Raw genomic sequence first — 144,179 nt, 5'->3', positions numbered from 1 at the left:
ATTCAAGTAAAGCTGAGTGAACTCACCCAAGAGAAGTTGAGTGGAGCTACTCAAGTAAAGCTAAATGAAGTTACTCAACAATTACTACATACCAACCAACAAGGCAAACCTCTATACAGTCAGTTACTCACTAGAAATAGCAGCCAAATATCCCTCAAATCACAGTAAAAACAGAACATATTAGACAATGTAGGTCTATGTTTGAAAACAAAGACTGGATGGTCGTGGCTGAAATGCTTTTAAAAACTGGTCTTTTCTGAGTTGACTTGGAGTAAAACAGCAACTTCATAAAGTGGAATTAATTTATGGCGATGTCTTATGTGTTTCTTTTCCTTCTTTTATTTATTTCTTTTTTCTCCCTCCAAGTTGAGGCAAGAAACAGCTTGCAGTGTTATTATAGTGAAAAACTGCAGGCCTGTGCTTTTCCAAAGTCATCATTTCTGAAACGGTTCTATAATTTTATTATTATACAACCTGTGACAAACGGTGGGTAATTTACATAATAAAAAGAGAAAGAAACATAATAACTGTCCAAATATTTATTTCCCAGGGTTCCCTTCGGCTGCAAAGAAAAAACACTGAGCTATCGTGACATGTTTTATGGTAACTATAATATATATGTCGAAATTCCCTTTAATTAGTTGTAATCTTCTATTATTAATTCTATTCAGTGCTGAGACGCTTTATAGAAATATCAAATCAACTTCTGCACTTGTTTAGTACTTTATTTTATCAACCGTGGAAGAATGATGGAAAGCGGGACATAAATTCAGTAATAGGCCGTGACTAAATACTTCAAGCATTTTTATCCAACGCTCTATCGATTTTGTCGGTATTGGTAAACTATTTTGTAAAATTTAATAATAACAAAGGTTGGTCGTGGCGGAAGTTTTATAGTAAACCTTCATATTACGAACTAACCGTCTTCTGAGCAGTTTTCCATTCGAAATCGAATCTGTTGATAACAAGTCTTTTGTTCTATTCAACACGGAGAAATTGCGGGATTTGTACCCAATTTAACCAAAAGAATTAACTTTTTTTTCGATATTTATTGTAAAAACCAAAAGTTAAGCGCTGAACAATACAATATATAAAATTAAAGCTATACGAAAATTTAATATTGTACATAGAACTAGAGTGTAAGATGCGATCTTATCTTCCAGTAACAATGATTTCTTCGTTAAACAGCATTAATTCTACCGAATTTTATTACTATTTTTTTAATCAGACTTTAGAAATGCAATAATAATAAGCATGAAGTTCGTAAAATCCAACTCCGATAAATGAACTGCTAACAACAATGGCTACCATGCAAGCAAGCTATGTTTAGGCTTTTCCGGTGTTGTTTGAAAAATCCCGCCTTTCTTGTCCTAGATTTATTTAAAGCAAAACAAAAGCAAATGTTTTTTTTACACCTGCGTATATACATATGTGTGTGAATGATCACATTTTTTAACAATGGGTAATAATAGCATCATCGAAACTTACCAAGAACGAAATGAAGACCAACAATGGCAGATACTTCGTGTGGTATACATTAGCAGTTTCGCTTGACTGCATATTACAGTCAGAAGTGAATGTGGCCTGTTTTCAGGCAAACATGGCAGTTTTTAATGTTAAGCTTCTGTTGTCAAAACGACAAGCTGGCTAATGTCCAGTACAATAACAATGGATCATGTATAATGAAATTTAAATTAGCTCTGACCATGAAATTAATTGTAAATATTTATGAGGATACTTTGATCAAACGCGTTTATCGGATTTTCGTTTCTGTTTTTGCCTTTTGTTGCCCTCGTTTTGTTTTTTTGTTTTTTGTTTTGTTTTGTTGTTAGTATTTTCGTTTTGATAGCATGTCTGTGAGTCAGAGGTTGGAGTGTGTTTGTCAGTGACTTCATGACAATCAGTTGGGTGGCTGTTTTTGGATACAATTTAAGATGTCAGTATGTATAATAGCGGCACCATCCCAAATGTGAGAGCCTTGTGAGTTTCACCTATGCTTTATAAAGGGTTAGTAGTTGTTGAAGACTGAAGTACTTTGAAATCCCAAAAAGGGAGGCCAGTCTTTGAGCTGCAGTTTTGCTATATTGAGGATGTGTTTGCTACAAGAGATCCTCACCAACAGTGGGACTGAGTGTTCATATGTAGCAGCCTCAAAGGTTATGATTCTGATCTGTTCATGTTTGGGTGATGGGGATATTTTCATGTGTGTCATCATCATTATCATCATTAAACGTCCACTTTTCCGTGTTTGCATGAATCAGTCAAAATTTGTTAAAACAGATTTGTCTATAACTGGACACCTTTCATGTTGCCAATTCTCACCTATTTTCCCATATTTTTTCCATGAAAGACTGAAAACAATGTTGCTCGTATGACAAGAGTGAGATCGATATGACCATAATGTTCTGGTGACCTGATGAGCTAGCTTTCATTATTTGCATTGGTTTGTGGACATACAATTGTATAATGTCACACATGCATATTAATGCAAACACATAAGCATAATTTTTTCCACACTTAAATTAATACTACATGAAGAAGGTTGCAAAATGGCCGTAATCCTAAAGATGTCAAGTGGTTAAATAAATACATTCACATCTCACACCTCTTGACTTTTATGGTTTGCATATAACTCTACATTTACTATCATCACTTTATATTCAGTTTTTCCATGCTTGCCTGCAATGGATGTATCTTCTGCAACAACACAGTGTTTTATCACCTGTTGCAATCACTCATCATCTCCTTCATGAAGCTCAACCTCCTGAGATCAGATTTCAAAACAACACACTGCACATTATATCTGATTCCTCTTAACTCTTTAATATTCAGATTATTTTGTCAAATGCAATGCTTATTTATTTACATTGTTCTGGATTAATCATGTATTATCTCAAAGCCTTGAGACTGACAACGTGATTGTTTATTTTGAGCAGAACATAGTAGAAGTAGATTTGAGAGGTCAGATCTGGCCAGTTTGGATATAAAACAGGTAGAATTTTGGGGCCAAATATGACCAGTTTAAATGCTAAAAGGATTAAACCCATTTGTCATCCCAGCATATTTTCACACAAATAGCTCTTCTTGTTTATTTTCACTGTTTCGTTTTCCTGTCGTGTTTTCTGTTTGCCACTATATTCCTCCGCATTACAAATTTAATTTGTTTCCGCGGGAAGAGCCATTCTAACAATGCGTCCTGCCCTAACTCTTTGAAACGCTTAGTTTTAGAATGGTGGTAGCTGATGAAGGAAATGTTCTCTATGTGGCCTGTGTGTTTTCTGTGCTCTGTTTATGTTCTGTTTCTCATTTTGTCCACATTTTTTTGTGGCGTCCTGTACCCAGATATGCATCTATATATACATGTAGATGTAGGTATGTACATACATGTACGTATATATGCATATACTCACATATTATTTGTATTATATATATATATATATATATATGGGAAAGGGGCTGTGTTTTAGCGTCATGTGGTGGTTTTCAACGAGTGACATTCACTTCCAATCTTCTGTGAAAAACTTGTCTGGAAATAAGAGAGAGTTATGAGAGGAAGGGTATTCAACCATAGAAAATCTGACCCAATAAATTTTGTGTGACTCATGCAAGCAAAGAAAAGTGTTCTTTGATGATAATGTTGCTGATATTCACTGTACCATGCCACGTGTATAATAGGGAATAACTTTAGATTTGTCCATACTATGTCCTCACTGCCACCATCCATATCTTTTTATTCCTCTCTCTACCTTCAAATTGCCTGAATAAAGAGGAATTGTATCAGATCTTTTGGTCCCTGATACACCACTCTTTACCCACCCAAACTGATCGCCACCAGCTCCCTCTCTTTCATACCATCACCCATCCCCACAACACTCCAACACTCTCTCTATCTCTCTCACCAGCTACCATTGTACTCTATATTCCTGTTTACTTTCCCTTCTTCTCTAAGAGATTGCTGACACTAATATGCTTGACATGTTAGTGACATCCATTTTCTTTTACTATCACTGACTATCCATCATTCGTTCTCTTACCAGCAAACTTGTAATGTCTCTCTCCCATTACACCCTGCTACATTACTGTTTATCTTCCATTACTCATTTTTCTTTCCTCTATCATGCTGTTCCCTTCTTCTCCCACCATGCTACTCTTGTTTCTTTCTTCCTCTCAGTCTATTTAATCTTCTGCCATCACTATCTTGGTTATATTGCCCTGAACAAATGGAAACCATATAGCATAGTGATGGTCCTTTGTCATGCAAAATACAGAGCAACCTTGGTGTTGCTGGTGTCATGATACACTGCACCCAGTGCATTCTATAAAGTGATTAGCAACCAAGCAGAAACATCACAGGGCAACTGCAATCCATAGCCAGAGAGTTAAAGGATTAAGGACAGGCATAATCATCAGAGGGTCAAGAAGCCCCTTTAGTTTTCTCACATTCTCTACTGCCAGTGCCAGGATAAAATACAGCCAGTACAATCTAAAACCATGTCAAAAATAGCATGTTCAAGTGAGACATGATCCCGAAGCCATCTAGGAAAAGAGTAACTTTGAATAAAATCTGACTCTGACTGTAACAGCCTATGCAACCTTTTAAGTAACTGACAATACAAGACTACCTCTGAACAGGGTGCTGGACTGACCCTCAGTTGCCATTGGTATTTATATTGAGTTGAGTAGACTAGAGTAAAATAAAGTGCCTAAAGTAGAAAGGATTATTATTATTCTTTCAGAGTTGATGAAACAAATCCCAGTTGAGCACTGGGATCACTGTAATCGTCATTTTCCCCTTCCCCCCAAATCTCAGGCCTTGTGACTATCATAAAAACTATTATTATTAAGGCAGCAAACTGACAGAATTGTTACTCAACCATACAAAATACTTAACAACATTTCTGAGTTCAAATTCTGCCCAGGTCGACTTTGCCTTCCATCCTTTCAGAATGGGGAAATGTATACCAAGCTGAGCGCTGGAGTTGATGTAATCCCCTAACTCTCTCCCCAAATTCCAGTCCTTAGAAGTTTCAAAGTAACTCAAGACCCGAGAGTTTTGTGTATGGCATGCACCTATCAAACATATATACTCATGTTTTGAGTTCTATTATCCTATATATCTACTATTAAACGTGTGTGCGAGTACGTTGTGTCAACTAGTAGTCTTGATGAAGGACAACAAACTATGTTTAAAGTAACCAGGAATCAAAAAATTCATACAAAAGCGAGTAACTTTCAATGGTTGAAAAAAAAAATGTGTTCAGTGAAGTTACCTCCCTTGATCCAGTGTATGCCTATATATTTTCTTATTTTTTTAAATTCTAAGTTTATAATTCTTTTAAATTACTATTCAATTTAGAATAAAATGTGTATACCTAATTATATATTGATTTTAATGGCTAGTACGTGGAGTATTCATATGAGAGCGAGTGAGAACTTCCCGCGATTTCAAAAGCTGTGTCAGCCTAGAATGAGCAAAAAAGAATGATCAAAAGCATTCTAGTGTGACCATTCTCTCTCTTTTATTAAAAGTTAGTTGTGTGTGAATTGAGGGAAATTTGGCTGTTCTTTTTAGCAGGTACAACGACCATGTAGAAACTCTCCGACATTGACTCGGAGTATAGTGATGTTAGTATTGGTAGGGAATTCCTAGAAAAACATGTAGCAATGATGGTCTATCATTACACCAAAGAATCGGAGAAGACACGAGTTCGTGTATCGGTAGCTCCTCAGACTTTTCCTCTCTCATATGAAATCATTTTGTATCAGCAAGTTTCTCTTAGTTTAAAAACAAAACAATGTTGTTTATATTCGTAACCACAGTCACTATATTCTCCCTTTCCAACACACATGCGCGCACGCACACACCTCATGAAAATCCAATAAGATTCGAAAATCTAATAACGTTCTTCATTGTTCTTAGGCTGTGTGGTAAGAAGTTTGCTTCCCAACCACATGGTTCAGATTTCAGTGCCACTGCAGAGCACCTTGGGCAAGTGTACTCAACTATAACCTCGGGCCGACCAAAACCCAGAGTGGATTTGGTGGACGGAAACTGGAAGAAGCCCGTCGTGTTTTTTTTTTTGTTGTTTTTTGCACACTTGAGCCATATTTATTTGTGTATGTGCATGTGTGTATACGGATGTCTGCATCTTTGTAAGAAGTTCGTTTTGCAACTACATGGATCTGATTTTGATATCAGTGCTCTTCATCCTGAGCAAGTGTTCTCTGCTATAAACTGAGGTTGCCCAATGTTTTGTCATTGAAATTAAGTAACTGCACAAGATGTCATATATGTATCGTGTTTGTGTAAACTGCTATTTCGAGAGTTACCTCCCATTACACCAAAATCTGTTTATTTAATCAACAGATTGATAGAATATATCTACGAGAATGGAATGGTTACTGAGATTGCTACAGTCAACTAAAGCCCAGTCCCTACATCTAGGGCAATGCTTCTATGCATACAAACATCCTAGAACACATCCAAAGAAAGGCTGCTCGACTTATTGGCCTAAATTCGTTCATAATCATACTTCAACCTCTGGCCTACAGACATGCTGTCTCCTCTCTACCTTTTCTCCTGCTTCTAGAATGACATTTCATTCTGGGAGCTAACTGGGCTTGTGCCACCTCCACCTAAGTACTCCCAACCCACTCAACTTTTCTTATTTTCATCATTTATAATGTGTTCCCTATATCAATCTCCCTCGTCCGGGGGGGGGGAGTGTGGTGGTAAAGAGATTTTATATTGTGTATGTATATATATATATATATATATATATATATATATAAATATATAGGTTCATGAACTCATCGATGAAAATCCACTATCACATATAGAAAAAATTAATAATTAAAAGCGCAATAAATAATTATAAAATACAAATTAAATATCATAAGATCAAGATAATAAAATGACTTTCTCTAAAACTATATATTTATATATATTTTATACTGTGAAACTTAATTTAATTTTAATTTTTAATAAATTGATTTTAATTGAGTTTTTACCTGTAATTTTGGATTTTATCCCTAATATTATTATTATTATGATATATATATATATATATATATATATATATATATATATATATATATATATATATATATATACGGACAGAGACTTAGAGACAAGTTACTTGAAGCATTTAACGAAATAGAAGGGGATATAGCATCATACAACGTGGAAGACAATTGGAGATTTCTGCGGGACAACCTGTTGAAAGCCACCGACCAGATTTGTGGGTGGTGTAAGGTCCCCTCCCGACCCAGAGTAATGTGGTGGTGGAACAAGGAGGTAGACAGGGCTATTAGACAAAAGAAACAGGCTTGGAAGGACTGGAAGAACGGTGGTAGCAGGGAATTGTACAAATGTGCCAGAAGGGAGGCTAGGCGACAGGTTTATTTAGCCACAGGGGAAGCAGATAAGGAAAGATTTGCCAATGTTCTGCGCCATGAGGACCAAAGACTCAAGGTATTTCGTGTTGCAAGACAGTGTAGGAGAGAGAATAGTGATGTTGTAGGAGAGAAATGTGTTCGCATGGATGATGGTACGCTTGCATTAAATGAGGATGCAAAGAAGGAGGTCTGGAGATGCCACTACGATAGATTGCTTAATAAAGAGAATGAATGGGAGAAAGAGAGCCTGCCGTATGTCGACCCAATAGAGGGACCAGCTATCCGAGTTGATAGTACCAGGGTAGATAAAGCAATTAAGAGTATGAAGACCTGGAAAGCCCCCGGCCCATCAGGAATCACTGCAGAGATGCTCAAAATATTTGGCAGTGTTGGCTATAGCCTAGTCACCCGTATTACGAACCAGGTGATACACGAAGGAGTCATACCCAATGACTGGTGTAGCAGCATCATAGTCAACTGCTACAAAGGTAAAGGTGACGCTTTAGATACAAATAATTACAGAGGCATCAAGCTGTTAGATCAGGTTATGAAAGTTACAGAGAGGGTCATAGCCCAACTAATTAGGGAGCGAATCAATTTAGATGAGATGCAGTTTGGGTTCGTGCCAGGTAAAAGCACTACTGATGCCTTATTTCTAGTGAGACAGTTGCAGGAGAAATACCTAGCTAAGGATAAACCTCTGTACCTGGCTTTCGTTGACATGGAGAAAGCCTTTGACAGGGTCCCCCGATCCCTTATCTGGTGGTCAATGAGGAAACTTGGGATAGAAGAATGGTTAGTGAGAGCTGTGCGAGCCATGTACAGAGATGCTGCCAGTAAGGTGAGGGTTGGAAATGAGTACAGCAACGAATTCCGGGTAGAGGTAGGGGTCCACCAAGGTTCCATCCTCAGCCCCCTCTTATTTATCATAGTCCTCCAGGCAATCACAGAGGAGTTCAAGACAGGTTGCCCCTGGGAGCTCCTCTATGCTGATGACCTTGCCCTAATTGCGGAGTCACTATCAGAACTAGAGGAGAAGTTTCAGGTGTGGAAGCAAGGTCTAGAATTGAAGGGCCTTAGAGTCAACCTAGCTAAAACCAAAATCCTAATAAGTAGGAAGGTAGATAAAACACAAACCCCTTCAGGTAGATGGCCCTGCTCAGTATGTAGAAAAGGAGTAGGTAGTAACTCTATAAGATGTACCCGGTGCAAGCTATGGACACATAAGAGGTGCAGCAACATCAAAGGCAGGTTAACTAGCAAGTTAGTTTTTGTTTGTGGCAGATGTTCAGGTGCAATAAAGACTGTAAACAAACAGGAAACAACTTCTATCTCATTCCAGGGTGAAAAACTAGAGGTAGTCGATAGCTTCCGCTATCTGGGCGACCAAGTTAGTAGTGGGGGTGGGTGTGCTGAAAGTGTAGCTGCTAGAATAAGAATAGCCTGGGCAAAGTTTAGAGAGCTCTTACCTCTGCTGGCGACAAGGGGGACTCTCACTCAGAGTAAAAGGCAGACTGTATGACGCATGCGTACGAACAGCCATGCTACATGGCAGTGAAACATGGGCTGTAACTGCTGAGGACATACGTAAGCTCGCAAGGAATGAAGCCAGTATGCTCCGTTGGATGTGTAATGTCAATGTGAATACCCGTCAGAGTGTAAGTATCTTGAGAGAAAAGCTGAACATTAGAAGCATCAGTTGTGGTGTGCAAGAGAGACGATTGCGCTGGTATGGACATGTGGTGAGAATGGATGAGGATAGCTGAGTGAAAAAGTGCCACACCCTAACAGTTGAGGGAACCCGTGGAAGAGGTAGGCCCAGGAAGACCTGGGCTGAGGTGGTGAGGCAAGACCTTCGTACATTGGGCCTCACCGAGGCGATGACGACTGACCGAGACCTTTGGAAATGTACTGTGCGTGAGAAGACCCGGCAAGCCAAGTGAGATCGTTGCCAGTGCCCCTGGACTGGTTCTTGTGCGGGTGGCACATGAGATGCACCATTTTGAGCGTGGCCGTTGCCAGTACCGCCTGACTGGCTCTCGTAGGATTTTCGAGCGAGATCGTTGCCAGTGCCCCTGGACTGGCTTGTGCGGGTGGCACATAAAAGACACCATTTCGAGCGTGGCCGTTTTCGTGCGGGTGACACGTAAAAGCACCCACTACACTCTCTGAGTGGTTGGCGTTAGGAAGGGCATCCACCTGTAGAAACTCTGCCAAATCAGACTGGAGCCTGGTGTTGCCATCCGGTTTCACCCGTCCTCAGTCAAATCGTCCGACCCATGCTAGCATGGAAAGCGGACGTTAAACGATGATGATGATGATGATGATGATATATATATATATATTTCTTTTATTCTTTTGCTCTTTTACTTGTTTCAGTCATTTGATTGTGGTTGTGTGTGTTTATTTGGCAAGAGAAAAAAAATGACCATCCTGAAATATATCTGTTTCAACAAACGGTTTAGGAACCATGCAAAATAAATCCATGAACATGTGTGTGTAAATATGCATATTCAGCACAGCAGAATTTTATTTCTGCTTTTCTATGTTGGCATAAGTTGGAATGATTTTCCAAGCCAGTACTTTAGGACCAGGTGCACTTCATGCTAGCTTTAGTCCCCTCATAGGAAGTTTTGAAGGATGTAATGTCCCAACAGCTAACAGCTGATGTAGGTAATTTATTCAATGTGTTTGAGTGTGGTGCAATATATACTGTATTTCCTATATTAACTGACAGAATATTACTATGTTGTTGGCATTGCTGTTATGTCAGTTGTTATTTTCAAGTGGTGTTTATGCGACCACGACTCTTTCTGTAAGTTGGCATTAGTATTGCATGTTATAAGGCGGTGAGCTGACAGAATCGTTGGCACACCAGGCAAAATGCTTAGCTGCATTTCATGTCTGCACATTCTGAGTTCAAATTCTGCTGAGATCGACTTTGCCTTTCATCCTTTAAGGGTTGACAAAAGTATCAGTTGAGTACTGGGGTCGATGTAACCAACTTAGCCCCTCCTCCAAAACTGCTGGCCTTGTGCCCTGAAACATTTTTTGGCTCAGTTTGTCTCCCTCTGCCAAATAGTTATAAACACACCATCTTAATCACTTCCAACACCATCATCACTATCATTAGCAACAGCAGCATGGCCACCACTACCTTCATCATCATCATCACCACCATTATCAGAACTACATTGCCACTATCTTCATCCTCACAATTATCAATCATCACTTAATGTTATTTTATTTCAAGGTCACTATCAGTTCACCCAAGGGAACTATATCCTCTAAAATAGAACATAATAAAACAGGATCCACTTTATACAAATTTGTAATATTTCATAGTGAAATTTGATGGATTAGAGAATTATCCCTTCCATTACTATATTTCAAATGAGATGTAAATATGTAAATCTGTTTTAAAAATAATCAAGAATTTGGAAAGATTTAGTAAAAGTAAATAATTTCTTGTATATGAAGCTGGTGTCGTGGGACTACAGCATGGCAGATTGTGAAGAAGAGGTGACAGAAGAGCTCAACTGAGCCAACAGTGCTTCTTACATTGATGCTGAGTGGAGGAATCCTAGACAAACAGTCAGGATCACCATGCTCTTTCAAGAGAGTAACTGCAACGCATCCATAGGGATGGCATCCATGGTTGTGTAATCAGCTAATGAAAGATTCATTATGACTTGAGCTCTCAATTTAAATTTATAATAATGGAATTGGAATGGCAACAGAGAATCATGGGAATCCACAAAAGCAGCAAAACAGAAAAAAAGCTGGTGTTTACAATATAAACTGAACAAAAATGTTCTTAACTTAAAATGATGATGGAAGGTTTTTACATGTAAGTATAAATAACAAAACAGATGGTTTTGTGTTATAAAACCTGGTGAGGTCTTGGGTAGGTGGGTGGTTGGTCTCAAAATGTTCAAAGTGTAATATTTTCTCGCAGCTATAGCATAAAAAAAATCATGCTGTTTTGTGGAGGAATTAACTCAAGTGTTTATCTAAGTTACTGTGTGGTATGTGATGCTATGGGGGGAGGTAAGTAGAAGGTGTGGGGAACTTAGTGTGAAGAGAGATTTCCGTGATTTGAAATGATTAGAGGATGTACTTGTTGAAAAATGATTCCAAAGAGACCAGATGTGTCCAGTATACAGGATGTAAACTGCGAATTTACATAAACATTTGTGTATAGAATAATTCTGAGTTTGAAAGGGGATCAATGTGATTCTAACAATGCCAGTATGTAACTAAAATGGCCACAGTGAACTCTGCTGGGTGGTTGGTATTAGGAAAAGGATCCAGCCATATAAACCCCAAAATTGCTGGCCTTATGCCAAAATTTGAGATCAATATTACATCTAACATTTGGATGTTTCTAAAAAATAAGTGCAAACAAAGTACCAGATTAAATATAGATCTAGTTATGTTAAGATGTAATAAACTGGGGAACAATTTTATACCAGTAAAACATATCTATGTATATCACAATTTATGGAGGAAGATTTTCTACAGCCATCAACCCTCACCTACTTCCAAGTAAGGTAATATTTCCTCATAGCCAGACATGTTCACACAGAATATTGGAAATGAATGACTGCTTGTATGACAGTGCAATTATTTTTTTAATGACACAGCACTTTTCTTGCAAATAATTGTTTCCCAAATTCATTTTTCACCACAAGGAAACACTTATTGGGTTGCATGCAATCTAGGAACCTCTGTAGATTAGGAAAAATGTGTAAAAAATAATGTGCAGATGTGGCTGTGTGGTTAAGAAGCTTGCTTCCCAACCATGTGGTCTTAGGTTCAGTTTTGCTATATGGCACTTGAGCAAGTGTCTTTTACTCTAGCCTGAGGCCGAAACTGAAAGAAGTCTGGCATATATCATATTATCATCATCATCATCATTTAATGTTTGCCTTCCATGCTGGCACAGGTTGGACAGGAGCAGGCCAAGCTACTGAATCTGTTTTGGCATGGTTTTTACAGTTGGATGCCCTTCCTAACACCAACCATCCCACAGAGTGGACCAAGTATATGTGTATGTATGTATATATTGTATGCGTGTACATATGTGTGTTTGTGTATACTCTTATCTCGACATCCTGTGACAGTTATAAATGAGCATCATCGTTATAACAGGTCAAGTTGTTTGTTTCCAATCTTCCATGAAAAACATATCTAGATATTAGAAAATATTTCCTTGCTTTGAAACAGGTGAGGGTTGGCAGCAGGAAGAGCATCTGGCCATAATAGAATCTTCCTCAACAAATTCTATTTGACCCATTCAAGCTCAGAACCTTATTTCTTTATCTTTTTTTTAACAACATATCCTATTTTGCAAGTAACATTGTATCCCAAGATCATCTTGGGTCACAAGGAACCCCAATTAGTTGGCATGCAGCCTGAGGGGCTCTAGTACGTTACAGGGAGTATCAAGTAGATTCTATAACATTTGACAGGGAATCTCTTCCACCACAGACATTTAAGGAAGAGGTGTGGGGGGAGTTTTTTTTGGGGGGGGGGGCTTCTTGTGGAGTGGGGTTATATGTTATTTCCCTGTGCTTGGTTATTTAGTTATTTTCATTGTTGAAGCTAAAGAAAGATGTACCTGATTTATTAAACTTGCTGTGTCATAGACATGGAATGTAATCACTAATAGTCAGAGATAAATTTATGTAGTTTATATCAGATAAAAGCAAAGTTATTCATAGTAAAAACAAATCATATATTCTACAACCATAACTCAGAAATATGAATATTCATGACAAAGATAAATAGAATTTGTTTCCATTTATTTTTGCATTCCAGTACATAGTCCATTGGTTTGATGTGTGTGTGTGTGTAAGTGAAAGAGTGAGTAAACAAAAGTGAGAGTGAGTATATGTTTGTGTGAGTGTGAGAAAGGTGGGGATGAAAGTGACAGAGATTCAGTGATTGTGTGTCTGTGTACATGTGTTTGTGTGAGTAGAAAAGAGTGAGTGTATGTGTGACACGTGTCCAAAGTCAGCGTGGTCTATTTTGCCAATGACAATCTGAAGTCTTATGTATATATTATTATAATTAACTGACTACAATTAAGTGGGACATACAGACAGACTGGCAGATTCACTGACAAAGAATTAGAGGAAGAAATTGACAAGAGTCTTGAGACAGATGATTGTTTGAAATTAGCAAAAATATTTACGTCACTTCCAGAAGTAACTCGTTTTTGTTTTAATGAATTAGTCAAAGGAGTAAAACAATGACTGTTAATAATTGTGGCTTCCTTCCAGCCCCAACCCTACCCCAGATAACTGAAATTAATGTTGCTCAACTTGATCACGTATACAACTAAAACAAATGCCTGCATCAGTGAACCCCACTGGAAGCACCCATGTAAGAGTTCATGGTGTTGAACTGGATTGTTCAACACTATAATCCTATGAGGATGTTTCAATGTAGTAACTTTGATGCTAAATTGCCCTCAATAAATTATCTCTGTTACCAACAAAGAACTTCTGTGTGGTGTGGGTGTGTATGCACCTGCAAAAAGTAGACTGTATGAAGTATATGTAAGAAGTGAGACGAGATTTTTTACAGGATCAACGGACAAATCGAAAAATGATCGTTGGCAGAATAGATGAAGCAATATCTAAGCAGAACGTTCACAGGTTGATTAGAAAGAATCAGCAAAGGATTCTGAATTGTTAATTATTTTTATCACCAAAATGTGTCAAGAATCAAAAATTAGTTTACACGTAATTTTATTTTAATGTGTGTGTAATCTAGACCTCATGTAACACATATATTCGTTGACCTAGTATTAAAAGTAATAAAGAAAACATAAAGTCAAAAAGTCTGTTTATTTCACGTAATTTCGAAATTTCAAGTGCGTTGTGGAGCCTGAAAATATAAATTTTAGAGATTGAGGTTTTAACACTCCTGTTTTTAAAGAATTTTGCAAAAGAAAATTGATTCCTAACAATGAATGTAAAATATAAAATGAGGAACGGCAAATGTGTTCTAAATTGATTTTTCACGTGTTATTCAAGTTTTCAAGTGGGCTACGGAGCCTAAAGATGTAAATTTAAGAATTTCATATTTTAACACAAGTTGTTTTTAAAGGACTTCACAATAAAAGATATATTCTTGAAAATATATTTCAAAAATCTGTGTAAAAAATTGTCCACTTCCGGTCTTCTGGCTAGCCCTGGGAAATATTTCCTTGCTTGGAAACAGATGGCAACAGGAAAAGCATCTGCCTGTGCTAAATCAACCTCAAAAAAATTCCATCTCATCCATACACAAACATGAAAAAATGGATGTTAAATGATGATTAAAGAAGGAATATTCTTTTTTGCTTCCAGCAACTACTCAATTATTGACTCTGATCCCCTTACCAATTCGTTGACTGTGGCTACTATAGACGAGTACTAGTCAAGTCCTTGAAGGATTTTATCAATCCCAGGGACTTTCCAGTCACTTTCAGCTTTTAAAATGTTAAGTGTGTTTGCGACTGGCTATGATGGGCCATGTTTGTGGTGCTATTGTATTATTATTGATTTTTTTCTTCTAATCCATATTCTTTCCAACTGTTCCTTAGCATTGAATAGGTGTACATGGAGACACAACCTGGTCCTGAAGGTTATCTTCAATGCTATGAAGAACCAAATTCATCTCAACAACACTGAGAAAAAACCGTTCAAAGAACCATCTAGAGATTTTATTACTTTCGTGCGATCAGGTCAGCGGATCCGTTTCAAGAAAAAGAACAAGAAACTTCCTGTGAGAAATGAAAAGTGGAACGACTATTGGGAAGTGACTGCAGATTTACCTGGGTGCCAGGCATTCTTTCCCATCCCAGTTACGGAAAAACCGGACATTTTAATGTGGTGTGAAAGAAGGAAAGTTGTAAATCTAGTTGAGTTAACGGTTCCTCATGAAGATGATATGGACGCCGCGCGGGCTTGAAAGATTGACCGTTATGTAAACCTCCTCGAGAAATGTGAAGACGCAGGCTGAAAAGCGGAGCATTTTCCAATCGAAGTTGGATGTAGAGGGTTTGTAGGACACAGTGTGAGACGACTGGTGTTATCGTTAAGCTTAACTCATCGTAAGGTAAATACCACCATGACCGATATCCAAAATACAGTGGAGAAGGCTAGCCACTGGATTTGGTTAAAAAGAGACGATGAGCGATGGCTAGAGAAATATTGAGCTTTGTTTTTAATAACCAGTTGATCTAGCAAGCGGGTCCTCATATCAATGAGGGAGGGGGCGGTGCGCATTGATGCCGTCGAGAGGTAAGCCCCCGAAACGGTGCGCATTCTCTCCTGATGACCTCATAAACTTGCTGGCTTCCGGTATGCGGAGTTCTCGACTGGTAGCACTTGTATGTGCCAGTTGTTTGCAAGACATCTGCTTTTTTGATTGTACTGAATACTTTTGTTCTGTCTACTGTGTGGTAATAGGCACAGACATGGCTGCATGGTTAATAAACCACTTCCTAACCATGTTGTCTTAGGGTCAATCCCACCGTATGGCATGTTGGGCAAATGTCTTTTTTATATAGTTTTGGGCCAACCAAAGCCTCGTGAGTGGAGTTGGTAGATGGAAACTGGAAGAAGCCCATCATATATATATATATATATATATATATATATATATATATATATATATATGCATGTATGTATACACACACATATATATATATATATACATGTGTGTTTGTGTGTGCCCTTCTCTTGACAGTGCAGCATTACATGATGATAGTAAACAAGCATTACTGCCATACAAACTATGTTGTTCATTTCCAGTCTTCTTTAAAAAACATGTCTGGCCATGGAGAAATATTATCTTGCTTGGAAACATGTAGAATGGTAACAGGAAGGACATCTGCCCATACCTCAACAAATGCATGGAAAACTGCACATTAAATGATGATGATGATGCCCCAGTTTGCTTGAACTTCAGTGGATAATGGTATGTCTGCTAGTGTTATTTATTTATTTATTTATTGTTAAATTCGTGCTTTGATATTTGATTTAACCTTTTAGCATTCAGATGACTCTGTCAAATGTTATGCTTATTTCTTCACATTGTTTTGAATTAATTATGCATTATCTATTTTTAGAACGATTTTGTAGAGTCGGCGTGAGAGGCCTTATCTGGCTTGTTTTGAACATAAAACTGGTAGTTTAAATGCGGAAGACCTGAGTTGTTATTACTTTGGCAGAATCATTAAAGCATCATAAAAATATTCCCTGCAGTATTTCTTCTGACTTACCCATTCTGAGTTCAAATCCAACCAATGTCAAATTTACTTTTCATCTCTACCAGTCAACTACTAGTTTCAAATTTTGGTACTAGGCCAGCAATTTCGAGGGAGGGGCTAAGTCAATTACATTGATCCCAGTGGTCTACTGGTACTCATTCTATCAACTCTGAAAGGCAAAGTTAACCGTGGCAGAATTTAAACTTAGAATATAAAGACAGACAAAATCCTGTTAAGCATTTTGCTCCATGTGCTAATGATTCTGCCAGCTCGACACCTATTAACCATTTAATGTTGATTTCAAATTTTATCACAAGGCCAACAATTTCAGGGGAGGAGGTAAAGTTGATTACATCGACCCCAGTGCTTGACTGGTAATTATTTTATCAACCTTGAAAGTATGAAAAGCGAAGTTGTCTTCGGTGGAATTTGAACTCAGAACATAAAGACAGATGAAATGCTGCTAAGCACTTTTCCTATTGTGTTAATGATTCTTGCAGCTTGCTGCCTTGAGTACCAGTCATATATTAAGGTCAATAGTACCAAATTTCCTTCCTAACATTTTCTAATTTTGTGCCAAAAATTACAAACAATTTAATTGCAAAAAAACGGGTGGTGAGGTGGCAGAATCATTAGTGCATCAGACAAAATACCTTGTAGTACTTGTTTTGACTTTTTTAGGTTCTGAGTTCAAATCATACTGAGGTTAACTTTGCTTTTCATCCTTTTGGAGCCAATAAACTGAAGTACCAATCAAGCACCAGAACTTCCAGTAATGACTAGCCCTCCCCAACAAATTTGCTAGCCTTGTGTTTCAATTAGAAATAAGTATTGACTTTCCCTCAGATAACATCAGTGGTGCAGAGAGCGGAGGCTGATATGCATGGGCAACTGCTGGTCTTCCATAAACAATCTTGCCTGGACTTGTGCCTCGGAGAGGAACTTTCTAGGTGCGATCCCAGGGTCATTCATGACCAAAGAGTTTCTTTACCCTTTTAAATATTGGTTTCAAGTTTTGGCTCAAGGCCAGCTAGTTTGGCAAGCTTTCAACTGGCACTTATTTGATCAATCCTGAAAGGATGAAAAGCAAAGTTGACCTCGGTAGTATCTGAATGCAAAACATTTAAAGACGGACAAAATGCCTTGCAACATTCGTCCGGATCTTTATATCCCAAGTTCAAACCCCACCAAAGACAAGTTTCTTTCCTCCTTATGGGGTCAATAAAATGAAATATTAGTCAAGCCTAGATGTGTATGGAATTAAAATGGATCCACCTTGAACGAGCAGGTCTAAATACATTCCAGCCACAAACCTGCTCATCTTTCCAAGCATTGAGAATGTCTCCAGGATCCGAATAACCTAATTTTAAGATGGTAGGATTTGGCCAGAGGGAGATTTAGCTGTTATTTCTAACAGGTTGAGTGGATCACATACAGGTCTCTTGCTGGAATGTGATTGCATGAGCTGCTAGAAATAACAGCTAAATATTGATGTTGGAGGTAGTGGTGGTGATAGTCACAGTGTTGTTGTTAATAGTGATAGTTGTGACGGTAGTGGTGGTGATGGTAGTAATAGTAGCAGCGGTCGTGGTGGTGCTGGTGATGGTGTTATTTCATTGTGAATTCCACAGCAGTTTACTCAGTGTTCCACCCATGTAAGGAATTAATTTAATGAAATGGAGTGGAAGGGGGACCAGAACATTTCTCAGACATCTCCCATCACCCTCCCATACTCTGCAACTCTCATCTTCTTAATTATTCATACTAGTTTCCACCACCGCTGCCATCACAACCATCAACATCAAAATTATAACATCAGTTATATTAGTCTGCATTCCTATCTTCCCTTAGACCTCACCTGTGTGACTTCACTTCTGTCATCATCATCTACCTGCTGTTGCAAATCTCCCTACGTCTATCCCAACTCCACCACAAATACCCTAAAACATCGAACCTCTGTGTTACCAGTTGATTCTAATTCACTCTAAATTCTTCTTTGATTTACTTACTCCTACCTTCACGTACCCTTAGCAAGTTCTTGGGTCCATCAAATTAACTGTACCCTTTTTCATCAAGATCTCATTACTGAGAGAAATTTGGCACTATCATTCTGAGTTCAAATTCTGCCAAAGTTCACTTAGGCTTTCAATCTTTTAAGGGTCACTAAAATAAGTACCAGTTGAGCGCTGGGGTCAATGTAATCAACTTGCCACCTTCCCTCAAAATTGCAGACTTTGTGCCAAAAGCAGGAAGAATTATTATCATAACATATCCATTGGATCAGTAGAATCATTATAGTGTTGGACAAAATGTTTTGTAGGATCTAATTACATTGTTTTAGCATTCTGAGTTCAAATCCCAAAGAGGTTTGCTCTACCTTTTATCTGATACAAGTTATTCACCATAGAAATAACAGATGTACTGTGTTTATTTAATATATTTTTACATGTATTTCATATTTTCTACCCCCACTTGCCAATATTAGGTGTTCCAGCTTTAGGGGATTATCAATCTAAGTATTTTTAAGAAGTATAAAGTTATAAAGTATAGAAGGAAGCATAAGATTATTATCATTTGTCATTTTATATCTGATTTCTGTTCTAGCATAAGTTGGATGGATTGCCATAGTCTGAGTCAGTTCTTATTGGAAGTTACCTCCTTTCTGTATGTGTGTGTAAATATCTAAATAATTAATGGCAACAGAAGCAACCATGAGTCCTTATCAAAGTTTCTCTCAAAGTAAATAATGCAGTAATCTGTATTCTATCACAACCTCCACGTTAAGTTGGAGATCAATATTACACATGCACACGCATATACACACTCACATACACATACACACACACAGCTGTATGGTTAAGAAGTTTGCTTCCTAACCACAAGGCTTCAGATTCAGTCTTACTCCCTAGCACCTTCTACTATAACCCCAGGCTGAGCAAAGCCTTGTGAGTGGATCTGATAGATAGAAACTGAAAGAAACTCATTGTGTGTGTGTGTGTTTTACTGTCTTCTTGTCTTTGCCTGATTGATGTAAGTAAGCATCACTGTCATACAACTGGTGTCCTTAATTTCCAATCTTCCATGAAAACATGTCCAGCCATGGGGAACTACTACCTTTCTTGAAAACAGATGAGGGCTGACAGTAGGAAGGGCATCTGGCCTTAAGAAAAAATTGCCTCAACAAATTCCATTTGACCCATCATCATCATCGTTTAACGTCCGCTTTCCATGCTAGCATGGGTTGGACGATTTGACTGAGGACTGGTGAAACCGGATGGCAACACCAGGCTCCAGTCTGATTTGGCAGAGTTTCTACAGCTGGATGCCCTTCCTAACGCCAACCACTCAGAGAGTGTAGTGGGTGCTTTTACGTGTCACCCGCACGAAAACGGCCACGCTCGAAATGGTGTCTTTCATGTGCCACCCGCACAAGCCAGTCCAGGGGCACTGGCAACGATCTCGCTCGAAAATCCTACGGGATCCAGTCAGGCGGTACTGGCAACGGCCACGCTCAAAATGGTGCATCTCATGTGCCACCCGCACAAGAACCAGTCCAGGGGCACTGGCAACGATCTTACTTGGCTTGCCGGGTCTTCTCACGCACAGCACATTTCCAAAGGTCTCGGTCAGTAGTCATCGCCTCGGTGAGGCCCAATGTACGAAGGTCTTGCCTCACCACCTCAGCCCAGGTCTTCCTGGGCCTACCTCTTCCACGGGTTCCCTCAACTGTTAGGGTGTGGCACTTTTTCACGCAGCTATCCTCATCCATTCTCACCACATGTCCATACCAGCGCAATCGTCTCTCTTGCACGCCACAACTGATGCTTCTAATGTTCAGCTTTTCTCTCAAGATACTTACACTCTGACGGGTATTCACATTGACATTACACATCCAACGGAGCATACTGGCTTCATTCCTTGCGAGCTTACGTATGTCCTCAGCAGTTACAGCCCATGTTTCACTGCCATGTAGCATGGCTGTTCGTACGCATGCGTCATACAGTCTGCCTTTCACTCTGAGTGAGAGTCCCTTTGTTGCCAGCAGGGGTAAGAGCTCTCTAAACTTTGCCCAGGCTATTCTTATTCTAGCAGCTACACTTTCAGCGCACCCACCCCCACTACTAACTTGGTCGCCCAGATAGCGGAAGCTATCGACTACCTCTAGTTTTTCACCCTGGAATGAGATAGAAGTTGTTTCCTGTTTGTTTACAGTCTTTATTGCACCTGAACATCTGCCACAAACAAAAACTAACTTGCTAGTTAACCTGTCTTTGATGTTGCTGCACCTCTTATGTGTCCATAGCTTGCACCGGGTACATCTTATAGAGTTACTACCTACTCCTTTTCTACATACTGAGCAGGGCCATCTACCTGAAGGGGTTTGTGTTTTATCTACCTTCCTACTTATTAGGATTTTGGTTTTAGCTAGGTTGACTCTAAGGCCCTTCAATTCTAGACCTTGCTTCCACACCTGAAACTTCTCCTCTAGTTCTGATAGTGACTCCGCAATTAGGGCAAGGTCATCAGCATAGAGGAGCTCCCAGGGGCAACCTGTCTTGAACTCCTCTGTGATTGCCTGGAGGACTATGATAAATAAGAGGGGGCTGAGGACGGAACCTTGGTGGACCCCTACCTCTACCCGGAATTCATTGCTGTACTCATTTCCAACCCTCACCTTACTGGCAGCATCTCTGTACATGGCTCGCACAGCTCTCACTAACCATTCTTCTATCCGAAGTTTCCTCATTGACCACCAGATAAGGGATTGGGGGACCCTGTCAAAGGCTTTCTCCATGTCAACGAAAGCCAGGTACAGAGGTTTATCCTTAGCTAGGTATTTCTCCTGCAACTGTCTCACTAGAAATAAGGCATCAGTAGTGCTTTTACCTGGCACGAACCCAAACTGCATCTCATCTAAATTGATTCGCTCCCTAATTAGTTGGGCTATGACCCTCTCTGTAACTTTCATAACCTGATCTAACAGCTTGATGCCTCTGTAATTATTTGTATCTAAAGCGTCACCTTTACCTTTGTAGCAGTTGACTATGATGCTGCTACACCAGTCATTGGGTATGATTCCTTCGTGTATCACCTGGTTCGTAATACGGGTGACTAGGCTATAGCCAACACTGCCAGATATTTTGAGCATCTCTGCAGTGATTCCTGATGGGCCGGGGGCTTTCCCGGTCTTCATACTCTTAATTGCTTTATCTACCCTGGTACTATCAACTCGGATAGCTGGTCCCTCTATTGGGTCGACATACGGCAGGCTCTCTTTCTCCCATTCATTCTCTTTATTAAGCAATCTATCGTAGTGGCATCTCCAGACCTCTTTCTTTGCATCCTCATTTAATGCAAGCGTACCATCATCCATGCGAACACATTTCTCTCCTACAACATCACTATTCTCTCTCCTACACTGTCTTGCAACACGAAATACCTCGAGTCTTTGGTCCTCACGGCGCAGAACATTGGCAAATCTTTCCTTATCTGCTTCCCCTCTGGCTAAATAAACCTGTCGCCTAGCCTCCCTTCTGGCACATTGGTACAATTCCCTGCTACCACCGTTCTTCCAGTCCTTCCAAGCCTGTTTCTTTTGTCTAATAGCCCTGTCTACCTCCTTGTTCCACCACCACGTTACTCTGGGTCGGGAGGGGACCTTACACCACCCACAAATCTGGTCGGTGGCTTTCAACAGGTTGTCCCGCAGAAATCTCCAATTGTCTTCCACGTTGTATGATGCTATATCCCCTTCTATTTCGTTAAATGCTTCAAGTAACTTGTCTCTAAGTCTCTGTCCGTTTGCAGGGTCTTTAAGCTTCCACACCCTTCTTCTCCAAGCCTGTCTAATTCTGGGCACCCATTTTGCCTTGATCCCAAAGTCGCTAACTACTAATCTATGTTGTGGGGTACATTCTTCGCCAGGGTAGGTTTTGGCATTTATAAGCCGCCCTCTTTCCCTATTTCTGGCGAGGATGTAGTCGATTTGGCTAGAGTGTCTGCCGGAGCGGTAGGTGACTAGGTGACTGGTAGGTTTCCTGAAGTTGGTATTGCAGACCATAAGATCGGTTGCATCACAGAACTCCAGCAGTCTGGTTCCCTCCTCGTTGCGGGAACCGAAGCCATAGCCTCCATGTATGCCATGGAAGCCTCCAGCACAACGTCCGACATGACCGTTGAAGTCTCCAGCCACAAAGAGAAGGTCCCTGTCACTCGTCGACGAGGTAGTTTGCAAGAGGGTGTCATAGAATTGGTCTTTCAGACCATCTGGTAGCCCCGGTTGAGGTGCATAGGCTGAGATGACAGTAGCTAATCTATGATGAAGCACTAGTCTGATCTTAAGTACTCTGTCACTTACTCTAACGACCTCGATTACCTTATCCACCCATTTCTCCGCTAGAAGTATTCCTACGCCCCGACCCCGTCAGTGTTCCCTGCCCAGAAAATCTTGTACCTGTGAGGAACCTCGCAGAACCTCCTCTCCATCTTACTTCCTGGATGCAGCACATATCTACGCATCTCCATTCAAGCATCTCAACAATTTCACCAGATCTACCTTTCAGCGTGCCGACGTTGAGAGTGCCAATCCTAACAGTATGGGTGTTGGGCGTGTGGGCCTGTAGCCTGGGAAGGGGAAAAGCAGTGTCGTGTACCTGAAAAGAAAACTTGCAATTGGAAGAATTCATAAGCAAAACAGTACCTACAACCTGCAAACATTTCTCAAACCTAATGCGCTACCCAAAGGTAGGGGAGAGGATGGCCAAGGCCACTAGATGGGTTCTGGGAGACAGCCGAGGATGACAGGATGACAGAGGAATGCACTTCCGGTGGAGGGGGTGGGAGGGCGTGTTACCGTCAGCGAGTAGATAGGGCTCTTAATTGTAGATTTTAAATATTTGAGAGACAACAATGCATAAATCGTAATTTTTAAAAGAGCAATGAATTCTAGGTGAATAGAATATAACGTAGCATGAATTTAGGAAGCTTAGAAAATGAATAAGTATGGATTTAAGACAAAAACTGAATTCAATTGAATTTCATGGAGAGAAACAAGATAAATAATAGAGGGCAGACTAAAGCGCGAAGGTATGAGATGTTTGAGGCCGTAAATAAATAAAAATCTCTATCTTATCTGCATCTTGGAGACTTCGTCGTAGTATGTCAGCGAGATAATTTAGAATGGGTTTCTCATTTATATATAGCCAGAACCTGAAGACCTTAAGGAAAAACTACGAGAGAGAGAGAGGATGGAGGGGTATACAGAGGCATGGCAGGAGAAAAGATCATCATCATCATATATATATATATATATATATATATATATATATATATATATAAAGAGAGAGAGAGAGAGGGGGGACCAGTCAAGCAGCACATCACGCCGTAATTCTTGGGCTGAGAAATCAACACTTAAAAGCCATAATTTTAAGGAGCGATAAGAATTTTTGAATAAAGGAAAATTAGTAGGGGTGGGTAGGTACCGTCAGCGAGTAGATAGGGCTCTTAATTGTAGATTTTAAATATTTGAGAGACAACAATGCATAAATCTTAATTTTTAAAAGAGCAATGAATTCTAGGTGAATAGAATATAATGTAGCATGAATTTAGGAATAGATATTATATACACATACCACAGAGTTTTTTATAGATGAGAATGCTAGAATACTGAGTTTGCTGCAGTAATGTTTATGTAAAAGAAATCAGTTTTTAACACTTTTTATGAAAAAAATTTATATATATATATTTTTACAACTAAATATAGAAATAGCAGGTGTAAATCAGTGTTAGAATATATCCTAGTTTTTGACTTTCAAGTCTTAAAGTATTTAGTTTGGGTGATAGGTTTAATATACCACCTGGTTTAAAAATCACCACTACCAACACAACTAACCCACTATTCAAGCTTCTCAACCACACAGCCATGACTGCACCTACATCTTCCCAACGACATAGTTCCAGATTCAATCGCACCGTATGACACCTTGGGCATGTCTTTTCTTCTGTAGCCTCAGGCCAACCAAAGCTTTGTGAGTGGATTTGATAGACGCAAACTGAAGGAAGCCTATCATGTGTGTGTGTGTGTCTGTCTTCCACCACCATTTGACAACTGGTGCTGGTGTGTTTACATCCCCATAACTTAGCGGTCCAGCCTAAGAGACTGATAAAATAAGCACCAGGCTTTAAAAAAGATAAATACTGGGGTCAATTAGTTCAACTGAGCATCTTCAAGGTGGTGCCCCAGCATGGCCGCAGTCTAATGACTGAAACAAGTAAAAGATTGTTTGTTTGTTTGTATGTATGTATGTATTTGGCCATACTGCACCAATACACATACACACACACACACAAGTTTGTGTCAATGCCTACTGGTTTAAATCGACATGTCAAAAAGCATCCCTTTATGTCAAAAGTGTGATAACCATTCAGTAATGATGATCAATAACACAAGTACCAAAACTGAAATAAGAATCATGAGTCAATATAATCGACTAAAATGTTTGAAAGAGGCAGATACCCCTGCATGACTACAGTCTAATGACTGAAACCAGACAAAAAAAAAATGTAAAACGTTTAACAAAAAGAATATCTCTAAGAAGCATAATTGCACAAGCACTACCTCATCAGCTGACTCTCTGTCTGTGTTGTCTCATATGTGAACACTGGCTGGCTGGCTGGCTGGCAGTAAAGTCAAGACACCTTGACCTGAACATAGCTGGCACCGAAGCTAAACCTAAACTGTAAGCTACCTTAATGTATTGTGATCTACATAATATAGTCTACCTCATGTAATTATCTGAGTTATTGACAACTATAATTTTGGGGACTATCAACATCGTTTTTCCAATATTTACATCTCAAGTAGAGTCAGAAATGTAAATGAGAAATTGTGAAGTTGTAGCATTGATGCTTTTTCCAAAGGTATTGATTATTCATTTTTCAGACAATTGACCTCACCTTTGAAGAGGAGAAAAATGGTCAATGTTATATGCACAAGCTGTGGGTTACGAAGCTCACTTTGTAACGAAATAGCTTTGGATTCATTCCTACTTAGGCAAATGTCTTCTACTATAACCCTGGGCCAACCAATGCCTTGTGTGTGAATTTGGTGCAGAAGCTTGTCATGAACGTGTGTGTGTGTGTGTGTCTTTGTGTTTGTTCCCTTATCACTGCTTGACAACCACTGTTGGTTTGTCTATGTTCCTGTAACTTAGTGGTTCAGTAAGGAACCAGTAAAATAAGTACCAGATTTAAAAAAACTAAGTACTGGGATCAATTTGTTTGACTAACTCCTTCAAGGTGCTGCCACAGCATGGCTGCTGTCCAATGACTGAAACAAGTAAAAGATAAAATATTCACATCTCTAAAACTGTTTCATCAATGGCTGTCTTATTTTTTGTGATTGAACAAAGTACCAGACTGGATTTGGAAGAGGACTCTTATCCATGATGCCACTGATGCACCCCCATTAGCTTAGAAAGGTTCCTGGTTCAAATCCAGTCTGATATTGTCTTTATCTTTTACTTGTTTCAGTCATTAGATTGTGGCCATGCTGGGGCACCACCTTGAGGAATTTTAGTTGAATTAATTGACTGTAACACTTAGTTTCTTTTTAAGCCTGGCACTTATTCCATTGGTGTCTTTTGCTGAACCACTAAGTTACAGAAATGTAAACACACCAGCACTGGTTGTCAAGTGGGTGGGGGGCAATCACACACACACACGACAGGTTTCTTTCAATTTCCATCTACCAAATCAATTCACAAGGCTTTGGTCAACCCAGGCTATAGTAGAAGACACTTGCCCAGGGTACCATGCAATGGGACTGTACACATCCAGGAATGAAACATCTAATGATTAGATATCAAAAACCAATGAGAACATTGTGTGGAAGTAAATAATGACAAATGTTTTCCTCTCTAAAGACGTTTATATATTACCTTTTGAGAAAGGCATAAAGATCACAACCTCACACTTTCTCATTACCTATCTTAGAAATATCTTTATTTCTAAATGTTGATTAAATAGTTGATAGCCCCATTGCACTGATTGATTAAACATTGATACTAACTAGCAACAAACAAAATGTGTGCGTGTGTTCAGGGGCATAACAGGGGTTGGGGATTACAGGCAAATATCAATTCATTCATGGATGGCCAACAGTGTGTCATGAATGAGGAGTCTCCCCCTCTCTTGCCCACAGCATCGTCTGCCAACTCAGTCTAAATATATGCGGTGGTGACAGTGGTGTTAGCGATGGTAGTGGTGAGGGTGGTAGTGGCATTGGTGATGAAGGTGGTAGTTTTTATAAAGTGTCAGGATAACCACAGGCTTGAGACAGCTGGACCTTAGACAGGCCCTCTGAGGTAGAGGGAGGGGTGATGATAACAGCTATTGTGATGGTAGTGGTGTTGTGGTGGTGGTAGTAGTAGTTGTTGCAATCATAAAGAGGTGATGAGTGTTGTGACGACGACGATGATTGTTGTGGTGGTGGTAGCAGTGGTGATGTCATAGCAATGATGCAGTCATAGTGGTAGTGTGAGGAACAGCTGTGCTGGATCCAGCAATCTGATTGGCTGCGAAAATGATGACGTAGACTAAATGGGGGTGGATTTTGCAGAATTATAGCATCATCATCATCATGGTGCTTGTCTTACTACTATTGCTGCTGCTGCTGTTGTTTTAGCAATGAATATTACGGTCTTTACAATGAAAGGGCGAAAGCGGGGAATGACATCAGCTGACTCATAAGTTTGATATGTTTCACACAGAGTACACCCCACCCCACCCACTTCCCCCCACCACACCCAACTTCCCCCCCCCACCACACCATGCTATACTACAGCTAATTATTACTACAGGCGTTGTTGTTGTCGTTTTTGATGTTATTTTTGTTAGTGTTGTTGGCTTATGAGGTCGGTTGGCATTATTGCTGCTGTTCAGTCCCAGGTCAGTCCTGATCAAGCTGACCTATGATCAAAGACTTTCCAACCATGACCATCACGTTTTTTTTCTTTTTAAACAGAGTATATCTAAGACTACATTATTCACTTTATCCTCTCTTTTAAAAGATAGTAGAATGTGATTTGAAGGGAAATTGGCTGCTATTTCTACATTTGTTATGAATGATATTAGTTGTTGTTCCCTCATCCACCCAAAATCAGCTCTGACCAAGCAAAGCTATGATAAAAAGCGTTCCAACCATGCCCATCCAGTCTTTTATTTAGATAGTGGCTGTGATTATCTGTCATTTGACTGTGGCCAGGCTGGGGCACTACCTTGAAAGGTTTTTGTTGAACGAATCAATCCCAGGATTTATCATTTTTTTTTAAAGCCTGGTACTTATTCTATCAATCCCTTTTGCTGAATTGCTAAGTTACAGGGATGTAAACACACCAACACTGGTTATCAAGTGGTGGTGGGGAACAAACACAGACACGAACACACACACATATATATATGGACAGGTTTCTATCAGTTTCCATCTCCCAAATCCACACACAAGGCTTTGGTTGGCCTGAGGCTATAAGCAGAAGACACTTGTCTAAGGTGCTATGCAGTGGGACTGAACCTGGGACCATCTTGTTGCGGCTGTCTCATTGGCTCAGTGCAGCTGTTGTCATTGTTTTTTAAACCAAAGTCAGCTTTGATCAAACCCAGTCCAGCTGTGACCATCCCATATTTTTATCTATCAGGGTCTATGCATTATCACATATAATGTAAGAAATGAATTTGTTGGTAAAATAGTAGGCATGGAGAAGAAAGTGGAAATGTATCTGGGGAGATACAGGAGAACTAGTTAATTTAGTAGAGTACTAGCAGGTCTGAACTGTATATTTAATGGTCTGTAGTTAAAATGTTGTCCCGTGTTTCTGGCAAAGAACACTTCTTGATGGAGGTTAGCTCATCTGGCTATACTTCCTGGAACCACAGGATTCCAGGATGTGGAATCATTGTGGTTCCAGTATGGCTGCAGTTCAAAAATAAGAACCATTAAAAGTATCAAAAAATAAAACAAAACATAGTGACTTGGTGACAACCAAGAGTAGAGAACTGTCAGTTCCCAGGAGGTGATTGTGTTTTTTTACCTGCAGCACCAAGTAGCGAAGGTCAAACTATGGGACAGGCACAAAACTTGACACATAGCTAAACTTTAAACAAAACAATGACAATACAGACCAAAGGACATGAAATTTGTGCTAGAATGTTCTATTGTCTGGAATAAACAGTATTTGAGCAATATTCTCAGATATGAAGGTAGAAATATATTTGTCCAACAGCTTGGCAGGAGCAGGGGTTAATTGATTACATGAAACTTTATTTTATCAACTCTGAAAGGATGAACAGTAAACTTGACTCCAATAGGATTTGAACCAAAAGAAATAACATTTTGTCAGTATTATTTTTGAAAGATGCTCAAAATGAATCTGCCAATCCATGGCATAGAAATATGTTAATAAGCAACTGCCTCAAAGTGAACATAGGACAAATAAGGTAAAGGGCTATTGAAGGACATATACAAAAACAAAACTCTCAATTAATTGAATTTACCCTCTTAGTCTGAGAAAGGAAACAAAAACTAGCAATAACTGAAAAAGAGCTGAAGGGAATAACTTCAAAATGCAAAGAAAGGGTCAATATAAAGCTACCTGATCACAGAGCAATTTGGGGAATAGTTTACAGTGTGAAAATAATTTACCAATTAGGTAACTTAAAATATTTTAATTGACTAGTAAATGAATTATTTGGTCACAGAATCTGTATACTCTTTGAGTCATTGTGCTGTCAGACAGTTTTATGTTGTTTAAGCAATGCTGAAGAAGTCTAATAAGACTGAAACATGTCTGAAGTGGGCATCATAGCTTCCGAAGATCAGTCTCCCTACCCCATCTTGTATATCGCCACTTAATTTTTAGTTCTCTCCCTTGCCCTTTTTTAAGAATAATTTTTATTATTAGGAATTATTTTCCTACCACATTATATTTTGTCACCGCCACATTAAGCAAGTGGTCTGAACTTGAATATATATTCATTATGCAGAAGTCATCTATAGGAAACTTTCTAATGTCATGTAAATGTGTGTGTTTGAATGTGGACAAATGAAAGAGAGAAAAATACAACGCAACATAGAGGCTATACATTTGTATCAAGTTTGACCCAGATCTGCATTGACCCAAAGTTCCACAGAAGCAAATAACATCTGATCATTTAGACACTTCAAAACATCTGAATGATTACCTATGGTTTGCATCTGTGGAACTTTTGGTCAATACACATCGAAGTCACACTGTTGATACAAATATATGTGTGTGTTTGTGAAATAAGCCACAAAATTGACAAAATATCAGTATCTATGAACCCTGAATGGGATTGGAGGTGAGTTGTCTCACCTGTCTATGACTTTCAGGTGTTTTAACACTCAGTGCTTTAAGGGAGTCATCCCCAAAGTGTTGTACTGCAGTGAACCAGTGAAGAAGCAACACATACATTGAGTATGGAGTATGTGTGGTCAATAATATATATGTATAGAGAGCGTGATGTGCTGCTTGACTGGTCCCCCCTCTCTCTCTCTCTTTATATATATATATATATATATATATATATATATATATATATGATGATGATGATGATGATCTTTTCTCCCGCCATGCCTCTGTCTTAAATTTGTTGTCTTAAATTCATACTTATTCATTTTGTAAGCTTCCTAAATTCATGCTACGTTATATTCTATTCACCTCCATCCTCTCTCTCTCTCGTAGTTTTTCCTTAAGGTCTTCAGGTTCTGGCTATATATAAATGAGAAACCCATTCTAAATTATCTCGCTGACATACTACAACGAAATCTCCAAGATGCAGATAAGATAGAGATTTTTATTTATTTACGGCCTCAAACATCTCATACCTTCGCGCTTTAGTTTGCCCTCTATTATTTATCTTGTTTCTCTCCATGAAATTCAATTGAATTCAGTTGTTGTCTTAAATTCATACTTATTCATTTTCTAAGCTTCCTAAATTCATGCTACGTTATATTCTATTCACCTAGAATTCATTGCTCTTTTAAAAATTACGATTTATGCATTGTTGTCTCTCAAATATTTAAAATCTACAATTAAGAGCCCTATCTACTCGCTGGCGGTAACCCGCTCTCCCACCCCCTCCACCGGAAGTTCATTCCTCTGTCATCCTGTCAACCTCGGCTGTCTCCCGGAACCCATCTAGTGGCCTTGGCCATCCTCTCCCCTACCTTTGGGTAGCGCATTAAGTTTGAGAAATGTTTGCAGGTTGTAGGTACTGTTTTGCTTATGAATTCTTCCAATTGCAAGTTTTCTTTTCAGGTACACGACACTGCTTTTCCCCTTCCCAGGCTACAGGCCCACACGCCCAACACCCATACTGTTAGGATTGGCACTCTCAACGTCGGCACGCTGAAAGGTAGATCTGGTGAAATTGTTGAGATGCTTGAACGGAGACGCGTAGATATGTGCTGCATCCAGGAAGTAAGATGGAGAGGAGGTTCTGCGAGGTTCCTCACAGGCAAAGAACACAGGTACAAGATTTTCTGGGCAGGGAACACTGACGGGGTCGGGGGCGTAGGAATACTTCTAGCGGAGAAATGGGTGGATAAGGTAATCGAGGTCGTTAGAGTAAGTGACAGAGTACTTAAGATCAGACTAGTGCTTCATCATAGATTAGCTACTGTCATCTCAGCCTATGCACCTCAACCGGGGCTACCAGATGGTCTGAAAGACCAATTCTATGACACCCTCTTGCAAACTACCTCGTCGACGAGTGACAGGGACCTTCTCTTTGTGGCTGGAGACTTCAACGGTCATGCCGGACGTCGTGCTGGAGGCTTCCATGGCATACATGGAGGCTATGGCTTCGGTTCCCGCAACGAGGAGGGAACCAGGCTGCTGGAGTTCTGTGATGCAACCGATCTTATGGTCTGCAATACCAACTTCAGGAAACCTGCCAGTCACCTAGTCACCTACCGCTCCGGCAGACACTCTAGCCAAATCGACTACATCCTCGCCAGAAATAGGGAAAGAGGGCGGCTTATAAATGCCAAAACCTACCCTGGCGAAGAATGTACCCCACAACATAGATTAGTAGTTAGCGACTTTGGGATCAAGGCAAAATGGGTGCCCAGAATTAGACAGGCTTGGAGAAGAAGGGTGTGGAAGCTTAAAGACCCTGCAAACGGACAGAGACTTAGAGACAAGTTACTTGAAGCATTTAACGAAATAGAAGGGGATATAGCATCATACAACGTGGAAGACAATTGGAGATTTCTGCGGGACAACCTGTTGAAAGCCACCGACCAGATTTGTGGGTGGTGTAAGGTCCCCTCCCGACCCAGAGTAACGTGGTGGTGGAACAAGGAGGTAGACAGGGCTATTAGACAAAAGAAACAGGCTTGGAAGGACTGGAAGAACGGTGGTAGCAGGGAATTGTACCAATGTGCCAGAAGGGAGGCTAGGCGACAGGTTTATTTAGCCAGAGGGGAAGCAGATAAGGAAAGATTTGCCAATGTTGTGCGCCGTGAGGCCCAAAGACTCAAGGTATTTCGTGTTGCAAGACAGTGTAGGAGAGAGAATAGTGATGTTGTAGGAGAGAAATGTGTTCGCATGGATGATGGTACGCTTGCATTAAATGAGGATACAAAGAAAGAGGTCTGGAGATGCCACTACGACAGATTGCTTAATAAAGAGAATGAATGGGAGAAAGAGAGCCTGCCGTATGTCGACCCAATAGAGGGACCAGCTATCCGAGTTGATAGTACCAGGGTAGATAAAGCAATTAAGAGTATGAAGACCGGGAAAGCCCCCGGCCCATCAGGAATCACTGCAGAGATGCTCAAAATATCTGGCAGTGTTGGCTATAGCCTAGTCACCCGTATTACGAACCAGGTGATACACGAAGAAGTCATACCCAATGACTGGTGTAGCAGCATCATAGTCAACTGCTACAAAGGTAAAGGTGACGCTTTAGATACAAATAATTACAGAGGCATCAAGCTGCTAGATCAGGTTATGAAAGTTACAGAGAGGGTCATAGCCCAACTAATTAGGGAGCGAATCAATTTAGATGAGATGCAGTTTGGGTTCGTGCCAGGTAAAAGCACTACTGATGCCTTATTTCTAGTGAGACAGTTGCAGGAGAAATACCTAGCTAAGGATAAACCTCTGTACCTGGCTTTCGTTGACATGGAGAAAGCCTTTGACAGGGTCCCCCGATCCCTTATCTGGTGGTCAATGAGGAAACTTGGGATAGAAGAATGGTTAGTGAGAGCTGTGCGAGCCATGTACAGAGATGCTGCCAGTAAGGTGAGGGTTGGAAATGAGTACAGCAATGAATTCCGGGTAGAGGTAGGGGTCCACCAAGGTTCCGTCCTCAGCCCCCTCTTATTTACCATAGTCCTCCAGGCAATCACAGAGGAGTTCAAGACAGGTTGCCCCTGGGAGCTCCTCTATGCTGATGACCTTGCCCTAATTGCGGAGTCACTATCAGAACTAGAGGAGAAGTTTCAGGTGTGGAAGCAAGGTCTAGAATTGAAGGGCCTTAGAGTCAACCTAGCTAAAACCAAAATCCTAATAAGTAGGAAGGTAGATAAAACACAAACCCCTTCAGGTAGATGGCCCTGCTCAGTATGTAGAAAAGGAGTAGGTAGTAACTCTATAAGATGTACCCGGTGCAAGCTATGGACACATAAGAGGTGCAGCAACATCAAAGGCAGGTTAACTAGCAAGTTAGTTTTTGTTTGTGGCAGATGTTCAGGTGCAATAAAGACTGCAAACAAACAGGAAACTACTTCTATCTCATTCCAGGGTGAAAAACTAGAGGTAGTCGATAGCTTCCGCTATCTGGGCGACCAAGTTAGTAGTGGGGGTGGGTGCGCTGAAAGTGTAGCTGCTAGAATAAGAATAGCCTGGGCAAAGTTTAGAGAGCTCTTACCCCTGCTGGCGACAAAGGGACTCTCACTCAGAGTAAAAGGCAGACTGTATGACGCATGCGTACGAACAACCATGCTACATGGCAGTGAAACATGGGCTGTAACTGCTGAGGACATACGTAAGCTCGCAAGGAATGAAGCCAGTATGCTCCGTTGGATGTGTAATGTCAATGTGAATACCCGTCAGAGTGTAAGTATCTTGAGAGAAAAGCTGAACATTAGAAGCATCAGTTGTGGCGTGCAAGAGAGACGATTGCGCTGGTATGGACATGTGGTGAGAATGGAGGAGGATAACTGCGTGAAAAAGTGCCACACCCTAACAGTTGAGGGAACCTGTGGAAGAGGTAGGCCCAGGAAGACCTGGGCTGAGGTGGTGAGGCAAGACCTTCGTACATTGGGCCTCACCGAGGCGATGACTACTGACCGAGACCTTTGGAAATGTGCTGTGCGTGAGAAGACCCGGCAAGCCAAGTAAGATCGTTGCCAGTGCCCCTGGACTGGTTCTTGTGCGGGTGGCACATGAGATGCACCATTTTGAGCGTGGCCGTTGCCAGTACCGCCTGACTGGCTCCTGTAGGATTTTTGAGCGAGATCGTTGCCAGTGCCCCTGGACTGGCTTGTGCGGGTGGCACATAAAAGACACCATTTCGAGCGTGGCCGTTTTCGTGCGGGTGACACGTAAAAGCACCCACTACACTCTCTGAGTGGTTGGCGTTAGGAAGGGCATCCAGCTGTAGAAACTCTGCCAAATCAGACTGGATCCTGGTGTTGCCATCTGGTTTCACCAGTCCTCAGTCAAATCGTCCAACCCATGCTAGCATGGAAAGCGGACGTTAAACGATGATGATGATGATGATGAGAGAGAGAGAGAACTTTGCCAAAGAAATATGTGCACACACACACGGCTAAGTGAGTAAATCCATAGATAACAAAGCAGATGCATAAAACAGTTAGCCAAACAGACTAACAGAGAGAAATATAGACAAATAATAGACAGAGTTGCTGATAGACCTCATCCTGGAATATCATCAAAAGGTTGAAGCAGGAAGAAGGCAGAAGGAAGAGAGGGAGGAGGGTGCAGTGATGGAGGTGAAGGTCAGAAAGTTGTGAATGAAATGTTGAGAATTCTTATGTATTGAATATTATGGAAAATCATTCTGAGCATGTATTTGTACCTATGCATGTATGATGTGTGCATATAAATATGTAAATATGTGACAAAGAGATGGTCTATACATGTGTGCATATTTACATACATGTGTGTGTGTGTGTGTGTGTGTGTGTATATATATATATATATATATATATATATATATATATATATATATATATATATATTATTGAGAAGAATGTCTATGTGTATTGTGTGTGTGTGTGTGTGTTTATATAGATATATAATTTGTATACAGCTATACTTTTGTGTATGCACATGTGCGTGTGTGTACCTGTGTGTTTGTAGATGGATGGATAGATAGTTTCCTCTTTTATCATCCAGTGTAGGTGTGGTAGTGAAGATAGTGATGGTGGTAGGGACTTTTGAAGAAAAGTAATTAACAACTTCTGAATGAGCACTCCCAACTCTATAACCCCAGCAAATATTGTCTCAGGCAAACTCCACCCAAGGTATGGGGATAAGTGTTACATGAGAGCATCCTAAGCTATTGGCAAACAGACAGACAAGGATGGAGGTGAGGATTTGGATTGCTGGGTGGATGAATTCCTACTATCACTACCACCATCACCATCATGGATACGCATATCCTAATCCCCAGTTAATCTCTTTCCTATCCTTTCACAGCCACATAGTAGTATTGCTACTACTGCTACTTGGTAGCAAGATTGTGGGTGGGATAGTCACAGATATATATATATTACCACAATAGTCATGTATATATGTGTGTGTGTGTGTGTGTATATATATATATTACTACAGTAGTCGTGTGTATATATATATATATATATATATTACTACAGTAGTCGTGTGTATATATATATATATATATATATATTACTACAGTAGTCGTGTATATATATATATATATATATATATATATATATATATATATATTACTACAGTAGTCGTGTATATATATATATATATATATATATATGTGTGTGTGTGTGTGAGACCATCCCACCCACAATCTTGCTACCAAGTAGCAGTAGTAGCAATACTACCACATCAGCTCCAGCATCACTATTATTTCTCAATTAGCACCACATTGCCTTCACCATACTACTACTTCCCTAGCATCATCATCACTGTCAATACCATCAAATCTTCTCCCTCTCCCACTCCACAATAGCACTATCCCCCCAACATCTGCACTGCTATATTATTTCCCCAGTTTAACCACCACCACCCTCAAAAACCCTGTCTCCATCATCAAGCCAATGAAGGAATCCGATATGCTGGAAATAACAGCCAAACCTTATGTCAATCACATGCTACTATCATTAAAAAAAGGACAACAGATAATGTGATCACATCAATTTCCCAAAAACAAACAGATGGCTGTAGTTAGAATGCGTTTGACCTTTGGTCTGCTCATTCAGAGCTGACCTGGGATTAAACAACTACAACTGCACACACACACACATAACACTACCATCACCTCCACAATAGCACCATAACCCCCACTGCTAATGTCATCAGGAGCAGCAATAGCTCAGGCACATCTTCCACCACTACCACCACCCGTCTAGCAACATCACCATCATCTACACAATAGGGTCATCCCCATCTTCCTCCCCAATGCTATCATCACTTCACCATGTCTGTCTCACCCTCTCCAGTTCCTACTGCACCACCACCAATGCTGCCGCCGCCACCACCACCATGCTTACCCTCACCAATACCACCACCTCTGTACATCAACATCACCTGTGAGGGTGGTGGATAGATAAGGTGAGTAAGAATAGCAACACATTCAATACACACCTCCCTCTCCCTTCCCACACACTAAAAAACAGTGTATGGTGAGGGAAGGGTTGACATGTAGGAATATTGGTGGTGCTAGCAACAGGGCACCACACTGGTAGATGGTACTGTATTTAACTGGTTCTTTATATTACTAACACTCAGTGACTGACAGACACCCACCCACCAATGTACACAAACATAGAGCAATCAGATATACTGGCACATTGTCATATATACATGCTCACACACACACACACACTTAGATATATAGTTAAGTGTACACCAATAGGTTTAAGGTAAACTCCAGATTCGCAGGATAGTCTGTCAGCAACAAACAGTCATTAGAAGAATTTGTGAATTTTTATGTGATGAAAGAATGTGGTGTATAACCATTGAAGCCTTTAGCCTCTGTCTGAAAATGAGGCTCTCTCTCTCTCTCTTTCACACACACACACTTGAATGAACAGGCAGAAAAACAGACAGAAGTAGAACAAAGGTTTAGAATAAGAATTACGAGAGAAAATTTCCCAGGATGCTTGCTGCAAAAAATCTGAATGAAGTGGGTGTTAACATATTTAATGTTGTAAGCCAGGAAACTAATTTATTATAATTACCTATTTAGTGATAAGGGCAATAATTATCTAATTAGTTGATTCTAATAAATGATTTTAAAAGAGAGAGAGAGAGAGAGATAGAGAATGTAACAACACTGAAATTTCAATCAAAATTAAATAAATATGAAATGCAGAGATGATGTGGGTATAAGTGCCATGTTTAGAAATGCGGTGACAACTCTGGATATGTTTCTATCTTATTAGACCTCATCAGTGAAACACAGTCTAACTGCAACTGCCACTATCTCAGAGAGAAGGTTCTTGGCTCCTGGAGGAGAAATTTCAGCTAAGGAAGGAACTCATGTTGAGGTAGGGGGACTATAATCTGTATACTGTGTCTTTATCAAAAGAATTTACAGGGGATAGAAAGAAAAGCAGCTCCTATGACTCTTAATGTAGTTGGGAAGATAACTTCTTACAGTCACACCTTATAAAAATGATGAGCAAGATGCCAGTTACAATGTAATTATGAGGAGATACCAGGGAGATCGTAAAACAAATTCTACAAATTTCCTTTTTATAAAAGTCTTTGGAAGCTCAAAGTTCTGGAAATTCAAGGTTAAATTAAAACAGGTATCAAATTGAGAAACTCATAGTTTTGGACCCTGCACTGTAAGGCCGAATTTGTGACAGACAGACAGTCTGTGAAATATTTGAGGGTAACTTTAGAGTGTCAGGCTAAGAGACATGCTATACATGTCCGGTTAATGAAATAATGGAGTTAACTTACCACTGTCTCTGGTTGAATAACCCTTGGTTTAAAAAAATGTGCAGAGGCCCATCAGATTACCCCCGACACTATAATCACAGGTGAGAAAGTGAGTTTTCCCTATGCATAAAGGTTTCCTTAACCCTTAGGAGCTAAAAAGTTGAATGACGAAGGAGATTGTATATATAGTTTCATATATGTAAAGTAATTTTTTACAATCTTTTTTCTAAAAATAAGTGCATGCATTCTATAGGGCTTGTAAAAAGGGTTCCATCTTCTTGGCACCAAAACTCCAAATGAGGCTTCGTCTCCAAAGGGTTAAGTCCACATCACAACTGATGGGAAACAGATATTAAACCATTATTTTACAGAAGAAAATCAAAAGAAAGGTTTTACTTGTACTACAAAATGCATTTATTTGTAAACTAATTCAGCCATACAGCATCAGACCACTTCCTGGTGTATATTACGGAAGTTTACCTCTTTCTCAATCAAATATTGCACTAAATTAACAAATGCAGTTGGATTTGATAACAAGTCTAATGAATCTTGTAGTTCTGGTCTCTTCCTTAAAGACTCAATTGTATGTTTAAGATATTCGGGACAATGAGATAGAATTAGTGGACAATTACATATGTCTTTTTTGGTAATACCAAGACTAGTTAGGTACTCAAAATTGGTAGTTAGTGTTACACGGTCTGTAGTTACTAAAGGAGCAATATGGTAAAGTTTCTTCTGCAGAGTTCTAGTATCAATGCCAATTAATTTTGGCAGGAAGACTGCTGATTTTGGAGTAGGAACTCTCAAGGGAACATTTTTACATGAAATGATGTGTATGATGTGTAACAGACCGACTTTTTCAATACCAGCTTCTTGTGCCTTGGCATAGGCTTTCTTCAATGTATCCGTCTTGTGGCGTAGAATATAGGTATGGCTTCGAAGATGCTCAATTGGAATCCCGATTGATAAGAGGAAGTCAACTCTTGGCTTCAGTGTAGTAAGACGCCTGTTCTCTAAGTAAGACATTTTTTGAGCAACAGAAACAGATACATTGAACAGTTTTGCAATATATTCATATCGATTTGGACTTCCATCAAGAACTTTCTGTTCAGTATTGTATTTATTCAGGAATCTCTTAAACTGTTTTTCAGAGCTGGCAAGAGATGAAATTGGGAAATCTTTTCCCTCTTGGTGTACTTTCATTATTTCAATGCGACCCTTTAAGGTATCAAGACTGTAAGAGAGCAGGTTTGGATATTTAATGAAATGCTCAGCTATCACACCAAAGCTTTGAAGATATTTGACCTTTTCTGTAAATGCTGGCATGTTTCGCAGTTTCTTCAGTAATGGAATTTTGCTAATAATTTCACGGAATTCCATTTCATTGCATTTCAGAATATCCATCATGTACTCTGTGATGGTGTTGTAACCTTGCAATAAATTCAAAACTGGTTGTAACCTCTTCAAATGAGCATTTGATGCTTTAGAGTGAACAAGTTTTAACATCTGCACATTGATCTTTCGGTGACCATGTTGTTGCAATCGAGTAGCTCTGTGCATAAGCTCAGCTTGTGAGACCTGTAGAATTTCAGGACATTCTTGGACTTGATCTAAAGAACAACCAAGGACTTCAAGCGTTTCCAGTTTGCTTTGTAAACCATGTCTGCAGAATGAAGTTTTTGGTTTCACAAGATCAAGGAATGAAATAACCTAAAATATAAATATTTATAAAAGAATAGTAAATTAAAAACAAAAGACATATAAAAGTAACATCATGATTTTAATTTAGACACAAAAAAAGATGACTAGCTGGTCGAAATCATTAGCATGCTGGACAAAATGCTGCTAAGCATTTTGTCTGCCTTTACATTTTGAGTTCAAATTCCACCAAAGTCAACTTAGCCTTCTATCTTTTCTAGGTCAATAATATAAGGTAAATACTAGGGTTGATGTGATTGACTAACTACCTCCCACCAAATTTCAGGTTTTTTGATTGTAGTAGAAAGAAACTGAAATACAAATTCAACAGTTTTGAGAGGTAAGTGTTAGGTGATTACAACATTAACCCCAATATATTAATGGTACTTTATTTTACTGACCCCCCAAAAGGGTGAAATCTTATCAGAATTTGAACAATACATAAAGATGGTCAAAATGCTGCTAAGCAATTTGTCGAGCGAGCGAGCAGCAGCAGCAATGATGATATTTTCTTTATTAACTACCAGCAGATGACAAAAATCATTGATAATAGAACAGGATAATAGTGTGTGATTGTGTGGAAAAAGCAAGTAAAAGGAGACAAAAACTAAAAGAAAATTAATTGACCCCTCCTGGACTCTTTTTTTTTTTTTTTTTTAAAGCCTGGTACACATTCAATTGATCATTTTTGCCGAACCGCTAAGTTACAGGAATGTAAACACACTATCACCAGTTGTCAAGTGATGGCAAGGGAGCAACAGACACACACACACACAATGGGCTTCTTTCAGTTTCCATCTAACAAATCAACTCACAAGGCTTTAGTCAGCTCGAGGCTATAGCAGAAGATACTTGCCCAAGGTGCCACACAGTGGGACTGAACCCAGAACCATATGGCAGGGAAGTGAGCGTCTTACCACACAGCCACGCCTATACCTATATGTATATATATAATATATCACACAGAAATAGAAAAAAAGCACTACATACATATTGCATAAAGTATTCCAAAACTTACAAATATACAATCATCACACATCATTTTAATGTCCACTTTTCTAGACTTGCATGGGTCAGACAGAATTTGTTAAGACAAATTTTCTATTGCCAGATGCTCTTCCTGTCACCAATCCTCACCCATTTCCAAGTAAGGTAATATTTCCCCGTGATCAAACAAGTTTCCATGGAAGATTGGGAATGATTTACACTGCTTGTATGGTGGTAACACTCGTTTACAACTATCATACTATATGAAGGCAAGGAAATACCATGTCGTACACAAGGCTTGCACAAATGACCATGGGATTGCACCTAGAAAGTTACCCTCTGAGGCACAAGTCCCAGCAAGGTTGTTTATGGAAGACCAGCAGTTGTCCATACATACCAGCCTCCCCCGTCCACACCACCAATGTTATCCAAGGGAAAGGCAAAGGCCAATACAGCTTGGCACCAGTGATGCTGTAGCTCATTCCTACATCTGAATGGACTGGAGCAACATGAAATAAAGTGTCTTGCTCAAGAGTACAACACACAGCCCGGTCCTGAAATCAAACTTAATACCCTATGATTGGGAGCCTGACACTCTAACCACTGAGCAATGTGCCTTCATACACACACGTGTGCGCGAGAGCTTCTTTTGGTTTTTGTGTATGAAATCCACTGCCACAAGGCTTTGGCCAGCCTAGTAGCTCAAGCTGCTACATTGTGAGACTGAACCTGGAACCATGTGATTGGGAAGCAAGCTTCTTAACCACACAGCCACACCTTGTAGAACTAATAGGCACTACACACACCCAAAACACACAGAGCTATAAACCAATCAAACAAGACAGGGATTAGCAGTAGAGTATACCTCAAACATCTTAAAACAAAGGAGGAAGAGGAGGAGAAAAAATCATAGAAGACGTATAGTAATATAGACATACCTTTTCATGTGTTTTCTTCCCAGGAGGCTGGTGTGTCAGGCTGTCCCTATGAAATACATCCAGCTGATTCTTGTACCAGTTATGCCGAACTGAATAACAATGGATCCAACATTGTGCACCAGGAGTCGCTGGAATGAGTATTGGATGACTGCGTTTCGGCACCAATCTCACTAAATACATAAATAGCGGCGAAGACATTGCCTCTCATATAAGGTTCCAACATAGAACCATTTCTGAAAAACAGAATGTAGGAGAAATTTTTTTCTTTTTTATTCCTATTAAATCAGAGTAAATTAGATTTTAAAGTTGAAAACCACCACTATTACCATTATTACTACCACTACCATGCAAAGCTGGTAACCGATCAAAACCAGATGTGAAACGTAGGCCCCATTTCAAACTGCCCATTAAATATTTTACTTAACTGACTGCTAAATAGGTGCAGGATGGTTGTATGGTAAGAGGCTTGCTTCCCAACCATATGGTTCCGGGTTCAGTCCCATCATGTGGCACCTTGGGCAAGTGTCTTCAACTATAGCCTCAGGCCAACCAAAGACTTGTGAGTGGATTTGGTAGATGGAAACTGAGAAAAGCCTGTCATGTGTGTAATATATGTATGTGTGTGTGTGTCTGTTTGCCCCACCACCACTGCTTAACAACTGGTGATGGTGTGGTTGCATTCCTGTAACTTAGAAGTTAGGCAAAAGAGACCAACAATATAAGTACTCAGCTTTAAAAAAATATAAGTTCTGGGGTCAATTCATTTGACTAAAAATTCAAGGCAGTGCCCCAGCATGGCTGCAGACTGAGACAAGTAATAGAATGAGAGAATGAATATGATATATGTATGGGTTATGGGCATGACATTAAACTGCATTCTGTGATAAGGCTCCAGCTTAGGAGTCCAGAAGTTTTGAAAAGTATGGAGTTAACTCAGTCACCCATACCCCCAAGTCTGCTATAAGATCTAAAGTGGTAGTACCTGTGAAGGACCCTACTTATGGGTCAAATAGCAAAAGATGGTTCTGTTGTTAAGATATACAGAATTTGGGAGGAGGGTTGGCCCCTAGATGCATTGCACAACCCCACTAGTGTGTGTGTGTGTGTGTGTGGACATGCCCTGATATCACATGAACCAGTCCCCAGTCACCCTGCTTTAAGGGTTAAATAGGCTCTGTCCCTCCAGGCTAAGCTTGGGAGAGCAGGAAACTAGCAAACTAAACTGTAAATAAACTGGCAGAATGCAACAGGAAAACATTGCTGTATCTTTCCCAAGAAAAATCATGAATTTTCAAGCTAATGCATAGAGGCCCATGATTTCTACTGGCATAACACAGGAAGGGAGAGAGAGAGGGGGGTGTACATATGGTGTACATTTTGAACTTACATACAATCAAATACAAGAACTGAGACATAAAACAAAGGAGAGGATTCACTCAAAAATCACAGGTCTGCCAACTGGCCAGTCACTACCATCATCATCACCACTACTATTACTATCACCACAAGCTTCACCACTACCATCACTATTATTATCACCACCAACAACAACATCAGGAACTTGTGTTTGTTTAATCTGCCATACAAATCTGACACTTCACTGTTCATTCTGCTGAGATCAAGTAAACATATCTGTGTGTGTATATATATATATATATATATATATAATCATCATTTAATGTCTGTTGTCCATGCTGGCATGGGCTGGACAGTTCGACCAGGCTGGCACACTGGAAGGCTGCACCAGACTGTCTGATTTGGCATGGTTTTCTACAGTTGGATGCCCTTCTTAACGCCAACCACTCCGAGAGTGTAATGGGTGCTTTTACATGCCACTGGCACAGGTACCATTTGCATCACAACAGGGTGCTTTTATGTGTCACCAGCATGGGTGCCAATTTACATGACACCAGTATCTGCCATGACTGCAATTTTGCTTGGCTTGATAAGTCTTCTTCTCAAACATAACACAAAGTTTTAAACTATCTGAATTTTATCAGATATGCCATGTGTGAGTTACTCTACTCCTTTTCAATCCTCACTGATTATCCTTCCTAAGATGGTTGGGTGTGTCTTATATCATGTGTCGAATTAGTTGCCTGGCCTGCTCAAAATAGAAGCTAAACTTCCTTTAAACCACACCCAACCATCTTAGGAAGGATATACCAGATAACACAGTCCAAGACATTATACAATTAGATGATATGAATACTGTACATCATTATTTTTAACATCCACTTTTATCTGCTTGCATGGGTTGGATGGAGTTTATTGAGGCAGATTTTCTGTGGCTGAATGCCCTTCTTGCCACTAATCTTTACCTATTTCCAAGCAAGGTAATATTTCCCCATAGTCAGAGATGTTTTCACTGACTATTGGAAATGAATGACATGCATTTACAATAATCATGTGATTTCAAGACAAAGAAAAACACACACATACTATGGGCTTCTTTCAGTTTCTGTCTTCCAAATCCACTCATAAGGCTTTGGTCAGCCTAAAGCTATAGTAAAAGATACCAGCCACAGGTACCATGCAATGGGACTGAACACAAAACCATGTGGTTGAGAAGTAGACTTATTAATTTCAAGTCATGCCAGTGCCTATTTATTGAGAAATTCAGTTAATTAATACTTGCTTACGTTAGTGATGATATCCCAGTAAAAAGTTATTTACAGCCTAAGTGTTCATTCCACTTGAGTTTTGAACAAATGCCATGTAATATGACCAAGCATTTGTAGTAGTGAAATCAGTATTCCAATGGTGTTGTTTCTAAATTTAAAATTAAAGAGGAAATGTAAGTAAAAATCCAGACAAACGGAAAACTGAAACAGGATAATAGTCAAAAGTTAATACAAATCTTATATTATAAAAGAGCTGATCTCCATTTGCCTGTAACAACATCTGAGTAGGGAGAGGGAAGAGGAAGAGGAAAAGTTATTGTTGAGACAGAAATACGAGAGAGAGAGAAAGATAAACAGCTAGTGTTGTCGCCTTAGTAACTAAGTTTTGATTAAAAATGCAGGAATTTTAAGTGCAAGTCTGTCAATACAACACAACACAGACTTCAAAAAAAGGCTTTTCTTTTTGGTTGTGTGTGTTTCTGTATGTCTTTCAACATATAGACAATGCAACACAGCCTTGAAAAAAATACTTTCACTTTGAACAATTTATGAAGGTACATACATGATTTACAAATATTTTTACCAGCAGCGTAAAATATGAAAGAAAGACAGACAGTATTTCTGTTGGCAAACAGACGACCTTTCCTTTAGCTTCCCTTGATAAAATACTGAATGGACATCGCAAGCAATGTGAGAACACACAAGAGAAAAGAATTGTCAAGAAGAACTGAAGAACTGTGTTCAATACCCTTAATAAATCTTCTTTCCATCATTGAAAAGTGAGATGCCACATGACATGACCAGATATTCAAATTGACCCCAGTACTTATTTTTTAAGCCTGATACCTATTTTATCATTTTCATTTGCTGAATTGCTAAGTTACTTGGAAGTAAAGAAATGGACATCTGTTGTCAAGTGGTGGGGACAGAGAGAAAGAGAGACACATATGATAGACTTCCACATAGCTTCCATCTACCACTTTCACTCACAGGGCATTAGCTGACTTGGGTCTATAATAGAAACACTTGCCTAAGGTGTGATGCACTGAGATTGAACCTGAAACCATGTAGTTTCAGAGCAAGCTTCTCAACCATACATCCCTCTCTGCACCTAAACAAATGCCAAGACATCTTGGTACCTGATGATTTCAAACATACATTCAATCGATCTCTTACTCCTCACCACTCACTCTCTAATAACAAAGCAAATTTTTATCAAAACAAAAAAAATATAGGTTTAACATATGGTCTTGATGGGGAACAGATGGATGGAGCTGCCAGTGGTTAATCATACAAAACGCTAATAATTTGTAATGGTAACGATGATTATGAGTGTAACCCACTGACAGCCCTCTTCCATTCTATCATTCATCGTGTGTGTGTATTTGGATGTACAAATTAGAGAAAAAGTATACAATACATTTAGTAGAGTTTATTCATTTGAAACTAAAGCTTTAGTTGCAGATGAATGAATACATGCAAGAATGCACACACACACACACATACATTCCAATTATTCAGCTGATCAATTATAGATATTTTTCTCACTCACACTTCCACACCAAAAAAAAAAAAAAAAAAGAAAGAAGTAGAGTCAACAAGTACTGAAATGCATCACAATTGATATGGAAATTGCAATTATATATATATATATTAGGGATAAAAATCCAAATTTACAGGTAAAAACTCAATTAAATTCAATTTATTAAAAATTAAAATTAAATTAGGCTTCACAGAATAAAATATATATATATATATATATATCATCATCATCATCATCATCGTTTAACGTCCGCTTTCCATGCTAGCATGGGTTGGACGATTTGACTGAGGACTGGTGAAACCGGATGGCAACACCAGGCTCCAGTCTGATTTGGCAGAGTTTCTACAGCTGGATGCCCTTCCTAACGCCAACCACTCAGAGAGTGTAGTGGGTGCTTTTACGTGTCACCCGCACGAAAACGGCCACGCTCGAAATGGTGTCTTTTATGTGCCACCTGCACAGGCCAGTCCAGGGGCACTGGCAACGATCTCGCTCGAAAATCCTACAGGAGCCAGTCAGGCGGTACTGGCAACGGCCACACTCAAAATGGTGCATCTCATGTGCCACCCGCACAAGAACCAGTCCAGGGGCACTGGCAACGATCTTACTTGGCTTGCCGGGTCTTCTCACGCACAGCCCATTTCCAAAGGTCTCGGTCCGTAGTCATCGCCTCAGTGAGGCCCAATGTACGAAGGTCTTGCCTCACCACCTCATCCCAGGTCTTCCTGGGCCTACCTCTTCCACGGGTTCCCTCAACTGTTAGGGTGTGGCACTTTTTCACGCAGCTATCCTCCTCCATTCTCACCACATGTCCATACCAGCGCAATCGTCTCTCTTGCACACCACAACTGATGCTTCTAATGTTCAGCTTTTCTCTCAAGATACTTACACTCTGACGGGTATTCACATTGACATTACACATCCAACGGAGCATACTGGCTTCATTCCTTGCGAGCTTACGTATGTCCTCAGCAGTTACAGCCCATGTTTCACTGCCATGTAGCATGGTTGTTCGTACGCATGCGTCATACAGTCTGCCTTTTACTCTGAGTGAGAGTCCCTTTGTCGCCAGCAGGGGTAAGAGCTCTCTAAACTTTGCCCAGGCTATTCTTATTCTAGCAGCTACACTTTCAGCGCACCCACCCCCACTACTAACTTGGTCGCCCAGATAGCGGAAGCTATCGACTACCTCTAGTTTTTCACCCTGGAATGAGATAGAAGTTGTTTCCTGTTTGTTTGCAGTCTTTATTGCACCTGAACATCTGCCACAAACAAAAACTAACTTGCTAGTTAACCTGCCTTTGATGTTGCTGCACCTCTTATGTGTCCATAGCTTGCACCGGGTACATCTTATAGAGTTACTACCTACTCCTTTTCTACATACTGAGCAGGGCCATCTACCTGAAGGGGTTTGTGTTTTATCTACCTTCCTACTTATTAGGATTTTGGTTTTAGCTAGGTTGACTCTAAGGCCCTTCAATTCTAGACCTTGCTTCCACACCTGAAACTTCTCCTCTATATATATATATATATATATATATATATATATACACACACACACATAGATGTAGGTGTAGTTGTGTAGTAAGGAAATTTGCTTCCCAACCACAGTTTCTGGTTCAGTTCCACTGCATGGTACCTTGAGCAAATGTCTTCTACTATAGCCCTCGGCCAACCAAAACCTTGTGAGTGTATTTGGTTGACAGAAATTGAAAGTTTAGTCATACAAGTGTATATGTGTACATTACTGTCTTCTTTCCTTGACATTGCACAATAGTTGTAAACAAGTGTCACCATCATGCAAGCAGTGTCCTTCGTATGCAATCTTTTGTGAAGATGTATCTGGTTCCAAAGAAATAATACCTTATATCCATCTCAACGAATTCCATCCAACCCATGCAAGCATGGAAAATTGGATGTTAAAACAATAACTGACACACACACATACAGAAGCTATTAAAATACTTGTGACCTATCAACTACAGCTTCAGCTGAGTGGTAGAAAAATACCTACCCATTGTACCTATTTATTGCCAGGCACACAGTTTACAGTGACTAAAATGTCTGACAAGTGAACTACGTGGTTGTGAAACAAACTTCTTAACCATACAACCATTCTGGGGTTTACTTTTTGCCTTTCATCCATCACTCCAATAGGAAAAGTGGAGGAGGACAATGATAAAATTAACTACCAGTAATACACTAGGGTTGATACAATCACCTCTATTTGTTGCGTACAAATTTATGGATTCATGGTTAATGTTTAGGAAAAAAATACTGTGGCTGGAAGACAAAAGTGAATTCTAATTTATTGTTATTTCTGAGAGATAGTTTGCTATTTCAAAGAGAAATTGATTTATAAAAAATCCAGCTGCCAGCATCGTAAATACAACCAAGAACCCATCATCCACACCACCACCACCAAAAATGTTATGTGGGGTGAGGAGTGGGATAGGAGGAGACAAAGCACAGAGTTGTTGGACTGTGGCCAAGCAGGGGCATTAGCTTGAAGGATTTAGTCAAAACCCCAGGACTTGCTTCTTTCAGTTTTTCATCCCCCAAACAACCAAATCCACTCACAAGGCTTTGGTGAGCCTGGGGCTATAGTAAAAGGCACTTGCCCAAGGTGCCATGCAGTGGGACTGAACCCAAAAATACAAGGTTGGGAAGAATATATGGTGTTTCTTCTTTTTCAGAAATGACTGAGACCGCAGCAGAGTTACATTAAGCCCGGCATTATTGAGCTAAGAGTCAAACTTGAATTGACAATCATAACACAGGACGACAAGATCAATAAGAAATCCGCATATAAAAATATGCATTCATTGGTAAAAGACAGACTGGAGTAGGTGGGTAAGAGGGAGCTCAGGATGCTGGGAGAAGGAGGTTATTGCAAGATGCATCTTTGCAGCACAATAAATATGCAGCTTGCATTTGCAATGCATTCTTTTGTAAAGTACAACAGTAAGAAGGATGCACAGAAATAGTGCAAATGTAAAAATAGAGTACTGGCCAATAGAAGGGGTGGGAGGAAGATGTAAGGTGGCATAGACCATGGTGGGATAGTGGCAGTGGTGGGATGGTTTGGTTGCAGCTGTGCATGCAGGCTGCATTTCTACAGCTTTATCCTAGCCAGATGCTAACATCGAGCTGCATACAACAAACTAAACTACAGATTTTTCCCAGTGGTGTGAGTCAGTTTGATTTCAAAAATAATGTTACGGTGTGCATGTGTGTGTGCACATGTATGTGTATGCATACAGAGTTAGCTGGTGTGTGTGTGTGTGTGAATGTATAATATATTCATGTAATGTCTAATCCAAGTTAGCCTGGAAGGAAAACGGATGTAAAATTAACAAAATTATAGATATGTAAAGTTGAAGAGATAACCATATGATTAGTTCATGTTGAACTTATCTAAGCTATGATATACAAATGTGCATACACACACACACATAATTTATTAATGCTGCAAAATTATCACAGAACTGTTACTCAGAGTTTCACATTCCCTTTCAATGGATAGTTGTGATGAATATCACAACTGTCCAATGAATGGAACATGAAACTGAGTAATAGCTCTGTGATAATTTTGCAGCTTTAATAAAAAATATATTGTTCTACCTTTGGTATTCAAATACTACTTTTTCCACCTTGTTTTGCACCTATGCGTTCGCCTGTGTGCGTGAGTGTGTATGAGAGAGAAAGAGCCTGAGAGCTTACATCATAAGAATTTAGAAACTTGGAGAGAATGTGAAATAATTCATTTTTGTTAGAGATAGGATAATAGTAAAGAAATATTGGGTCAAAAACCCTTTGCATGTGAAAATATGTTTATATTTGTATGTGCAAAATGCATTTTAAACAACTGATTCCAATGAGGACAATGATGATGACAACAGCAATGACAGTGATGATGGTGATCATGGCAGCAACGGTGGTGGTGAAACAATGACAACATTGATGATGATGGTGTCATGGTGATAATGGTGGTGGGAGGATGTTGATAATAGTGGCAGTGGTGATGACAACAACAATACCACTGTCACTGTAGTGATAAGTTTGATTGATGACGTTGGGTATTTAAACAGATTACTGACATTGATTTGTTCCACAGAGGAGGAAATGGAGACAGTAAGAAAAAAGAAAGGACAAGACAAGGTCGATAGAATCAATTTACCGAGCAAATTCCTCCTCTTCCTCTCCTCACAGAGACATTATAATTACTTCCATAAGCTCTATTGAATAACTAACGGTATGGTACAGCACATGCAATGAGGTGATTTCAACAAGAACTGAAATCCAAGAGAATAGAGAGTGAATCTCAATACATTACTGGGCAAACGAAAACTTCAATAAGATTTGAACTCAAGACAAAACTTCCACCTCAGAATTGTACCCTCACCAAAACCTTCTCCACAGATCTTTGAAAGTGCAGAGCTGCTGATCATAATGTCAATTAGAAATGTCAACATCAGAACCACTATGCTTCATATGCCAACAAATATAACATCAAGATTCATGTGTATACACAATGTATACATATATATATATCATCATCCTTTAATGTTCGTTTTCCATGCTTGTATGGGTTGGATAGTTTGACCAGAGCTGAGAAGCTGCACCATGTTCCAGTTTGATTTGGCCCGGTTTTTACAACTGGATGCCCTTCCTAACACCAACCACTTTACAGTGTGTTGGGTGCTTTTAACATGCGACTGGGACAAAGTACTTTTTACATGGCACTGGTACAAGTGTGGCACATCCATTTTCCACACTGGCATGGGTTGGACAATTCAACAGGAGTCTGACAAGCCAGAAGACTGCGCCAAACTCCAGTGTTTGCTTTGGCATGGTTGTCACAGCTGGATGCCCTTCCTAATATCAACCACTTTACAGAGTGTACTGGGTGCTTTTTATGTGGCACCAGCATCAGTGAGGTCACCAAGTAACTCAGAAGACAAGACCCCTCAAATGAGGGCAAGTGGTATTGCTATAGAAGAGATACATGGCTACCACTAATGAAAAAGAGAGAGAGAGAGATGATGGTGAACATTGTCAGGGCATACACTCAGTTTGCAGGAAGGCAAATATAAGAGAAGTGATACATGGAATGGGACAGGTTAAGTGGGTAGGTAAGTGGCTTCATGACAGAAAGGCAGGTAGAGATAAATGCAGTGAGAGGTGAACATGGGTGGCAGTGTGATCGATTGTGAATATCAGTTGGAGGAGAAGGTAGAGGAAGTAGGAGTGAATCAGGAAGGTGGTAGGTGGCAGCAGAAATGATGATAAGTGTGAGGACGATGCACAGTGCCAAGGACAAAATCAGAGGGACATAAAGTTGGAAATGAATTCATTGGAAAAGTATTGCTCGACCTAGGACAAAAATGGAAGACATTTGCAAAAGGAGTCATGGAATGGGACTGACTCTGAAACCACATGGTTGCTAAGTGAGCTTCTTAACCAGAGAGTCACATCTGTTTATACACATGCACACACATGTATAAAGCAATTCCAGCAGGTGAAGGAGCCTCCATGTGATTTCTTGACTGTTAAAAAAAGGCAACCAAATATCCCTCACACAGCACACTATCTTTAGAATATCCACACATAGCTCACTGTCTTTATAAAAAAAAAAAACACAAACACACACTGAATGATTTTATATAGTTTTAGATATATCTGAAAAAAAAAAAAAGGAAAATAAAAAACAGGTGATCATGGCTCCCCAATCAGAAACACCCTATGCTTAAACAACACTGCACACATGCTGCATTATAGACACACTGCACACACAGGAGATGTTATATTAAACATTCTATTATTGATATTCTCTAAAGCTCTTTGTTTAATTTGACCATGACTTCGTGCATATGTTTGCACAAGACAATATCTGTACTTACAGTAGAATAGAACACGATATTTATGACTAAATAAATAACCCGGGCAGTGTGCCAGATGTCCATATGCTTAGCTAATACCACACACACACACACACACAACAGGTTTTTATGAGTGACTTAGATTGAACAAGTGATTAATAACTGATTCAAAAGTTTTTGTCAGCTAACTGTTTTCATGACCATATTCACTATGTCTTTTAATTAATTTTTAAGATAATCAAGAATTTGGATGCATTCAATAAAATAGCTCATTATTGTTAGCACGCCGGACAAAATGTGTAACAGCGTTGCTTCTGATTGTATATTCTGAACTCAAATTCCACCATGGTCAACTTTGCCTCAGCTGAATTTGAGCTCAGAATAAAAAAAGCAGTCCATCTCATGTGCTAACAATTCTGCCAGCTCACCACCTTAATAAAAAAAGAAAAGAATAACAAAATAAAAAAAAAATTGAAGATTATTAATATAATTTAGAGGATATTTTCAAAACCTTACATTTCCCAAAATATTTTTACTGATTCAAACCAGGTTTTAAATTTATATCTTGTTTTTATTTCATATTTATATTGATTGGTTTTTTAAATCATTTTGAGTCTTTTAGTCAAGCACGCCTGATTGCTTTGATGAATGAATCACACACAAACACACACACATTCAGGCATGCACACAGAACAATAACATCAATCCAATAACTGGGAAAATGCAGGGTGTATCACACATACACACAGAGAATAGTATTAGAGGGGATGCTACCATAGTCTCTGCATACACACACAGTCGAACAGAATGAAGTGAAGGTGAATGAGGAGTGGAGTCAGCAAGAAGTGTGGTGTGGTGTGGGGCCACGTGCTGCTATTTCACACACACATATTACACATACCTTCAAAATTCAATCAAACACAAACATACAGACTATTACATACACATCGCATATATTCACAAAATTACATTAAATCACACACATCTCTTACACACACACACACACACACACACACACTGTACCTCTCACATTTATGTGCATCACATTCCATCACATAACATATCACCAAATTCCATCTCATACACACCCATATGCATCACTAAATATTTGCTGGGCCAACAAAAAGCCTCTGTAGGCTCAGTTGACCTCCAAGAAATAACAGCCAAGTTACCTTAGATTACATTCAACCATTTAAAAAAAAAAAAGAAGACCAATGTAATCAATTGTAGCTATGTGGAAACATGGGTTGGTCCCAACTGGGAAGCTTTTGATCATAGCTCTGCTGAATCAGGGCTGTTCTGGATGTAACAGAAAAAACCTAGACATTTGTTATGTGACTCAGTAATATAACTAGATTTATACACACACTCACATACACACACACATATACACACATATATATATATGCACATACATATGCACACACATATATACATATATACACATATATATATACACACATATATATATACACATACACACAAACACACACATATATATTCCTGAATGATGTACTTATTATGGATGCTGTCCAAAAACTAAAAACTAGTAAAAGAATATATCACACACAAACATATATATCTATTTGTATGTTTGTGTATACACACACACACACACACACACACATGATTAAAAACTAAAGAATATAAAAACTAAAGAATCACACACACATAAACATATATATCTATTTGTATGTGTGTATATACACACACACACATACGATTTATGTATAGAATTTTTTCCAAAATGTTTAAAGAGATAAAAATTGTCGCTATTAAGATTTTAGATAAGAACATTATCAACAAGAATTAATCAGAAAAAAAATGTTTATTCTTAATTATTTCCTTTTTTTTTCCAATTTGATGCTTCATTAACAACATATTTTTAGAGGAAGAAAAGAAAAGAAAAACATTAAAAGTATAAAAGATCAAATTATTGAGAAAAAAAACCTCAACTACTTCACCAGGGAATCAGAGAAGAAAAAAAACAGGGAAGATTAAGCAGCAGAAGATGTGGGGTAGTAATGGTTTGTACACCCCAGAACAAATAGCGGTGTTTAGCCACAGAGAATGGCCAGTGACACTTGCTGCAACAGCCACCCCACCTCATTTCTCAGATGGGCAGCAGAGATCCTGATTTTGTGGAGAAAATTGCCAGTGTGGGGTCTAAGAACATCTGAGGTCATGATAGCAATTGGCAAAAACTGACAGTGGCCAGTCAGGCTCCTATACTTGTTTAACTGTCTCTCCTCTGCATTATGGATGGTGACACCCAGGCTTGTGGCCAATGCAGAAAGGTTGGAGCTCAAGAAAGTGTTGCAGCACGTCATGTCCAGATTAGGGGATTTGCTTCCCTTGTATACGAAGGTGGTTATTCTGTCAGGGCACTTACTATTCCCAGACAAAAACCTACTAGCTCCAGTTGCCACATCCAGGTATTCAGAGCAGCCTGTTGCGGGAGCTGGCTTGCACAATGGATGCAGGATAATGGATGCAGGCCAAATTCATTGACAACTACTCCACTGCAAGACATTTATTTTTGTTAATTTACATATCTTTCTGAAAGACACTTTGTGTCAGATGACCTGATGTTTCAATCAAGTGACCTAGTAGAAGCCAATGAAGAAAACTACACGGTTACTCAAAATACTAAAAACAGCAACTAAATTCCTTCAAATTATACCAGTTCATCTTTTAAAAAGAAAATATTATAGTCCTACATATACCACCCGCTCACCTTATCCAATCCTTGATCCCACTTATATACACCACCTTGTAATTTGAGTGTACCCTGCTCCATCACTTCTTCATCATCTTCCTTCTCCCTCCCTCTTTTTCTCCTACTAAGGTAGCCATGTATCTTCTTTACTGCAAGACATCTATTTCTGTCCCTCCACTCGTACTTCTCTGGCACAAAGCCACCTTCCTATATATTACTCCCTCTTTAAGCTGAGAGGTCCTCTCTTGTAAACTATTTGGTGGCCTCACTGCTGCTGGTACCACATAAAACGCACCCAGTCCACACTGGTTGGTGTTAGAAAAAGCATCCAGTCTTAGAAACCTTGCCAAAGCAGACAGTAGAGCTTGGTGTAGTCTTCTGACTTGCCAGCTCCTGTCAAACCATCCAACATGGAAAACAGACATGAAATGATGATGATGATGATGATGATGATCTACAACAAACAAAGGGTGATCAAGACCGAAATATCTCCGATCATAGGACTACTCAATCAGGGCAGACTTGGAGCTGAACAACACTAGAGAGTATGGAAACAATAACTGGAGCTAGCTGGAATGGTCCTGCTGATTGCCAAGGAAATGGCTAGATGCTGGCTTGATATTTTACCACCACCAGTACTGTTTTGTGTCATATGGCCATAACACACACACACACACACACAAATTTCAAAGTCAAAACAAAAACAATAAACCAGTTCAAATTTATGAAAATGTAAAATATATGAATATCTCCGATAAGTGTTATGTTACCAAAAAAAAATCTAGCCATAATGTGGAATACTGTAACACAAAACCAATGGAAAACTAGGTTCCATACGATAGCAAGGTTGTCAAGGAAGCAATACTTTCATTATGTAAGGGGGTGGGGTGTCTGCATTTATATGATTAAACCTTTTGATGCCAAACTTTTGAGACCAACACCAGATTACTAATGGTTTCAAATTTTGGCAAAGGGCCAGCAAGTTCGGGAAAGCGGGGTAAATTAATTCCATTGATTCCAGTACTCAACTGGTACTTATTTTATCAACCCCAAAAGGATGAACGGCAAAGTTGACCTTGGTGGAATTTGAACTCAGAAAGTAAAGATTGATGACACTGAAGGGTATGCTGATGGTAATGATGATTATGATGATGGTGGTGGTGGTAATGATGACAGCGACAATGACGACTGGAATGATTGTAATGATGAGGTGATGAAAGCAGTGGTGATGATAATGCTGTGATGGTAATGAAAATAATGATAATGATAATGATGATGATGATGATGATGATGATGATGAAGGTGATGAAGATAATGATGTGTGAAAAAATACCAACAATGAAACAGACAAAGAGAACACAAAGAGGGGGGGAAAAAGAATCTTTTCCAAAATTGAGCTCAAAATGTCAGCAAAGTGATAAAGAGGAGTGGTGAATATGTTTGTGTGCATGTGTAAGTGTATTTGTGTGTGCGTGTGTGTGCTCATATTTATTTGACCTTTGTCCTCATGCATAATGTGTTCTACAAGAATGAGGACACAGTGACAGGCTTAAACACAGACAGAAGGACTAGCAGAAAGACAGACAGAAATGGAAATGTAGACAGACAGGCAAATACAGAGAGAGAAAGACATGCAGACAGACTGAACTCTGATTAAGCTGCTCCCTTTTAAAAAGATTTGAAGCTTGGGAGGGGAAAAAATGAGCTCTGCAAGGGCTGACTCATTCATCCAGTTTAGGTGAGAGAGAAAGAGTCCTGGGATTGTATTAAGAAGGAACTGTGTGCGCATGTGTGTGTGTGTGTAAATTTATGTGTATGGTGAGGGGAGCATTATGATGGATGAAAAATGGCAAATGCTGCCTACCATTCTCTTCAGAGTGACATTGTCAGTAATATATGAAGAGTCTGCTAAAAATGGAGAGAGCAGAAGTGAGGGAGTGACTGAGGGAATGTTAGCAGACAGCTGATGTTTACCGAGATAAATAAGGGGTTGGGGTGGAGTGGAAGGGGAGAGAGAAAGCTTTGCTAATATTTCCAAAGTTAGAAGAAATGACACAGCTATCAACTTTCTTCTTTCTCACACACAATACACGTTTTTCCAGTCACCTTGACTCTCTAGGATATATAATAATGTATGTATATATCTACGCACAATTCTACAAACATGGACATCATCAATACCATTATAATTTAGCTTCAGCATGGAATCATCATCATCATCGTTTAACGTCCGCTTTCCATGCTAGCATGGGTTGGACGATTTGACTGAGGACTGGTGAAACCGGATGGCAACATGGATGCTATATGATGACGATATGCATGTACATATATATCAGTGTATGTAGAGATGTATGAATATATGAAACTATATCCATATGTATGAAGGTGCATTATATATATATATATATATATATATATATATATATATATATATATATATATACTGAGTTAATGTCCAAGCATTACGAAACTACAAAAAAAGAAACTCCATAAGTACATGCGATTGAAGTATTTATGGAGTTTTTCAGGTAGCTTGGCAAGAATACTGGGACCAGTGTATTGCTGTGCAAGGTAACTATTTCAAAGGAGGTGTTAAAACTTAGGTAAATAAGTTTTTTTTTTTATTAAACATAACTAGTCCGGGAACATTTTGATACGACCTCATAGTTGTGGGAAATGACATAGAGAAGACAAAAGTAGGACAGGAAAGATGAAAATATTGAAAGAGTAGGGGAATAGGGTGATCGACTTAAAAGGAAACGAAAAGAGTAAAAACAAAATTAAAGAAATAGTAAGAAGTGAAAAAGAAAAAGGGGGCAGAAAGGAGGGAAGAATAAGATGAAAAGGAAACAAAGAGTAAGAATGAAGGAAAATGATGCGAGATGTGTAAGGTAGCATGAATTTCAGTACAGCTGCCTGACACTTTAACAGAGAACGAATGCATGACTCAGTTCCAGGTAAGAATATATGGTACAAGAGTTTCTAGAAAATTCACTTGGATACTAATTACTGAAACTTTTCTTTTTTTTTTTTTTTTGTTGCTGACATGGCTCTGTGGTTAAGAATTTGCTTCACAGCTTTGTGTCTTGGGTTTAGCTCTACTGCATAGCACCATGAGCAAGAGACTTTTACTATTGCCTGAAGCCAACCAATACCTTATGAGCAAAATTGGTAGACGGAAACTGCAGAAAAGCCTGTTGTTGGCTGGAACGGACAGACAAACAAAATGTTTCATCTGTGTAAACAAGTTGTCTGAGCAAGCAATGGTAAACATTACATTCCATAGCTCTGCATTCTTAAAGGAGTGGAATAAAAAAAATCCATCACTTGTAAAATAAGAAAGGCTTGACAGCAGGAAGAGAATCTACTCATAAAAGTACTTCCTTAAATAAGTACTGATCTCATCCTTGCCAGCATAGAAAAATAGACACGAAAGGAAAATAAGAAATACTGTAGTACATCTTTCAACATTTACACTTATTACACACACACGAAGACCTGTTGAGGCAAGTGAAATCGAAATCAAATTCGATGACTGGCACCCGTGCCAGTGGAGCGCTAAGAGCACCATGCGAGCATGATCGCTGCCAGAGCAGCTGACTGGCTTCCATGCCGGTGACACGTAAAAAGCACCATTCGAGCGTGATCGTTACCAGCGTCGCCTTACTGGCACTTGTGCTGGTGGCATGTGAAAAGACATTCGAGTGAGGTCGTTGCCAGTGCCGCTGGACTGGCTCCTGTGCAGGTAGCACGTAAAAAACACCATTTTGAGCATGGCCGTTGCCAGTACCGCCAGACTGGCCCTCGTGCTGGTGGCATGTAAAAGCACCCACTACACTCTTGGAGTGGTTGGCATTAGGAAGGGCATTCAGCTGTAGAAACTCTGCTAGATCAGATTGGAGCCTGATGCAGCCATCTGGTTCGCCAGTCCTCAGTCAAATCCTCCAACCCATGCTAGCATGGAAAGCGGATGTTAAACAACAATGATGATGATGATGCTGATGAGAGAGAGACATGTACAAAATCAATGGTCTGTTACATCAGCTAGTCAAACAAAATGCCAAGCAATACTTAGTTACGTCCAGTTGGAATACTACTGAGGCCAATTTTGCTGTCATATGCACCCTAGTTTTTTTAGAATAGGCACATGTGTCCATGTTGTAAAAGGAAATGCAACTGCGAAATAGATGCTCTCAAAGCTCAGATGGCTCCCTACAAATAGTTGATAGCTTTTAGTACCTAGGCGACCTCTCCCAAAACTGCTGGAGTTCTGTGATGCAACCAATCTTATGGTCTGCAATACCAACTTCAGGAAACCTGCCAGTCACCTAGTCACCTACCGCTCCGGCAGACACTCTAGCCAAATCGACTACATCCTCGCCAGAAATAGGGAAAGAGGGCGGCTTATAAATGCCAAAACCTACCCTGACGAAGAATGTACCCCACAACATAGATTAGTAGTTAGCGACTTTGGGATCAAGGCAAAATGGGTGCCCAGAATTAGACAGGCTTGGAGAAGAAGGGTGTGGAAGCTTAAAGACCCTGCAAACGGACAGAGACTTAGAGACAAGTTACTTGAAGCATTTAACGAAATAGAAGGGGATATAGCATCATACAACGTGGAAGACAATTGGAGATTTCTGAGGGACAACCTGTTGAAATCCACCGACCAGATTTGTGGGTGGTGTAAGGTCCCCTCCCAACCCAGAGTAACGTGGTGGTGGAACAAGGAGGTAGACAGGGCTATTAGACAAAAGAAACAGGCTTGGAAGGACTGGAAGAACGGTGGTAGCAGGGAATTGTACCAATGTGCCAGAAGGGAGGCTAGGCGACAGGTTTATTTAGCCAGAGGGGAAGCAGATAAGGAAAGATTTGCCAATGTTCTGTGCCGTGAGGACCAAAGACTCGAGGTATTTCGTGTTGCAAGACAGTGTAGGAGAGAGAATAGTGATGTTGTAGGAGAGAAATGTGTTCGCATGGATGATGGTACGCTTGCATTAAATGAGGATGCAAAGAAAGAGGTCTGGAGATGCCACTACGATAGATTGCTTAATAAAGAGAATGAATGGGAGAAAGAGAGCCTGCCTTATGTCGACCCAATAGAGGGACCAGCTATCCGAGTTGATAGCACCAGGGTAGATAAAGCAATTAAGAGTATGAAGACCGGGAAAGCCCCCGGCCCATCAGGAATCACTGCAGAGATGCTCAAAATATCTGGCAGTGTTGGCTATAGCCTAGTCACCCGTATTACGAACCAGGTGATACACGAAGGAGTCATACCCTATGACTGGTGTAGCAGCATCATAGTCAACTGCTACAAAGGTAAAGGGGACGCTTTAGATACAAATAATTACAGAGGCATCAAGCTGTTAGATCAGGTTATGAAAGTTACAGAGAGGGTCATAGCCCAACTAATTAGGGAGCGAATCAATTTAGATGAGATGCAGTTTGGGTTCGTGCCAGGTAAAAGCACTACTGATGCCTTATTTCTAGTGAGACAGTTGCAGGAGAAATACCTAGCTAAGGATAAACCTCTGTACCTGGCTTTCGTTGACATGGAGAAAGCCTTTGACAGGGTCCCCCGATCCCTTATCTGGTGGTCAATGAGGAAACTTGGGATAGAAGAATGGTTAGTGAGAGCTGTGCGAGCCATGTACAGAGATGCTGCCAGTAAGGTGAGGGTTGGAAATGAGTACAGCAATGAATTCCGGGTAGAGGTAGGGGTCCACCAAGGTTCCGTCCTCAGCCCCCTATTATTTACCATAGTCCTCCAGGCAATCACAGAGGAGTTCAAGACAGGCTGCCCCTGGGAGCTCCTCTATGCTGATGACCTTGCCCTAATTGCGGAGTCACTATCAGAACTAGAGGAGAAGTTTCAGGTGTGGAAGCAAGGTCTAGAATTGAAGGGCCTTAGAGTCAACCTAGCTAAAACCAAAATCCTAATAAGTAGGAAGGTAGATAAAACACAAACCCCTTCAGGTAGATGGCCCTGCTCAGTATGTAGAAAAGGAGTAGGTAGTAACTCTATAAGATGTACCCGGTGCAAGCTATGGACACATAAGAGGTGCAGCAACATCAAAGGCAGGTTAAGTAGCAAGTTAGTTTTTGTTTGTGGCAGATGTTCAGGTGCAATAAAGACTGCAAACAAACAGGAAACAACTTCTATCTCATTCCAGGGTGAAAAACTAGAGGTAGTCGATAGCTTCCGCTATCTGGGCGACCAAGTTAGTAGTGGGGGTGGGTGCGCTGAAAGTGTAGCTGCTAGAATAAGAATAGCCTGGGCAAAGTTTAGAGAGCTCTTACCCCTGCTGGCGACAAAGGGACTCTCACTCAGAGTAAAAGGCAGACTGTATGACGCATGCGTACGAACAACCATGCTACATGGCAGTGAAACATGGGCTGTAACTGCTGAGGACATACGTAAGCTCGCAAGGAATGAAGCCAGTATGCTCCGTTGGATGTGTAATGTCAATGTGAATACCCGTCAGAGTGTAAGTATCTTGAGAGAAAAGCTGAACATTAGAAGCATCAGTTGTGGCGTGCAAGAGAGACGATTGCGCTGGTATGGACATGTGGTGAGAATGGAGGAGGATAGCTGCGTGAAAAAGTGCCACACCCTAACAGTTGAGGGAACCCGTGGAAGAGGTAGGCCCAGGAAGACCTGGGCTGAGGTGGTGAGGCAAGACCTTCGTACATTGGGCCTCACCGAGGCGATGACTACGGACCGAGACCTTTGGAAATGGGCTGTGCGTGAGAAGACCCGGCAAGCCAAGTAAGATCGTTGCCAGTGCCCCTGGACTGGTTCTTGTGCGGGTGGCACATGAGATGCACCATTTTGAGCGTGGCCGTTGCCAGTACCGCCTGACTGGCTCCTGTAGGATTTTCGAGCGAGATCGTTGCCAGTGCCCCTGGACTGGCTTGTGCGGGTGGCACATAAAAGACACCATTTCGAGCGTGGCCGTTTTCGTGCGGGTGACACGTAAAAGCACCCACTATACTCTCTGAGTGGTTGGCGTTAGGAAGGGCATCCAGCTGTAGAAACTCTGCCAAATCAGACTGGAGCCTGGTGTTGCCATCCGGTTTCACCAGTCCTCAGTCAAATCGTCCAACCCATGCTAGCATGGAAAGCGGACGTTAAACGATGATGATGATGATGATGATGATTAATGATTAGAGTGTTGAAAGAAATGCTTTACAGTATTTTTTTAGCTGGCTACATGTTGACTTCAAATCCCACCAAGGTCAACTCTGCATTTCATCCCTCCTGGATGTATATCTAAGTATTACACAAGTACTGGGATTGGTGGCAATACTAAGCTGCTTCTCTCAAAATTTGAACCAATATTATTAAGGTAGTGAGCTGGCAAAATCATTAGAAAACTGGAATGTTTTGGCTCTTTACATTCTTGAGTCCAAACCCATCCAGGGTCAACTTTGTTCTCTAGGGTTGATAAAATGAAGGACCAGTCAAGTAACAGGGTCAATGATATTGATTAGCCCCTGCCCCCTACAAAATTTCAGACCTTGTGCTTAGGTAGCGAGCTGCCAGAATTGTTAGCATGCCAGGCAAAATGCTTCACAGCATTTTGTCTGTCCTTATATTCTGAGTTCAAATTCCGCTGAGGTTGACTTTGCTTTTCATCCTTTCAGGGTCAATAAAATAAGTACTAGTTGATCACTGGGGTCAATATAATTGACTTACATCCTTCCTTGAAATTGCTGGCCTTGTGCCAAAATTTGAGACCATTATTATTCACAATCTGCTTATCTAAAATCTTTGCAAACATCTACCTAAAACCTGCACACAGACACACACACACATCTGTATTTCTAATATGCTTAATTTCCTAAACAGGAATTACTTTTATGGTGAAGACGGTAAAGACTACATCATGAATACACACACACAGAGAAACATCTCTTTTTTTCATTGCTTTTATGCTTTTACTGGTAAAGCATACCCCAATTTATTTTTTGTGTAGGATTTAAGCTAAAAATGATCAGCAAAATACTTGCATGTAGCGCCCCTTATCAAGGGTGCTACAGACAAAGAAACCCTAGTAAATATAAACAAAAAAGAATTGTAGAGAACCCCTTTCCCAAAACACACACAGACTGCAAAAAAAAAAAATACAGCTAAATAAATAGATAACAATATATAATATAAAAATGACACAAAAAAAATTAGGTGAGAGATGAGAGAAAAAAATTTGGTAGGAAAAGGAAGGAAAGTGTGTAAAAATAAGCAGTCTTATTTGAGATGATGCTACGGAGATATAAGTGATCTGACAGCTAAGCTAAGGCTTTGAGAGACAGATGGAAGTTAGAGGTGCCAGCAACATACATACACATATACAATTCATATATATATGTATATATATGTGTGTGTGTGTGTGTGTGTGTGTGTGTGTGTGTGTATATATATATATATGTATATATGTATATATTATATGTATATATATATTATATATATATATATATATATATATATATATATATATATATATATATATATATAGGGATGTACTCTTGATGTTGCATGTCTCATTTCTCTGTTTTTTTTCGTTTCTTACTGTGTTTAACGTTTTTTTTATGTCCTGTACCCATATATGCATGTATATATACATATATATGTAGGTATGTACATATATGTATGGATATATGCATATATATATATATATATATATATATATATATATCATCATCATCATTTTTAACGTCCGCTTTCCATGCTAGCATGGGTTGGACAATTTGACTGAGGACTGGTGAAACCGGATGGCAACACCAGGCTCCAATCTAATTTGGCAGAGTTTCTACAGCTGGATGCCCTTCCTAACGCCAACCATTCAGAGAGTGTAGTGGGTGCTTTTACTTGTCACCCGCACGAAAGCCAGTCAGGCGGTACTGGCAACGGCCATGCTCAAAATGGTGTCTTTTATGTGCCACCCGCACAAGAGCCAGTCCAGGGGCACTGGCAACGATCTCACTCGAAAATCCTACGAAGGCCAGTCAGGCGGTACTGGCAACGGCCACGCTCAAAATGGTGCATCTTATGTGCCACCCGCACAAGAGCCAGTCCAGGGGCACTGGCAACGATCTCACTTGGCTTGCCGGGTCTTCTCACGCACAGCACATTTCCAAAGGTCTCGGTCAGTAGTCATCGCCTCAGTGTCTGTGCAATCATCATTTTCTCTTTCTGTTCATCTTTTTTTTAAAATCTGTCAACTATATTTCATTACCATCATCTTTAAGAGAGCCCATCATCCACACTGTCTCAGTAGAAGCCATACTTACAATTAATTTTCAAACATTGACAGCAAAGAAAAAATATTTTACACCAAAGTATAAAGTCTGCTCTTCCTCAAAGAAAGATTCCTCACCCTTCTCTTATATAAAAGTTTTGCACAAAAATAATTCTAAAACAAAACATTTGGCTTGAAAAGTAATCCAATATTTTCCAAAAACTTTGTAAAAAAAAAAAACAACTGATGCAGACAAATCATCATGATCGTTATTACATTCACTTTTGCATATTAGCAGGGGTTGGATAGGCTGCCCCAGACTGAATCAATCCTCACTTGGAGCCACCACCTTCCCCAAGAACCATCTGTTCTCCAAACACTTCATTTTTAGCATCTTTTCAAATTCTTGATGCCTTTCTTTTGTAAACTATTTAATTGAGTGAAGTGGGTGCATTTTATCAGGGTACCAGCTCTAGATAATAATATTCTTAACATCAGCACAATATAACAATAATAATAATAAGGATTTCAAATTTTGGCACAAAACCAGCAATTTTGAGCAGGGGGTTGTTGATTATCTCAAGTCCTGTATTCATTTGGTACTTTATCAACCTTGAAAAGACGACAGGCAACGTCAACCTCAACAATATTTGAACTCAGAGCAAAAAAAAATAATGATGCTACTCATTCTTTTTTTTCTGTCATGTGATAACGATTCTGCCAACTCACTGACTTAGCAATAATGATAACTTCTAATATAGGCACAAGATTAGAAATTTGAAGGGAGGGAACAGTTATATTGACCTAGCACTTGACTGGTATTTATTTTATTGGCCCCAGAAGAGTGATAGGCAAAGTTGATCTTGGAATGTAAAGAGTCAGAATAAATACCCTTAGGTATTTTGTCAGATGTTCTTAACATTTCTGCAAATCCACTGCCCCAATTCCAAACAACAACAACAACACTAATAATAATAATAATAGTAATAATAATAATAGCAGTGTCTTGGGAAACAAATTTGATAGGTTTATAAAAATTACTTTTGAGAGGAGGTAAGAGAGACTAATGATCTAAAGTAGTTTAAAAATAGAAACATACACACAAGCACAGCAGGGATACACACACACACACTATCTTGTTACACAACACTCACTAAAATACTGACTTACAGATGGGGTGGAGCTTCTTTTTGTGACTTTTCTTTGTGTTTTCTCTATGTACCAAATTGTAGAGTCTGGAATTTCCTTTTACGGAAGCCATGTATTTATCCAGAGAATTCTTTTGCCTTAGACATTCAAAATATATCATAAAACAGTTGACATTTTTTTTCTCCATATTCTGATTAAAAAATACTCTTTTTATTTACACCCTATAAGGGAGTAATTTTAGAGGTTGATTAGGAGTTGCTTGCAAGAAAATCTAAAAACCCAATTTTTAGCAACATGACAGTTCAAAAGATGCCGAAAAGTCAGTGATTCATGTCCTGACACTAGCACTGCCTTGGACAAGTTAATCTAAGCAGCTATCTCATTAAGGGCCCAGTCTAGCTAGGTGAAAACAGACACCATATGGTGGAGCATTTGCTGCTGCAACACTGTAAAGATGATGAGTTCTGTTAAATTAGCATTACACAGTTCCAGACTGTAGCTGGGCCTGTCAACAAGGCACTGAACAACCAAACAAGTTAGCAGTTCAAATTTTGCCATTGGTAGTGTTTTGGCCCAAATCTACTTAACTGGTTTTGCAGTTGTAAGCAGTGGCAACACTAGAAAACAGAACGAGTGATTCATTGGCTTGTAAAGCTGACTTCAACTCTATTGCCTGTAGCTGAAGAAGGGATGGATTTCAATGAATGAACCCTTATGTGATAATTTAACATGAATATAGATAATGATAGCCAAATTTCTACTGCATTGCACAAAATTATATCAAAGAAATGGGACACATAATTAATTGAAAACAATGGGAATAAAAAGCATTCCATTTGACAGAATAATGTGAATGCTGAAGGGTTTTGACACAATTAGCAGGGTTTGTTTGTTAGGAACCATGCCAACATAGAAGATGAACGTTAAATGATACCAATATCACCTCTGGAATTTTTGTGGGGCATTCATTGAGCAAAGCTCTGACTGGGCTTCGGGTTACTGGTGCAGCAAAGAGGAAGGCTATAAATTCCATCATAGAAGTTGCAGAGGTCACTGGAGGACATTGGATAGAGAGGAGACTAGTAGTTTGCTGTTATTGGGATGCAAGCTGGGACTTGATCAACCCCAACTGGGCCATGTGGGTAAGTGGAATCTGATGTTGAAAGATCCCAAACTTGCTGAGACATCAGAAACATCACTGATGATGTATGCCAGAGATATCATCATCATCATTGTTTAACATCCACTTTCCATGCTGGCATGAGTTGAATGGTTCAACATGGAGCTGTCCAAACTCTGGCTGCTGTGGCACGGTTTCTATGGTTGGAAGCCCTTCCTAATGTCATCTACTTAACAGAGTATGTCGGGTGCTTTTTTACGTGCCACCGGCATGGGTGCATTAATGCAGCACCAGCACAGGTACTGTTTAAGTGACACCGGCATCTGAAAGGACAAGCCTGTATGTGTGGAAGATAGCCATTTTATTTAGCCTGATGCATCTTATCAGCTACAGTAAATCACCACATCTTCGAGTCCTTTGTCCTTTCTATATACACACAAAGATAAAGGAGAAATGTATAGCAGGAGTTGGAAAAGGTAAACAAATGGATATACAAAAATTTACCTTGCACTCACAAGGCTTCACATATATACATAGAAAGAAAACCAAGATTATGTGATGTTCATGCTTATCTCAAAGACTAACAACATCAGTGAAATGAAATAGCTACTATCTGGAATTGAAATTAGAATGCATACTTATTTCTGCAGCATTGCTCACTATTATGCATGTATATATACATGTATAGATGAATGACTGTGTGTATATGTGGACGTATGGACGCATGCATACATGGATGGATGAATGTATAAGTATACACATGTTTACATGTATATGAGTTTGTGTAGTGTACACATGTGTAGATTAATAATTATTTTAAATATGTGTAAATTAAAAAGCTACAGATTAAAAGCTGTTTGGACAAGATTACTTCATTAACAAGTTTGTTTGCTCTGGCTGTGTTAATCAGAATACATAAAGAAGCTGTCAAACAACTCACTCCCATCCCCATCATATCGACACTGTACTCATTACTTTCCACCCTCCACAGATGCCTACATGAAATATCATCAACCCCTGTCTTCCACCATCAGGAGGAAACAAAATGACAAATTGATGCTTCATTATTCCAGTATTTGGTTTTTGTATTAATATCTCCAGACAGTCAATAAATATTAACAAAGCACATCTTACATAAAACTGAAGCAAGATTGACAGGGATATAAATACACACCGTCATTAGGAGGACACTCACACCTGTTATATGATAATGCTCTTGTTATTGAGCTCCTATACCTGCACCAGTCAGTCCGGGTAGAGAAGAATTTTGATTAAATATGTTCTACTGATTGGGTCATACCACCAAGGATTTTAGTTTAGCCATAGTGTATCTAAGACTATATCAGTCAATGTGCTGGAACGTTTTAAGATACAGATAAAGGCATAGCTGCGCAGTGAAGAAATTTGCTTCATAACCATGCAGCTTTAGGATCAGTTCCACCGTGCAGCACCTTGGCTATCTTCAAATAAAACACTAAGCAAACCAAATCTTTGAGTGAATTTGATAAACGGAAACTGCAGGCGACTTGCCATATATATCAATGTTCTGAAACATCTGCTTGCCATGCTGACATGGGTTGAACAGATTCAACATCAGAGGACTGCACTGTGCTCCATGTCTGTTTTGGCATGGCTTCCACAGCTGGATTCCCTTTCTAATGCCAGCTACTTTACAGACGGTAGTGTGATTTTTCATGGCACCAGCACTAGTAGGATTGCCTTGCAACATGCAAAACTAAAAGGGCTCCTATAACTGAAATAGAATAGAGGAGAGAGAATAGGGAAAGAGAGAGATTGCAATGATTTTGGGCAAGGTGATGAGAGAGGAACAGATTTATAGGTACAAAGTTGGTAGTGGAGAAAGTAACAGAGTTGGCACTATTTATGTTACTGACTGTATCTTTGTACATAGCTGGTACAGTCATAGAAGCCATTCATTTAAACATAGTTTCCTTAGTGGTTGCCAGATTATTGAGCACGGCATCATGTCAAAGGCTTTTTCCAACTGAATAAATGCTAGATAAAGTGGCCTACTCTTTATGAAGTATTTCTATCACCTTACTAGAAAGATGGCATTTTTGATACCTCTTTTAAGCTGAACTGCATCACATCTAAGCCAATTCTGTTCCTCGTCAAGGATTCTAACATTCAGAGCCTGGTTCAACAATTTGATGCCTCTGTAATTTCCTTTCTCTAAAGTATTTCCTTTGCTCTTATAGTGGTTTTCAATGGTGTTACTATGCCAACCTTGTATTCCCCCATTTATTCAAGTGACTAGCATATAACTTACCTTAACAGATAGTCTAAGCATTCCATTATTATCCCTGATGAACCAACACTTTTTCCTACCTTCCTATCTTTAATTGTTCTATCTACCATACTGCTGTCAACTTAAACTGACAGTCCCTTTATTGGATCAACAAGGTAATGTGATCCTCACATCGCAGAACATGTGCAAATGTCTTCCTTTCAGCTTCTCTCCTAGCTAAGCACATTACACCTTCCTTAGTTACTAGATAATACTCTCTGCTTCCATCTTCATTCAGGATGGTCTCCCAATTTATATAGCTCTATCTACCATTGTCTTCTGTCTGGCTAGAACCTTGCACTCACCACATATCTATTTTCTTTAGCCTTCAACAAGTTATCTTAGAAGAATTCCTAGCTGCCATCTATGGTATACAGGGGATTGGGGCTAAATTTAACAACTCCAATAGGTCTCCTTTTCTCAAGAACAGCTTTATATATTAGTGAACAGTCAGCATTGGAGAGAATAAAGATTACAGTTGTAGTGGAGGACTGGAAGCCATCTGGAGAGTTTCGGAGAGGGTAACTAGGCAACAGCATCCACTGCAGAACTGGACTGAAACTTTATCAACCCCAAAAAGAAGAAAGGCAAGGTTGACAATAGCAGGATTAGAACTCAGAATGTAAAGAGATGGAACAAATGCCACAAGGCATTTGTTCCTATATCCTAATGATTCTGCCAGCTCACCACTTTATGCCAGAAGAAATAATGCACAACATTTCGTCCAATGCTCCATCAGTTGTTCCATTAACTCAGTTCACCTGTCGTGTGTGTGTGTGTATGTGCACGCACACACGCACACAATTCATTCAGGAATGTTATATACTGTATACCAGTTTGTCAAAAGCCTTTCAGGAATTAAGGAGAGGTATGTATTTTTTTGAAATACTATTGAATGGAAATAAAAGTGTATAAAACATTGGCTTTATTGATTCATAAAGAGAAAGATGAGACTATGTTGGTTGCAATTTCATGTTCCCAGAAGAGTCTATCTTCTATAGTTTTAGTTACACCAATGAGAGACTCATCAAATATGGTTGGTGGGTTTTAATAAAGTTCCCACTTTACCTTCATTTTTTTTTCTGTAAAAGTTCAGCCTAAGAATCAGCCACATCAATCTCATGTCTGGACAGCCTCTAGGGTCCACAGACAAAGCTCCACTTTCTAACACCCATTTTAATTGCACAAACATACATGGAAATAGTTGCATTCAAATACTTGTCAGGTAACATTTCAGAACTAAACCTACCTGCTATACAGAGCATCGTGAACCCTTCTTAGCCAACCCAAATGATCCTCCAAAATAATTCACTTTTGGAATATCCAATCTCCAGTTCACCAACATCTACTCCTCTAATGGTATTCACTCCATTCATCAACTGCTGTCTCACTGGGATCACAAAAATAAGTATCAATCACACACTAAAGAATTATTTCAATTATATCTTAACCTGACGTTCAAAAGAAATGTTTTACATGGTCATTACATCTGTACAAGTTTGGCTGGGTTAACAAGAATTGTGTCTTGTGGGGAGAAAACAATAGTTGAACTTAGCCCAATACCTACCTTAATCACATCTAATTAAGAGCTGAATTTTTAAATAGCTGTCCCTCGAAGTCTAATACCTCACGGGAAAGGAAAACAGCATTTTTGTTTCTTTTATTTTTACTTTCTGACCCTTCTCCCACTCCTTTTCTTTGAGACATGGGATTTCGAGGGACAGCTATTCTAAAACTAAGCACAGTTAACTATGGGACTAATACACATGGGGGCAGCTTGAATGCCGCAATATTTCATTTCACTCTACTAAAAATCAGACACATTACAGACGAGAAATTAAGTGAAATGGCATACGAGCGGTGCAGACAAGCTATATAATGTCACAGTTATCCGAGTTCCTGATCCAGACTAGATCCCTACTTCATCGACATAAAGGATCTCAAAAAAAAAAGAAAAGAAAAGGCATGAGCGCCACATAATTACCCGCAATCATAAACATTAGAAGACGTAATATCATTATTTTTTTTCTTCGCGTGAAACAAGTTGATTTCCTACACGCGAGAATTTTTTATTCATATTTATGATGGAAATTTTCATATATATTTATTTTTTAAATGGTCTGAGAGTGTCTCAGATTTACAAGTTCGACGAATGGGTGTTGTGATAGTCATGCCTTTGCCAAGGACGACAGCAAAATACAGTTAACCTTGAAATGAAAGGTTTACGTTGAGTGTTAGAAACGGTTTGCATTGAAGAAACTGTTTGTGTTAAGTATTACAAACAAAGAATAAGTGCAACAGCTAATGTTTAACATATATAGTATTATATTGATATTAAGTAGAGAAGTACAGCGCTAAATAATAAAGAAAAAAGGCATATTTACTTCTCGGAGATGATATTTCAGCCACACAGGCAACCATGTTTGTAACACGTGATGACGCGCGCATTTCATAACTTTTTAATTAAATATAAATATTTGTCAATAAACACGCATTTAACTAAATAACTACTAACAATTAATAATTGCAAAATAATAATGGTTATACTGTCATAAAAAAAATAATTAATTAATTATGATTCTCGTTTATTCGTAATTCTCGTTCTAAAAAAAAAAAAAAAAAACCGTTACTCCCGCCCAGTATAAAAGGCGTGGTTTGCTGAGCTATTTTCAAATCTTCGTTGCGGCTTCATCAAGTAAGACGTGTTTGTAACGAGACCGACTACAGTAATCATGAGGGAAATAGTTCATGTACAAACTGGACAATGTGGAAATCAGATTGGAGCTAAATTCTGGGAAGTTATTTCTGATGAACATGGTATCGATCCCACCGGCACCTACCATGGTGATAGCGATTTGCAATTAGAGAGAATTAATGTCTACTACAATGAAGCTACTGGCGGCAAATATGTACCACGCGCTGTTCTTGTCGACTTGGAACCCGGCACGATGGATTCCGTTCGTTCAGGTCCATTCGGTCAGCTTTTCCGACCTGACAACTTTGTATTCGGACAGAGTGGAGCTGGTAACAACTGGGCGAAAGGTCATTACACTGAGGGTGCCGAATTAGTCGATTCAGTGTTGGATGTAATCCGTAAGGAAGCCGAAAGTTGCGATTGTCTACAAGGTTTCCAACTCACTCACTCACTTGGCGGTGGTACTGGCTCGGGTATGGGAACTCTAGCAATCAGCAAAATCCGAGAAGAATATCCAGATAGAATCATGAACACATTCTCCGTCGTCCCTTCACCTAAAGTAAGTAAATTTTTTTATTTTTGTTTTTTATCTTTTCCACTTGCAAAAGAAGTTGGCCTTCTTTTGCAAGTGCGCGACGCTGTTCTTGCATAAATTAGATGTATACATACTGACAGCCGGTTCTATCTTGCGCCGCACTTGAATTGAATTTGGTTATAGCTGGTTACATAGAATATATAGTTAAAGATTACTATTGTTAACCTTTCCCACCATAGGCTGCTATCTTTATGAATGTTTCCTACTTTTAACCTACAACTGTTGTCATTTGTAAAGTTTAAAGCTAGAAATTCGTATTTTCCTAGTTAATGTAGTTTAGTTCTGCATTCTTTGACCGTTTTTATTCGGACTACAGTAGGTTCTTTTTATTTTCTTGCAGGTATCGGATACTGTAGTCGAACCATATAACGCAACCCTATCCATCCATCAGTTGGTAGAAAATACAGATGAAACTTACTGCATCGACAACGAAGCATTATACGATATTTGCTTCCGTACACTCAAGCTAACCACTCCTACCTATGGTGACTTAAATCATTTGGTCTCCGCCACAATGTCTGGTGTTACAACATGTCTTCGATTTCCCGGGCAGCTGAATGCTGATTTACGTAAACTTGCTGTAAATATGGTTCCATTCCCTCGCTTACATTTCTTCATGCCAGGCTTTGCCCCATTAACATCCCGCGGCAGTCAGCAATATAGAGCTTTAACTGTACCAGAACTCACACAACAAATGTTCGATGCTAAAAATATGATGGCCGCCTGTGACCCAAGACACGGTCGTTACCTCACCGTCGCTACTATTTTCCGAGGCCGCATGTCGATGAAGGAGGTTGATGAACAGATGCTCAACATCCAAAGTAAAAACAGCAGCTACTTCGTTGAATGGATTCCTAACAACGTGAAGACAGCCGTCTGTGACATTCCTCCACGTGGGCTTAAAATGTCTGCCACTTTCGTAGGAAACAGCACAGCTATCCAAGAGTTATTTAAACGAATCTCTGAACAGTTCACCGCTATGTTCAGGAGGAAAGCTTTCTTGCATTGGTACACTGGCGAGGGCATGGATGAGATGGAATTCACAGAAGCCGAATCTAACATGAACGACTTGATCTCAGAGTACCAACAATATCAGGATGCTACTGCTGATGAAGGCGATTTGGATGAGGAGGAAGAAGAGGAGGAGCCTTGTTAATAACTTTAATCTCGAACTGTCTGTTTCTAATTCTGTCTTTCCAGTCTGAATGCTTCAGACCTCTTTGGGTGGGTGGGGTGAATGAGAGACTTTTTAAAATGTGAACGTCTGTTGTAAAAGGAATAAAGAATCGATAATAGTACATTCTTTTTTGTGACTGTGAACTTTGCTTGTGTCAGTTGCGTCTTTTTTGTATCTTGGCCTTACTTGTAAGACCAAACTGTCTCTAATATGTCAGCATTTGGCTGGAAATGTGTCCTAGTGTTGCTTCCTCGCAGCAGCAGCAAACCCGACACTCGATTTTTAGATTCTGTTCGAGTAAAAAGAAAAAAAAATCTCGCTAATATTACATTTTTTTAAAGAATATTAGTTTGTATTGGTTTTAAAATAAAATGGTTGCTGTTTGTAACTTTCGTACACCTATTCTTTGGCTTAGTATTTTTGATTTTATTTTAAATGAAGGCCAGCTACCGAATTTTGGTGAGTTTAATTTTTTTATGTCTGCATTCTATTGTGTGATTCTTGCATTGCAATTTACAGTTCGGGGGGGGGGGCTTGACGAGATTGAAGCCTGCTGTCATGTCCCGCTTATATTATGTAAAGTGCGTACTGAGTTTAAAGATTTTGGCAGCAGTATGTCGGGGGGGGGGGGTTTCTGTTGCCGAATCTGACCAGTATTAGTGCATCTACACTTTTTTTTCTTTTCTTCTGGGTGATGTTTTCCCGTGTACGTCTAGTTAATTGCTTTGAAATGCTGCAATTTGACGTTTGCATTTATGAATTATACACGCCAGCAGTGAGGTTATTAGCTGTCATAGAATTGATTTCTACAGAATATAGTTGCTGGCCGCATGCTTAACGTCTAGAATGTTAACTTGGCGTAGTTACATTTCAACGGCATCCGAGCCTTTAAGAACATTTAGTCATTTGGCTGTTCATATTTTAGGTTTTGCTCTCCATTCTCTAGTCTCCGAGACTTTTCTTTTCGAGAAGCTCGCGTCCGTACAATATGGGTTTCACTACGATCGGGCAGAGAATTGGGAGTGGCGAACGATGTAGTTCACTACGCGACTTAGAAAGATTATGTATCTCTAACTTTTTCCCGAAAAGTTTACTATTTTTCACTGAGTTGATGGATATGTTGGCTTGATCTTATCAGCAATCAGGTTTTCCTTCTTTGGTAACTGACGTCTGTAGGCGAAAGGGAGAAACAAATTGTTAGATGGTTGTACAATTATATCCAATTGTAACGATATTTGCACTACTCCGATAAGTCGCATTGTGTGTAAATTCGTTTTTCCTAGATAACTACGATGGCGCAGGCTAGAACACACCTGCATGCTTTTTTTCTCCCTTAAATACAGCCCGTAGAACATGGTACATCTATTCCCAAGAGGAGGCGAGATTCTTGATGTTGCGTTTAGGCGTGCCGTTCAGGAATTCGCGCGTGACAGGGCAGTATTTTGAGTTGGCTGCTATTTCAAGCAAGGGAAGTGACCACTTTTCTCTAATTGTGGTTAGAAATTTTGCGGAAGTTCGGTTGTGGTGTTGATCACTTAATTTTTCAAACAATTTTTTTTCAGAATCGGAATCTCCATAGCCTAAAACGTGGGATTCCGTAAAAAAAATTAATAAAGGTTCAGATTACATATAGTCCATCTCTACCAAAACTTGCACATCGGTTGCGACTGTCACAAGTATCCAAGACATCATTTTTCCTCTTAAAAAAGGCTTTTGTCTATTTGGCCTGTCGCCCCACTGTACGGCTGTCTGTCAATATTGTTGATGGACGGTGCGGCATTTCACATGCAAAAAATAAGTCCAGGATTGTTAAAACTTTCCCTTAAATTGCGAAGAGAAACGAATGATAGATTCGGACTATTTTAAAAGTATGATTTTTTTTTCTCCATTATCATTCCATTATGCAGAATGCGGTCGAAGTTTATTGCCTCTCTGGCGGACCGACCTCACGCGCACGCACACAGACATTTCCGTTTTTGACAGATTCCGAATATTCAGGAAACGTTCAAAATTTTAAATTCAATAAATAGTTGTATCGAGATGAATGCACGGATAAGCTAAATGGCTGAAAACGTTTTATGATTATTTAAGGCAAACAGGTAAAACGCAAATTCTTTTCACTTTAATGTTTAATTGGAGAGGGGTGAAATCTAAAGGTTTACCTCGCAAATTAACGAACTTTCAATACATTGATCTGAAGTTACTCTTAAAGCCAGCCGGTATCAATGTTCTGCAAAGACCTGATGTGTGTATTACCACACTTCAGTAACTTTTGGCTGGAGAAAGGCTGTGTGCCGACCCTTCGAGGTAATACAGTAAATGGTTGCTGGTCGACCTTCGAAAGGGCAGAAGTGAGTAATATGTAAAGGGTATTGGAGTGGACAATTGGTTAGTAACAGTATTCTTTGTGCGTCTTTTCAGCACTGCTCACCGACATAAGTTCTTGGGACTGAGAAGGAAAGCCAGTCTAATGGGCCTTCGCTAGTGATGCGGATGTGATAACGTAGCGAGCTTGACACTGTTACAGTGTGGCTGCGATGTCATTCTGTCTTCAGGTGATACTAGTATGACATCCATCAGTGAGTGACATTTAAGATTTTGTGTGAAGTGTCTAGTTTACCTGCTGTAGTCTTATGATGGGAAGAATCAGGAGAGTAAAAGTAGATCGATTTGTAGTGAATATAACTTGGGACACTGCTAAGATGACTGTTGGGACAGATCCATCAGCATACACTGGAGTGATGCCGTCTAATAGAAGAGACAAGTGAAGCCTGTAGGGGCTGTTTTGACAGGAGACGTCCGTGCAAGATCCAGGTGAAAACTTTAAGGGTAGCAGCACATTACTTTTTTTCTTTGTCAACAACTTTCTCTTGGACTAGAGCCCAATGACTAACCACAAGGAATCAGAGTAGACCAAAGGCCATTTAAGGGGCAGGGAAATTAAATGGACTGGGAAAAAGTGTAGATTGCTATCACCTTGATGTTATTTGGGAATGGAGGAAAGTGGTATTCTAAATTGTTGGCTATTTTGACAAGAGTAAGAAAAAAGTGGGAGGCTTGTAGCCCATGCAGTGTGCACTCCATAATTCAGGTGATGTCCCACAAGAATTGTGGTACTAGGTAGAAAAATCAATATCCCAGGAATGAGTGATTTTCTCAAAGCATGTTCATTACCTTAAGTTCAGATGGCTATGAGTCAACTACTGAAAGACTAGGTTGTGTAGGAGAAATGCAGAGTGACATGTCTGAAGGGATAGTTTCAGTCACCTAATTCTAATGGGTCAAGAGTGAAGCCCATGTTGGTAGGAATAGTTACCATAAAATTGGCAGAGTTCCAGCCAGTTAGCTGACTTGAAATATCAGTCTGGTAGGCATGGGTGTTGCATTGTATGGAGGATAGAATATGTCGGTGGCCCAATAGACTGATGCTTAGGGAAAAGTTGACTTCCCAGGTAAGAAAGGGATCAGAGGGAATTTGAGTCTATGTGTTGGTTGGTGTAGAAACTTTCTACATTTAGTATGTAAGTGTTGAAATCAGCGAGAACAATGATTTTGGTGAGACATCCTCAATGCAAAAAGAGAAATAGTTGGGGAGTGGGGCTGAGGAGGTAACAAAGTGTTGAATTTACATAGATGTAGATACTGTTCTTTGCAGTGAATTTGAATTAAGAATATAGCCCAGACAGCAGACACAAATTCTAGGTAAGTGGCTGAGGTTTGTGTCTTGGAGAGAAACAGGATGTGTGGTTTACATGTTTAATATGAGGACAGTGTCTCTGAGATGAATTTAGCAAGGTTTATGGGAAGGATCTTATCGGTTCCTCCTTGGCTCTCCTGACCAATATACATATATATAGACTCTGTGAGGGGTCTAGATTGAATCAATGTATGGCTGTTGAAAGAGAAGAGGGGAAAATAGTTCAGTGGGCTTAGTTTGAATGTTTGATATCTAAAGTGAAGAGGGTACTGGTGCACTGTAACCACCCACCAAGAGTCTGGTCTGATTTCAAGCAACAGAGTGAACTCCACTAGAGGCGCCTGTGGCCCTGGGGGATACATTAAACTAGATGAAGTGGTGTGCTGACTACAAATAGTTTCCTGAAGCTGTTCTATAGAGATCTGGTGTATTTGCTCCCATAGTCCTCTGAACCAATTGTTCTCAAACTGCCCCCCCCCCCCCACTTGCTAAAAAAAAAAACAATAGTGAACTAGTTTGTCCTTTCCCACCTCTTGATTAAATCTTTTGATATCATCCTACTGGGTTCTATGATGGATTTCCTGTCTTAAAGTGATCTAAATTAACACCTTCCTTCGAAATTCCACATACCAGCTTATTAATGGCAAAGTCATAATACAAAATTCTGCATTATTTCCAAAATTAACTAAAAAGAAAAGGCTGAATTTCAACAAACATCAACAAAATGGTCAATTTGAAAAAAGTTACTTTGCATCTACATAATTCTGTCTTTGGTATGGTGATAGACAAGTTTAAAAGAGTTTAAACCATGTTTTTCAAATTATTTCATTAAAACTAATGATTATTTATTCATACTGTTTTGTATAAACCATGCTTTATCTCATAGCTTTGTGATTTTGATGAGCTAACAATTTTTAGAATGATGTTGTAGGGTTGTTGCGAAGGACCAGTTTGAATATGAAACTGGTAGAATATTTTGGCCAGATATGACTGGTTTGAATGCTAAAAGGTTAAACATGACAATTTGTTCTCCCTTTAATCCTAACAGGACCCCTTCATATGATAGACAGTAATGTATTTCTGACCCTACAAGGAGTATCATTAGTTAATTGATTTGATCTAAGGATAACTGATACTGTTATCAACCTCAATTGAAAGAAAAAAAAAACCAAGGCTGTAACTAAATACCACAAAGTATTTGATCTGACCTTCAGCTAGTTCAGCCACTAAAGATAAACTTAGTTAAAACCAAAATTTGACCTCGTTAATGACAGTTTTTTCAAGTGATGTGCTTACATGGAGTATCATTATACCACTTCCCAAACAACAGAATACTTATTACTTTAACCACTTGTGTTATAGTAGTAATAGCAGCATATGCCAGTGGTGATGGTGGTAGTAGAAGTAGTCCTTGCTTAGTTTCAGATATCTACCATCCATGATCAAACCATTACTTTTTTTTTTTAGAGACACAGCATGTCTCTTAGATCATGTTGACCAATGTGTCCTATGTTTTTAGGCAGCATCTAGTGATGATGCAATTAAGATTAAGCTGCTATTTCTAGCATAACGGATGGCCACTGAACCCTTTGTTGGCTTGTGAATATGTCATTTCTAGAAGCAGAATTCTGCTTAGTGATAGAAATATTTGCGACTGTTACTCAACATTTTGTCTTGGTTTATATTCTATTTTTTTTACTGCACTGCTTCAGTAATAGATTGACAGAATCCTTAAGAGAGTTCAACAAAATTCCTTGCAGTATATACTTTTGGACCCTTGCATATTTTGATTTGTATGTATGTGTGTGTGGTGTGTATATAGATATATGTATGTGTGTGTGTGTGTGTGTATATATATACATATGGATGTATGTCATGGGCATGGCTGTGTGGTAAGAAGCTTGCTTCCCAACCACATGGCTCCAGGTTCAGCTCTACTTCATGGTACCTTGGGCTACAATAGCCTCAGGCCAAACAAAGCCTTGTGAGTAGATTTCATAGACGGAAACTGAAAGAAGCTTGTCATATATATACATATATACTAACAGATGCTCGGGATTAAAATGGCATAGTTTTTTATTGTTTTACTTGTTTCAGTCATGTGATTGCAGCCATGCTGGAGCACCGCCTTTAGTCAAACAAATCGACCCCACGATTTATACTTTGTAAGCCTAGTACTTATTCTATCAGTGTGTTTTGCCAAATGGCTTAACTTACATCAACATCGGTTGTCAGGTGACGATGGGGGTACAAGCACAGACACACAAATATATAACAGCCTTCTTTCAGTTTCCGTGTATGAAATCCACTTACAAGGCTTTGGTGGGCCAGAGACTATAGTATATATATATATATATATATATATATATATATAAAATACAAAAAGGGGACAACAAAACATCCAGGCAGACGATACAAAGAAAACAAGGATGGGTCATTTGGAGTTTTTTTCCTCAGTCGAGTTCCAGATTATCTTTGGAACTCGACTGAGTTGGTAAGCAAGCTACTAACCACACAGCCACTCCTGCACCTATATATACACATACATGAAGATTCTTGAATCAAGGATCAAAGAAACAAGGTCACTGGTTAATCATGATACCAGGACCTGTTCTGGCACCGTTATTCCACATATTATTGGCGGGGAGACGAATCACTGCTACTTCTAGCTGTTGAGCATCTATCATTACTAAGACCAAGAAAGGTGAAAATCACAGGATCTGGTAGTCTGAACATGGGAGGCAACATAAACAAGAGTGCATTTAGCACTGAAAGCCAATATGAGAGGTTCTCTCATGGTAACTACCACAGTATAGTTTGTTCTAACAGAACATCTAGATTTAAGTGGGGATAAATAAAGGTTAAAGATTAAATTGCTTCATATCAAATAAGGTAAACTACCAGATAGAAATTTAGGGAATTGACAATCTTTAATGTAAACTAAAAGCACAAAGAAATGAGAAAAGAAAGTAAAATAAAGTGAAAAAGCAAATAATATAAATGAATTTTCAGCCAAAGTAATTATATAGATGGGTAAGTGAGACCAAACAGCCCATGATTTAAAGATTCCACAGAGGTCATAAATGAATAGACAGGTCAAGTAAAGCTAGGCATTAGTATTCAACAACAGTGAACTTCAATATAAGGTTAACAAGGTCAGGGGACCTCACAGAAAGCAATTGAGCCTTCAAAAGTTATTACTCACACATTGCTACCACACCTCAAATATATCTTTCAATACAAGGAACTGAGGTAAAACAAAAAAAAACTTACCCATACATACATAGAAGTATATCTTTAGGAGCTTTTAAATATGCATGTAAGTATGAAAATACATACACACACAACTTTACCTTTCATACTTTAGAGATCAATAAAATAAGTACTAGTTCAGAGTTGTGGGTTGAAAGAACTGTTATAGCATCGGATAGCTTGTTTCTGTTCTGGCTCTATGCATTCTGAGTTCAAATCCCATCCTGTAACCATAAAATTAATTGACTGTTATTATGGAAAAGAAGCAAAATAGAACTAGTGCATGCGTTTCCAAGATAGAATTTCAATACCTGATTTGCCATAAAGAACTTTGCAAAGCAAATACAAAAATGAAATATAGGCAATCCTTTTTACTTAAATCAAGGGCAACAGAAAAATATGCACAATGGCAACACATTTTTATTTATTAAAGAACAAAAACAACTATAAATTCATAGTTATCGCCAAGCCAACATGGCAGTCCCAAAATTAGGACGAATACCGTAAATCCAGTAGTATTAAAAAATTAGTGATATATATCCTTTCCTTGATGTCCTTTATTAAAACTGGAAGAAGGCACATTGCTTAAGACTTTGTAGGCCCTTCAAGACCAGTTAGTTTGATACCATTAATGTTCAATTCAAACTGTTGTAGGCTGACACCTGCAGATAGACATGAGTCAAGAGAGGGTTCAAGGAGATCAATGTTTTGGCAATGAATAATTGGGGAAAAAGGGTTTGTGTAGGGTGTGATGATTAGATGCAGCAAGAGGTGCAAAGACAAGTGAGTCAGGGATGCCTGAGTAGTGGTGATATGATACTAACCAGCTCCAAAGAATAGGTGCCATTATAGTAGTGATAGAAAGTCAGAGAGGAGACCGCATGCATGTGGTCTTGAGGCTCGAGTATGCCTATTAGTAACTGAATATTGATTGGCTGAGTGGCTCTTCTGTTGATGCAGTCCAGGATGTCTGTGTGTGTAACACCAACAATCCCGGCCTCACTTGAGCCGTGTAGAATGTCAGCAGCTGTTGGAGAGTGAAATAACTTCTCACCCTAAAGAGAAGGGCCAGTCTTTAGGATGCTGTTCTCACTATACTAAGAATGTACTTTTACTTGGAGAGATCCTCCATGATAGTGAAGCCCAACTTTTGAATCAGCAGTGAGGGTTTTAGTTGAGCATCACCCATATTTAGTGAAGATGTAGTGGTTGGTGAAGTGATAGCGGCAATGGAAGTTCATGCTCTCATCAATTGCAGACGATTTGACCACAGAACTGGTAAATCACAGTTTGGTGGATTGGGCTCAAAGCAGTAAATCATATAAACTACCACACAGATTTTGTTGTAATTCTCTGCATTTTTAGTTCTAATGTTGTTGTGGTCAAATTTGTCTTTCAACTTTTGAGAATCAATAGAAAAGAAAATTCCCAAGGAAGGTACTCAAATTACACCCTAGCACCTTAAAAAGAAACACATTGGACAATATAATGTAATGGCCAAGAGAAAAACAGGATGATCATAGGCAGGATACCAATTGATATAGACTTTCAATTGGTGTTAATTTGTGACTAAACATTAGCAAATTCATTTCTACAACTTTTCTATGCTTTCTGTTTAGGCTGTCTTGTAAGTTATCTGGAAAATATTATCACACGTAGATGGCATCTTATACAGTGCAGTGAATCTTCATCATCATCATCATCAAGGGCAGTAGCACTACCTCCACCATCATCATATTCTCAATATCACCACCCATTGTCAGTACCCATCACCATCATCACCATTGTTATCCTCATCGTTCCCATTACCATTATCACCACCATCACCTCCACCACCATCATCAACAATATAATCCTTGAGATAACAAGGGTATGTCTCTGAATTATTTTTATATATAGAAACTCCTTATAAGAAAAAGATGGTTGGAATGTCTTTGACCTAGGGATAAAAAAATAACTACAATCTAAGAGGAAAACCACTAGAATCAGTGGTTTTCAACCATTTTTTTACCTATAGACCCTTTTGATAACTATTTTATTCTTGTGGACCCCCATGGCCATTCAATGTTTAAAAGCTAGTGATTTCAAAAATCCAGTTTTGTTTTTCACACGTTCACTTGTATAGGTTTGTAATAGAAGTCTCTCAGAGAGCAAGTTTCAGTTGCCAGAAGCATGTTAAAACTATGTCAAACTTTAGAGAAAGAAACCTGGCTGTTTCTTGCAGTAAATACATCTAAAGCAAAATCTTTTTCCTGTGGGCCCTTAAAATACTACTGTTGATTCCTAATTTACTAATTTGCTAGCGTGGGTCCCCACCAAAGTCTTATATGGACCCCGCTTGAGAACCACTGCACTAGATCGCCAATTGATTTGTCAAAAATAGCAGCCAAATCTGCTGCACTGTCTTAAAAAAGTCAAGTATATTTCCAATAACGTTGAACCCAATGCAGTATTTCTGAATAAGACAGGGGGGGGGGGTTACAACTGGAACGTCTACTGGGTTAAGACTAACCTAGGGTTAAACGGCAATACCAATAAAGATCGTATTAGATAACGTAGTCCAAGATGCAAAGAGGGTGGTCACGGCTGAGAGTGGACCTAGGTTAACATACAGTAATATGATGAAAGGACACATTAGATGAGACAGTATAGTTCTAGACTTAATATACCCAAATGAAAAAAGACAGGGTGGTCATTGCTGGCACGCCGTGGATCAGGGCTAAACAACTGCGTCAAACTGGTATTTCAGCTAAAATTTAAGGTGCAGCTATTTAAAGAGTTTAATTTGAAGTTGCGTCAGTCAACCTTCTAACCTTTCGTTGTGGCTATTTAGTTTATTAGACAAATTAACTGTCACTAATAATTTGTCTGCTGACTAATAAATTTGAAAGATAAAATTTGAACATCGATGTGTGCGTGTGCACAAAACACATACATATACTGTGTGTATCTGTTCCACATCATGTTTTATAATGCGAACACACATACATATGAACATGTGCATGCGTACTCAGTCTGGTGTCGGTGCATTCGCTTGTTAATGTGTTGTTGGTGTGTGTATATCTAGAAATATCTGTGAGAGATAAAAGGAGAGACACAAACACAGACAGGGGTGGGTGAAAGACAGAAAGAGGGTGCAGTGTTTGGGGTAAATCTGCATACATTCAAGAGAGAAAGTGAAACAAAAAGGGACTGGGTAATGCATATGTTTGTGTGTGTTTGCATGTGCGTGTGTCGGGGTGGGTGAATGAAAAGACAAAGAACAAAAGGATGCGTGCGTATGTTGTGTTAGCGAGGGATATATATATAGATATATATATATATATATATAGATATATATATATATATATATATATATATATATATATTACACATATATACACGCGCGCGCGCACGTAAAGGAGAAAGAGAATGAGGTGTATATGTATGCGCAAGTGAGAAGTATATATATGTGTGTTTTCCTAATCTCGTCTTATGTAAGGTGACAACAATGAGTTAGATGTAATGTTCTGTTTGTATTAACAATGTCACTGTGTTCTACATTCTATCTCTCCCCGTTTCATCCCACACGAACGCGCACATACACAGAGGCAGAAGCAAAAATATATACGTACACACATAATACAATTATAAACACACACACACACACACACGAGAAAAGCACACATACAAACAAATACACATATACATACTGAGGCTGAATAAGAAAACGCCGAAACATATACACATATACTCAGAATAAAATTAGTGTGCGGCCAAGTGTCCAGCCGACTGTATGCGTAAGTCGGGATGATACAAACCAGCACAGCAATGACACGCCACCTGGCAAATTGATGCCTGCAGCTGAACGAATGAGTGACGATGCGGTGATGCACCAAAGCAAGTCCTTCACCCACATCACCCTCAGCTGTCATCATTAAGTGTGTTAAGGTCTCTGCAACACCTAAATCACACAGACGTCACCACTTCTCTGGCAAGTTAAATGTAAAACAAAATAAGACACAACATGAAAGCGACTTGAGTAAATGGATGACGACGATGACAATTACGAAGCTTCTTGGTTGATGTCGTTATTGGTGGTGGTGGTGGTAGAAGGGGTGTTGATGACGACGTCGACGAAGATTACGATAAATGTTAGCGGTGGGAGGAGTAGGAGTGTGTGTGTGTGCGTGTGGTGAAGATGACGATTATGATGATGCTAAGTATGAAAATAAAGATAGCAATGTCTTTTTCTTTTTTCTTTTGCTCCAAGAGCAACAAAAACAAAACATGAAATTGAAAATATTTTCCAAAATAAGACAATGTACACCCTAAAAGCCAGAAATTTAGCGGAGGTGTGGATAACGTCGAATAAATGAAACCCGGTATTTTAGATCTGGGATTTGAACTCAGAACTTGGACGGATGAAACTAAATATAACAAAGTATCTCATAATAATAAGAAGAATGATAATGGTTTCAAATTTTGGCACAAGACCAGTAGTTTTTTGAAGAGAGGGGAAGTTGATTATATCAATGCAAGTATTTGACTGGTAATTATTTTATCGATCCCAAAAGAATGAAAGGTAAAGTTGACTTCAGTGGAATTTGAATCTAAAATGTAAATCATCATTATTTAACATCCATTTTCCATGCTAGCATGGGTTACACAGTTTGAACTGGAACTAGTATGCTGGAGAGCTGTACCAGAGTCCAGTCGGATTTGGCTTAGTTTCTGCAGTTGGATGCCCTTCATAACACCAACCACTCCAAGAGTGTAGTGGGTGCCTTTTACATGTCATTGGCTGTCCACGACTACAATTTCACTTGGTTTGACGAATCTTCTCAAATCGCCAAAAGTCTCGAGCACTTGTCATCACTTCCGTGAGACTCAACATCCAAAGATCATGCGTCACCACCTCATCCCATGTCTTCCTGGGTCTCCCTCTTCCACAGGTTCCCTCCACTGTTAGAGATCAGCAATACCACTAAGCATTCTAATTCTGGCTCAGAATAAAAATGCAGGGGTTATTCGATTACATCAATCCAGTGCTCAACTGGTACTTTATCAACTCCGAAATAATAAAAGACAAAGTCAACTTCAGTGGCATTAAACACAGAACATATAGCTGTAAGAACTGCTACTAATCATTTTGTCTGGCATGCTAACAATTCTGCCAGGTCTGCAAACTCCATCAATTCTTTGTTCCCCTTTCAAAGAACTGGGCAGTTAAGGTGCTTGGCCATATGTAGTTACTGTACTTGTTCCATCTCTTGTGACTGGTTGGTTATGGTCAGCTTTTGTTGACCACAGCTACCTTGAACAGACTTCAGCTGCCATGTCTATCTCTTTGGTGACTTTCTGCAGTTGTTTGAATTCCAAACCAATCTGCAGAAAGTAGCACAAAGATCTAACTGAGAAACAGCAGCAGACAACTTTAGTAAGGACGGAGGCTGACTCCCATCCTTTAGCAAGAGCCTCATCAACCAAATCTTGGTATTTGTCTTTCTTCAGTTGATGAGAAATGTCATGTCTATCAGTTCAGCAATGATGATTGCTTTTGCACTCAGGGATGGCAGAAACTTATCAGGTCAAAGCATTGCTACTGCCACAACTTCTGGAAAGATTACTCTACTCTTCAGATCCATATACATCTTAGTCTTAGGCTTCATGCAAAATATAGTTCCCCTTGCAATTTCATATTTTTGGAGTCAAAGCAGTGAGCAGGTACATGTACAGCAGAATGAAAATATGAACAGGCAAAAACTGATATTGGTTTAGATTATAGCATTTACGTATTTAAACATAATTCCTTTTTATCATATCTAATTTATTGTAACTCAACAATTGTGTTTAAATATGAAAAAAAAAACATAATCTAAATCAATACCAATTGTTTGCCTGTTCATATTTTCGTTCTACAGAACACACACATGTGCGCGTGCACACACACATACACAGAGAAAGAGAGAGTAGAAGGCACAGATTGATAACTACATAAACAGGCAGACAGACAGATGGATGGATGTCATGATCTTGATATTTAAAATAAAACAGATGTTTATTTATTCCTTCCTAATTAATCTCAGCAAACCAACTCACCTTAGTCATCAACTCAATTATTAAACTTTTCCAAATTCTTGAAATGCACTTAACTGTACACTCTACAGGTTGATTGACAACTTTGCCAAGTGCTGGCATCTTAGAAACACAAGTTACCCAGGCACCAAGAAACTGTAGTGGTCTCTTTGAAATAACAGTAAATTGTTGTTTTCCTTCTTGAACAGCTGCTGAGAGATAATAAAAAAGGTATAAATAAATAAATAAAAATAATGATGATGATGATAATAGTAATAATAATGTTAATAATAATAATAATAATTTATTAGTAGGTATTAGTTTTTTCCATACATGCTCCCTGTGGCTTCTCTATCCATATCCAGACCATGAGTAATGTTTGTCAATTTTTAGAACCACAAGATGTTATATGCAGAACATGGTATGAAGATGGATGATGAGGAGGGTGGGTGGAATATTCGTCTGTGTCTATGTGCATTCATGCGTGTATATGTATGTATATATTAGCATAGTTGGAAGAATTGGCAAAACATTGGGTACCTTATGGTATTTGTTCTGGCTTTTTGCACCCCAAAACACACCAAGATTAACTCTATCTTTCATCTTCTCAGGCAGAGTTGAAAAAATGTACTAGTCAAATCCTGAGGGTGATGATTCTCTCTCTCTCTCTCTCTCACACACACACATTCACATTCACATTCACACGTACACTCAAATATGGGCTATTGAAAATAACACAAAACCTCTTTCTTTCTTTTAATCTCATGAATTATGGTGGTTATCATTTTCCCTAAAATGAAGATCGAGGGCAGAACTGCAGGCAAAAGTTCCAGACAATATCTTGCAATGTTGTTTGCAGCACTCTGCACTCTCAGTTCAAATCCCACCGTTTAAGGGATGAAGGATTTCCACCAACAACACCCTTCAGTCACTAATACCAAAACAAATACAACCAACACCACCACTACTACTACTACTACTACTACTACCAACTTACTAAAAACTATAATAGTATCAGCCTGATAGCAATGTCTATAGCTACATATGTTGTATACCAACACAGTGTTGTCTTTGTGTGTATGTGCATGAATGTGTGTGTGTGTGAGTGCTGTATGCAGTATTTATGATTCAAATTATAAATGCAAGAGGCAAAATGTCCATAACACTGGTAACCATTCAACTAACTTTAATACAGTAGTTCCTCCCACCTCACTCCTTCACCCTTTCATCTTTTCATTTTCATCTTCACATCCACAAGAATGAGACAAGCTTGTGCTCTCACAAAACAGTTCCTTCATGATACTATTTTTTCACTACACATATGTTGTGGATAATTATTGATCACCACAGCTGTTAGATTTACTAACAATTTAAGATGTCTGGAAAGAAGCCATAAACTGGAACTAAAAGAAAGCAGTACAAATAAGAACTATAAAAGGATTACACACAATATTAAACATGATGCTTTTAAAAGGATTAATGCAGTAGATCGAAATTAGCCACATTGCCACTGACATATTCACTGGGAAGAATATGTGACATTAGAGAGGAAATTAAGTGAAGTGGTCAAGAAGCTACTTTGGTAAAAGCTCAGACCTTATTTCTTTCATAGATCTAATATGATGATTAAAGTGGAAGGTTGTAGTGCATATGGACCATGTATCAGACTCATTATAGTTTTGCTAATTAGCACGAGGGTAATTTATTTTCTAAAAAAATCAAAAATTTGTGTGATGATTCATAGGAAAAGGACAGTGAAACTTATGAAAATTGGAGTAAGAGAATTTCATTTTTAATTCTTCTAACAGTCGAGAAGCATTAAATGGATTTGGATTCATAAATTCCATAATGAATGACATCTAGAACATCTGCAGTTGAACAGATTTAACCTTGAAAAGAAAGACAATGAAAATGGTTCAATGTGTTTCAAATGTTTCACAATATGGAGTAGTTGATGAAGAGCAGGCAAAGGTTGTTGTGACTCCAAATATGACACACATTTACTTTTTAATTCATTTAATCAACATTTGGTGACACAAAACAAATCTATGAATGTATTAGCTAGTTAATCTGAATGTAATACCTCATATCAGATTAGTGGGTTAATAAGTAATTAAGATGAAGTATGATTAGAGAAAGAAAAGTCCACTGAAAGTGAAAGCTATTGTTCTTGTCATTGGTGTTATCTTAATGACGTAACATGGCAGATGATCGCTAAAGCTTTGAATTGTTTGCATTTAAATAACTTTATAATGTTTCATTACATTTGTTGTTTTGTAATAGGATTTGGATGCGCGTGTGTGTATAAATATATATATATATATATATATATATATATATATATACACATACATATGTATATACACTGATATATATATATATATATATAATTTATTCATACAAATACATATATATACACACACACATATATACATACATATATATATAATGTGCATATGCATTTATGAATGTGCACTAATATATACATATGCATGCATATGTGTGAGTGAGTGTGTGTGTGTCTGTCTGTCTGTCTGTCTATCTGTCTGTCTGTCTGTGAGTCACTGTATAGACATGTGCAACAGCTTTAAATTATCAGTGTCACCTTGATAAAGCAGATAATTTAGCAAGGCTTTACTTCCTCATCAATTTCGTCATTTACAGAGGTCAATTTAGGAAAATATAGCGACAAGCAATGAACAATGTGACTGCTAACTACTGTTTTTAAACTACACGACTTGAGTGGAGGTTAAGAACCAGCTGTGATCAAGTGTGATCACATCAAGCCAAAGTGGGTGCTTGTATATAAACTGAAAGAAGCCCCTCATATATAGGGTAGTGCAAAAGTCACACACCACCCTAATCAGGAGAAAAATTGATTATATAAGAGATAAGATATTCTTTTATCTTATTTACATAACATTCATTATCACAAAATTATTAACTCACAAAAAAAAAAAATGGTTCCAATAATTGTTCAAACTGATTTCCCTCACATTCATTAAATTTCTGAAAATGAAACCAAACAGAATTTTGTACATTATTCAAGACTTCAGTTTATAAATTCCATCCAAGGATTATTGCTATTATTATTATTATATTTATCCTACATTATATCAGTACAGCTCGATGCAATCCCGAAAAACTGGTTCACCAGTCAGCATCATTAGACTGAGGCCGGCATAATAGAACAGGAGGTTTATCTGCATATTCAGAACGTTTCCCATAAACAAATTTAAAAGATATATATATATATACATACACACATTATCATCACCACATCATCATTTAACGTTTGTTGTCCATGCTAGCATGGATTGAAAGTTTTGACCAGAGCTGGCGAGCTGCACCAGGCTCCAGTCTGATTTCGCGCGGTTTCTATGGCTGGATACCCTTCCAAATGCCAACCACTTTACAGAGTCTGCTGGGTGCTTTTACATGGTGCTGCATAGGTAGTGGCATGTGTGTGTGTGTGTATCTATGTATCTATGTATATATACATACATAGATTGGACAAATAGTCTTTCATTTTATTTCAACTGGTTTCAGTCTTTGGAAAGTTTTGTGGAAGGATTTCAACCAGTCCTCAAGTGACTAAAAGGTGAATGAACTGTGAGCGATTGGCAGTTCAGGTTGGTAAGCAGTTCACTGTGAGCCGTGGCTGAGAGCGTTGAGTTTCTTGTAATAGTAATAGTAGTATGTTGTGTAAATACTTTCTTTCCTCCCTGCTTCGTTATATTACATATCCAATAGAAGGATATAAAAGAAAGCGACCGTGCTGGAGCATTGCCTTCAAGATTTTAGTCATAGTCATTTTTTCAAGCTGTTATTTATTTTAGTAGTTCCTATTCGTTCAACTGTTAAGTTCCGTGACATTCACATACTCATCATAAACAACATTGTTCTTTTAGACTAATGCAAGCATAAACTGAGAGACTCACAGGTACATGTATACACATACATAAACATGTATATGTATGTACATATCCAAAGCGTTAATAACAAAACAAGTAGCAACTATGAGGACTCAAAATGTAATAAAATACCAAGAATAGATATTTATTTATTAATATTAATGATTCGTGACAAACTGCTGCTGTTTCGTTCAGCTGAATTCGTCTCACAAATCATTCGTTGCAGTTAGCAGTGTGCCAGGATTCATCAATATTAATAAATAATGAACACACACACACACACATATATGTGCAAATGTATGCATGTGTGTATATATATATATATATATATATATATATATATATATATATATATATATATATATATATATATATATATATATGATGGCCGTCCACTCGTGACCGAGGAAGACCATATATATATATATATATATATATATATATATATATACCTCTATACACACACACATGATGAGCTTATATACAGACTCTGTCCACTGAATTCCACTCATATGATATTGGTCAACTTGAAACTATTGAAGAAAACAATTGTCTGAAGTATTGTGTAGTATGAACGACCTCAGAATCACATGATTGTGAAGAGATATTCTTAATCATACTACAGTCTTGCATGCATCGACCATAAATGTGTCTTGTGTGTTTGTGTATGCATTCATCATTCAATGCCGGGTCATGATAATATGAACTTGAGCACTGTAGTTTATTTAGGCTAGTTCAGTGACTTTATATATATATATATATATATATATATATATATATATATATATGTTGTCAAGCAATTTATGAACTGGTTACAGCATATCGCTGGTCAGAATGTTGCTGCTGGTTTTGCACAGATGGTGACATTCGGCTTCATTTGAAGCTCATTTACTTCAGCAAATTGTGAATCTCACCTTGTATTTCAGGCCTAAAACAGTAGAGTAGCAGAAATGTAGATCACTAAATGTATCCTTCCTTATTTAAAGAAGGTAGAATGTAAATTTGAGTGAGATTTGACTATTTTTAGCAGGTTGAGGAACCACACAGAAACTCCATGTTTGTATCATGTTAATTAGCAGAAATATATAAATTCTAATTCAGACATCCTACCACCACCACCACCACCATGTCACTAATGTGATGTCGTGTAATGTCAATACAGGAAATTATATTAGTATGAGGTTGCTGATGAAATGTATATACAAGGAAATATTAAAATTCCAGAAGATCTTGCTGACATTTCTAGACATTGACATTCCTACAATGGGTGTCGTATACATAGCTGTATCAGTTAAAAGTTGCTTCACAACCATGGGAACCCAGAGGGGTTCACTCACTCTGTGGTATGTTGTGGAAATACATTTTATCATAGCCTCAGGTTGACTAATTTGCATGAAATTGAAAGACAAAAACACACACACACACACACACATACTCTTGCACTGGTTTCATTTGCTGAACTGTGGCCATGATGTGGTTATTGCTTGAAAACATTTTTAGTCAATTATATTATCCCCACTATTTCAATTTGGTACTTATTGTATTGATCTTTATTCATGCTTCATTGAAACATAGATACATGTACAAACAAAATGTCTGGGTTGATTCCAATCATCGGCTTAGTTGTTGACAAGCTTTCTTAGCACAGCCTTAAGTGCTCTGTTGTCATGCACCCTTTAACTGTTTAATTATAGTTAGTATGCCACAGTTATCCAGTGTTCTGTCTGGAAAAGGTCCATAAGCATCTCAATCTTTACAAACTGAAGACCCTGGCCACTAATCAGGCTGTCCGTGTAGCCCAGTTGACATACAACAGAATAAAGAAACTGTGTTACTGACTTCATGCTCTTGTTTTGGGTAGCTGTGGTTTCATCCCATTTGGTGAAATTGTCTGTTATGGTAACAATATACTTGCTATCACTTGTAGTTTCTTAAAGAATGTCAGATAAAGTTGATCCCAACCAGACTCTAGATCTTGGAATGTACAAGTATTGGGGTTGAGTGACAAAACTTCTTTGCTGACATTGGAATTACTGATGAAACACTTCCAACATGCTTTCACATATTTTTGTACATCTTTCTTCAGGCCTTTCCAGTAATATACTGAGATATCTTATGGAAGGTTTTATCACCCAAAATTCCCTTTGTGACAGGGTTACCATAACAGGACTTTAGAATGCTGAGCACAAGAGTTTTGATAAGAACCTTGTCTTCATAGAAGAGAGTTCCAGTCAGCATGAAATGGATTATATGTTTCACTTTGTATTCATATACTTGGCAGGACTAAGGTTCACAGATATGCTGAGGATATTTTCATGGCCAGTGCTAGTGTAAAATTTTAAAATTTGGATATACAAGATATCATCCATGATAGATCTTTGTGTGTGTGTGTGTGTGTGTGTGTGTGTGTGTGTGTGTGAAGATTTGAAAAAAATTATAAGCTGTAGCTGTGTGGTAAGATGATTGCTTCCCGACCACATGGTGTTCAACTGCTGCCTACTTGGGCAAGTGTCTTCTACTATAGCCTTGGGATGACCAAAGCTCTATGAGTGGATGTAGTAGACAGAAACTGAAAGAAGCCTGTTGTATGTGTGTGTGTATATATGTATGTATATGTCTGTGTCTTTGTGTCTGTGTTCAGAAATCCTTAAAAGTGTCACCCACCACTGCTTGACAACTGGTGTTGATGTGTTTTCATCCCTGTAACTTAGTGGTTTGGCTAAAGAGACCAATAGAATAAGAAGTGGGCTTAAAAAATAAGTCCTGGGGTCGATTTGTACAACTGAAGCCCTTCAAGGTGGTGCCCCAGCATGACTGCAGTCAAAGTGACTGAAGCAAATAAATGATAAAAGTTAAAAGATGATATGATGAAGCACCAAACAACACCAGTCACAAACTTCAGAGACAAATGACAGACAAAAGTCAGGAGCATCAGTATGAATACATTACCTCAATATACTCTCGGATGATCTCATACTTAACTTGACCTGATATCAACACTTATGCTTTTCTATATTTTGTCCATGTTGAATACAGTATTTATTACTATGTTGGGAAAATTTATAAAATCCATTCTATAAATTCATAGCATTGCAAACTTTGAATTAAAGTAAGTAAAATACTTAAATATTCAATGCTTTTCATTTTTACTTTTGATTTCTCTGCAAATTTTACTTTGTAATTTATTTTGAGATCTGCTATTTTATTTTTTTAATCTCTACTTAAACTTAATTATTGCTACCTCAAATCCTTCTCCCATCTTTTTAATCTTCTATAAATACTTTTCTTAATACTTTTAATACGTTTGATTCTACCTTTCATCTTTTTTGGATTATTATTTTCAGGTTTGAATTATCTTCTTTGAGTGTGAATCATTTGGAATAATTTGAAGGATTTCTGAAAAATTTTGCATTCATTATCTAAATCTATATAACTGGAAGGCTCAAAATCTAACATATTTCTTTCCTGGTGATTCTAAAATAACCCTAATTCTCTATGGAACTGAATTCACTTGTTCAGGCCCTGCTGTGATGATACCATAATATCACCCTACACCTCACTCCTAAATCTGTAGCAGGAATATAATCATCAATCACCCAATGTTGCGATTGACTAGAATGATACCCACATGATCAACAAAATCTGACCAATCATGACTTTGCATGGAACACTTCTTTCTGAGCCTAAGCATCAGTATAAATTCAGCATACCTTCACTACATGAGAGAGCATTGAGACACAACAGAGATGAGATGGCAGATGGTGACCAGAGCTGACAACAACCACAATTAAAAATCAGCTACAGCACCACAACAGCCAGCAGCTGACTTTTTGACTACTATTACAATTATACCAAAATCAATAGCATTTTGTTATTCATAGTGATGACAGTATTTGTTTTTTGTGAACAAAAAGAATAAAATTTTGTTTATCAAAAATCAGAACAGATTTCTGTATTCTTCTGTGTACAAATCTATCTCCTAAACCTTTAAAATTTGCTTTTGTGAAGTCTGCTATAATTCTATTATTTCCTTTCTTTTCATTTGTTAAGGTCATTTCCTAAATTTCTAAATTTGTAATTATATTTTATCTATTACTTAATACTAAATCTAGTCTACTATACTTTCAAGTTACCTTATTTATGAAAAACACAAGGAATTATGATCTTGATAGGAGAGATATAGTCTGGTCAAGTTCAAATATTTAAATTATGATTGGAAAAAAGCAACCACCTCTGGATTTTGAAACAGAAGATCTTTCTTTATAGCTTTAATTGTTGTTGATTGCTTTTGCTCAATATAAACCTCACCTTTAATGTGTTGTATTTTGTCTGTTTATATTCTCCGCAATATCTTGAGCACTTGTGACCAATTAAAGAAATCATTGTCATCATCATCAGCCTCATCATCATTGTTGTTCTTTCTAATGCTGGTCACTTGTTGATTGTTTTCTTCATTGTTTGCTTGTTTATTCTGTTGTTTATTTTACTAAAGCTTGGAAAGATAAAAGAGAAAGTGTAGGATTTGAACACAGAATGTTGAGAAACATAAACTAAATATTGCTAAATACTTTATCCTGCACTTAATACAGTTTACCTTTAAGGAAAACCTGATTGTAAACAGCAACAACCCTATCTGTTCCTGATCCTATGAAGAACTATGGTGTGCTTAAAATATGCACTAATGTTAGCAAATCAAGGATTGGCAACATAGATAAGATTAAGACATTCCAACTATGGTGAATTGGTACTCTTATCTTTGCTTTGTAATCTCCATACTCTCGGAGATAACAACTGGAACTCGGGCGGTTTATCAAAATTTAGAAACATTTCCAAAATTTTTTGATATAGAAGAGAAAGACAGAAAGAGTCAGAGGAGGAAGTAAGTGTTGGGGATGTTGAAGAAGTAGCAAGGAATGATATTGAGAGAGAGAGGAAAAGAGCAAGAAAGCATGTTTGAGAGGTAGGGAAGGAACAAAAAGAGATGCACAAATAGTTTGGTTGGTTGGTTGGACATAAGTAGATACAGAGTTACAAAATAGTAGGCATATGTGTGTGTGTGTGTTATATATACCGGAATAAGAGTGTGGTTAAGAAACTTGCTTCTCAACCTTAGGATCTTGGGTTCAGTCCCACTAAATGGCACCTTGGGTAGCTGTCTTCTACTGTAGCCTCAGGCCAAACAAAGCCTTGTGAGTGCAGTTGGTAGATGAGAACTCATTATGTGTGTGTGTCATATCTATTACTTGCCAGGCAATCATTTTACTGAATACACAATACTGCACCTGCCCTTTTCTTCTTTTTGGCCAAACAAATCACTCGTCTGCAAGTATCACACTTATTTAAATAGATAGTCTGTCAGTTACTTACTCCTTGGTAGATATATACTTCCTCCTGTAAATCCATAATCAAAAAGTTATTAGCCTTTAAAATTTGCAAAATTTGAGTATTTTAGCCAATGAGAAGTGATTTTACACATCACTGTGGCAAAGAACTTTGTTTCCATAACAATCAAAGATGCTGTGCATGTGCACAAGGAGTGTAACCACTACGTGTTCTATAATTGTTTATTTTCATAACAGAAGGAATTCAATTCTAGAACAATGGCCACAGCATTAAACCTTTCCTATGTGTAGGAGATATGAGAAAGATAATTTATTTTATAAAATCCTAGAGTGTATTGCAAACTTTCATTCTTGAATTTTTTAAAATAATAAATGTTTTGACTGTTATTTCTAGCAACTCCTGTTGGTTTGGTTGTAGCTTTTAAATATTTAATTTGCTCACGAATGTTTTCATGTTTTTCACTGTTTATTGTAGCTAGTTTAATGCTTTGACATGCCAATTGTCTCTGGTTTGAAGATACCTTCCTCCTTTAGTTCCACCAGTCTCAGGTACCCTGTAAAGGCTCATGGGGACTGCTCCTCCCTCCTGAGAAAACAATAAAAAAGAGAAAAGTCCTTTTGTTTTACTTCACCCAAAATCCATGACATAGTAAAGTTATCCTCTAGAATCATGCTGACTCATAAGGGCCAGTTTTCTGGTTTCATGGTGAACATATTCCCCACCTGGACGGGATGCTGGTCCGTTGCAGGATTACTCATTTTTGCCAGCTGAGTGGACTGGAGCAACATGAAATGAAGTGCTTTGCTTGAGAACACAATTGTCACCCAGTCCAGGAACCAAAACCACAATCTTACAATGAGTGCAACACCATAATTACTAAGCTACGCACCTCCACATGACATACACATAGTATTTGTCAAATCACCAAGAGTTGTTCATCAACTTAATAGTGTTAAAAAAGGGGGGGGGGGAATCTAGTATTAACCAGGATTTAACATGGTTTTCATATAAAAATTATCATAAATTAATTCATGGTGACACTAATGCTTAATGTCACCCATTTTAACACCATCAACTCTGCTTCAAAAGCAGTGGTAAGAAATCTGATGATGAGGTGGGCAGGGATGGGGCTCGACATAGCTGGAGAGAGCAGTCAAATTCTTTGCCATCTCTTAAAAAAAAAAAAAAGAAAAGAAACATTGAATACTGTAGTTCTGAATAGATTGACTGAAAATAAGTTGAAATCAATATGGCTTTAGAGTGCTTTAATCATAGATCCACTTGATCAGAGCTAATCTGAGGTTAAAGAAGAACAACACCTGATGAGCCAAGAAAAAACCTGACTGGCTAGGCTTCAGAGCTAAATCTCCTTCAAATCACACTCACCATTTACAAAAGAAGACATGAGATAATATGGCCCTGGGTGCACTATTTCAGGAAAAAGATGACAATGTCATGGTTGGAATGCCTTTGATTATAGATCCAAGAAATCAGGACTGACATGAGACGACATCTCCACCTAGTTCTTCAGTCTCTTCAAGGTAGAGTTCACTCTGTTGCAAGCATTCCAACCAGATCTGGGCAAGCCTGAAAAGTGTTGGAAGCATTCATTTTTCTCTAACATTCTGAAAAAGACATTTTATAGATTTTTTTTAATGAACACCCTGGAGTGTTGCTAAATACTGGCTTAAGACTATTTTCATTGGACTGTGTGTTTTTGTCCTGAAGCGACCAGACAACTTAGGTCAAATGATTGCAAGCTGAGCCCTAAAAAAATGTTAATGTGTCAACACGAAATATTGGGAGAAAGGGGAGGGGAAGTCGAAGATGTAAAATAAATATTGACTATGGAGTGAGTGAGTTATGTTCTGATTTCATTCAGTCTCTAACACCTTCCATTATTGTTCCATATTGGAAGACAGTCTCTACTTAGGTCAACCGGAAGTGATGGTGGGGTGACGTAGGGATGGATGTGATGGATAACGAGGTATAGGAAAGATAGAGAGACTCGGGCATGGTCATAGACTGGAGGGATGAGTAACAAAGTATACGAAGGTCAGAAAATAAATACAGAGATCAATAGATAAGAAAAGATTTAGAAGGAGAGTGTTAGAAAGTGATCAAAAAAAGAAAAAGAAAAAGAAAAGGATCGAGGTTGTGATTAGAGTGCGTAAGTGATTCATGGAATCGGCAGAGGTGAAAAACAGATAAAATGACAAATGAGTGAATGAGAATGAGTGGCAAAGGAAGAAACTAAATTGTAAAAACAGCCCGATAAGATAATCTCAGACGAGCAGCAGCAATGACAGCAGCATTACCAGACGTAGACAGTAACAATGGTAGCAACTGCAGCAGCAGTTAGACAATAACGACTACCATAGGAGCAGTCACTCAGAATAGTAGCAATAACGGCTGCTCCAGCTGCAGAAAGTACAGCAGCAACAACAACCACAACTTCAACAGCTGCTTCTGCAGTAAAAGAAAAGATGCAGCATTCTCAAAGCAGTAAAAGAAAAGATGCAGCATTCTCAAAGCAGCAACAGCAGCAATGGAAGGGAGGAGATGGCCGTCTCAGCAGACGATACAAACGACTATAAAGTGCTTATGACTCACTTTAATAATGTCGGCTGACGTTTGGAAGAGTAGGAGGTTGGTGAAGAGTGTTTTAATATTGGAAGAGAGAGGGAGGGAGGGAGAGAGAGAGAGAGAGACCAGTAAGTAAACGTGCTGGAAACGACAGTGTATAAATAATGAAAGAGTTGCAGAGGCCGTGGGGGGTAAGGGAGGAGAGACCGCTAGTACAGTTGATAGAGAAGCACTCCCTTGTATATGAAAGGGAGTGAGTGGTAATTGAATGTATGGATGAGAGAGGGAGTGAGAGGTAAGTAAATATGTGTGAGAGACTGAAAAACTGAGTGAATAGGAATTTAAACAAAAACTGGTACATATTGTTATTAAATGATAGACTTAATGAAGGAAGAAGTTAGAGGGACGGGTAAATGGATGACATAAAGTTAAAGACGAGGAAGTGAATACAACCGATGAAAAAGAACGAGATATTAAAGTGAATTAAATGAGAGAGAAAAGATGAAGGAAAAAAGTAGGTGAAAGAGAAATGAGTAGAGACAGAGAAGTGTGTGAGAGGTGGTAAGACAGAGAGTGGAAGAGCAAAGAGAGAGAAGAAATAATATACAGTCTGTGAGGGAGATGGAAGAAATAGTACGTAAGAAAATGAAGGGAAACAGAAAATGAATGGAGGTAGAAAAAGATGGAAGTGCCAAAGAGGAAGTGAGAGAGAGAGAGACTAACGTTGAAATGTTGGTTAGTATTGAAAGGAAGAGAAAAAATATGTAATAGACAGACATGGAAGTAAGGAGGAATGGTAAGAAAGAGAGGAGAGAAATATGATAAACATTGAATTGATAGGGAGAAAGAAAAAAGAGATGTTGAGGGAGAAAGAGAGAGTAAGAAAAAGACAGAGAAAATAGAGTGAGGGCTAGAGATGTGAAGTAAGACAAAGGGAAGCAGAAAGAGAACTATGTATGTTAGACTAATGAGGGACAGATTGAATTAGAGAGAGAAGCTAAAAAGAGAAAGACTGATAAGTAGAAAGTAAGACGGAGAGATAGAGATTAGAAAGAGAGATTATAATGAGTCATTCAACTGAAATAGGATGATAAAAACGGAAGGAAAGCAAGTGACCTTTTTGTGTGAAAAAAGCCAGTTTTTCTTACATTTTATTCTCATTTGTTGTCGTTCTTTCTCCATCTTTTTTTTCTTTTTCTTTTAGGAGACGGGATTTATTTATAGACATCAATGTAAGCAAGGTGAATTGAGTCGGTTGACACCTCTCAATTGCAATGTCTTTGGATTTGGACAGTGGGGAAAAATTGAAGTGAAGTTAACAGACGTTATACTCTGAAATGTTAGTCACAAGCAAATGCGAAGATCCAGTCTTCAAAGGAATATATTTGAAGTGAAACAACAGACATTATTAAACATTTTGTTGTTGCTTTGTGAATAGTGAATATTCCATAATTTTTTGTCAGACATAGTACATCAAGATTTTCAATACCCAAGGTTTCCTTCTTTTTTATGATTTGATAAAGATTTAGTTTCTATTTCTAGAGACCACAGACACACTCGTTATCTCAGTTTTAGTAATATTAGAAAAGCAGTGTGTGTGGGGGGTTATAATCGGCAGAGCATCAAACAAAATGCTTTGCGGTAATCCCTTTATGATGTGAATTCAAACCTATTGTCTATACCTAACCAGATCACTGCTACATTTAAGATGATGTTTGTGTCTATATATAATGGCCTAATCATAAGTAAAATCGATCGGATATTCTAGATGTTTGGCCAATAATTTTACAAAACCTATTCGGCATGGTTAATATTGAGGTGGAAGAGAATACCAGCAGATGAGCTTCATGATTTACAGGGATGGTATGCTACGTCTAACGAAATCTATGGTTCAAGTCCCCATGACTCAGGCGTTTGCTCAATAAAGGCCGATTTAGAAAAATATCCACTTGTAGACGTCAATGGACACTGCTCTCAGACACAGTGCGAAGATGTACACCAAACTGTAAGTGCAGATAAGCAAAATTTGGAACCAATGTTAGGTACCACATTACAGCCGGTTCAATCATGTGTGATCTTATCAAATGGGTATGACACACAATTAAAACTTTCCTAATATGGTAGTTAAGATTACACACACACACACACACGTGTGCACACACACACACACACACGCGTGCACACGCACACACACACACACACACACACGCGTGCACACGCACACACACACACACACACACAAATACATTGGCTGTTGGTTAGGATAATTGCCATGCTGATGACATCTGTCGAGACAAGCATGTGTCCACAACTGCCCATTTATCTCTATTCAATAAACTTGTCCTCTTCATTAATGGCATGTCAAAATTGGAGAATTCTTGAAATTTGAGATTATCTTCTCTTCTCATATTGAGCTAGCCTCAGTTATTGTTTGATAATTGGGACACATCCTACTCCAGAAGTAGAAATAATTTCCATAAATTAAGTATTTATGTTGTATAGTACTTGAAATACTGACACTTATCTGTGTTGTGTGTGATCTTTGAACACGTTGATCTTGGGCATCAGCTTGGCCTGGGTGTTGCAGGCAAAGCTGTTGGTGTCTTTCTCAATTGTACCCCACAGATAGTAATCAGTGGTATTACAATTGACCGAATTAGGAGGCCAGAAATCAGGGCTAATGAAATTGCAGAAGTTATCCAACAATCATTTCTGACTGACTCTTTGCGGATGTATAGCAAAGATCCAATTCCTGCTGCCACACATATGGCCTTTCATAAGCAACCCTCTCCAGCCAAATATTGACCAGAGTCTCCAGCAGCTTCACATAGCTGTCTGAATTGAGTGCAAGGCTCTGTTCAAAAATGTGGGGATGAATTCTGGCATGTTTGTGCAGTCAGAATGCCTTCTGTAATTGTATCCCTTTGTGCTGGCGTTAGCATTGTAGTCTCCATTGCAGTTGTCCATGTCACGTCTTACAGCCCTCACAGTGTTCACAGATCATTGAACAGCAATCATGATGTTGGCATTTTGATGCCTGGCACAAATCATTGTGATACAGGAAATTCTTTTCTAATATTCGGAAAGCTTCCAGTTCTCCATGTCAGTTAACTTTTTCTCAACAATTTCAATGCTGCTGACTTCACCAATACATCAAGCTGTTTCTGAAAAAAAAAAAGAAAAAAAAAGAGAGACATAAAAAAATCATCAAAGTTAGATCAAACACCATGTGTGTGTTTGAAGTTCTAGTTTTGTTGTTTGTTGTGTTGTAATTACCATGTTATGTATCGGTGGTTCAGTAGGTTTTGTTCAATACAATTGGTTCACTAGTTTTATTGTGTACTATAGTTTTTGGATGCCATTTGTGGGAGGAATTTACTTTGTTTTATAGATACTGCTTTTTTTTTTATTTCTAGCTTTGTAGTTATAAGTTAATACTATTTTGTATGTGTGTGATGTTATTATTATAATCAGTTGTTCGTGTATGGGTATATTATGTTAATATTGCACTCCTACTGCTTGTCTATTGATTCTCAGGCAGGGTTTATGTTTTTAACATTGTTGATACTGCTGGATTGAATGGTCCTTCCTAGGTGCTGAAACCATTGTGATATTCATTAGACAGCTGATGAAGAGAATGTATGTTTGATATACGTGTTTGTGAATCTTTTATATATTGGGGTCTCATTATTCTGAGTCCACCTTCATTCTAGTAAGGCTGAACTAGTTTTTGTGTTTGTGGTTTATGATTACATATATTAATATTGCCTGATTGATTTCATGAGTAATCTCTTTTGGCTAGAATAATACTTAATTAATGACTTCGAGTTTTGGGACATTTTGTGGTATATATATATGTGTGTGTGTGTGTGTGTGTGTGTGTGTGTGTGTGTGTGTGTGTGTGTGTGTGTGTGTATGTACGTATGTATGTTGTCTAGCTGTACATCATAATTTATTTATTTAAAATAGTGTATGCAAATTCTTCACACACACACAAAAATTGAATTGGGTTCATGCACACCACCACATACACATACACATACATATACACATACATATACACATACATATACACATACATATACACATAACATCATATACTATTCCTAACACATATACATTCACCACACCCTATATACATAAATGTTTCCCCCACACCTCTCCCCAGACTTGATAAACACATTTACCTGCTAACACTGGCACCTAACCCAGAAATATGTAGATAGTAGTAGCAGCGGTGCCAGTTGTATAACCAGTGATTGAGCTGGGTGTGGTTGTGTAGTGATGGTGTTGGTAGTGTTGGTGCAGTGATTGGCGGTGAGAGTGGGACTATCTGAATCATTTTCACAAACCAGCGTTCAGTCATTCATTATTTAACTGCATAGTAGAGAACACACGTTCAATTCACTACCACCTCCACTTTTATAACTACTACCACCACTAGTATTCTAACCCCTACTTTCTCTGTGATGGCTACTGCTGCTTATTCTATTTCGTCTACTGACATCATCTCCACAATTACTGATATCACAATCCCCTTCATACTATTATCAGCATTAATACCATTACCATTATCACCACCTATGACAGTGTTGCTGGTTATAATTGTGGTTGTATTAATAGTATTGGTTGTGTGAGGTTTATCCAGGTGTTCCAAGATTGTAATTATGTGTACATACGGAAGATAAAATGTCTAGAATTCAATTCAGTAACAGCAACCTAAGCCTTTAACTTTTCCAAGTACATTTTTTCAATAAATTATTTTTGATGGTGGAACTTGAAGTAGATAAAGCTATAAATAACAGCATATAGAATATTGGGATAAAAACCAGTTGGGTAGAAAAAGTTGAAGACCACCTTGAACTTTTTCCATCCAACCAGTTTTTTAACCAAATTTTCTACATGCTGACATTTATAGCTTTATCTACTTCAAGTTCCACTGTTAAAAACAATTTCTGTCATATCTTTCATCTTATGATGCAGACTTTTATTTTTGACTGTGAAGATGCAGATGTGGCTGTGTGGTAAGAAGCTTGCATTCCAACCACATGGGTCCCACTATGTGGCACCTTGGGCAAGTGTCTTCTATAGCTTCAGGCTGACTAAAGCCTTGCGAATGGAATTGGTAGACAGAAACTGAAAGAAGCCCATCATGTGTGTATATATGTGTGTGTGTGTATGTATATATATTTGTGTGTCTTTGTATTTTGCCCAGCCCCCACCCCACCATCGCTCGACAACCAATGGTTGTGTGTTTATGTTGCCATAACTTAGCAGTTTGGCAAAAGAGACTGATAGAATAAGTACTAGGCTAACAGAGAGTAAGTGCCGGGGTTGATTTATCCGACTAAAACCTTTCAAGACGGTTCTCCAGCATGGCTGCAGTCAAATGACTGAAATATGTAAGAGAATAAAAGAACATATAGTAGAACAAAATGTGTGTTTAAATGCTGTTGGTAGGAGACGCTATGAAAGACATTGAACGAATATAAAATAGGTTTTGCTATAATGTCATAGTGTGAGACGGCGTTTAACCCCGTAGACATTGTCCTATTCTATACATTAACCGTTGTTGCTTGAGACAAGCAACAGAGTGATTCAGGGGCCCAAAGTTTCTTGTGTTGGCGCTTATCACACTTTTATTCGATAAGTGCTAACGCATGTAACTCTCGACCCCTCAGTCACTCTTGCTTTTGCTGAATATTGATAAAAGAAAATAGATATATATATATATATACACACACTCATGTTTTGAGTTCTATTTGTCATGTTAGCAATGAAAAACCTACAGACAGACAGGCAGATAGACCAACAGATAAACATGTGTGTGTACAAAGAGAGAGAGAGAGAGAGGTGAATTAGATAAAGACCATCCCAGATTGAAAGTGGAAGACCTTCACATCCTGTGTACAACCATTAAGTGCTTCTGTTTCTCCTCTCATAAACTGGTCTTCTTTGTAATATCGCACGCACACGCCTCCACTTAACCGTTCCCAGCTTTCAGTTCTTACACTCTTACTCTCTACCTTCCCCCTCCCATCTGCATAAATACTATACACTCATTGAGGCTTGCATTTCTCTATTCTCTTTTAATTCTCCTTCAACACTTTAAAATACTTTTCACACTTCTCTCTCTCTTTCTCTATCATACTCATAAACTTTATTTCCCCTCACTCATACTTACACACACACTGCTTCGTTTCTCCAAGACCACCACCAATATTACCTCTCTCTCTTTACACTACAGAGAAATTACATTTTTCCTACAATTTCATCGTCTATATCTCCATTGAAAACAATTCTATTACTTTCATACTTTCATGGTATGGATATTATTATGATGAAGTAAATCTGTGCATCGATTTACAAAATTGTGTTTTGTGAATTTCAGTGACAATCATAAGATGTCTATATAAATACAGGAACCCCTCTCTTTGTGGAAATAATGCATTCCTGAAAATCTGGCTGTAATGTAAAATTCTGTAATGCGAAATTAAACTTTCCTATTGGTTTTAATATTATCAGGTGAGGTTGTGTTCCTATGGACTTTTCCGAAAAAATGCACAAGAAAACAACAGAGCAAGCAACATGGCTACGATTAATGCATAAAAATAACTAAATCTAAACATACATGGTACAATACAGATGCATAAAAACAAAAACATTTTAAGAGGAATAAGTTAGGGAATTAATAAGAATTTTAATATCATAAGAGTATGTTTTTACCACAAAAGATGTTGACTATTGTATGAAGATAGGTGGTGGAATGAGTGTTACTAGGAGGGTGAGGGACAATAATTACTATCTTATAAGTTCTTTATCATGAACATCAGCCTGAGGGTTGAAGAACTTAACCAAAATTGTTTGTTGTTTATGATGCATCATCTTGTATAGCTCACTGTAGAAACTGAGCTCATTGTAAACGCCTCTTGTAAATTCTGTTATTTTCATGATTAGAATCATTATCAGCGAAAACCTGCAGGCCTTCTATAAATGCCAATCCTTTAGCAATAATTTTTGGAGCCAATTTAAGGGATGCAGATGGAACTTCCATTGTCTCATCTGTATCCACAGCTTGTTTATTTTTTTTTTCCAGCATCAGCTCCTTGTTAAACTTTCTTCCTGGGACACTAGCAATTCAGTCACATCATCCTTTATGACTTCTTCAAATCTTTGTCACAATATCTTTCTGAATGTTTATTATTAACATTGGTTTCAAATTTTGGCACAAGGTCAGCAGTTTCAAGGTAGAGGCTAAGTCGATTACATTGACCCCAGTACTCCACTGAAAAGGGCTATTCACCCAAAAGAAATTAAGTCCTCTCTGTTTTCCTGTTGTTGCTTAATAAACTTTAGTCTTTGCTAAGTTAACTTTAAGGCCCTTTGAATCCAGGTTTTGGTTCCATGTCTGGAATTTCTATTCAAATTCTAGCATAGATTCAGCTGTAAGAACAAAAGTTCCCACAGGCAGCTGGTTTTAAACTTCTCTGTTATGGCCTGGAGGACTATGAGGAATAGGAGGGAACTTTGAATCAAGCTCTGGTGAACTACCTGCAGACTAAATTCATTGCTGCATTCATTGCTAACTCTCACTTTACTGCCAGCAGATGACTTGAATGGCTCACACAGCCACTCCTCCACAGTGACCACCAGATCAGTTCGTGAGGGATCCTGCCAGATGTTTTCTCCAGGTTGATGAATGCCAAATGTAGCAGTTTACTTTTTGTCAAATAGTTCTCCTTCAGTTGCTTTACTATAAAGAGAATATTAGTAGTATTTCTCCCTTGCACAAAACTAAGCTGCATCTCATCTGCACTAACTCTCATCCTAATTAGTTAGAGTATAACTCTAAATGTAACTATCATGACCTAGTCCAGCAATTTGACCTCCATAATTACTTTTATATAAGGCATGTCTTTTACCCTTGCAACAGTTCACTATGATGCTGCTACACTAGTCATTGGGTATGATACCTTTCTGTACAACCTGATTAACTATTTACATGATTTGGCCATATCCCACACATCTGATATTTTAAGCATTTTAAGCATTGCAGTGGTAATTCTTGATGGAACAGGAGCTTTCTCTGTCTTCATACCCTTAATTGCTTTATCTGTCATACTGCTGTCAACCAGAATGGCAGGACCCTCTGCCAGGTTCACATTAGAAACACTCTCCCCTCTACATTCTCCACATTTTGTAGCCTTTCATAGTAGCACTTCCGTGCCCCTTTCTTTTCAGATTCACTGAATGCAAGCGTGCCATTATCTATCCATACTCACTTCTCACCCACAACATTTTAATTCTCTTTAATACAGTGTTGTGCAATGCAGAACACTTCAATGTCTCTGATCCTCACACTGTAAGAACATTGGCAAACCACACACACACACACACAGATATACATACATGCACACACACACACACACACAAACCTGTATCTATATACAGATAATACACAGATTCACACAGAAATATAGAAAGATAGAAATACCTGTACACATGAAAACCCAAGACACATCAAAGAGAGAGAGATTTATATCTAAATCATATACTGTAAATGCATGTGTGATGTATATGTGTGTGTGTGTCTCTCTCTCTCTCTCTCTCTCTCTCTCTATATATATATATATATATATATATATATATACATATATATATATATATGTATGTATGTATGTATGTATGTATGTATGTATGTGTTGTGTGCCTGTCTGTGGGTGGAGCTATAATATTCTTAAGGTCAGGTGTACAAACATGGATATGTTGTAACATATTGCCAGCTGTTCCAGTGGTGGTGGTGGTGGCGGCGGCGGCGGCGGTGGTGATGTTGGTGGTGGCAGCAGAGGTTACAGATGCAGATGAGGGAGCTGGTGTATAAGAGAGGCTGATAAGAAAGAAGTGATGGTGTTAGAACACGTTATGCTTGTCTTCACACAATCTCACATAATATATATAATGTCTGAAAAAAAAAAGTTGCTCTGTATATATACATATATATATCTTTACACACACACATATATGTGTATGTATATACTTTTATTTTCTACAGATCCCTATAGCTTACCACAAACCCTAATTGAAGAGGCAGCAGGTACCTACTATACTTGTATATCCCTTCCTCCCTTTCTCTGTGTGTGTGTGTGTATAAATATACATATATATATATATATATATATATATATATATATATACAGGCACACATACATGCATATATATATATATATATATGGTATACACACACACACACACACACACACATACACATACACACACACATAGCATTACCTCCCCCAGTTTCCTGTTATTTTTCTACACTTTCCACCCAAAATGTTGGTAGAGACCTCGGGTAAGCCTCCTATATACCACAACATGGATGCACATACACACACACATATAAACATACCAACGTTTGCACCAGCATCACCAACATGGCACCCAGAATGCTGTCAGACATCAGATGAGACATAATATAAGTATAACCACACACACACACACCACCACCACCTCCACCACGACTTGTAAGTAAAACTAAGTAAACCTTTGTCGGTTTTGTTGATGAATATTCCAGTTGTTCAATCAACCGAGTTCGTTGAATGATAGTGGAAAAGCTTGACTATTCCACAGGCATATGTTACCTTGATGTAGAATGAGAGTGTAACACAGGTAGACTGAGTGTAACACAGGTAGACTGAGTGTAACACTGTATGTAACAATGCCTGCCCTTTCAGTCACAGATATAATACATCCACCAGACTTCCCCAGTTTCTTGTTTCTTTATTGCCCCCAGGGGGCTAAACACAGAGGGGACAAACAAGGACAGACAGAGGGATTAAGTCGGTTATATCGACCCCAGTGTGTAACTGGTACTTAATTTATCGACCGCGAAAGGATGAAAGGCAAAGTCGACCTTGGTGGAATTTGAACTCAGAATGTAACAGCAGACGAAATACTGCTAAGCATTTCGCCCGATGTGGTAACATTTCTGCCAGTTTCTGCCTACTCATTTCCACCCCACAAAGCATGGGTTGATTCAAAGCAATCCATAAAAAAAAAACACTACCCAAGATGCCACACAGCAGGATTGAACCCAACTCAACTATGCCCACATCTATCCCTAGTTAGTCACCAACACATCACCCCAAAACCTCTACCATCCCACCACTTCATCCTTGTTGCCACCATCACCTCTACCTCCACCATCATCAGAAATACCCCATCACATGCATCACTATTACCACCCTCCTCACCCTCACCTACAACTCTATTAACTCTGATGCTACAACAGTAAAGACCCACTAAACACGCACATACACACTTGCACTCAAACATACATAGACACACACATCCATCACCACCATCACCAATGCTTCCTCTGCTTCCACCATCAACGTCTGCCAAATCCCAATTGTATACCCATGATGCAATGTTAAACATCTGGGGAGGCTTAAATCTTTACATACACATATCCCCCCTATAGCAACCACCACCAGCACCCCTCTGCTGCCTTCTAAAAAAAGCTATATTACTGACGATGCTATGTCAAACAATCAGGTAGACCCCACATACATGCACACATAACTCAACTCCCCACTAGTAACCGGCCCCTTTCTGCTCCTTAAAAAACCATATTACCCATGATGGAATGTTAAATTATCAGGTAAGACCTTGAAAAACTAAAATAAATGATGCAAAAACAAATCTTATGAGGTGTAAGCATGTCTGTCTGTTTAAGAAGCTTGCTTTGAAACCACATGGTTTTGAGTTCAGTCTCACTGCATGGCACCCTGGACATGTATCTTCTTCTGTAGCTCTGGACCTACCATTGCTTTGTGAGTAAATTTGATTAACAGAAACTCTGAGGAGAGGCCACAGTATGTATGTGTATACATGTGTACACACATGCGCACGCACACACACACACAAGATATAAAGATTGTGATTCAGCATTAATACTGCTTCCATCATTAAGTGGGTCTATTGTTTAGGAAAATACTGTTTACTTGTTTAAGGGTTGTACTGGATAAATTGTGAAAATAACTCTAACAGTTCAAATACTAAGAAATAAGCATGCTCAATTTGATTTATACCAAATAATATAGGAAAATGAGTGGGTTATTTCCCTTGGCTGATAAAATAAAATATATTAGTTATATATAAGGATCCCTTCCAGGGGCCCCATTATCGATTTTTTTTTCAACAATCTGAGTATGCCACGAAGTTTCCAGACATGAGTTCTACTCACGTGTCAAGTTTCATCAAAATCGATAAAACAATGTAGGAGGAGTTAGCTAACAACTCCACAAGCATACACAACCACAGACAGAATTTCCTTCATATGTAGTAGATGTGGAAGCAGCATGGTCAAATAGTTAAGTAGTTTGCTTCATAATCATGAAGTCCAGGATCGATTCCATTGCATTGCAGTTTGAGCAAACATCTTTTATCACACACTCAGGTTGACCCAATCCTTGTGAACGAAACTAGTAAAATGGAAACTGTGCAGAAGCCTGTTTCATGGTTAGCATCTCTAATTCAAAGGTACAGCTTTGCTACACACCATGTCATGTTGATTCTACCTACTCTTTACTCTTTTACTCTTTTACTTGTTTCAGTCGTTTGACTGCGGCCATTCTGGAGCATCGCCTTTAGTCGAGCAAATCAACCACAGGACTTATTCTTTGGAAGCCTAGTACTTATACTATCGATCTCTTTTGCCGAACCGCTAAGTTACGGGGACGTAAACACACCAGCATCGGTTGTCAAGCGATGTTGGGGGGGGGACAAACACAGACACACACATACATACATATATATATATATATATATATATATATATATATACACACACACACACACATATATATATATATATATATATATATATATATATATATATACGACGGGTTTCTTTCAATTTCTGTCTACCAAATCCACTCACAAGGCTTTGTCGGCCAGAGGCTATAGTAGAAGACACTTGCCCAAGGTGCCACGCAGTAGGAATGAACTCTGAACCATGTGGTTGGTAAGCAAGCTACTTACCACAGAGCTACTCCTGCGCCTTGGATTATTTTATGTTAATGTAGAATGCTCAGCATGTCACATGCTCCTCCATTGATTGGGTAGTTCAGTTGATCAAATAACTATAACTGAATCATCATTGAACTGACGCAGATCTATTTATTTCAATTATGCTTGTACGTGTGTGTATAAATGGACATGTACAGCGTGTCCCAAAAGTCACTGAAGGGTTTCAATTTTTAATAACTTCCTTAATTTTACAAATAAATGCATGAAATTTTGATACAGTATAAAGGACATAATGGAAATTAATATGCACAAGTCAAATTTTGCAACACCACTACATCACATATGAAAAATGATATCACTTAAATGGTAGCCATTTTCAGCTTCGCATGCCCGTGCTCTTTCCAAAACTTGCACCATAACACCCTCAAGAGTTTCAGACCCCACTTCTTTGATTTCTCTATTGATGTTCTCCTTCAGTTGCATCAGGGTCTCTGGTTTTTTGGCATAAATCCTCTCTTTCAGGTATCCCCACAAGAAAAAATCTAGGCTAGTTAAGTCTGGGGAACGTGAAGGCCATTCAAAATAGACCTCATACATGGTTCCAGCAAGATGGGGCAACTGCTCATACCGCAAGAGAAACAATGTAGTTGCTACGGCAGTGCTTTGGAGAGAGAATAATCTCTCGCTACGGCAATGTCAAGTGGCCTTCATGTTTTAGTGTGCACTTTGATTTTATATGTAATGGCAGTTATAGATAAACATCTTAATTAATATAGTTTACTAATTATTAATCGTTATGATATATAATGGAGAAAGTACGAGTGACTGAAGTTCGTATTTAGATCTGCCCGTCCAGTACGGTAGTTGGCTGTCACCGTGTCAATCTGGTACGCTGTGCATTAGAGGTAGGTTTGCGCCAAAAATTAATGAATTTTCAAGGGATGATACCAGACTTCGTTATTCTTATTATAAGCTTCACTGACGACAGAGATACGGATTGTTGGACTCTGCTCATGTTTCACGGGTAGTAACTTTAACAAGTAACTCTGGAAAACCTTGCGTGAAGAAGTTCCTTCATGCCTTCCGATAGCCATTATTTTTATGTATCTCAGTTCCTCTACGTGTACATGTCTCTAGCACGTCAATGCATGTTTAGTATTTTGCATAGCAGCACCGTTCCAATATGTTTTTTGTTGCACTTCGTCCATTGAATATACTTGGTACATGAATCGGAAAGATTTGACTTGAGTCTTGCGAGATTCATTACGATTTTCAAATTGATAATGACAGCATCAGTAGTAGTGGTGGGGATGCTGTAAGTAGTAGTAGTAGTAGTAGTAGTAGTAGTAGTAGTAGTAGTAGTAGTAGTATCTAGGTCAGGCATCTAATCGTTATGAGGTCAGATTTCGCTAAAAATAAAGGGAGTTCTAAGAAGAACAACAACTGCAGTAGTAGTACTAGTAGTAACTAAAATATTGCTACTAAAATAAAAAAATTAAAAAAAGACATGAACGTCATGACTGGAAGGCTTTGTATCCATAGATTTGGTCTCATCAATCAGCCGAGCTGATTAGAAACAAGGGACCTACACTGGAATCAGTAGCCAAAGCTCCCTCGAAACACGCCACTTCGTCGTAAAAGGAAAAGGGCACAAAATATAATATAAGGTTCATATAGTTCACCTATATACTGATGAGAAAGCAAGAAGGGTATATAGTTAGACTTCTTAGTTCAGGAGTGGGGTAAAATCCTGCATCTGAAGGGTTTCACCGACCAAGTTTTTAAAATACCACACTGAACACTTTAAGCTACAACAATTTAACTTACAAATCTGTGAAATTGTAAAAATCAAGGTTTATTATTTTTTCTCAATACATATTTGACCCAATAACAGGTTCCCACATACCTGAAAATTATTCCTTTGACTAGACACTAAACAACAACACCATTACCGAAACCAACAACAACAATAACAATACCATTACCTAAACCAACAAACAACAAATGAAACACCAGCTTCACCTCCAATGAAACACTGAAAGAATGTGGCCTAAATCTTTCTAGTGGTAGTGGTGGTAGTGGTGGGTTGGTACGGGGAATGACATGAAAGTAGTGGTAGTGATAGATACAGTGATAAACAAAACCAGATGTCCTATATATGGTAGGGGTGAGGCGCAGTGAGATAAATTTGAACCGCCAAAATCAAATCTGGAATCAGCTTACTCCGTTTAAATTGATTTTTCTACTGGAAAAAAAAAACGACAGTTTTATACAGCTTTGCGTGGTCATTGGTTGTTGCTTTTGCGTCCCCCTCTTCCTCTATTTCCATTTATCTAGGTCAAAGTATTTCATCAACAAATCAGACAAACGCGCGTGCCCGCTCGCTCCCGCACACACACACACACACACACACACACACACACACACACACACACAGTACACTCTCATATGCATGTATTATATAAATAAAGAAGGCTACTTTATACCTGGTCGTCCCACCTGTTAGAAATAGCAGTGAGATTTCTCATAAATCACGTCCCACTGATTAAAAATAAGTATCTGATCTCTACATTGGAAAATATATTAGAAACATGATGCCTAAGTGGTCATAACTGGAACACGTTTGATCATAAGTTCATCCAATGAAGGTGGATCTAGTGTTAAGCAACACACACATCATCAACATCATCATTTTAACGTCCACTTTTCCATGTTTGCATGGGTCGGAAGGAGTTCATAGAGGCAGATTTTCTGTGACAGGATGCCCTTCTTGTCGCCAACCTTTACCCGTTTTCAAGCAAGTTGATAACTCTCAATCGCCATATATATTTCCGCAGAACATTCGTTTAAAGCAATAACGCGACGTCAAGACAAAGACACACACACACACACACACACACACACACACACACACACACACACACACAGAGAGCCTCATTTCAATTTCCACCTACCAAATCCACTCACAAGGCTTTAGTCGATCCGGAGTTATAATAGAAGACACTTGCCCAAGGCCCCCATGCCGTGGGACTGAAACCGAAAGCATGTGGTTGGAAAGCAAACTTAACCACACAGCCATACCTGCCCCTCTACATGCATCATACATACAATGGAGAGAGAGGGGGGAATAAAGGTATCTTAAACACGATACAAGATAAATTCTTGATTTATTAGAATTACCTAACCCTTGAAAAGAATGAACAATGCCTTGTGGTAATTGGTAACCAACTTCAAATCAGATGATGAGACAATCTCGAAATAAAAATTTCTCTGAAACTGACATGTCGTTAAGGAAAAGACTGTCTAGAAACAAGAGGACAGCTATGTACATGTTTCTGCTCTAGATGACGTTATCAGCACAGCAGTTGTCCTACCTTGATCTCAGAAGACTTGAGATTTAGACATCATACAATAAAAGTTGAAAACATTTCTGACTCTGCACGATACGTTAGACAAGTGTCTTCTACAACAGCCCCGGGCCAACCAATGCTTTGTAAGTGAATTTGGTAGAGGGAAACTGTGAAGAAGATCGTCGTATATATATGTGTGCATCTTTCCGTTTGTCCTTGACTCTGCTTGACAACTGGCTGGTTTGTTTACGCCCCTGTGACTTAGCAGTTTGGTATAAGTAACCGATAGAATAAATATAAGACTTAAAAATAAGTACTGGAGTAGATTTATTTGACTAAATCCTTCGAGGCGGTGCTGCTGCATGGTCGTAGTCCAATGACTGAAACAAGTAAAAGATAAGGGTAGATTAATTTGCATAATAAACAAATTAAGCTAAGAGAAATAATAGTTTCTTGGCCTTCTTAATTGTGTAGCTGAATGAATGTCACCCTCTGTGGCAATTACGTACATCTTGCAAAACAATATCTGTTGCCGTTGTTGTTGAAGCTGTATGTATTTTAGTCTTTTCTTTTTCTCTTTTATAATTTAGTCAGAGGGATAATAGCAGAGCTCGTGATTTTTGTAGTCTTCTCATTGGGTGAGATTGGCGCGGTTAATGTTTAGTCGATATATATCGTTTCGAACGTGATGCCCAAACTAAAACCACTTTGTTTTCTCCAAGCAGTCCTGTCTTCCATGACATTTTCGAGGTTTTCAATTTGTAACTCTACATCACGGGAGAGTTAATCAATGCTCAGTACGTTACTGTGTCGTCTGACACGAGAATTCTCATGGCTCGAGATCCACAATAGGAGCTCACTGATTCATCTTTGCTTCAACTGCAGTGATCAGAATATCTTGTCCTCTCCTCTCAAATGCTTGATATGTTGGGTTTGTTTCCAAAGCTCTTCTTTCGTTGGACGTTGTTTCCATTATTTGTGAAGAACTGCACGCAAGATACGTGCAGTCATGGTTGTGCGATTAAGAAGCTTGCTTAACAACCTGGTTTCAGCTTCAGTTCTACTGAACAGTACCTTGGGTAATAGTTTTCTATACAGACAAGTTGACCAATGTTTTGTGTATGGAGGTCCGTCGTCTCTCTCTCTCTCTCTCTCTCTCTATATATATATATATATATGGCACACACACACACACGTATATATATACAGGGTGGCCCAAAAGTAGGTTTACAATTATTCAGCTATCTCTTTCGCATTCATATATTAACAGTTTAGATCTTAATTATAAAAAAATATGAAACCATTATTCTATGCTAATTTAGCTAATTTTATCGAGCTCCTTTTCAGTTTGTAAGATAGAAATTTAAAGTGCCTACGTTATAACTGTAAGCCTACTTTTGGGCCACCGCGTATATATATATATATATATATATATATATATATATATATATATACACACACATATATAAACATATGATATACACTGTACGTTTCTTTATGTTGAACGTATGAGTGCTCAGTATAAACTTTGATAGGTTTCGGTCAGTATGTCTAACTTAATAGCACTACCTGGTATATGTAGGATTTTTTTTTATTATTGAAACCAAGTTTGTCCCTAGATTTGATTTCCGAGATAAACTCAGTTTCAGTATAAAGGCTCTTCAGGGCGGCGAGCTGGCAGAACACTTAGCATGCCGGGCACAAAGCTTAGCGGCATTTCGTCCGTCTGTACGTTTTGAGTTCAAATTCCGCCGAGGTCGACTTTGCTTTTCATCCTTTCGTGGTCGATAAAATACGTGCCAGTTCAACACTGGGGTCGAGGTAATCGTCCAAACTGCTGCCCTTGTGCCAAAATTTGAAACCAATATAAAGGGACATTAAGGTAGTGAGCTTGCAGAGTCGTCAGCACGTCTCCCGAAACTGCTGGTCTTGTGCCAAAATTTGAAACGGATATAAAAGACTCTGTATATGTGTGTGTCCCACTACCGCTTGACAGCCGGTGTTGGTTAGTTTACGTCCCTGTAAGCAGTTCGGCAAAAAGAGACTGATAGAATAAGTAGTAGACTTAGATTTTTTAAAAAAGTACTGGAATAGATATGTTCGACTAAAACGTTTCAAGGTTGTGCTCCAGTATAGCCGCAGTTCAATAACTGAAACAAGTAGAAGATAAAACATACGCACACGCATACACACACACACACACACACACACACACACACACACACACACACACACACACACACATATATATATATATAAATAAAACGGCCATAATCAAGGTTGTACTTATAGTCGACTAGTATGTTTATATATTATTATACATGTAGCTATGTATACGATTTTAAACAACTATGGTGCGTGTAGTAGGAACAGTGCTGGATGTTGGCGGTATAAAAAACGGTTATTGTTGGCGGTGGATTATATATCAATTTTGAAATGGGAATAAGGCAGAGAGAATGAGAGTAGAGAAAGAAGAAGGGGGTGCAGACCGTCCCGCACGTTGAAGGTAGTAACTGAGAGCTAAACAACACTGCCAACACACACGCAATCCCTTGACAATCATAAAGTTTTTCAAAAAAGGACTTGGCTATAACGACCAGCTATCTTTACATCTTGGTAGAAAGAATGCAATGGGTATGTTGTGACAATCATGCTTTTGCAAGAATGTGTGGTACAAATGTCTCACACGCCTTTGTGCATTCGCAATAAGTATAGTGAATCAAATTGATGATTCTAATAGTATAAAATTGTACTTGATTTTTAACTGATGCCAAAGACACAAAATTAAAATAGACAGGATTAGATCTTAGAATGAGATTACATTCGATGTGAAGCACTTAGTTCGGTGTTCTACCATCCTTTTCCCTATATGGTTGGTAAAGAATTAACTTTGTGTTAACTATATTTAAGAGAGGCGAATTTAAAGTATCACTTTCACTTTTTATCATAACTACTGATGAACAACAGCCAGTGAAGTTTTATATTTTTAAACTCAATGATCGCCGAAGTGAAGTTGTAATGGGCAAGTTTTTCTTGGAGGCATTAGTTATGTGAAGCGAAAACAACCCGACTATTAATATTAATGCGTTGGGGGTATTAAAAGAGCAGTAATATTAAAGAACACTTGTGGAATAAAACTGAGTGTTTTGTTTTGGGGAGGTGGTAAATATGAAAATAGGAAATAATGAAACAACACCTATTGAGATTGATTCATAATGAACTGAATTAGCTAAATTACTTTTTATTTTGTGTCATTTTTATTCTGCATCATATATGTATATAGATGCCAGTATAATTAGAAATAACACAATTAGGGTCCTCTTTGCGATCATTCAACCGGTTAGAGATAGAAGCCTAATCTAACTGCACCAAACAAAAGGATGATAATGGCTAAAAGTTTTTTTTAGTCATAGGGGCTTTTGTCTACTTTCACACTTTAATTATGGGGCTTTTGTCCGGATCCCTATATATACACACACGCAATCAATCAATGAAAGTATATTCTTTTATTGATTTTAGTCACTAGACTGTGGTTATGTTGTAGCATCGCCTCAATTATCGCAATTTATTTGTCAAACCGCTAAGTTACAAGACTTACGAGAGGAAATACGGCGGCCTTCGACATAATTTAAAAACACATGCTTAAAGTGCACGCGTCACGGAATGGAATGCAGACCACGTGGTTGCAAAGCATAAGTGTCATTGAGCTAGTTGTACATATATTCTGTTGTCGGTTTCAGCCAGAGACTGGCCATGCTGGAGCATATATTTATTTATTCAAGTCATTAAAAGCTAAATATTTGTCTAAACCGAACCACTGAACAGAAAGAACATAGTTGAAATTACACTTGAAAAAATTATACACACACATATATATATATATTACTGGAAATTATAGGTTTATGTGGTAAGTAGCTTGCTTACCAACCACATGGTCCCGGGTTCAGTCCCTCTGCGTGGCATCTTGGGCAACTGTCTTCTACTATAGCCTCGGGCCGACCAAAGCCTTGTGAGTGGATTTGGTAGACGGAAACTGAAAGAAGCCCGTCGTATATATATATATATGTATGTATGTATGTGTTTGTGTGTCTGTGTTTGTCCCCCCAACATCGCTTGACAACCGATGCTGGTGTGTTTATGTCCCCGTAACTTTGCGGTTCGGCAAAAGAGACCGATAGAATAAGTACTAGGCTTCTAAAGAATAAGTCCTGGGGTCGATTTGCTCGACTAAAGGCGGTGCTCCAGCATGGCCGCAGTTAAAAGACTGAAACAAGTAAAAGAGTAAACTATTTAAAAATATTATCATTTAAAGGCACTTTCCTGCACGTACACATACCAAGTATTATCCTAACATGAAGTAAATTATATTTTGTACATAACAAATATAGTAACAACACGCAACAAGCATATTTAAAGTTAAATAAGTCTTTTTTAATTTGTTCGTGTTTATTTATCCAGGTTTATAACATGACATTAAAAAAAAGTTCAAAATATTTTGAAGCTATTTGAGATTTGGGAAAATATTTGTATGACATAATTTACAAGGTTACTTGAGAAGAAGATATTTTTTGATAAATAGAACAGTAAAATAATAGATTCAGTTGTAAAGAGGGCGTTTGAAAATTGGCGCCAGGTTTGAAGAGAACAAAGGACTTTTATATATCTTGTAACGGCCAAAGATAAGGTGAAAGTTGGTATCATGATAGTGAGTGTGGTGGTGGTGGAGCTAAAGCTAATGTGAGATTAATTCATTGTGGTGGAGGTGGAGATGATAGTAGTAACCGTCAAGATAGTTGTTTAGCCACAGGTCGGTCCTGCACGAGCAGCGAAGCATTCCAGTAGACTAATGTTGTCTTTCTTATTTTAAGTAGTTAGGATAATTTGGAGGGGATTTGGTACTGGAGATTTGCCCGTTGCACTCAACTGTTTTAAGCGGGAAATACAAATGTTAGTAGTGAAAATTTATTCACAGGACAAGCAACATTGAACTTATCAACCAACCATTTTACATATATAATCAGTTTCCGTATTCGACTGTGTATATACAAATATATTTATATACAAACAATATCCGTTTTCAATAAAAAACAAAACAAAACATTTCTTTCTATTCAAAATAACATTTTAACGACAGTGTAATCAACACTACCATTATTACGTGGTGGCAAACCCTACTAGAAATAGCAGCCCAAACTCCCACACGTCAATTGCCTCTGCTTAAAGACATTTATTGTGTAGAAAAAAAAAGAGACAGGATGATCACGGTTGTAATGGAATGCCTCTAACCCTACCTATGTCTGCTCAACCAGGGTTGACGGGGCGGGGTGTGAAGAACCAGAAAAAGTTTGGAAATTTAGATAAGTTCGGACATAGTGAAGGTGGAAAGAAGACGAGAGATTTCTTACATTGGCAAAACACCACAAATTTGTAATCTACTGAGTCGACCCGAGTATATAAAAAGTCTCGTGATCAATCGATTTCCTACAAATAGCAGTCAAACTTCAGAATCACACACTACCAACTTAAATATGGAAAAGATACATCCCATAGGTGATCGGTAATAAAGTCACAATTAATTTATGGGATCCGGACAAAACCCCTGTTACTTTATTACCGTGACTTTTTAACCTGGATTCATTCCATAATGTAGACTAGGGAAACGGTCAAGGCTATCACGGCTTTGAATGTAATTGAGATAAAGGCGAAGGTAAAGAATACGCACACCCGGAGTTTAGGGTTAGGGTTATGCCGAAAACGGGTGGTGCGCGTATTCTTTACCTCGATGATATTACTGTTAGATAAGGCCTGGCAGCATTTCGTCTATCTTTACGTTCTGAGTTCAAATGCTGCCGGGGTCGACTTTGTCTTTCATCCTTTCGGGGGTGGATAAAATAAATACCAGTTGAGCATACCAGAAATTCCTGGTCTTGTGCCAAATTTTGAAACCAATATTACTGTTAGGTGTTCTACTGGGCTAAGGTTGGAAAATATATGAATGTCACAGGATTTTATTTCTGATGCCCATAGTTTATGGACCTCAGGTGCTGGTGGTGAATCAATTATGAAACTATGGAAGACAAAGTCAATTTCAGTGATATTTAATGAGATTTTTAAAAAATATTTTTAACACTGGGGACAGCAAATAAATTCTGGTGGGGTTTTCTTGCGTAGACAAGGCTATAAATTGAGAGAAAAAAAGAGAAATACTCTGACAGAATGAGAATCAAAAGTTTATGCTGACTAGACACATTAGAAACTAATTTTGTGTTATATACAAAACAATAAAGCACCGACTAAAATAATAGTAATAAAAATATGGGCGGAATTTAGGAATAGCTGTGGCTCGAAGTCCCGTGCCTTGTGGGAAAGGAAACGGTATGGAAGTAAGAAACAAAAAATTATTTAAAACATTTTTTTTCAGAATCGTTATTTCCGTAAGAATGCAAAAGTAAAAATAAAGGGGAAAAAATTCCCCTTTCCCCCTATTCCAAGAAAAGTTGGAGACTCGAGGAATAGTTATTTTCAAAAAAATGCCGCCAAAATATTAACGCCCCTGTATTAAGATAATAGCAATATTTCAATTCTCCTGTCTCTTAGCCTGGGTCTGTTAGAAAGTAATGTTCAATATATATATATAAATATATATATATATATATATATATATATATATATATATATATATATATATATATAAACTAGCAGTACACTGATCTCCTGTGTGGCAAGTGACCAAATATAAAACAGGCTGGTCTCCACTAATAATAATAATGACCAAATGAACCAAGAAAATGTGACTAATGTTGATTATTGTGTCACAATATGACCTACAGTTCTACTGTAAAATGTGTCTTGGTCAAATGTGGGAAAATGTAGAGAACAATGAAAACTACTCTAAGAGTTGGTTATATCCCAGAACTATCTCCACATGACTAAGCTGTGAAGGCTACCAACAAATAAAATATCTTTCTTAAGCAACGTCTCATCTTTAACGTCTGTTTTTTAAATTACACGTCACTGCGGTTTGTCAGCTGGTTATGTATGCAATGTGCTTGTGAATGTAGACTTTCTTTTTAATGTAACATAAACATAGCGTCGTCTGCTTTATATTATATATTGACACATATATAATACGCCTTGTATGGTAAAAGCACCTTTATATATATTATCTCTCTCTCTCTCACACACATATATATATATATCTATATATATACATATATAGCAGAAGAAACAAAGTGACTCAAGGGCTGAAGAGTTTCGTGCGATAGCACTTAGCAAGGAGTTCTAAAGCACGTAACTCTCGGCTCTTGAGTTGCTTCTGAAACATTAATAAAAAATATATACATGTCCATGTTTTGAGTCCTATTATATTGCAAGACTAGTCTTGTAAAAGTTATCGTTTTAATAAATACATTCACTATATAGCGTAATTTACCTTAAATTCCCTCATTTTTAAACAGAAGTATACAAAAATCATACACACACCACACATACACAGAGAATGTGTCCTAGGAAAATATTTCACACTGTGTTAATTAGAAGTGATTTATCTGAAAGCTAAGTATATTCAACATATCAATATATATATATATATATATTGAATATTTATTGATTAAATAGTTACAAATTCCGTTTAAACTAATATATAATCTTATACACACACACACACACATTTGGCTACCGTCATTTTGCCAATTAACACACTATTTGGTCTTCAGTTATTATTATTATTATTTGCCAGAGTTCTTTCGTCACACATCACATTCTGTGTCTCTTCAATGACCATCTGTTTCTCGTGTCTCCTATTCTCTCTGATCTTGTCCTGCCTTGAATTGTCAAGGCACAAGTCTCAGATATCACTTAAAGCTTCTCATAATTTCGTGACAATTCTCTTGTATTGTAATCTTTAATTCTTTAAGAAGTGATTTTGATTTTGCGACTTTGAGAATGACTTTAAGGTACCCTCCACAAGAAGTCGAATAGTATTAGATGTGGTGACAGCAGAGGGTATTTAACCCTTCTTTTTCATCCAAACTATCCGTTGGGAAATGTTCCATTAGGGAGGTTCCTGACATCATATTAAAATCTGCCCATCCGTCATATGCAGCAGAAATAGTATTAGATTATAAAAGCCATTTCGTATGATACTTAAGGCAAATACATCAGAAGAGATAACTGTAGTATTCATCCTACATACAGCAATAATCCAATGTCCCAAGAGATTCACACATAGTTGTGCTGAAGCTGATCAGGCATAAAGCAAAGTCTTCAGCATCTGGCAAAACTCACACATATCTCAAAACTGGGTGGCATTTATCCTTTGTGAGGCTGTTATCTGAATCATGAAATATGACTTCGTACATCGTAGTTTGGAAATTGTCTCACCTTCCAAACTACAGCCAATCCTTTTGGTCATATGCCAAAAGGAAAGGATTTCCTCCAGTTTTGCAGAATCTTCTTTTCCTCCATATCACAATGGTTCTGTGAGTAGTTCCCACCACCTAGAAAGCCTCCACTGCTCACTTTACAGACAAATCCACATTTTCATGTACTTGACAAATCTCCAACTCACCAGTTTGCTTATGCACATATAAAGTGTGGAAATTTCCACACTTTCACATCAAAAAGGCTACTGGCCTTGACTGTGTCTCTTCCATTACCCCTCACTAAACTCTTCAATGTTTCCCTTTGTACAGGGGTTCACTCTGATCTTTGGAAATCGCTGTTTCCATTCCTAAGAAAGGTAACCTCTGACCATGCCAACTATTGCGCTATCGCACTCACTTCCAATCTCTAAAGTAGCAGAGATAGCCATCAAGAATAACCACTTTCTATAGAAAAGAATAAATGACGTCATTTCCTAGAAATGTGGCACAAATCACGACAGTGACCTAATCTTCAGTAACGCAACGCCAAAAGCAATAGTTTTTCTAACAGACATAAAGGTGGGGAGAAGATTAGTCGACAATATCGATCTTAATATTAATATTTGACTGGTACTTTATTTATCGACCACAAGAGGACGAAAGCAAAGTTGGCCTTCGCAGGATTTGAACTGAGAACATAAAGATCAGGGAGAAATACTGCAAACGATTTTCTCCAACTCGCTGATTCTGCGAGCCCAACCCATAGAATAATATATCAGCATGCTGGAGTGTGGTGAAGTCAATTTTTTAATTGGGGATGAAATAACCAAAAAGTACCATGGCATTTAATACATATTTCTAAACACCCGCACTAAAAAAAAAAAAAAAAGTCGACAACGAATATACCTATCAGTTCAAGAAAATATTGCACGTTTTAACTATGTCTATTTAAATGTAAGCATTTTATAAATTATGACACAGATATTTGTGTATAGGGTGTCGACACTATAAACAGCAGCTCTAACGTGTCTTCAACTGATTTTATATATATAAACAGTCTCCGCGTTCAAGAATGTCTGGCATAGTCTACAGTCACACTTCGTTTATAATCACACACATTTTATTTCATAGCAGTTGTCATACTCTCTTACAACTTCGAAATATTTAAATTTTATTTGTTTTTGTAATGTAGGGAGAGAAATTAAAAATAAATGTTCAAGAAAACCTTGCGAAATAATGGTATATAGTGTGTTTATATCTGAATGTATGTATACGTGTGTGCGTATATATAATTACATAATGTACTGCAGTACATGAAATAAGTTACCATTATATTTTTTAGCAGAAAAAAAAAAAGGAAACTCAATCTAGATGAACTGCGACTTATGAATCACGTGAAACGCTAGAAATAGCAGTCAAATCTCCTTTAAGTCAGTCTTTAAAATATATACTGGACAGTGTCGTATTTGATTGCAGATTGTCGGGGAAAAAACGTAGTCACGGACGGTGTAGAATTAAAAGAGAAAGAAAAAAAAAAAATGAAGGCATTTTTTCTGTTAGGAATGTCATTCAAAAAATGACGCGGGCCGCAGTTTGCCCATGACTAGTTTAATGTACCATATTTTTTTTCAAAAAAGTGAGTCGGGGTTGTGATTGGAGGGAATTTGGCCGTTATTTCTTAGCAGGCGAGAGGAAAACCATATTAATGCTTCCTTGTTGGTTTCATGTGATGTCAGGAGGCGTTTTTTTTATTAAATGTATCATAATATGAAGAAATAGCACAAGAGAAACGGTAAACATGAGGGAGTGTTTGGAGTGTGTAGTAAATCTACACAAGGTTGACTAAAATTCATTATTTTTCCAATATGAATATAACCGTAATATGGGGAAACTAAATGCATTAGCTTTATGAAAGCAACTTACTTTGCTGTAAAAATATGAAGTCAATTGTATATAAGTTCAGCAATAATATAGAGCTACTCTTTATACACACTAAAACTAGTCACTCAAAAGTTAAAAAGTTCAGCTACGTATTTTTGTAAATATATTTTGCCATCGTTGGAAGATACTGTTTAGTCCCAGATAAAAGTCATTTCAGCTGAGACTCTGGTCTTTTCCGTTAAGAAAACCCAAGCCCACAATATTCAACGTGCTCTTTTTTTTTTTTCAAGACGGGAGGGAGATTTTGCTGCTATTTCTGACAGCGAGTACGTCGCGACTCGCTCTAAAGTCAGTAGTCAACACCATATATATATATATATATATATATATACTTCTGTTAAAAATTTTATTGTGTTATTATTGATGTAAAAGCTACAGCAACAAGAATAAAAGACAAACTTCTAAATTCAGAAATAAGTTTTAAAAGTTTCGGAACGTAAAACTGGAAAATAGAAGCAAGTGTGTGTGTGTGTGTGTGTGTGTGTATTTGCATAAGGGAGTTTGCTATATTAAGAAAGACTTTTAAGTTTGGTATGACGGTTAGAAATTAAACATCAGACACATGTGTCTGTTTAACAAGGCAGGCTTTGACAGAGAGCACAAGTTGGTTAAACTGTTGTCACTGTGATGATGGCGTCAATAATTAGCGGTTGTGACTGACAGAAGGGGATAATGGGTGACGACGGTGACATCGTTAGACCGGTTGTTTCAATCCATCTATTTAAGCAGTACATACATATACTCAACTGTTGAAGATGCAGGCCTATTATATAAAGCGTTCTGGTCGTGACCATCCTGTCTTTATATAAATGAGATATATGTAGGGCTAAATTATCCAATGTTTTTTTTTTCTTAAAAAAAAAAAAAAAATACGGGACGGTGTGATTTGGTTGCTATTTCTAGCTGCTGAGTGCACCGTTGACTTTACGAAAACTAATGGCAAGACGAAGATAAAACAGTTCGAAAAATGAGATGTGTAAAGGGAAAAAAGATAGAGTCAGTTCATTCAACCACAATATATGACTTGTACTATTTAAGCCCTGTCCCTTATCTCTCGCCCCGAAGGGATGAAAGGAAAAGTAGACGTTGGTGTGGCCTAAGAAGTACGAACATTTTATATCAGTAATTTGAATTTCTGTGATTGTCCCGCGGGAAACTAACGGCTTCTTATTTTGCGGACATAGAAACTGGATTAAAGAAAATATTACGGGATCGTAAAACTAAGCAAATCCAAAAGAACTTATGAGAAAGTGGCCGGGTGGACGAGATTGTGTGACGTTCATTCTTTTATAATAATTATCTTTAGAAGCTTGCAAAATACTAGGAGCAATGTTTTTGTTTCATTGACTCAGGGTTTCTGACATCGGCACAATAACGTGAATTTGGGGGCGATTTATAAATCTATTCATACCTAGAATGTTTTTACAAGAATATTAAATCGATCCCGCAGAGATTAAAAGACAAATTTGAACCCCGACGGTATTTGAACTCAGAACGTAAAGGATAAAAGCACTCGTCGAATGAATTGACTGTTGCTTCCAATATAGTCCCAAAATCTGAGGTCTTCTAGGGGAATAATCAATACAATCGACCTCGGTGGGATTCGAACTCAGAATATCTGACGCTCTATTGATTTCTACTAGGGTGTTTTGCAGACTACAAGACGGGAGGATCAAAATATATATGCGCGCGCACACACACACGTACAAAGGGTAGAAAACGGTTATTTTAACTGCGTAAAATCCAACCATTCCACGGATAAAAAGGAACCAAAATGGATCGAAAAGTTTATCGACAATATTTTTACGGCTCACAAATGGATCGAATTACATTTTAAATATTGAAAAATTTTCCTCTTCTCAAAGAAATACGAAAATCGGCAATAAATTGACTTCATTTCAAGCTGACAGGCCTCTGGTCTAGGGCGTTTCAGACATGACCATCCCATCTATTTAGGAGTATCTCGGATGATAGTGCTTCACTCAACTTTGTTTTGTTGTTAATTGCCAGATTTAATAAGATGAGGTCATCAGGTTAGGACAGTGAGAGGGAATGTCATTTTCATAGAAATAAATTATCGAGACTGAAATAAATGTTGGTTCTTAGTTAACATTAATTTTTGTACTATGACTAATTTTGTTTGGTGTGGAGTGATTGTAGGTGTAGAATAAACTAGGCTGAGTAAACAAATAATTGTTTGCGAATTTATTGTGAGCAGATTGGTTACCACATTCAAAACACAATTATCATGTTTTGTTAAAATGGGGAGTGATTTGATGGAGGTGTGATAGTTGTTTTTAGCAGGTCGAGCAACCACGAAGCGCGTGAGTACGTGTGTATACACAACACGAGTCGTTCCTTCGTTCGTGATGGTACACACACACATACATCACACGTATGTGATGTATGTGTGTGTGAAGATAGACCGGAAGAAATTTGCAGCTCGTTTTCTGGTTAATGATTATTATAGCAAGAACGGAAATGTAACTGACATCATTGTGTGCGTGCGTGCACACGGGTTAATTATTTTAAATGGTATATGTCTATAAACGGGAGTGTAATATACACGCGCAGGTACGTACAAAAATAAACTTAATGTGCAGATGATGTCAGAAGCGAAACGTCATCTCACGACACCCTACCCCGCCACCCCACTGTACATCCACACAAATACATACGACAGTATGGTGGAATGGTTAAGGAGTTTGCATCACAATTACGAGGCCTTAATTTTGATTCCGTCGCGTGACATTTCGGTCAAGTGTCATTTTCTATATCCTACGAGTCACCTCATACCTTCTCAGTGAAGTTGAGTAGAAAAAGCTCGTCTATTGAATTGTATGTTATTCAAACGGCCAGCCTTGTTGCACTGATTTCGGAAGTGCATTAGGTGTGCACGCGTCTGTGGAATACTCGCCAACTTTAGCGCTAATTCAATAAGTCTTGTAGCTTAGGCGATCAAACTGAACCCTCGTGTACAGAAATTCTGACAGAGATCAATTTATTATATATGACAATTAGTGAAAGCACGGTACATGCTACCAAATCATACTGTTATGTGGGAGCAGATGATTATATATATATATATATCTTTTACACGTTTCAGTCATTTGAGCGCGGCCATGCTGGAGCACCGCCTTCAGTCGAAGAAATTGACTCCAGCCTAGTACTTATTCTATCGGTCTATTTTGCTGAACTGCTAAGTTTCGGGGACAAACACACACACACACACACGAATATATATACACGACGGACTTCTTTCAGTTTCCGTCTACCAAATCCGGTCAGCGCAAGTCTATAGTAGAAGACACTTACCACGCAGTGGGACTGAACCCAGAATCATGTGGTTGAGAGGCAAGCTTCTTACCACACAGCCACGCCTGCGCAATGAGATGGCAAAGGAATATGAACTTCATTAGCTTACAGCTGTTTCTGCCTTAAGATGCAGTGGATTCATAGTGGACTGCCTGAGTAACAAACACCTAATAGATTCTTCAGAATTTCTTACTGCCGCTCTGTACTCAACTAACGCGTTGTTGTGAAGCACATGTATATTGAGTTCCTCGCCAGGTTATTAGTCTCACAATACTTAAGCGAAACACGTTTATATATATATATATATATATATATATATATATATAGTGTTAGGTGTGATGTACAGAATTGAATAGTGAGAAAAAAAGTCGTCAGAATTTTGGAAAAAAATCCTTTTATTTCATTATTAGTGCTTTCGTCCCTCTCTAGAATGTGTCAAATACAATTTTGTGAATGTACAAACAGCTTGTTCATTTATATAAAACATGGTTTTTGGGGGTGAAGTTCCAAGACAATGGAGACGGATAGATAGAAATATAGGTAGGTAGATAGGCAGATGGGTAGAAGGTAAGAGAGAGAGAAGGGGTATCCTCCTTCCTATTGGAATGAGTTTAAGGATGGTGACCTCTTCAAAAAAAAAAAAACCCCACCTATTTTTTAATTTTTATTTATTGTTTTGAAGGTCACCATCCTTAAACTCATTCCAATACAATGGTAAAAGCAAAAAATAAATGATGAATAGGAAGGTAGATACTCCTCTCTCTCTTACCCTCTACCCATCTGTCTGACTATATCTACTTACCTATATTTCTATCTATCCATCTCCGCTGTCTTGGAACCTCATCCCCAAAATACAAAATCAATGTTCTCTTCTCAGAACATTACAACATATTTCTTTAAGTGCTCTAATTACTTCCACTGTCCAACCATTTCAGTAATAGTTTCTGGCAGACGCAAGGCCATATATTGGGAAGAAGGAATAGTTAACCCCCAACAAGATCTGAACACAGAATAACCAAGTTCCACTGATTCTGCCACTTCAATAGCATGAGGGTTTATTGGACTAAAGAATGCCTAGTATTTTGCTTTGTTTCTTAGGATTAGATGAAAAAGAATCTCATCAAATTGTAAGCAATGTGTGTATATACACACATTCAAATATATGAAACTAAATGTTTATCCCATCTCATTACTGTATCACATGATCTTAGTGCACACACACATTACATACAGATATATAGACACAGGAAGTATTCATTAAAAACTGGAGAACACTTTCAAAATCTTCCTGAGTTTCCTACGACTCGTCTTGGCTAACTGTCAAAATATATTTATTGGAGTGTCAGAACACCACTGCGTACTTACGTAAGAACATAAAACAAATAGTAATCAATTTCTGAAAGCTGAATGTTGTAGAAATAAATATATTTATTCCCCTCTTAATCTGGAAATCTATTGAAGAGAAATTATTTCCAGCCAGACTTTCCCTATACTTTAAAATGAGGAGAGCAATGAGTCAAGTCTTTCTCTCTTTATTGTGCGTGTGTGTTCGTAGGAGAAAAACTAGCCTAGAGAACTAAAGAAGTTTTCAGATTATCTAACTGGATATCAGGTGAACAGTAAAACTCAATTCTATTATACATTCAACCTCGACCATTAATCACCCACACAAAAGAAATGTAAAACTTTACAGCAAGAACATAGAAACCTCTATCATTATTTTCTATACTTTATCAGTAATTAGTCGAATCCTCTTTTCATAAATCTGACATTACAGTTAAAAAAAGAAAAAGAGAATAACGAAAGGGAATAAAATTGCCCAAGCTAAAAAATTAGTAATGAATATAAAGAAATATTGACGTGTCAGGGGAGACAAGCTTCAGAGGTAGGTAACTCTGTACCCTAGTTTTGTCGGTGAAAGACTCACACCTTTCCATGTTTTGGTATTAAAAAAAAAACCCTATTTTAACTCAACGAGACCTTATTTAAGTCAAACGAAGGTATTGATGGTGGAGAAAAGAATAAACAAATACTAATTTAAAGAGGTTGTTCATAATTTCTATATTTTGTAAAGACCACAAATTTGTAGAGAAGCAAGACATCTTAGAAAGGCAGAAGACTACCTACAAGTTACAAAGAAATACTTGGTGAGGCGTGGCTGTTTGGTAAGAAGCTTACTTCCCAGCCACAGTCCTGATTCAGTACCACTGCGTGGGGTGGGGGTGGGGGAGATGTACTAATTACTTATTCGCTCCAGATAAAAATTGATGCTTTCTAAATATAATACATTACACCTGGATGAGGTGGAGAAATGCCAGAAATGTTTGTCCTACATTTCTTTGCTGATAAATATCTAATTACTGGTGTCAACTAATTTCACTGACTACCAGTCTTTCTACAGAAAGTATGTCTATTGAAAACGTTCATCCTATCAGAAACTACAGGAGTTCAAAGGAACTTACTTTCTTAATTCCATTTTCTGTAGCATTGCATAAAAGAAAGCTACAGCTTCCTGTAGGTCAGGGATTAAAAAAAGATTTTAGTACACTGCAAGTCTATCAAAACATGTAGGTGTGCATCAGTGCTGAAAAATAGAAATAATGTATCTTTAATTTTATAAATTCAATTGTTTCTCATGTAAAGATGACAGCTGGAAACTTCAAATTTGAATGTAGGTAAAGGGTTCCCATAACTCTGCTACAGGCAAATCACTCATCTATAACAGAGCTCTTTCCACAGACATGCCTAATACTAAGTCTTTAGCTGGCTTAAGTGACTCAACAAGTCAAGACCCATGAGCCATTAAGTATGTTACCTTCCATATATTACTGAGAGAGAGAAAACAATTACCATACACTTATCTTCAGTGGACTAAATTTAATTCATCGGTCTGATAACTGCATTTAAGAAAATTTAATGGGGCATTATTCTTGTGAATGTGGAATACGGTAGTTATCTAACCATCACCTATTTATGCAGTATTAAATGCAGTTTTCATTGATGCCAGAACACAGTTGCTCTGGAAAAAGATATTTTATTCAAGGCCACACATTTGTATAAGGGGATTGTTGATTGAATCAACGCCAAAGAATATTAACTCGTATCTAAGAGGTGAAAACCTATACTTTAATTAGCATTATAGCTGACATTCTCTTTTTTGCCCACAACTACAATGTTTTCCTACAGTCAAAAATCAAAATGTTTTTGTAGGGGAGATGGTTATAGCCAATTTAATAAAAACTCTCTACTCACTCAGGAAATTAAGTTACCAATGGGGACTGACTTCAGAATGTAATGGGTACTCAAATGCTGTCATTCAGTCAGGCACATTGTTATTTCTGGTAATTAACACAATAAGCCAGCACAAGAATTACTTCACATAGCAATATATATAAAACAAAGGATATTATCCTAACTTACAGAACAATTATTTTAAGAGGATTTGTTTGACTAATGCAGCTAAAATATTCCTGTTGCTTCACACATGTAGCTAGCTGCCTCATGACAGGAATTATTTCTGTTGACATTTAGTCAGAGAACAGTAAATAGAGAATGTGAGAAGTAGGGCAGTGTGACACTTGAACATACATACAGCTGTTTTCCCACAGGTCAATCTATGATGTACTTCATGTTGCTAACTCTTACCAAATTCACTCGTAAGGGCTGCATTGGGTGTTATGCAGTCAAATCGACCACGTGATTGGGAAGCAAATTCTTAATTAGTTATATCTGCACCAACCTAAAATCCAATTTTTCTGCACATTTTGCAATCTGAGAAAAAAGTTTTTAGTGATAAAGAGAGTGGCCACTGCATAGACCTGGGAGGGAGCATAACAGTAAATTAAGGTGAAGACCCTTTTTGGTCACAAATGACCATGGGATTGCATGTAGAAAGTTCCTCTCCAAGGCACAAGTTTGTTTATGAAAGACCAGCAGTTGCCCATGCATATCAGTCTCCCCTCTCCATGCCACTGATGTTGACCAAGGGAAAGGCAAAAGCCGATACAGCTTGGCACCAGTGATGCTGTAGCTCATTCCTACATCTGAATGAACTGGAACATGAAATAAAGTGTCTTAACACAAGAACTGAACTGACCACCTCATGATTGCAAGTCCAATGCTCTAATCACAGAGTCATACACCTTCACAACTGTCAATTATTGTTAATTCCAAGCTAGCCACGATCAAAGTTCTTACCACGACCATTCTGTCCTTTACTCACGAGATCTTAAGCTCATAGGGTGTAATTTGAAGGAGATGTAGCCGTTATCTCTACCATATCAAATAACTGGATATTTATAACCTGGTGTTAAATCAAGAATGATACAACTCAAAAATGCTCATAAAATATTTATTATTTACAAAATAAAATCTCAATACACAAAAGTGTGAATTCCTGAAAGTAAAAAGAAACTGTAGAAGAAAGATATATACACTACCTTCATTTGTCTGCTGGAATAGGAAACGTCTGAAATAGCTTAACTCACAAAAGTATATACATGAAAAACCTACCTTCATATAGCAGCTCATTGCTGAATTTTGTAATAGATAAACCATAAAGGCCTAGTACTCACCCAACAGTCACTTAGTAAGGCTTTAATCATCCACAATGGAGTAGAACCAGGTGGAGATGGTTAGTCTAAGCGACTGAACCAGCTAAATGACTTGGCCTGACTTTTGGGGTTATACTGACCCAGCTGGCAAAGTTCACAGCCAACATTCTAACAAGAGAATGAACAGGCAACATTCCCAGTTTCCAGAATTGGAAAAATGTTAAAACAGCAGAGACCACAATTAAGTCAGGATGTTGCAACAGAAAACAGGAGAAAGAGGCCATGAGTGGTAGTAGTTGTAGTAGCAGAATGTTAACCAAAAACACCATGGTAGGCAGAGACAGACTACTTCCATTGAATGGCCTGAAATATAGATATAATCCAAATTAAGAGACAAATCTGTACATTGTTATGGATGAATGTGGAGATTTGAAAAGTTAACTGCTGTACTTAGGCCTTGCAGATGAGACATGAATCAGAGAGATCCAGACGTAGAATGTGATGAATTCATGCAGTCTGTTGTAGATATTGTTTGGAAAGAAACTTTGTTTCTAATTAGTTGAAATATTAACTGCCATCTGAAACGAGCAACGATTAGCCATATTTCACTTTAGCATTTGTTTTGACAAACACCAGCTGGAGCAGTCTTCTTGACTATACTTACCAGAAGATAATTTACTCTAATCCATCCTGCGTTGATTCAGTGACATTTTCGGTAGACAATATAATTTGATCCTTTCATTCCAAAGAATTCCTTATGTTGGTTCCTTGTTTAAATTCCTGATGCTTTGTTATTTGCTTTCAAACGTTTTCGAAAAGTAGTGAGGTGAAATAGTTTACAACCAGGAGCTGAGGTGAATGAGATGAGTGCAAAGACAGGAGCTTGCATAACTGACAGTGAATCTTTACAATACTCAGGATTTTAATACAGCAAACATCTGATTTACTTGGCTGCTTTAGTAGGAAACTAGCTTAAATTTTGAAAATACAGGTCAGCTTCCACTCATCTTATTACAACAGCACTTTGGTAACATACTGCCACATGAAGAAATCAATGAAGCCTCAAGCAGACCAGCAAGACGGAAATTGTGTACCTACCATTCTTTTGACACCATATCAGCATGTGCAAGTGGTTCAACTTTCAATATTTCTGCAACATTTGCAAACTTTGTATACCTACCCAAGTGATATACTTCAATTTTCATCTTGTTTAAAAATTTTCCTTCCTGACAGTTTTTGGTAATTTAAGAATTTGTTTTAAGAGAGGTTTTTTTCTGGTTCAATACTTAAGTTTTATATATGCTCAGGTGTTTGGCAAAATATTACAAACAATGTAGCAAATAGCAATATAATTTTCTGGTAGATTTGTTAAAAGAGTTCCAAAAAATTATTAACATTAAGATTAAAAATCTTGTCTGACTTAGCATCAGCAAAACCTAGTATGAAGAGATAAAAACCATTCACAAACTCTTTCTTAAATTTACCATTTAACCATGGTGAACCATGTATTGAAGTTAGTTAAGATATTCTGACATCTATGTTGGCCAAATTAGAAGGTTCAAGATGTTATATCTTGCCAGATGGGCACTTTTAAATTCCTTAGTTACCTTTTATTCACTGACAGCAAACAGCAGCTGTGGTTCTATTATTACGCCAGGCAAAATGCTTGGTGGCATTTCGTCCATCTTTACGTTCTTTGTTCCAATTCCACTGAGGCTGACTTTGCCTTTCATCCTTTCAGGGTCGATAAATTAAGTACCAGTGAAATACTGGGGTCAATGTAATCAACTAGTCCCCTCCCCTCCAATTTCAGGCCTTGTGCCTTTAGTAGAAAGGATTACCATTAGTATTAATAAAACGGATACTAAAACTCATTTTTCAATCAGATTTACAATCTTGACTTGACTGAAATTGCGTCATTGAAATAAGTTGGCACAGCTTGAATGAGAGAGAGAGCCAGATTTTGCTTTGCAGATATTTAAATCATAAATATTGTGTGGATGTAGAGACTAAACTTTCTTTGTTTCATTATTATTCTGTATTAAAAACTTGAATTGCTTTAAAAAACGTTGAACAGGTATCATTCTGAATAGACTTCTTTTGACCAAAATGCATGTCTCTCGGTTGGTTTTAGGTGAAACTCAGGTAATTAACAAAACAATGTAAAGTTATATATATATATATATGTGTGTATGTGTATATATATATATATATAATATATATATATATATATATATATATATAAACAAAAAATAAACATATACTGAGAAAACTAAGTTTTTCTTGGCCGTATGAGACATAATACTTCTTCCATAACTATAAATTGACAAGTTTTAAGCGAAATTTTCTCCAGACACAAGTTATATGACAGGTACGGATTTGCAAAGCTCCAGTTAGAATAATTTTTTTCCACAACGCTGTTAAGTTGCTGAATATATCAATTCACTGGGAGAGGGTTTTGTTAATGTTGAAGACACCAGAGATGATGATCAGATCCAATAAGGTTAAAGTTTACTTTAACGTATTAAAATATAAGACAAGTATTTACAACTAGAAACCAAATTCAATGTCTGCAGAGAATCCATACACTAGTTGGCTAGCTTCCTTTTTCACATATTCCAGTCACAGACTTGTCATCTCAAGGAATCAAGAGTAACAAAATAAGTTTACAACTGTTGAGCAGGATTTTATTGAAATACAAGGACTTGTTCTTTGTGGAGAGAAATTAGACTCTAAGCCATCATGTGACATTAAACACAATGCCCAGTGGAGTTTTTGTATATATACTTGTTAGATTCATTAAGGATTGGTCATTTGATTACAGTGAATGTAAGTAAAGAATGTTTTTTAAAGAACTTTCATTATGTCAAGTTGTGGGAGTTTCTTCAACAAAAAGTTTTAATTGCAGCAGTTGGAGAGATTTAGGTGGTTTTTTCCCTTCATAGCCATTAATTAAAATGAACATACTGGAGGACCAACAATATTTTTAAAATCACGGCTGGCAAAATGCTGCTTAAAATAATACAATGTATTACAAATTACACTTGCAGTGGAAATTTAATTCTTAATTTTACTCATATGGTAAAATAATTTAGCAAAGATGACTTACAAAAAGAAATGGGCTAGTAAATTTTCTAAAGCTATTTTGTATTGTAATATGAAATTTGAGTAAGAGATCAGAAACCCACTGCAGCTCATTTTAAGGTACATCATTTAGCTTAGAATGGAGCTAATTAAACAAAAGGTAAAGCAAGTTTATTTGAATTACAATTTGGTGGTTTAATTTATTTCAAACCAATCCCATTTAAGAATTTGTAGTCTTCATTTCAATTGTTTTACTTGCATGAAAATAGGTTACACAAAAAATTAAGAAGGCTTACAAACATTTGAATAATTTTGTAATAAAAATAAGAAACATTGAATGACAATGGAGTGAAAGTTGATGACAAAACAGCAGAGGTATTAATGTTCAGGTGTTGATGAGAGATTTTATACTAATGTCCAATTGTAAGTTAATGTTATGCCATTTGGTCTAAAAATTTCCGATGATTAGCACAGATGGTTAAATATTCGCTCAGGGAACTTGTTTAAAATGCATTCAGGTTGTATGATTATCCTTTACTTCAGGTAATGGAGTTCAGTTGGGGATTTGAAGTAAACTTCAGTCCAATCAAATGGTAAAGTCATTGATCGTTCAAATAAATACCAATCAGTTGTATAAATGGGACATGTGAACTACATGTTGTAATGAATAGTCAGAATGGCATCATCAGTTGAGGTTTGATTACAGGAGGTTGATAAGATTCACAAAGGAGGTAAATCAAGTGGTAGTTCTAAAGTCAACTAGTTTTAGACAATGAATAGTGTAGCATGAGGAAACTGTAGAAGGACTGTAAAAATTTTGTTTTCTCAAAAAGAAAAGAAAATATCAAGTTAAAGATATTTAATAAACTAAAATACTCTATTGACTATAAGTGGTTGAAAAAAGAAAATTAGCGCCTGAATGGCGGTCCACTTCTTGATGGTCCATCTGCACCTCTCGGACGTTTGGCTGAGGGACCTCTAGAGTCCTGAGGAGCAGGGCGGCGACTTCCAGAAGGATAGACTTCTCGACTGTATTCTCCACGTTGATCACTGCCAATGGAGCCTCTGCGAGACATAGGTGGACCACGAGATGACATAGGTGGTGGCCCTCTGGAGGAGAGTGGTGGTCCTCTAGAAGAGATAGGCGGGGCTGGGCCCCTTGAGGACATGCTTGGAGGTGGGCCACAGGATGAAGATGGCCCTCCTCGTGAACTGCTAGATATATAACTGCGATGTGTGCTGGAAGAAGGTCCATAGGAAGAGTAACTGCGTGATGGAGGTCCTCTGTTTGGATTCGGAGTGTCACGAGGGCCTAGAATTTACAAATATCACCATGCAACTAGAAGAGGTTGCTTTTAAAGTATTGCATGTAACAGTTTGGAAATAAAATAACATTTGTTTAAATGCAAACAAGAGAATATTAACAAGACAGAATAATCTAACATTTCACATGTAGTAGAAAACAATGCTTTAACAAGGACTAATTAAAATTGTAGAACACAGTTGAAACAGAAAACACATCTTCTTCCATCATCATTATCCAAGGAAAACCCCAATAAACCCCCAAATCTCAAAAACACCACCCACCCCTCAAATAATGTTCCAATGAACAAAGGGCCATTTAGTTTTCAGAATTCCAACGAGTGATTTGTTAGTTAAAAATATTTTCATGATCCATTCAATTCGTTCTGTAGATTTTCAATTTGTGGTGAATATTTGCCTCTTTAAAATTATTCAGTTCAGCTGGTTCAAAGCACTTTTGATAATTGGCATAAGTTTTGTTGTTTTTTTCCCTTTTTATTGAGTCAACATTTTCCAAGAACAGATATATGTATATGTGTATTTCTAACTCTCTAAGTATGGCACCTGCAGTTTGAAATAAGTTACCACAAATTTCTAGTTAGATTGCACAATGCTGAAACTATCTGCTTGGGCTCAGATATTTTTAGGCTGCAGAAACTGTTTCTTGTGTCCAAATTTGATAATGATAGAATGTTATACTAGCTGTATTTTGATTGCCTGTACAGTTGTTCATAACATCAAAAGCATGGATGATGGGATAAGTTGAAGATTTCATTGAAGCATTCATACAATTGAATGTAGTTGAAGTTAAAATTTTTTCAGGAATTTCTTTCTTTCTTTGTTTATCAATTTCTGACAAGGTACATTGAGAATCAAGCCAGTTTAGTTTGACCAATGTCAGAAACAAAGTTAAGATATAGAATTATTTAAAACAAAAGCCAACGAAGCAAACTTTGTAAGTTACTACAATAAATAAATTAAATAAAACAAACAGCCAATGAAACTAATATGCAGATGGAAGCGTTTGAGTAACTTGCTTTTCTCTTACTTTCTTTTCTTTTTTGTTTTACTTTGTGATTTAAAAATTTTAAATTACAACAGAAATTAGTAGTAAACTGAACATAAAGGAATATTTGTAAACCATCAAAATCTCAGATGCTTTCAAACACAAAATTTTTTAATACATAAATTAGTGAAGCTTTTTTATGCACACAACATTAACTTCTGTATCATCATTATACTGAGAAATCATTCCCTACTGTCAGACATTTACATTTTACCAATATTAGTGAGTTAAACTAATTTGGCAATAGTATTAAGGCACCAAGTTGAAACTAATGGTCAGATAAACTGAAGAACTAATGTTTTTTAAAGACAAATCAATAAAATATTTGACTCCTCTACAAGTCACATTTCTAGAATGCAGACAGGTTATGCTAAGTAAAGCTTGTAGTTCTTTTAAGCAAATGACAAGAGTATCATAATTAGAGAAATGGTAAACCAACATAGGATTGATATTAGACATACAAATGATCCATGTGTATTAGTGGTCTACAAATGAAAATGCAAATATTCAGCAAAAAAATCCCCAATTGACATTGTGACAAATTAGTCGCAAATCAGAAAAGTTGGTTGTGAAGATAATTGATTTTCACATTTTTGTATTGCATCAGCTGTGTGAGCCCTAGCTATAAAAATAATGCTCAAGGTACCATTTGCAAAACATGGTACTCAATGTGCCAACAACTATTAAACACATGACTAACACTGACCAGTCTAGCTTTCAGCAATGTTTGTAGTAATTATCAAGATACATAGGATGACATTAAACACTAAGAAAATTTGCAGAGTGAAAAAAAACTATATATCAATATTGAAGACTTGCTTAAATAATGAGCAGCTGAACTAATGTCTGGCTTAGTTGTGCTGACATTTGGAAGTGAAATAATGTTCGCTAAATTTTACACAAGTCAGCAATTAATAATTTTGAAACTGAGCAATACAAGTAAAAATATGAAAAACAGTTGCAATTAGTAGTCCAAAAATGTCCCCAAAATTAGCAAATCAGTATTTACATTAGAGGACTAATAGTCAAGTAACTTGTATTAAGCTCATAATTACAAATTAGGGTTTTGAGAACTTAAGGTTGAAGGTCTTTCAATGTTTGTAAAACTACAAGGTTGTAACATCGAATGACTGGCTTCTATTTTAAGCCAGTTTTAACATTTTTTCTTTTTTTATTATCAGAGAACCTATTTTAAAACTATCAAAATATCTTGTACTAATTTCTTGTGAAGTCAACACTCACAATAAAAATTCAATTAGGAAAAGTTAAGCAGTCCTCTAAACTCACCCAAGACTCATGCACTTCACTGATACCTGCATACACATACACAATTTAGTTAAATGAATCAACTTTAGCTGAATTTTGTATTTCAGAAAAATGATCAAACTCACCATAACTTCTGTAGGAGTCGTACTCACGAGGAGAGAGATCCACACCTCTGTCATAATTATGGCTAGAGAAACTACGACCAGATTCCCTGAGAGAACAGAATTTATAATACAATAACATTCAACAGCAAAGAAGACATCAAATAGTATTTACAAAGAGGATAAGGGTGTTATATATTAGTAAATAAAAAATTGCTGATGATGATTCTTAATATCAGGACCAAGGGTTTTCCAAAATTGACTTAGAGATCTCAATTTCTAGTGGTCCTAGGTTTACTGTATTATTGACAGCGAGAGAATGACAAGGATTGTGCAACTTGCCGTCCAAGAAATACTATATATAGTAATTTTAAGCAGAAAACAGTTTCCATTGCACTCATAAGGTATTGAGCAATTTGAGGCCATTGGGATGTCCATCAATGGAAGACATCATAATTCATATCCTCTCAATGATAGTGAAAACTCTAGTTGGTAGTAGAGCAAGGTGCAAACTGACCAAGCACGAAACTTATTGTGTAGCTCACATTGCAGAAAGAAAAAACACTTTTGTACAAGAACAATGACAAAATGAAAAACGTTCAAGTATTACATTAAATAAAGTAGACAATACCTGCTGGAACCATATGATCGACTACCACGACTAGTGGAAGACGTGTGTTCTCTAGATACAAAATTCCGACTGGAATACTCTCTGTCCAGATCATCATATCTTGGAGAAATGTAATCTCGGCTTGAACGTGAAGAACCCAAATCCCGATCAGACGATATATATTCTCTATTCAAACAAACAAAAAAATAAATTTCATAACTTTTTCTTTACAACAATTATTGGACTTAAATACAGAAACTGTTTCATGTACAACTGGAAGACACCTTCACTTCCAGCTGTGGCTAATGAGTGATTCTCTTTTCTAGTTTTATGAGAAAAAAAATTAACATTTTTTTTTGGTAAAATTTCTTTCTTCCAACTTTGCTTAAAGGCCCAAAATAAGTTGCGAAATCCACATTTAGTCAGTATGTTAACTTAAAACACACATTTCGCAAACCAGATAAGTTTGTTTAGAGCAAAACATTTTCTGGGTTGATGAGGATCACAGTTTCCCACCTCCACCCAAGTCTCTTCCCCTCTTATCAAATATTCAAATACCAGATCACCACCTGCAGCTGAGAGTTCCTTCAGCCTGACACTTTGGCAATCACGAGGGCATTGGATAGAATGCCTCACAATATTTACTCACAAAGTTCAGCTCCTGCCAAAGTCAACTTTGTTTTCCATCCTTTTAAGGTCAATATATGAAGCAGCAATCCAGTGTGGTGCTTTGGCAGAACTGTCAGCAGCAGATTGAGCAAGATTCCTCATAGTATCTACTCTGGCTCTACAAAAGCAACATTAGATAGAATACCAGTGCCAAGAATACTAGAATACATAAGTGAAATATCTAGTGACCTCAGTAAGCACCTAACATCACTACTGATCACAGGCCTTATTTAATACCAAGTAATTGACACATAGATATAAACACACACACACCTTTATTATAATTTAAATTTTTCCGTATTTTTAAAGCCTAACTGCTAGGAAATATTTATATTTCTGATGACCAATTTATTCATTACTGAAGGTTTTAGTGGAGAATTAAGGTGACAAAAGTTAAAAAATTGTTGTAGAGATTAGTCAGAGAACTTACCCTCTATCTGCAGTTCTCAGAGCGCCATCATTGGTAGAGAACACCATTCTTAAAACATGCAAATATTTAAAATCCAAGCTCAGTTAACAGGAAAAAGCAGACATAATTATAAAGTTTACTATTAAAGTATAACATGTATTAAAACTGGCTTACCTTGAAGATATCTTTTCACGGAATGAAGGACGATCAAAATCCCTGGGGCTAAATTCTCGGAATTCCCTGAAACAAAAGAAAAGTATTTTCTAGTTTATATAAAAGAAATCTTGTCCTAAACAGTTTTTAACTCATTAATAATTGAATGTATTCCATCATGAAACAATTCTCAATTTTTAGTGTAGAGTAGGCAATCCTCCTTTCCACATTTTGTACTTCAGTAACATACACATTTCATTTCTACAATAACACTTTCAGAATCCAAGGGTTTCCACTCCTCTCCCTCAACTCCTATGCAATGACCACAGGCATCAGCAATCATGGGCCTCTATAATAAAGTCTGATGATCCATGACTGTTCTTGCGAAAGACGCAGCAGGAATGTCTCATTGCTTTCTGCCAGATTACTTACAGTCTATTCTGTTATTCTTGAATCTGTTCTTGAGACGCAGGGCCTTTTTAATTTTGAAGCAGGGGCAACAATTGGTTCACATGACAGGGCTTGTTCACACATTATTAGTGGGCCTGTGTGACATGTCCAAGATCAACCTACCAAGTTCTGAATATCATAGACAAAGTACCATCTCTGGCTACTTGACTCAATATTGGGGCCTCTGACAAGGATTGCAACCTCGAATCGGAATATATTTGAGAATAGTAGTAGTAGTGCTGGTGAAGGCAGTGGGGATTAAATAACCATGCTACCCAAACTCCCATGTTGAGCTTCAGAGTTTAATATTTGGCCCAGATACCACAAATAAAATTCATTTTCCCTGTTACATACACTACAGAAAAATGGGGAATACATAATTTATAATCATATTTGCATAGAAAAAAAAACAAAAAAAAACGACGTACCTTTCACTTCTGTATTCTCGCCTCATCTCTCTAGGTGGAGATGGTGCAGGATGAAAATCTCTGCTGCGAAGGGGTCCTCTTTCAGGTACACCCATAGACAATCGGTCACTTCGGCCTACAATAGACAAATAACTGCATAGACATACAAAACAACAGAAATGTCTAGATAAAGATCAATAAAAAGATCTAGACACACACAGAGTTAATTCCTATTGTACATTTGTAACAATTTTGTAATTAATTTAATACATTAAATCTAAATAATACTCAAGTTACAGCATGCAATTAAATTGAATAGTCATTATTAGAAATTAGTAGATAGTAAGTTATCTACATACTGCACAGAGACAAATAAATTGAAATATGCAAATGTAATAAATGTAGTTAATATCTAATATCATGCAGACGTTAAAGTAAATTTTGAAATATCAGCTTTAAGGATGACTAGAGAAACTGCAGGAAAAAAGAAAAAAGAGCATTCAATATAGGCAAAGTGCTGAAGTTTGTCATCCTTTACCAACTATTGAAAATTCAACAGCAATTTTGACAAAATTTCAAGAAACACACAGCCCTGAATTTGAGATTATTAGTGTGACACATAAAAAGAGAGCCATCTTATGATGTAAACAATAGTCACCTCCCTTCACACTATTTACTACAGCCCCTCACTAGATTAGATATACTATACTTATTAAGAGAAAGAGACTATAATGTAATAAATAAATCTATCGATATAATTATGAATATTTATAAAATATTTCAGTAATCTTCATTTAGAATACAAATTTAATAAATCAGGAATTAAACTGGTTACATAAGTAGCTTTCACAGTCCAAAAATTTGTAGTCCTGAATCTCCCTTGGGTTTAGTTACCTGTAACCAGTCTGTGCACAGACAGACATTTGTAAATGAAAAATCATTTATGTCTATTTGCTTGTATAGTCAGATGAAATTCACAAAAGCAGATTTTCCATAGCATTTTTTGTTGCCTGTTCCTGCAGGTTGTGTATGGTGGTTTACAAATACAGACGGAACCGGTTTTCATGGACTGATCATCCTTTAAAACTGCCATGATCTCAATAAGAGCTGGCTTAATCACCTCTGGGTGAATTCCGTTACAAGACAAGACGTAGTGCATGGAGTCAAGACAAGGAAACACACACAATGGGCTTGGTTTTAATTTCTGTCTAACTCACTCACTCTTGGGTTGAGGTTATACTAGGAAATACTTGCCCAGGGTACTGAATAGGGAGACTGAACCTGACACCAAGTGGTGCAAAGCAAACTTAAGAGAAGTCAGGAAAAATTGGTTTGTTAGAAATATATTACCTGACTGAAAATCATGTATATACAAAGTCAACAGAAGCTTTGTACTAATTCACCTAAATTTAAAGGAAATTATTTTTTTTTTCTATAGAAATGAATACAAGTTTGTAACCAGATGTATAATGTAAATTAGGGTCTTCAGAAAATAAAATTAATAACTGAAAGCATACTACATAAAAATCATAACTTAGTTTCTAAATATTTTAATGATGAAAAGGTTCAGTGAAGCCTTAATTTTACAGAAAGGGCTGAAACAGAAAATATTTCCTCTCTCTCTCTCTCTCTCTCTCTCTCTCTCTCTCTCTCTCTCTCTCTCTCTCTCTCTCTCTCTCTCTCTCTCTCTCTCTCTCTCTCTCTCTCTCTCTCTCTATATATATATATATATATATATATATATATATATATATATATAATACTTGTCATAAATGGAAGAACAAAGACACACAAAGAAGAAAAATTACCCCAAACTAATTATAAAAGATAAGCCCAGATATTTGAATTGGAGGATTCTAAGAATCTAACTGAAGATTTGTAAGACCTTTCTAATTTTAAATCTGAATTTGTATATTAGTAAAATGCAACTGGTTAAAAGTAAAAAAAAAAAAAATCACCCATAAATAAAAGCAAAAAGGGGATGAAAAATACATTTATATAGTAAAGGCTATTTCTCATTTCACCCTAATTCTTCGGAAAAATTGATGTTTACCTGACTTTTCCCAATAAGGTGGGGAATTGTATTCATCATCTGTAAAGAGAGGAAGAGGGGATACCCAAAGTAGAATACAGGAAAGGGAATTTTAAAGCACCCGTAAAACTGATGCCTGATTAACATAGCAATTTATTATAGATATATATGTATAAATATATATACATCCAAGAACATGTTACAACAGTTACTTCACAGTCAATTATATATATATATATACATCTGCACAACTAACTACTATGTGGAAACCAGTTAATAACAGCAAAAATTAAACTAACAAACCAGAACAATTTGAAGTTAAAAATCAGAAGTACACAACATTATTTGGTCACATGTGCCAATAATTAAGTATACTGAATTACACGATGTTAAAAGAAGAAAAATCTGTCATTAGGTAATTTCTTCATAATTCATGTTATATAGTAAAAGATAAAATAAAAAGAAACAGAAAACAACTAATGTGTTAAAAGTGAAGAACACATAAGATATATACTGTATATTAAAAGTAATATTGAACTGAAGCAATTAAGAGATAGTTAACTACAATATATACATTAAGTTCTTGATATTACAAAAATAAATCTTTATGAAGACAAATTTCCATTTAAAGAGGGGAAAAAATGAAAAATAGTCAAAAAGAAATTTACCTTCAATGAATGAGTTAGGCTAAGTTATTAGAATAGACTAAAGATAAATTAAATTTCATAAAATATATTCTCATCTGCATAGAGGTAATTAATATCCAGACTGAGCAAATGCTTACACTGAGCTGTTGCTGTTTAACAGCAGTGCTCTGGAACTGGTATGCCAGAGTGTAACCTGAATATAATATTTTCCCTTATACTTTTAGTTCAGGTGTGCCGCTGAATTCTGGAAAGAATATAAGTGTACTGCAAGCACTGGTCTAAAGGATTGATATATAATTTAAAGATCATTGGAACATAATCCATTGCTGAGATTTTAAGTTTCAGATAATAGAAATGGTGATAATTACGTAGAATGTAAAGTATTCAAATAAGAACAATTTCAACTGAGTCAATGGAAACAAACAAAATACTGTTTAAAATATTACTTCACTCACATTTAAGGAGAGCAGTGTATATGGACATCCTAGAATATGAGAGTGGTGATTTGGGAAAGCCATCAGATTGTGGATTTGAAAGAAAATATATACACTATGTAATTGAAGAACTCTTGGGCTGCTAAGCATGTCACAGTAAATTATTTTAAGTAGATTTAAAACTATTCTTGCAATCTAATAGTAAATGTCAGTTATAATTCCGTATTATCAGGATAGTAAGAGAATGATTATTTTCTGTTGGAGTAACCATTGCTACACTTTGTTAGCAGGGTAAAATGTGGTATGCAGAATTACATGCTTGCCCAAAGGGCACAACACATCTGACTGGAATGATGACCATATAGTCTGTAGTGTACCACTTTAACTTCGTTGATTTAGCACTTATTTACTGATAATATATTTTTAAAATTTCACAGACTTAGAAATCTAGTCAGTTGAAACCATTAACAATTACAGAAGAATTAAACTAAACATTTCAAGAAGGCATCTAGTTAGTTTATCATCTTCACAACAACAAAAAACTGTAACTCATTAGATAACACCTGGTAGAAATGTCAAGTCTTTTTGAAAACAAGAACAAACCAACA

General features: G+C 37.9%; 4 protein-coding genes and 1 long non-coding RNA gene across 10 annotated transcripts in view; 1 reads left to right on the top strand and 4 right to left on the bottom strand.

Moving 5' to 3' along the window:
- The window catches only part of LOC106875396 (uncharacterized), a 9,138-nt gene extending 7,254 nt beyond the window's left edge, over positions 1 to 1,884 (bottom strand). Inside the window, exon 1 of the mRNA XM_014923506.3 lies at positions 1,489 to 1,884. The gene's annotated coding sequence lies outside the window, so the exon portion shown is untranslated. The remainder of the gene's footprint in view (positions 1 to 1,488) is intronic.
- Positions 1,885 to 38,253: 36,369 nt separating this feature from the next.
- On the bottom strand, positions 38,254 to 70,612 carry LOC106875405 (uncharacterized). Of its 3 annotated transcripts, XM_014923517.3 has the most exons (4): positions 70,458 to 70,606; positions 44,129 to 44,258; positions 41,487 to 41,719; positions 38,254 to 39,573 (listed from the first exon to the last, which is right to left on the bottom strand). In XM_014923517.3, the coding sequence occupies exons 3-4, from the start codon at positions 41,682 to 41,684 to the stop codon at positions 38,308 to 38,310; spliced, it is 1,464 nt and encodes a 487-aa protein (XP_014779003.1). In that variant the 5' UTR covers positions 41,685 to 41,719; positions 44,129 to 44,258; positions 70,458 to 70,606; the 3' UTR covers positions 38,254 to 38,307. The 3 variants fall into 3 exon arrangements, with proteins under 3 accessions (XP_014779003.1, XP_014779002.1, XP_089193911.1); XM_014923516.3 differs by lacking the exon at positions 44,129 to 44,258 and having other exon boundaries at positions 70,458 to 70,612; XM_089337785.1 differs by lacking the exons at positions 44,129 to 44,258; positions 70,458 to 70,606 and adding an exon at positions 70,058 to 70,420.
- A 132-nt stretch (positions 70,613 to 70,744) lies between these two features.
- LOC106875406 (tubulin beta-4A chain) lies at positions 70,745 to 72,943 on the top strand. The gene is made up of 2 exons (XM_014923518.3): positions 70,745 to 71,327; positions 71,704 to 72,943. Exons 1-2 carry the CDS (start codon positions 70,806 to 70,808, stop codon positions 72,517 to 72,519), a joined length of 1,338 nt encoding a protein of 445 aa, XP_014779004.1. The 5' UTR covers positions 70,745 to 70,805; the 3' UTR covers positions 72,520 to 72,943.
- A 5,701-nt stretch (positions 72,944 to 78,644) lies between these two features.
- On the bottom strand, positions 78,645 to 102,206 carry LOC106875407 (uncharacterized). 2 transcript variants are annotated; one of them, XR_016237456.1, is made up of 4 exons: positions 98,538 to 102,206; positions 93,769 to 93,952; positions 85,571 to 85,758; positions 78,645 to 79,713 (listed from the first exon to the last, which is right to left on the bottom strand). It is a non-coding gene; the product is annotated as an uncharacterized LOC106875407 (long non-coding RNA). The 2 variants fall into 2 exon arrangements; XR_016237455.1 differs by having other exon boundaries at positions 78,647 to 79,713; positions 85,571 to 85,755; positions 98,538 to 102,202.
- Positions 102,207 to 130,725: 28,519 nt separating this feature from the next.
- The window catches only part of LOC106875419 (uncharacterized), a 21,656-nt gene continuing 8,202 nt past the window's right edge, over positions 130,726 to 144,179 (bottom strand). The window contains exons 6-12 of one of the 3 annotated variants that reach the window (XM_052974636.2): positions 142,512 to 142,550; positions 140,480 to 140,594; positions 139,623 to 139,688; positions 139,470 to 139,517; positions 138,392 to 138,556; positions 137,785 to 137,870; positions 130,726 to 131,304 (exon numbers count right to left, since the gene is read on the bottom strand). In XM_052974636.2, the coding sequence (XP_052830596.1) occupies positions 131,183 to 131,304; positions 137,785 to 137,870; positions 138,392 to 138,556; positions 139,470 to 139,517; positions 139,623 to 139,688; positions 140,480 to 140,594; positions 142,512 to 142,550 (641 nt within the window). In that variant the 3' untranslated portion in view covers positions 130,726 to 131,182. Of the gene's footprint in view, positions 131,305 to 133,606; positions 135,338 to 137,784; positions 137,871 to 138,391; positions 138,557 to 139,469; positions 139,518 to 139,622; positions 139,689 to 140,479; positions 140,595 to 142,511; positions 142,551 to 144,179 lie in introns of those variants that run through there. The other 2 variants (XM_014923551.3, XM_014923552.3) reach the window with 2 other exon arrangements.

Source organism: Octopus bimaculoides, chromosome 19 (assembly GCF_046866305.1).
Source record: "Octopus bimaculoides isolate indiv1 chromosome 19, ASM4686630v1, whole genome shotgun sequence".
NCBI classification, from domain to species: Eukaryota; Metazoa; Mollusca; class Cephalopoda; order Octopoda; family Octopodidae; genus Octopus; species Octopus bimaculoides.
This window is presented reverse-complemented; position numbering and strand designations above follow the sequence as displayed.

Coding starts and splice junctions, on each gene's coding strand:
- LOC106875405 (XM_014923516.3), bottom strand. CDS start 41,684: ATGTCTTCGCCGCTATTTATGTATTTAGTGAGATTGGTGCCGAAACGC. Junction 39,574..41,486: donor GGAAGAAAACACATGAAAAG/GTATGTCTATAT, acceptor TTTATATTTTAG/GTTATTTCATTCCTTGATCT.
- LOC106875406 (XM_014923518.3), top strand. CDS start 70,806: ATGAGGGAAATAGTTCATGTACAAACTGGACAATGTGGAAATCAGATT. Junction 71,328..71,703: donor CCGTCGTCCCTTCACCTAAA/GTAAGTAAATTT, acceptor ATTTTCTTGCAG/GTATCGGATACTGTAGTCGA.